Here is a 141,224-nt window from a genome sequence, read left to right on the forward strand (position 1 = left end):
TTCTTTTTCTTTGTAATAACAGAAGTGGTCAGGGGGGTGTTGCAGTGGGAGGTTGGTGGTTTTGATGGGTATAAAATAATGTTTGGTGCTGTGCATGCTTGGCACTGGGGTTTGTTATTTTGTTGTATGGAAACTCTTGGTGAGGTGCTGTTATTTTGTTTTAAGGGAGTTTGATTAGTAATGATGTAAGACATTTGTATAACAGTTTTTGGTTTGGAGTTGCAGTTTCTAAATTTTTACTCGAATTTTCAGCTAAATGTTCAGGAGGGCTGTTGTTTTGTTTAGGACTGTTATTTTTGATGTTGTAAGGTTTGTGTACAAGGTTGTGGACAAGGGGACATGTATAGGGACACGTGTGGGGACACAAATGGGGACACGGGGGCAGAGCAGGAGCCGCTCCCGGCTGTGCAGTAAATGCTTCATGGGCTGCGGGGCTGTGATCGCCTCCGGGTCCCTGCGTTAATTGCAGGCATTAATTAACGCAATGCCGGCGATGCGGGACCACTGCGGGTGTGCAGGATGCGAGCGGGGCGGACACGAGCTCCGGCCTCATTAATTGGCTGCCGTCACTAACGAGGTGGCCTCTGTCCCCAGCTGGGCTCTGCTGGCACTGCCCGCAGTGGCTCCTTTGTGCCTTCGGCCTCCTCTTCCTCGCTGTCCCCTCCTCCCGCCTTGCTCGGTGCCTGTGAAAAATGTGTATTTTATGATTGGCTTTTCGCAAATATTCAAATTAATATTATAGGTGTTGTGTTAGAAAGTGATGCTGTATTAATTCTCTTAAGTACTGTGTTAAATATAGTTTTAGGTTATAAAAATTGTTAAAATAGAAACTATGTGATGTAGGACACTTTTTTTAAAGAGAGGACTCGCAGTGAGATGGCAGCCACAGGACACCTGAATCTTTCAGAGAAAGAGAATTTATTGCTCCCTTATCAGAAGAAACGAACTTCTTCCTGCCTCGAAGGCGCTGTCAGGATTCAGAGGAAGAAGTTGTGGATGACCAGACAGAATCCTGTGTTTGAATGGAATTTATGCATCATGGATGAGGTGTATGAATATGCAACAGGTTATTGTTTTTAAGGTTTAATCATCTGTTAACGGGTGTCCTTTTTCGGGCTCGTGCTGCCCTGAAAAAGGTACCCGGACATCCGTAACTCTTTGTATTTGTTGTCTCATATTGTCCTAATTCAAATTGTCCAAATTATTATTATTCTAATTGTATTACTATTTTTATAACCATTTTATTACTATGAAACTTTTAAAATTTTAAAAACAAGTGATTGGCGTTTTTCACAGTGCCCAAGCACAGCCCAGCCGTGCCCGAGCTGCTGCCACACCCGGGGGGCTCGGGGGGCACCAGTGGCACAGTGGGGACACCAGCCCAGCCCGGGATCAGCCTGCCCCGCACTGGGACAGGGCAGGGACACCCGGCGGTGTCCCCGTGTCGCGGAGCCCGGACGGTCCCGCGGGAGCGGCGGCTCGGCTCGGTTTGAGCGGGACGGACGCGGGCAGGAGGGGCAGGAGGGAGGCGGGCAGGGCCCGGGGGTGTGGCAGGGGCTGTCCCCGGCCCCGCGTGGGGCAGGGCGGTGGCAGGAGGGGTGGCAGGAGGGGTGGCAGGAGGGGTGGCAGGAGGGGTGGCAGGAGGGGTGGCAGGAGGGGTGGCAGGAGGGGTGGCAGCGCGGGTGGCAGCAGTCCCGTCCCGCGGAGCGGCAGGAGCGCGGCGCTGCCCGGGGCTGTGCCCGGCACCGGGGCAGGTACGGGGACCCCGCGGGGAGCGCGGCACGGCGACAGCGGGGACAGACACGGCTGGCAGGGCCAGGGGGCGCCGGGGCAGCCCCTCCGGGCACGGAGCAGCGTTTGGGGACGGCCTTGGCACCCCAAAGGGCATCCAAGCGGCTGGAAAAGGGAGCGAGAGGAGGGAAACTCATGGCTCGGGCACGTCCTGGCCAATAACCCCGAGAGGTTTTAATGATGGCCCGGCCGAGCGCGGGGGCGTTTCCGGCGTGCCGGGCCCGGGAGGTGACAGCCGCCCCCCGCTCGCTGTCGCCTGTCGCGGTGGGTGACACTGGGGCGGGGTGGCCGTGGGGACATCCCCGGGGTGGCTCTGGCTGCGGTCCCCGTGGGACACTGGGGTAGGGAAACAACAGCAGCGCCCCGGGAGGGGTCACGGGGGGTGTGCCAGCCCCGGGGAGGGACCCAGGGCCAGGCTGGTGCTGTCCCCAGCGTGTCCCCAGCGCGGGAAGGAGCCGGAGGGCACCGGGAGCCCCGAGCTGTGCTGCCCCGAGCTCTCACACAGCTCCCGCACGGAGCCGAGCTCGGCGCTGAGCCGCGGATTTCAGGAACAAAACTCGCACAGAATTCCCGTGGCAGCGCTCGGGGCAGGCAGGGACAGAAATCTGAGCGGGTTTCACCAGCCCCGGCCAAATCCTGGTGGCGCCGTGCCCGGCCCTCCTTAAACCCGGCTCTGCTCAGCCATGCGAACCTCCAGGAGCCCGGAGCGGCACTTTTGGGGTGGGAAAGTTCTGCTTTGGGGCTTCTGAGCCGCCGGCAGCAGCGCGGGGATGCTTTAGGGACACTCCCGGGATGAGACAGTCCCGGCGGCTCCATCCCGGGTGGGGATTTGAGGAAACATCCCCTGGGGTAAGAACTCACTGATGGACTCGCTGAGCTGTGGGACAGTGCTCACAGGGTGTCCCCAGGTGTGGGACAGTGCTCACAGGGTGTCCCCAGGTGCTCACAGGGTGTCCCCAGGTGCTCACAGGGTGTTCTGTGCCTTTGGCCATCCCCAGCCCTCCTGGGAGCCCTGGGCTGGGGCCAGAGCAGGGTTTGTCTGTCCAGGCTGGGGCAGAGCAGGGTTTGTCTGTCCAGGCTGGGGCCAGAGCAGGGTTTGTCTGTCCAGGCTGGGGCCAGAGCAGGGTTTGTCTGTCCAGGCTGGGACCAGAGCAGGGTTTGTCTGTCCAGGCTGGGCCAGAGCAGGGTTTGTCTGTCCAGGCTGGGCCAGAGCAGGGTTTGTCTGTCCAGGCTGTCCCCCCATGGGGCTGGGGCTGGCAGGGAGCCCTGGCACCAGTTCCTGCCTCCCCAAAGTGCAGTTTTTATCTCTAATTACTGAGCTGATGAGTGACGTTTGTCAAGAGCTTTCTTGGAACCGAGATTTCTTGGATACCTCCTCGAAAATATTTTTTCCAGTGCTTTAATTCACTTTTTTCCCCCTGCTCCAGGCCCTGGCAAGAGGCAGCACCCCCAGCTGCCTTTGCAGGGCACTCAGCCCCATGGAGAGCCCAGTCTGTGCCAGCTGCAGGTGCTGAACAAGCCCTGGTTTTGTTTGGCACCGTTTGGATTCTGTGGAGCTGCTGAGTGGAGCCTGGCTGGGCATCCTGGTGATCCTGACTGGACCCAAAGGGGCTCAGAGATGCCAGGCACGGTGGGGATGTGGTGGATCAGCAGCTTCAGGTCTGATCCTGAGCACGAGGGGACCAGGATAACCCCAAATCAACCCAGGAATTCCAGTGTGACACTCAGGGCAGGTTGGTCTGGAAGCAGAGCCCAGGAAATCACCTTGGAAATTCTCAGTGTCAGCCTCACCCTAAATGTTGGTGTCCTAGAGCAAGGAGGGAGGGCAGGGGATGCTTTGAGCCTCTGATCAGAGCCCTGAGGGCACAGCCAGGGTTACTGGGACCCCCTGGGACCCCCAACCACCACCCTGGGCTGGGCAAGCTCAGCCAGGGCTCAGTTCTGGACCAGGCCCCCAGGGTGGCTCTGGCTTGGCCACACTCCTGGGCCTTGGGCTGGCTTGTCCCGATGGATGGGCTGTGTCTCAGCCCAGCCTTTGTCCCCTTTGCAATCCTGACTCTGCCCTTCCCAGCCTGAGCCTGACCTCTCCATCAGGAGCTTGGCTGAGGCTCAGGGCTTGTCCCAGCTGCCACCCCTGGCTGGGACCTTGGAATGGGTTGGGTTGGACCTTAAAGCCAACCCAGTGCCACCCCTGCCATGGCAGGGACATCTCCCACTGTCCCAGGCTGCTCCCAGCCCTGTCCAGCCTGGCCTGGGACACTTCAGGGATGGGATCAGGGTTTGTGAGCAGCTGAGGTTTCTCTTGTCTCCTGTAGGATTTTCCCTGTGGAGCAGCTGCCCCCTCTGGGCCTGCATCCCTCATCCTGTTCATGGTCCCTGAGGGGATCCCCCATATCCCAATCCCTCTGGCAGGAGGAGAGAGGGCAGTGTGCTTGCCAGGAGCAGGGCAGGGAGGGCTTTGTGTCCCTCCTTGGTCCCTTTGTACACAGAGAGATTGTAAAATATATGAAAACCAGCTGTAAACATTGTAACAATGCCTTATAAATAATTCTTATCACAAAAATCAGTGAATTCACATGATACAATCAATATATTAGCAGCAAGTGTTTGCAAGGGTTGAGACAATATTTTTTAAACATTTATATAATATTAAAAACAGTCACTATTTATTGGTATTACCTACAGAAAGCAGAAACAGCAGAGGTTACAAGCTCATTACCAGCAATCCCCAAAACTCTGAATCATTGGGGAATCAGCTGATGACCCTGCAGATAGGATCTGATTGAAGTTCCCCAAATATTCTGTCTTCAGAGACATTTTGGGCACGTGAATCATCACTAACACTCGTGTCCTTTCACGGTGGTTTCCCTTGCTGTGGAACACTTTTCACAGTAGAAGATTTCCATCTGTGCCATATTTGGAATATCACTGATTTGCAAAGTGCCTCCCTTTTCTGCACCTTGGGCTGTCACTGGGCTGTCATGTTTTCCACAGAATCTGGGCAATATTTTGTTTTCTGTCCAAATTTTCCACACTTTAACCGTGGCCTTTTGGCGAGTCCTGCTGCCATTATTTCTGTGGAATTGTTGTGTTGAGGAGTTACATGGAGATCTGTGAGGGTTTTTTTGTCCTGCCTTCATCCCTGTGGGATCAGATCCCTGTCTGTCTGTCTGTCTGTCTGTCTGCAGGAGAGCTGTCCCCAGCTGGCAGAACCCTGGGACAAGGACACAAGTGGGGCACAGCAGGGAGGAAGGGGGAGATTGGCTTTGCTCTGTGTCAAATCCTATTTTGCCTGAACCAAATGGTCTCAGTCTGGGCACTGAGGGGCTTCTGTGGGATTTCTGTGTGGGAGAGATCCCATCCCTCCAGGGATCCACTGCTCTTCCTTCTCCCCCTCAGCCTTGGGACAAATGGGAGTGGGAGCTCTTGGAGTGTCCCACCACCCCCAGCAGCTCCCTGAAACCTTCCCTTCCTCCCTTTTGTTTGTGAAAACAAAGAAAGCAACATTTGGGGCTGCCCCTGGATCCCTGGCAGCATCCCAGGCCAGGCTGGGCAGGGTTTGGAGCACCCTGGGATGGTGGAAGGTGTCCCATGGCAGGGGTGGGATGGGATGGGATGGGATAGGATGGGATGAACTTTAAAGTCCCTCCCAACCCAAACCACTCTGGGATTGTGTGTGCTAAGCTCAGGGTGTCATTTAGGATCCAAGGACAGGGACAGCACCAAGTCCTGGGTGGTAAAGAAGGATTTTGTGGATCTGGGCAAGCTCTTGGCTGCAGGTGTTTGGGTCCCTTTGACCTGTAATGAGGATGGATGCCCAGCCAGTGGCATCTGTGAGGTGCTGGGACAAACCAATACCCACAGGAGCAAGAGGGAAGTTGATACTTGGGGTAAAAGAAGGAAAAAAGTGATCAAAGGAGTGAGATAAGAAATAACGGTAGGGGCTGACTTCTGGTGGAGTTATTTAATAATAAAGTAATTAATGCTTTATCCCTCACTGCCTCCCTTCATGTGAGGATCACAAAGCTCTTCACAAACATTAATTAATCTTCCCTACCATCCCTGCAGGAAGGTCACAGGGCCACCAAGCATGAGGGAAATCTTGTCATTGATGGAGCTGGGCTGGGCTGGCAGCACAGGAAGAGCTCCAATTCCTCCTCAAAGACTTCAGTGATTTCCTGCAGCTTCCCCAGAGGGCAAAAATGCCTTGGAGCTGTCACAGGGAACTGGGATGGGTGAAGGCTGATGGGAGAATGTCCCTCCCACAGGGTGTCCTGCCCTGGAGCCTCGGGGAACTGGAGCATCCCAACGGGATCCTGCTGTTCCTGCTCAGTGTTCCAAAGGTCTCTGGTTGTCCTTGTCCCCAGGGCCTGGCCTTGGGGGAACTGGAGAATCCCAGTGGGATCCCACTGTCCCTGCTCAGTGTTCCAAAGGTCTCTGGTTGTCCTTGTCCCCAGGGCCTGGCATTTGGGAACTGGAGCATCCCAGTGGGATCCCACTGTCCCTGCTCAGTGTTCCAAAGGTCTCTGGTTGTCCCTGTCCCCAGGGCCTGGCATTTGGGAACTGGAGCATCCTAACGGGATCCCACTGTCCCTGCTCAGTGTTCCAAAGGTCTCTGGTTGTCCTTGTCCCCAGGGCCTGGCAGAGGTGCCAGCATGGCTGAGCAGGAGCCAGCCCCAGGCTGCCCACGTGGGAAGGAGCAGCTGCCAGGTCAGTGTGACAAGGGGGTGGCTTGGGGATTTTGCTGCTTTCAGATGGTTGGTGAGGGAGCTGAGTGTGGGACACAGGTGTGGAATGGGGAAGAAGAAGGTCTGGGGTGAGCAGGGGCAGTGCTGGGAGCAGGGCTGGGATGTTCCCTGCTTGGAGGGTCTGCACTGGGATGGCAAAAACAGAACTGGGAGAGGAATGAGCAGAGCCCCAAAGGCTGGGGGCTCACCCTGCAGGGCCTGAGCCCTCTGTGAGCCAAACTCGGAGCCCAAGGGGCCACCCTGAGCCTCGGGGAGGCGTGGGCAGCTCTGGAATGTTCTGCTCTCTGTCCCCTGTCACTGACCCTGAGACCCAGCTGTGCCTGCAGCTCCCGAGGGCCCCTGGGGAGCCACCCCAGCCATGGCCACCACTGGTCCCTGTGCCCTGGCCTGGCTCCCAGGGTGACTGGGGGATGTCCCTTTGCTCTTCCAGCTTTCACCTGGGAGGTGAGAGCCAACGACCGCAGCTACCACCGGCAGGTCAGGAAGAAATTCGCCTTCTGCCTGAGCAAGAGGAAATACTCGGTGAGCTAGGCTGGTCCTTCCCTTCCCTTCCCTTCCCTTCCCTTCCCTTCCCTTCCCTTCCCTTCCCTTCCCTTCCCTTCCCTTCCCTTCCCTTCCCTTCCCTTCCCTTCCCTTCCCTTCCCTTCCCTTCCCTTCCCTTCCCTTCCCTTCCCTTCCCTTCCCTTCCCTTCCCTTCCCTTCCCTTCCCTTCCCTTCCCTTCCCTTCCCTTCCCTTCCCTTCCCTTCCCTTCCCTTCCCCAAAAGAAAGTGAAATAGCAACATTAGTGGTGCCCCTTGGTAGGAGAAAAAATTATTAAAAGAATATATTATAAGAATAATAATATAAATATAATATAAAAATAAAATAATATATCACAAATGTATAAAGTAATCATAATTCATAATAATAAATATATACTACTATTAAAATTAAAATAATTAAAAAGAAAACAATATATTAAAAATAAAAATATATTAAATAATAGTTTAAAAATAATAATAAATATCTATAATATTATTACAATAAAAATAAAATAAAATAAAATAAAATAATATAGTATAATATAATATAATGTAAACAAAAATATATGAAATAGTAATTTAAAAATTAATATATAATACAATTAAAATAAAAATACTATTAAAATAAATTAATATATTAACATAGAAATTATTAATAATATTAAATGTATAATAATTTTAAAATAAAAATAGTTTTAGAATATTATTCTAACTAGAATATTCATTAATAATAAATAATAAAAAGTTAATAATTTATATAATAAATATAATAAGATTTTAAAATAATAATAGTAAAAATTAAATAAATTTTATTAATAATAAATATTTTTAAATATAAATCATTGATTATAGTAATAATGACAATAATGATAATAATGATAACAACAACAAAAACAACAACAACAACAACTATTATTATTATTATTATTATTATTATTATTATTATTATTATTATTATTATTATTATTATTATTATTATTATTATTTTAGAAATCAACATTTTCCCTTACAGCTTTGATAATTAAGGCATCTCTTGTGCTGTGTGAAATCCTAAGAGCAGCAGAATGTTCTGGCATTTGCAGAGCAGGTCCCTATTTCTGTGTCCCCCTGTCCCCAGGGCAATGCCATCAGAACAGCCAAGTACAACCTGCTCACCTTCCTGCCCCTGAACCTCTATGAGCAGTTCCACCGCATGGCCAACGTCTACTTCGTCTTCGTCATCCTCCTCCAGGTGGGCACAGGCACCCCGTGGGTACTGGAATATGAAAACCCCCGGGGGTAGAGGGCATCCTTTGAATCTGCCAGTCCCTTCTGGAATTGCAGGACTGACAGACAGTGCTGGGAGGGGAAAGGAGAGGTGACTGACACACCTGGCAGGGAATTATCAGGGAGGAACCTGGGGTTCTGGGGTAAACCCTGAAATCACAATGCAACGGGTGTATGCCAGGGCTCTGCCCACGCAGGGCTCTCTGCAGCTCAGGGCAGGCAATCTGGGCTGAAAGGTTCCCCAGGAGCTTTTCTGTGGTGTTCAGCATCTTTCAGGAACTTTCTGAGGGGTTTAACCTGTGTTCAGTGTGGTTCATTTAAATTAAAGTCTCCTTACTTAAGGAGGATGTGGAGCTGCTGGAGCCAGGCCAGAGGAGGCCATGGAGATGCTCCAGGCCTCCAGCTGGGAGCCCCTCTTCTGGTTTTATTTCTCTCCTCCAAAGTTTTGATTTCTTCTTTCAGTTTTCTTCTCTTTCTTCTTCTCCTTTCCCCTTTGTGTCTTGGTTTAACTTCTAACCCTGGAGCTCACCTGGACAAGAGGAGGCTCCAGGGACACCTGAGAGCCCCTGGCAGGGCCTGAAGGGGTTCCAGGAGAGCTGCAGAGGGACTGGGGACAAGGCCTGCAGGGACAGGAGCCAGGGCAGGGCTGGATGGGATCTTGGCAATCAGGAATTGTTCCCTGGCAGGGTGGGCAGGCCCTGGCCCAGGGTGCCCAGAGCAGCTGGGGCTGCCCCTGCATCCCTGGCAGTGCCCAAGGCCGGGCTGGACAGGGCTGGGAGCAGCCTGGGACAGTGGGAGGTGTCCCTGCCATGGCAGGGGTGGGATGGGATGAGCTTTGAGGTCCCTCCCAGCCCAAATCTTTCCTTGATTCTATAAAATGGGTTTGGTTCACATGGAGCTGAAGCTCAGATTGACCACACCAAAACAGAAATTCATCCCTCCAGAGTCAGAGACCCTGAAGCATTTCACACCTCAAAAAGAGGTGAAAACCCAGCACAAGAGGTGTCTGTAGCAGAGATGTTGATTTGGTGATCCTGAGATGGGATCCTGCCAGCCAGGGAGTCACTCAGTCACCTCAAGTGTCCCAAGGTGGGACAGGAGCTGTGTCAGTGCTGTAAAATCCTCGTTCTGCAGACTTTCCCTGAGATCTCCACGCTGCCCTGGTACACCCTGCTGTTCCCCCTGAGCTGCCTCCTCATCATCCGGGGGCTGCGAGACCTCATCGATGACATTGTGAGTGGGGGGTGGCCCTGGGGACAGGGGCAGGGAGGGGCCCTTTGCTGTCAGCTGGGCTGAGGGGCTCAGGGGCTGCTGCCACCCCTCAGTCCTGAGGGATCCCCTACTCCACCACATCCACATGGGTTTTTATTTTCCCTTGGGAAAGATGTCACACCCTGGCTGCTTCCCTTGGGGTCCAAACCCTCATTTCTGTCACCTTTAATGCCTTGACTATGGGTTGGAGTGCCAGGTGGGTCCCCAGAAACACCTGGGGAAAATTCAGCCTCTGTATTCATCAGAACAAACCTTCCCACGGCTCTGGGGTGAGGAGGGAGGTGGTGGCATCAGGGGGGGTGTTTTGGTGGGACACCACAGCCTGGCATTGCCCATTGCCATCCCTTGGTCTGTCTGTCTGTCCTGTGCAGGGCCGTCACCGCAGTGACAGGAGCATCAACAGCAGGCCCTGTGAGATCCTGGCTGGGAGGAGGTGAGGGGCTGGGGGGCTCTGCCTGTGTTTGCCACATCCAGAACATCTGTGATCCCATTAAGTGAGAAGTGAGAACCCTTGAGCAGCTGAGGAGTGGCTTTGGTGGGACTGTTCTGGGCTCTGCAAGCTCCCATCACCTCCCAAAATGTGCCACAGGTCCTCCTGGAGGATTGGTGATGTTCCAGGCATGGGCAGTGGGTTTAGAAATGCCCCAGTTTGCTGAGATGTGCTGGGGGAGGCTTTCCTTGGCCACAGAGTTCCTCCAGGCCATCACATCCAACCCATGGAGATGTGTCCCTGCCCAGCACTGCTCCAGGGAAAGATGAGCTTTTCCCAGCTGTGCTCAGGGTGCTGAGAGCCCCTGTCACCTGTGGGGACAGGGACACGGATGTGACACATGTGCCACCCTTGGTGCTCAGCCCTCTGGAGGTGCCACAAGAGCCTGGAGACCCAAATCCTGCAGGAATTCAGGACAGGCACAGGCTGAAACACCCCCAGCCCCCAGTCCCACCGCTCTGCAGGGACACAAAGTTGTCCCCTGGGTGTCCCCACAGGTTCTGCTGGCGGGAGTGGCGCGACATCTGCGTTGGGGACATCGTGCGGCTGCGCAAGGACAGCGTCGTCCCGGTGAGGGGGGACCAGAGCTGGCTGTGCCCTGGGGACAGCAGTGACCAGGGGCTCATCCTGCTGCTCTCTCCCCTTTTCTGCTCCTCAAGGCTGACCTGCTCCTGCTGTGCAGCTCCGAGCCCAGCAGCCTCTGCTACGTGGAGACCGCTGACATTGATGGGTGAGGAGAGCACGGGGACAGGGACAGGGACAGGGACAGGGACAGGGACAGGGACAGGGACCCCTCTGGCCATGGGGGTGATGCCTTGAGGAGCTGGAACAGAGACTAGAGGGAGTTCAGAGGCATAAAATGGATATTTTATTGAAATGCCTTCCAAGGCCACACCCTGGCAGTGCCACAGCCACAGTCGTGGCTCTGCCCAGATGGCTCCAAGATGGGAGCAAAAAGGGCTTGGCCACAAGATCTCACATTTTTATAAGTTCTAGTCCATTTGCATATAGGAGTTAACTATTGTTCTATTGTTCATTGTCCAATTAACAACAATTGTATTGTTAATTGTCCAATTAACAGTTTCAAATGATGAAGTTTCATCCTCCTTGCTTGCTTGCCCACCCTCCTCTTTTCATGTTGTTTGTCCTTTGGGCCTGAGTTTGAAGGGATTGTCCTTGAGTCTCCAGCTGGAATAGGATTGTTTTGTCTTCACCAGCCTGTGAAGAGATCCTAGTATAAATCCTATATCCTATATATATATCCTACATATATATATATATATATAGAGATATATAGATATATATAGGATATATATATAGGATAGGTATAGGATATAGGATTATATATAGGATGGATATATATTTATAGGATATATATAGGATATAGGATATATATAGGATATAAGATATATATATATATAGGATATATATAGAGGATATTATATAGGAGATATATATACACACACACACACACACATATATATATATATATATATCCTATATATTCTATATTTATCCTTAATATAAAGCTAAAAGCTGCTCACCAAAACAGAACAGAAAAACTTAAACCCCAGGGTATCAGTGGGACAGGGCCAGAGACCCTTGTCTTGGGGAACCCCCAGCACTGTGGAAACCACAGGATGTGGGAGATCCTCCAAAACCCAAACCTGCAGACACCCCAGAAACACAGATTTCACCCACAAATTTGGAATATGGGAGTCCAGAAGCTCTGCTGAGGGTTCTACAGAGCAGCTGGCACCTAAGGCTGGTGTCTCCATGTCCCAGCTCCCTCCAGCCCATCCTCCCTGTGCAGGATGATTTAAGGGCAGGGTCCCCAGGCCAGGGCTCTTCCTGCACATGTGGCATGACAGATCCCTCTCTCTGGCATGTCACTGCCACCACTTGTGTAATTAGCTGATAATTAATGGCTGTCTCTGTCCCGTGGGCCTGACAGGAGGATGAACAGCTCTGTCACCCCACAGGGTTGTTTTATTTTCCTTTCCCTGGCTCCTGCTCACAGGGAAACCAACCTGAAGTTCAGACAGGCCCTTCTGGTGACCCACCAGGAGCTGCAGAGCGAGGAGAGCATGGCTGCCTTTGATGGTGAGTCTGCTGGCTGGGGGAGCCCATGGCCAATCCCGCTGGGATGGGATGGACCCAGCCCTGGGAATGCTCTGCTCCCATCACTCCAGCAAGAGGCACCAAAGGCCTCGTGGGGAGGCTCTTCCCATCGCTTCAGTGATGGATCCACCAGGGTTGGGCACCTTCCCCCTGCCCTGGGTCTTCATTTTCCTGTGTGCCCAAACCCGAGCCCAGCCCCTGCTGCTCCTCCTCAGGGAGCAGAACTCCCCTCTCCAAGGCCTTTGGGGCGAAGGGGGTTGTGTTTGTACCTTCTCCAGTGAGGTTCCTGCACTGCCCAACCTCCCAGCACCTCCCTGAGCCTTAATCTGAGCCCTCCAAATCCCACCTAGAGATGCCCTGACAAACCCTGGATCTCCCCAGGAGGCCCCGAGTGTTGGATTATTCCCAGCTTTTATAGAGATGGGGTAACTGAGAAGTGTTTGAAAAGATTTTATTCCATTTTCAGTCTCGATGAAGGGCGAGACATAAGAGATGTAAAACTCTAAGCCATTCCACCAGAAGCCAACCTTTTTCTTGGTTATAATACTTCATAAATTTAGAAAAAATCATAAATTTTTATAATGTTTCATTTTATAATTTTCATCTTTACATTTTTATATTAGTAATTCTATTAATAGTTTATTAAATTATTAAAATTTATTTTAATCTATTAAATCAAAAGTACTTATTTAATTAAATTATTAAATTATTAATTTATTTAAAATTATTAAATCTATTATGAATCTTTACATTATTCATTTTTTTACATTTTCATTTTTATAATTTTTCATTTTATTAAAAGTAAATTTTTACAGTTTTTATTTTACAATTTTCGTTTTTATATTTTTACATTATTAATTTTACTACAATTGATTAAATGATCAAAATTAATTCAATAATTAAATTAAATTAATTATATTATTAAAATCGTAAAATTTATTAATAATTTTAACATTAATATTTTTCCATTTTCATTTCTATATATCTTATTTTATATACTTTTAGCTTTATAACTTTATAAGAATTTATAACTTTTTCACCCTGTCAACTATTACCACACAACGCTGCTAATACTTTTATAGGCTATATACACATATATACACTTTCCCACGTGTACTAGTGTATTTTAACACTAATAACCTATATTTTGACCATCATAACTCAATTTCCCACATCCCAGCACCCCTCTTTGGAGGGGACTGATGGGGCTGAGAGGGGACGAAGGCTCTCCCTGCCCCCTGACTTTACCTGTGCCAGGGCGGGTGAGGTGCGAGGAGCCCAACAGCCGCCTGCACACCTTCACGGGCACCCTGCGCTGGCGGGGCCGCACCCACGCCCTGGACGGAGACCGGGTCCTGCTGCGGGGCTGCCGCGTCCGCAACACCGCCCTCTGCTACGGCCTGGTGCTCTACGCAGGCGAGTGTCCCTGCCCCGGGGGGGTTGAGCTGCCCGAGCCATTCCAGCGCCGGCAGGGCTGGCACAAGGTGGAGGAGATGCTGCATTGTGTCCTGGTGGTACCAAAGCTCTCCTCGTCTCGGGTTATCTCCCAGCTGCAGCAATATTTGGTCAAAAATATCTTGGGTTTAACATGTTCAGAGAATCCCAGGCTGGTGTGGGTTGGGAGGGATCTTAAAGCCCATCCAGTGCCACCCCTGCCATGGCAGGGACACCTCTCACTGTCCCAGGGTGCTCCATGGGACAGCGTTCACTGGGGTCTGAGGATGAGGGAAGAGATGAAGATCTGACTCCATGTTTCAGAAGGCTTGATTTATTATTTTGATATATATTACATTAAAACTATACTAAAAGAATAGAAGAAAGGATTTCATCAGAAGGCTAGCTAAATATAGAAAAAAAAGGAATGAAAAACAAAGGGCTTGTGGCGCTGACAGAGAGCCCGAGCCAGCTGGGCTGTGATTGGCCATTAATTAGAAACAACCAACATGGGCCAATCACAGATCCACCTGTTGCATTCCACAGCAGCAGATAATCAATGTTTACATTTTGTCCCTGAGGCCTCTCAACTTCTGAGGAGGAAAAATCCTAAGAAAAGGATTTTCCATAAAAGATGTCTGTGACAGCTCCAAGCCCTGTCCAGCCTGGCCTTGGACACTTTCACTCATCCCAGATCCAGCCCACCCAGCTCAGGCCGTGGGGAGCTGTGGGGAGAGGGAGGGGTGAGAGCTGCTGTGAGCATCACATTTTGGGGCCTGCAGCCATGGCTCCATGGACACTGATGGAGGGAGGGTCTCCTCAGGGGAGGGGAGGTGTCCTCATGGAGGGAAGCAGCCTCACTGACCTCCTGGGACTTGCATTTTTACTTTGGAAATGTTCCCTGCCCAGGGTTTGATTCCAAAATCATGAGGAACTCTGGGAAGATCAAGAGGAAGAAAACCAAGCTGGACCACCTGATGGACCGGCTGGTGATCGTGGTGGGTGTGGGCCAACACCTCTGCCCTGCTCCTGGAGTGGCCCTCAGGGCTGCTCATGAGGGGCCTCTTGCTTGGCTGGTGCTGCTTTTCTTCATCTTGCAACATTTGGGCCAAAATATCTTGAGTTTAACATGTTCAGAGAATCCCAGAATGGTTTGGGTTGGAAGGGACCTCAAAGCCCATCCAGTGCCACCCCTGCCATGGCAGGGACACCTCCCACTGTCCCAGGCTGCTCCCAGCCCTGTCCAGCCTGGCTTGGGCACTGCCAGGGATGCAGGGGCAGCCCCAGCTGCTCTGGGCACCCTGTGCCAGGGCCTGCCCACCCTGCCAGGGAACAATTCCTGATTGCCAAGATCCCATCCAGCCCTGCCCTCTGGCACTGGGAGCCATTGCCTGGCTCCTGTCCCTGCAGGCCTTGTCCCCAGTCCCTCTGCAGCTCTCCTGGAGCCCCTTCAGGCCCTGCCAGGGGCTCTCAGGTGTCCCTGGATCCTTCTAGAGAAGATTCTGGTGGGCTCTGCCATCCTGGGGCTTTCTCATCTTGGGACCTTCTCATGCTGGTTTCCCACCCCAGATCTTCCTGCTGCTGTTGGTGACGTCCCTGGGCCTGGCTGTGGCCTCTGGGTTCTGGGCCAGGACGTTCCAGGAGAAGCACAGCTACCTGGCTGCCCTCTACCAGCACACCAGCCCTGCCCACCAGGCCTTCCTCAACTTCTGGGGCTTCACCATCCTCCTGAGCATCATCATCCCCATGTCCATGTACATCACGTAAGGACCACGGAGCTTGGTGGGGACCAGAGCCCAGCACCCACCCCCTGCCCCTGTTCCTCACCTGGAAATTGGGTCACAGCCCCAAAATGAAGGTCCAGGTGTGGCCCAGGTCATTCCCAGGTGTTCCCTTAGCCAGCAGAGGGGAATGGTGCATGGGATGTGTGTCCAGAAACACCAAGGGTGTGCTTTGGGATCTTCCCAGGCCAAAAGCAGAACAGGGATGTGAGCCCTGGGCACCCCTGATGAGGGATGGAGGGACAGGACACAGGGAATGGCTTCCACTGCCAGAGGAATATTGGGATATTGGGAGTCATGGGCAGGCTGAGGATGGCTCTGAGGAAGGTGCAGCTCCCTGGATGCAGGATCTGAGATATTCCTGGGCTTCCTATGGACAGCAGCAGCGTGGGGGAGGAGAAGGGCACAGCTGCTCTGTGCAGCCAACAATCACAGCTTATGTTGGAAAAAGCTGTTTCCAAAATTTTGGGCCCTTCAGTGGACCTCCAGATCTGTGAATTTGGTCAGCAAGGGCGAGAATTCCAGAGGGGACCCAGTGGGTGATGAAAACCCTCTGGAATTGAGTCCCTTGAGTAGAGCAGTAGGATCACAGTGGGGATGTCCCCTGCCTTTCCTTCCTGTCTCAGGTCCCCAGCACCCTGGGCTGAGAGGAACAGCACCTCCTTCTCCCTGTTTTCTCCTCCTGCACTCCCTAGGTTCGAATTCATCTACCTGGTGAACAGCTGTTTCATCAACTGGGATCTGGAGATGTATTATGGTGCCAAGGACATCCCAGCTGAGGCCAGGAGCACCAGCCTCAGCGACCAGCTGGGCCAGATCCAGTACATCTTCTCGGACAAGACGGGCACCCTGACCCAGAACATCATGAGCTTCAAGAAATGCTGTGTCAACGGGACCATCTATGGTAACTGGGGCTGGGATTGGTTTGTAGGGGCTCACATGAACCTGGAGCTGGCTCTTTCCACCCCTGCTGAGTGCTTGGGACAGGGGGATTGGTGTTGGTAGGAATTCTCCTTGTCCTCATGCCCCATGGTTTTGGAGCTTTGCAGGATTTATTATAGTCTGGGTTTGAACAGACAGGTGTGTGCTAAGGAAGGCAGGAGCCTTCCTGAAATGGAAAATGTAAACCCCCTCTCTCTGAATTGTTATAATTTTGAAATTAAGGGGCTCTCAAGCAAAGATATGGGAATAGGAATAACAATTCTTTACTAGGGAAAAATGAAAATACAAATGCAATAGAACAAAAAAGAAAACAAATCACTGCCAGAGTCAGAGCAGGCCCTGTCCCCTGTGTGTCAGGGGGTGGCACAGCCCCATCCCATGGGGGCTCAGCCCTCCTGCAGTGCCAGCTGTGGCTCTGCTGGAGCAGGGATCCTGCACAAGGGGGGAGTTTTCCTCTGCAGCTCCAGGGCTGCTGCAGATGGGCCTGGGCTCCCTCTGGCCATGCAGGCAGCAGAAGCTGCTCCTCTGGCAATGCCCTGGGCAGAGGCTGCTGTGCTGTGCCAGGCTCACATTGGATCCAGGTAGGAATGCTTGGCTCCTGCCCTGGGCAATGCAGCATCTCCCCATGGGATGCTGGAATTGGATCAGCCCTGCAGGGACACTCAGTGGCCATGGACAGCAGAGATCTCCTGCAGGGAGGGTTGGTGTGGGAGAGATAAAGAAAAAACTGCCCAAAGAACAGCAGAGAACTGCCCCAGCTCTGACAGGTGGGAACAGAATGCACATCCCCAGCCACATCTTCCAACCTAAGACAATTCTTGTTTTTAATGAAGGAATGGGATTATTGTTGGGTTAAGAATGTTTTATTGTTTAGACAAATATTAGTTTTAGAAATTGTGAAATTTTAAAGGGGGAAGTAGTTGGTAACAGTTTAAAGTAGTTATAAGTTTTTTATTATAATACATAATTTTTAAATTTAATAGGTAGTTGTTATGAGGTTTATTTTGTTTTTTTTTTAATTTATTATATCTATTTAATTTTGTTGTATTGTGGATATTTTTGTTTAATGGGTTTTGTAGTATGTTTATATATGTTTTTATTATAATTTTTAGTTTTTGTTTTCGTTAGTTTTTAGCTTAGTTTTAGTTCAGTTAATTTTTAGTCAGTTTTAGTTTATTTTATGTAATTATATTTTTATATTCTATTTTTTATAATTTTATTAATATAGCTGTTTATTAATTTAAGTTATTTTTTACTAATAATTATAGAAATATAAGTTCATTATTTTTATTTAATGTTTGTGTATTTTATTTTTATATTAAGTTTTTTTAAGGTTGTAGATTAATTTTTTTCTATTTGTGGGAGTTTTTATTTTTTTATTTTGTTATAAAATTATCATTGTCCTGAAACTGTTCCATTAGAGTGAATATATGTCATTGCTCTTTACTTTTTTTTTTTTTAATTTTATTTGTCTGTTTGGGTTTTTTTGGTTTTTTTAAACTTTTCTGTACATTTAAAAATTCATTATTTTTTAATGATTCTGCTCAGTTTTCCCCATAAAGCCTTGAAAATTGCCAAGTCCTTCCTCTTCTCATTGCTGCACTTTCTCCAGCTCTTGGTTTACTTTGGGAACCCTTATGATGCTTAATTAGGGACATTTAATGAGCAGGGCAGGCCCAAGGTTTAGCATGAAGCCCTGTTTTCCTGTGACAAGCATCATGTGCTTGAGACAAATGGACAGTGGTAAAAGAAAAAAGGAAGACAAAAAAAACCCTGGCAAAGCTTTTAGGCAGGAATAAACCAAATTTTCCCTGGTGTAGCACATTGCACCCCTGTGGAGCAGCATCGCCCTCATCCCAGCAGGCTTTGGCCAAATGCAGAATGTCCCAGGAAATGCAGCTGAAAGTAGACCTGAATTTTTAACATTAAAATCATGGTGAAAATTTGAACAAAAATCAAAAAAGTGAGGATATCCCAGTGGAGTCCAGTCCTGGGCAGATGCTCAGGTTTTTGGTTTTTTACTGGTTTTTGGCCAGCAGAAGCAGGAATCCCTCCAGAGAAGCTGCTCCATGCCCCCTGCCAGCCCTCTATTAATAGGATTATTTTTATTTTGGCAGGTTCAGGCACAGGGCATGAGAACAAACAGCCACAGGTGAGTGAACTCCCCTCCCATGTGCCATGGGGCTGTCACTGGTGCCACTGGTGCCACTGAGGAGCTCAGCTGGCTCTCAACAGGGTCCAGGCTCTCAGAGGGGTCTGGTGGGTTTGTCATTCAGGACAGGGGAACTGGGGTGATGAAAGGATGCAGTTCTGATTTTTAGGGTTTTTTCACTCCCAGCTGTTTTACCCCCTTGGCGTGGGCAGCGCAGAGCTGGGCTCAGCTCCAGCCTGGGTCTGTGCCCTGGGGGTCTCACTGGCAGGGAGGGGAGGGACACCTTAGAAGGTGTCTGGGTTTGAACAGACAGGTGTGTGCTAGGGAAGGCAGGAGCTTCCCCTGAAATGGAAAATGTAAACCCCCTCCCTCTGAATTGTTATAATTTTGAAATTAAGGGGCTCTCAGGCAAAGATATGGGAATAGGAATAACAGTTCTTTACTAGGAAAATTAAACAATAGAACAAAAAAGCAAACAAACCCTGCCAGAGTGAGAGCAGTCCCTGTCCCCTGTGTGTCAGGGCACCCCCTGACACATCCCATGGGGGCTCAGCCCTCCTGCAGTGCCAGCTGTGGCTCTGCTGGAGCAGGGATCCTGCACAAGGGGGGAGTTTTCCTCTGCAGCTCCAGGGCTGCTGGAGATGGGCCTGGGCTCCCTCTGGCCATGCAGGGCAGCAGAAGCTGCTCCTCTGGCAATGCACTGGGCAAAGGCTGCTGGGCTGTGCCAGGCTCACATTGGATCCAGGTAGGAATGCTTGGCTCCTGCCCTGGGCAATGCAGCATCTCCCCATGGGATGCTGGAATTGGATCAGCCCTGCAGGGACACTCAGTGGCCATGGACAGCAGAGATCTCCTGCAGGGAGGGTTGGTGTGGGAGAGATAAAGAAAAAACTGCCCCATGAACAGAATAACAGAACTAACAGAACTGCTCCACAGATAGGAACAGAGCACACATCCCCATTTCCAACCTGAGACAGAAGGACACCAGAGTGGCACTGTGTCACATCCTGGTGCTCCTGGGGACACTGAGCCCTGTGCTCAGTCCCACTGGGTTCCTGCATCCTGCCTGTGCCTCTTGCAGGGCTCAGGGCTGAGCTGGGAGCACCCCGGGGAGCAGAAGTCGGGTGTTTGTGATGTGACGCTGCTGGAGGCCGCCCAGAGGGACAATGACCCAGTGCTGAGGGAGTTCCTGAGGCTGCTGGCCCTCTGCCACACCGTCATGGTGGAGGACAGGGGCGGTGGGTTTGAGCTGCCCCTCGGGGCTCTGGGGCTGTGGTGGGGTTTGGCAGCGCCCAGCAAAGCTCAGCTGTGGGGTGGGAGAGCCTGTGGGGGGCTCGTGCCACTGTCCCTGTGCCATGGGTTTGTGTTTGGGGGAGTTTTAGAGCTCATGGGTGGGAACAGAAGCACAAGGGGGACAATCCTGTCTGGGATCATAGAATCCCAGCATGGCTGAGGTTGGGAGGGACCTCAAAGCCCATCCAGTGCCACTCCTGCCATGGCAGGGACACCTCCCACTGTCCCAGGCTGCTCCCAGCCCTGTCCAGTCTGGCCTTGGGCACTGCCAGGGATGCAGGGGCAGCCCCAGCTGCTCTGGGCACCCTGTGCCAGGGCCTGCCCACCCTGCCAGGGAACAATTCCTGATTGCCAAGATCCCATCCAGCCCTGCCCTCTGGCACTGGGAGTCATTCCCTGTGTCCTGTCCCTCCATCCCTTGTCCCTCTCCAGATCAGACAAGCAGGACTGGCCTTCCCCAGCCTGGCAGCTCAGGCTCAGGGTGTCACAGCTGGGCAAGAATGGGACACTGCAGCTGTCCCAGTGGGGTTTGCTGTGAGTCTCTCTGTGTAACCCTCCTCCTCCTGCTCTCCTGCAGACCAGCTGGTTTACCAGGCAGCCTCCCCAGATGAGGAAGCGCTGGTGCTGGCAGCCAGGAGCTTGGGCTATGTCTTCCTGGCCCGGACTCAGGACTCCATCACCATCAGGGAGCTGGGCAGGACCAGGACCTACGAGCTGCTGGCCATGCTGGACTTCAACAGCGACCGCAAGAGGATGTCTGTCCTGGGTGAGCGGGGTGGGCTGGGCTGTCCCAGGTCCCTTCTGTGCTCAGCCCTACAAGGGATGGCACTGGCATGGCTGCAGGTGGCCACAGCTGGCTCCTGAGGGTCATCATCCCTGTGGATTTGCTCACCTTGGGCAAGGCAGCCAAGAAGGGTTTGAGCAGCCAAGACAGAGGAAGTATCTCGGGTTTTTGGTTGTTAATTGCTGCCCTGAGATGTGCAGGATGTCTCTGTTTCAGCCCACACATCTGAAGAACGAGTCAGAGCTCTTCAGTTTTCGGTCTTGAAGTTGTTTATTAATTCTTATCTATAAAATTTTCTTTCTGCCCAGCCGAGATCTGCTCAGCAGGGCAGCCACAGGCGCTCTGACTGCCCTGAGGGGGTGTTGTCTTTTTATACCACAAACTACGTATAACATATTTACACTTAATTCCCAATACTTATCACCTATGTTAGACAGTGCACTTCTACTCTAAACCAATCCCAAAGTGCCAACAGCACTGCAGAAAATGGAGAACAAGAAGAAGAAGAAAGGCTGGACATGCCCAAGTTCCTCCATCTTGTCCCCATAACCCCCATACCAAAAATCCTAAAATCTACATTTTTCACCCTATGATAATTTTTTTATTATTATACTATTTAAACTTCTGTGACTTTCAGGTCCTCATACAAAGCTGGCAACTTGCTCCAGGGGACACAATCCAATCCCCAGGTGTTTTGGGCTCAGTGCCAGGGTCTCTAAGCCCCCTGGTGGGGTCCTCAGCAACTCTGGACACCCGGAGGGATGTGCTGAGTTCCAACATCAGTAAATCCACAGCTGGCTCCTGAGGGTCATCCTGGTCATCCCTGTGGATTTGCTCACCTTGGTCTGGGCAGCTGAGAAGGGTTTGAGCAGCCAAGAGAGAGGAAATAAATCCAGGACTCAGAGGAGTTCTGTGAGGAACTGGCAGTCCCTGATTCTGCCCCATGCTGGTGCAGATCTGGGGATACTCCTGTGCTCCTCATGGCCACAGATGGAAAAGCACCAGTGACCCTCTGGGGGCCAGCACGGCCAGCGTGGCCACTGTGCAGGGACAGTAGTGAATGGGAGCCACCTCTGAGGGGCCCTAAGGTGTCCTCCCCTCCCTGGCAGTGCGAGACCCCCAGGGCACCATCCGGCTCTACACCAAGGGTGCTGACACCGTCATCCTGCAGAGGCTGCGGAGCCGAGGGCCCCAGGAGAGCCTCACCGAGAGGGCTCTGGATGTGAGTGCCACCCCCGGGGTGACAGCACTGCTCTGCCTCCTGCTGGCTTTGGGCTGGCTGTCCTGCACTCTGTGCCCTGTGCTCTTCCTCCCTCTGCCTAAGGGATTTTGGTTCTGCCTTCTGCTCTAGGAGCCTCACCTGCATGTGGGCCAGGGGGTGAGAGGGAATGGATTCCCCCTTCGGTGTTCTGCATGGAGCAGCTGCATGCAGGGATGCTCATGGGGATGCTGGAGGATGGGGGAAGGGAATCAGAGCCTGGAGAGAGATGCTCAGGTCCTGGAGTGTCTCTGGCTCTGCCCATGGCTGGCCTGGGGTGATGCCCTGGTCCTGTGAGAGTTTCCTGGCCCTCTCTATTGCCGTTTGGGGGTCTATGTACAAATCACAAACAGCTTGGGGAACACTTCCCAAGCTGTTTTATTTTCCAGCATCACTCTCATTACATGGTTATGACAATGGGAAGATGCCACCAGCTCATATCCCCAGCAGCAGACAAAGAACTCAATGTCACAACTCACTTTAAAAGTTTTTTGACCAATGAAACAAAGCAAAAGCACATTGACAGTATTTCTATCCAACCACTATAAGCACATGTACCTTTGGTTTAAACAATTCTTGCTTATTTCAAATACAATATCTACTTGTAAGCCTTAAAATACAGTGCACAGAGCTCCATTATGAAGCTTAGAACTCCCTTATATCTCACTAGATAAACTTTTCTGTTTAGGGAGTTATTCTAGCCAAGTGTTAATACACAGATCATTGTTAGATTTGTCCTTACTTTCTACTTTTCATATAATTTCCCACAGTCTCCTGGGGAGGGAGGATGTTACAGGAGCCTCCTCGAGCCAGGTCTCATAAGCTCTCAGAGGTCTATAACACACCCAAGATAGCTCAGCTGCCCTTGGAAGCATAAAGACCAGCAGGATGGCTTCTGTTGCAGTGTTGGAGACAAAAAGGTTTAATGAAAGGCAAGATAACAGAGAAGAACCGAGCCAGGTGCCAGAGATTCTTTGTTTAGTTAATTGCTTAGGAGGGACTTTTTGGCTTCTGTGCAATTAGCTATCCTTAAGTTTGAGGTGAAGTCCCCCAGGCCTATGTGATGCCTTTGTTCACCTAATAGAGGAGAGAAACTGCTGGGCCTCTTTCCTTTTCGAGGGGCCAAAGCAGAGTTTTGTCACCCGCTCGTGTGGGAGGGGAGTGCTGATGTGTCCTGCCCGCAGCGCTTTGCGGAGGAGACGCTGAGGACGCTGTGCGTGGCCAGCAGGGAGGTGAGCGAGGCCGAGTTCCACGCCTGGGGCCGGAGGCACCGCGAGGCCGCGGCGCTGCTGGGGGACCGCGCCCGGGAGCTGGACCGGCTCTACGAGGAGATGGAGCAGAACCTGCAGGTGCGACCTGGGGCAGAGTTTGAGGGTCCCCAGGGCGAGGGAAGAGATGAGAATTTTGATTTTAGGTTTCAGAAAGTTGATTTATTATACTATTCTATTCTATTCTATTACATTACGTTATGTTATATTATGTTATATTTATATTATTTACATTATATATTATATATAATATATACTTATATAAATAATAAATATAATATATATTTTATATCATATAATATCTATAATATATCATATTATATAATATCACCTATTATATCATATTACATTGCATTATATTATATTACATTACATCACACCACACCACATTATATTCTGTTATATTATATTAAAAATTTTATACTAAAATTATACTAAAAGAAATAAAGAGAAAGGATTTCATCAGAAGGCTAGAAAGGAATATATTATATTATATTACATTATATTACATTACATTATATTATATATAAATAATATATATAATATATAATATTATATATAATAATATATAAATATATATAAATTATAGAAATATATATAATTTATATTATATTATATTATGTTACGTTACATTACATACAATTATATTACATTACAATTATATTATATTATAAATGTTATACTAAAATTATACTAAAAGAAATAGACATAAAGGATTTTAGAGATTAGAAAGGAATGAATAATAAAAACCTGTGACTGTTCACAGCATCGACACAGCTGGACCATGATTGGTCATCAAGTAAAAACAATCCACATGAGATCAATCAAAGATGTACTTGGCACATTCCACGGCAGCAGATAATTATTGTTTATATTTTGTTTCTGAGGTTTCTCAGCTTCTCAGGAGAGAAATCCTGGCAAAGGTATTTTTCAGAAAATATGTCAGTGACAGGACGGGGCTGGGGTCAGGAGGAGCTCTCTGTGCCCCAGAGGGCAGGCAAGGGGGTTTGGCTCTCCAGAATGAGGAGGTGAAGTGTCCAACCTAACACCCATTCCCTGGGGGCAGGACAGGTGGAGTTTGCCCCGAGGGGTGACTTTGTGACATGCCAGTGGATGTAGATGTCAGTGTAGATGTCAGGTTGTGTCACCCCCAGCAAGGGCTGCTGGTTGGCTGCAGGGGTGATTCCCACCTCTGTCCTGCCCTGCCCCATGCCTTGACACCCAGTCACCCCCTCCAGCTGCTCGGGGCCACAGCCATCGAGGACAAGCTGCAAGAGGGAGTCCCTGAGACCATCCAGCTGCTGAAACTGGGCAACATCAAAGTCTGGGTGCTGACAGGAGACAAACAAGGTCAGTGGAGACCCCCCCAACAAATTTGAGCTTCTCCCCTGACCAGGACCAGAGAGGAGAAGGACCACTGGGAGTGGGCAGGAACTGGTCCTGCTGCTCCCTTAGCAGCACATCCCACCTGGCAGGGGAAACTGAGGCAGGGGAAGGAGCTGCTGCCCTCCAAGGGCTCTTGGAGCCGAGGGCTGGGGGCTGCCCTGGGCTGGGGGCAGCACCATGGACCACTGAGAGCTGGGTGTTGCAGAGACCGCGATGAACATCGGCTACGCCTGCAGGCTGCTGACAGACGACATGGAGATCCTGGAGGAGAAGGAGGTCAGGTGAGGAATTGTCCCCTCCTGGCTCAGGACATTGCTGTCCCTGCTGGGGACACCCTTAGGCAGAGGAACTGGGGCAGGGTGGGCAGAGCTCGGCTCAGCCACGGGAGCTTCTCCTGCCCTGTGCCAGCCATGGTCTTCATCTGGTGATTTTCCAGGCCTTCCCACCTGTTTCTTCTCCCACCCCATGCTCTTCCTTGGCAGGCTTTGCCCAGAAAGGATTTAAGCTTCTCTCCAGCCTCTAAAGCAGGCTGATTTCTGATATGAGTGAACCTCCTCTTTGTTCCTCCTGTTCCCACCAGAGTCTCATCTCCCTGGCTTTGAGATGATCAAGGCCTCACCAACATTCCCAGTGTCCCCAGCTCATATCCAACCCCCCTTTCCTCCCACAGTGAGATCCTCCAGGCTTACTGGGAGAGCAACAACAACCTCAGTGCCCGTGGGGACACCCCATGCAGCTTCTCCCAGCAGCACGCAGAGACTCCGTGCCACAAGAGAGCCATCATCGTCAGCGGGGACTTCCTGGTAAGGTGGCACCTGGATGCTGTTGTCTGCTCCCTGCCTGATGGTTGTTCCTGCCCTGGTGGTATCAGAGTCCTGGGTGGCACCAGCGCGGGCAGGACGTGGTGCTCATCCTGCCCAAAAGGTGGGAAAAGCCCATTTGGGGCTGGGGAACGAAGGGTGGGGAGGAGAACAACCTTGCACTGAGCATTTGGTGTTGGGGGGCTCTGGCCAAAGCTGCCCAGTGCTCTGGGGTGACACGGGCTGGGTGGGGATCACAAGGTCTCCTGGTCACACTGGGACATACTGGGCTCATGGTCACAGCACCCACTGTGTGATGAGCTTGGGGAAAACCAGAGTCACTCTTTGGGGGCATTTGAGAGCAGTGCTGAAGAGCTCTGAGGGCTATGGGTGAGGTCCCAGCCACGTGTGCTCTCCCCCAAGGACGGAATCCTGCACACAGGAGAGGTGCTGAAGGAGAAGAAGGGGTGGCCATGGCGGTGGCTGTGCTGTGGCAGGGCCGAGGCCTCACAGGACCAGGGGGCTCTGGTGGAGAAGGCCTTTGTGGACCTGGCCACCAGCTGCCAGGCTGTGATCTGCTGCAGGGTGACCCCCAAGCAGAAAGCCCTGATGGTGCAGCTGGTGAAGAAGCACAAGAAGGCCGTCACCTTGGCCATCGGGGATGGGGCCAACGATGTCAACATGATCAAAAGTGAGGCTCGGGCAGGGGGAGGTCAGGGCTCTGTTGGTGTGTCCCACTGGTGATGGTGGTGCCTTATTTGTCATCTCCACCATGTCACCCTCCCCTTTGGGGTGAGGAACTGGGAGGGGAAGCCCCAGACCTGTGCCCCACATTGCTATGCTGGGAGGGGAGTGAGAGGCACAGGACCAGCCCAAGATAAGTGCACAGGAGCCCATGTGCTTTTGGCATCTGGGATGAACCTTGATGAACCCTCAAACCCCAGCATGGGCAGCTGGCAGAGTCATCCCTGCCCCTCCCAGCAGCCCTGACACGGGGCTGTGCTCTCACACCACGCCTGGAATATCCAGGACATGGCATAGAGGGGGCTTGTTCCCTTTTGTCTGTTACTCCTGGATTCATGTTCCTGGGGACAACCTGTCGTCATTATAGTGCAAGAGTTCTACGGTCATTACATTGCAAGGGTTCCATATTGCTGGAATTTTGTACCTCCTTGATGTTTCTTGTAGGCACCTCCTCTAGGCACTGACTCTTCCTTGTCCTCACAGCAGCCAGCTAACTCCAGTTCTACCAATCTACTCTTTCATAACACGCTTCTTATTGGCTACAGGTGTGGCCTGTTAAAATCAGGCCTGCTCATAATCTTTAGTATTTGGTTTGGCTGCAGCTCTTTAGGGAATAAGATTACATTCTATACCACCTTCATTTACCCATACTGCATCCCCCTCCAACAACCCACGGGGACATCAAGCCCCCGGCTGCCCCCAAAGCTCCCCGTGTGCATTTGCCGCCCGCAGCCGCGGACATCGGGGTGGGCATCAGCGGGCTGGAGGGGCTGCAGGCCGTGCAGTGCAGTGACTACGCCCTGGCCCAGTTCTCCTTCCTGCAGCGCCTGCTCCTGGTGCACGGCCGCTGGAACTACCTGCGCATCTGCAAGTTCCTCCGCTGCTTCTTCTACAAGACCTTCGCCGGCCTCCTGGCCCAGGTGTGGTTCGCTTTCCACAGCGGATTCACGGCCCAGGTGAGGGGTGCAGGGTAAATTTGGGGCAAATGTGGGAGAAAACCTCCAAAAGGGGGCCCCTCCAGAAAGCAAACCCACACGGCCCCTTGCCCCAACCAGTTCGGGAAGGATTCCTTGGAGAGAAGTGGAAAGAACCTGTTTATTTAACAGGCACAGCATCCCCCAGCACACAGAATGAACAATACCCACACCCAACTAAAGCATTTACTAGTCCCAATATAGGTGATAGAAAAGACACCATTGGCACGATAGAGACTACGTACCGTAAGGGAAAGATGAAATAATAATGAAAACTATGCTATAAACAGCAAAGATCAACCCTTGTACCCTTTGCATCATGGTCTAGCAAGAAAAACGAAGCAAAATGAATTTAAGTTTGCCACCCCAAAACCCAAGCAAGCTACTTATGAGCAGCTATTACTGAGTAAACCCATCTCTGTGGCAAAAGAGTGGGATGACTCGTTAATAGAGGTGAAAAGCCAACTGAGCTGGGTTTTCACCATCTGCCCCAACATGGGGCAGATGACACCACTCTGTCACCGCTCTGAAAAAGATGACAACTTCAGAAAGTCTCTCCTGGAGGTGGTTGCTCTGTTATCAGTCCATCCTGTGCTGGGGCAGCTGCTGCAGCCACAAGGTGCAAACTCTCGGTGTTCCCAGGTCCCAGTCCAGAGCAGGTTCGAGTAGGTCCAAAAAAGGGAAAGGAGAAACAGTCCAGGAAAAATTTGTACTGCTTAGCTAAACTAACTAATGAGCAGAAGCAAAAAGCAAGAACAAAGCAGAAGCAAGAGCAAAGCAAAAAGCAAAAGCAGCACCCATGTACTGCCCCATTTCTGTGTCCCACCAGCTGTGGGGGAGCAGTTGATAGCAAAACCAAAACAAAACATTCACTCTTCAGAGCCAGTCTTGAAGGCACAGAACATGATATCCAGAATAAACAGATCACACAACTGGGGATACAAGCATCATAATGTCACCCTAGGACAAGGGGTCACATCCATCCTGTGGAGGTCTCTGCACCAGAGTTACACCCCCCTGCTCAGGGATCGTGCCTGGGGCTGCTTGGAGTACACGTGTCCACATCACCCCCTTGGTCCCCTTTTCTCCCTTGCCATGTCCAAATTCTGACTGAGACACAACTGGTTATCTGCACGAGTTATCTGCACTGGTTATCTGCTTTTCACCTGGCTGGACTGGGAAAGCACCCCAGGGAAACTCAGGATCTCCTTTGTCATAGTTGAGACAGAGCCAATACAAAGCAGCACACTCCATTTTCAGATGGCTTCAAACCCTTTTTTATTATAGCATGCATGCTTTTTATACATCCTTACAAGACTCATAAGTTTACACTTTACTCATTGGTCAGGAAAGACCAACAAAGTGCTTATTGGAGTAGACAGTTGCAGGTTTCTCTTATTTCTCCTTCTTTCTTTCTTGGTTTCTATGTCAACGACCTTGGTAGGAAATTCTTTCAGGGGTAAACATGGATCCTCTTATCAAACTTCTCTCCGGTTCACAGAACTTGCTCTAAAACCTCTTCCACAGCTGTGAGCTGCAGTTCAGGCTTGGACAGATGTAGGATCCCATGTGCATTAAGCTGGTTTCCTCCAAAATGGGAGCTTTGATCCCAAGGGCCATCATCAAGTGTGACTTGACCAGCAACACGTGGAACTCCGGCCCCGTCTCTGTCTGCAGCATGACCCTACAGACAATGTGGGGCTGATGCAGGGGATGGGGCAAGTCCAAAGGGATTTCCATGCTTGGATCTGAGTGTCCTGGGGCCTGGACATCCTTTGTGAATCTTTCCAAAGCACCTCCAAGCTCACAGCTTCTCCCTGTTCCCTTCTAGCCTCTGTATGAGGGCTGGTTCCTCGCACTCTACAATATTTTCTACACTGCCTACCCCGTGCTGTCCGTGGGCCTTTTCGAGCAGGTACAGCTTCCCTGGGCTCACCCAGCCCTGTAGCACCCTCGGCAGCTGGGAGCCAGCCTGGCAGTCACTGCCCCCTCTCCACAGCCCTTTGTGCTAGCACAGGGCACTGAGAGCTCGCTGGGCATTTGGAGCTCACCCTCAGTCCTGGGGTGCCTGTCCCCAATCCCCCCCAGAGCCACTGGGCAGAGGTGCCCACTGCAGCTCTCCCAGAGGGTGTGTGGGGTGGGGCAGACCCATCCTGCTCCCCAAATCCCTGCATCCCCTCTGGGATTCTCTCCCTGCCCCAATCCCTCCATCCCCTCTGGGATTCCCTCCCTGCCCCAATCCCTGCATTCCCTCTGGGATTCCCTCCCTGCCCCAATCCCTGCATCCCCTCTGGGATTCCCTCCCTGCCCCAATCCCTGCATCCCCTCTGGGATTCTCTCCCTGCCCCAATCCCTCCATCCCCTCTGGAATTCCCTCCCTGCCCCAATCCCTGCATTCCCTCTGGGATTCCCTCCCTGCCCCAATCCCTGCATCCCCTCTGGGATTCCCTCCCTGCAGGATGTGAGTGCCAAGAAGAGCCTGGAGTTCCCTGAGCTCTACGTGGTCGGGCAGCAGGACGAGCTCTTCAATTACCGCGTTTTTGGTGTCACCCTCCTGCACGGGGTGGGCACCTCCCTCATCAGCTTCTACATCACACTCTGGGCCTTTGAGGACCACGTTGGCACCAAGGTTGTGGGTGACTATGAGTCCTTCTCTGTCACAGTGGCCCTGTCAGCGTTGCTGTCGGTCCTGGTGGAGGTGAGCACTGATCTGCTCTTGCTCATCCTGCCCCACAGCAGATCTTCATTGTCCCTGGGCTCTGGCACTGTCCCCAGAGGCTTTATGGCTGGGGGATGCTGTCCCTAGGATGGAGGAGGGATTTGGACAAAGCAGCTGAATGGAAGAGGGTCACAACAGCCCTTGTGAGACTGCGTGCTCTGTCCCCACAGATTGTCCTGGACACTCAGTACTGGACAGTGCTGTCCTTCCTGATGGTCACAGCCAGCCTGCTCCTCTTCTGCCTCTTCTCCTTCCTGACCCAAACTGTTGATGCCTACAGGATAGCCCCTGCCATCTTCCGCTTCCCAGGTGAGGTGTCCTGGAGATCCCCACGGCCCTTCCCTTCCCTTCCCTTCCCTTCCCTTCCCTTCCCTTCCCTTCCCTTCCCTTCCCTTCCCTTCCCTTCCCTTCCCTTCCCTTCCCTTCCCTTCCCTTCCCTTCCCTTCCCTTCCCTTCCCTTCCCTTCCCTTCCCTTCCCTTCCCTTCCCTTCCCTTCCCTTCCCTTCCCTTCCCTTCCCTGCCCTGCCCTGCCCTGCCCTGCCCTGCCCTGCCCTGCCCTGCCCTGCCCTGTCCTTGGTGCTAGGAGCTGTTTCCCACCCTGTAGATCATCTCCTTGTTCTTGAACTGCTGCCTTGACTTCTAATTCCACTTTGGGTGCCATCTCCTCTTTAGAGCCCTCAGCACCTTCCTGGCTGGGGGCCTGTCCCCCAGCACTTGTTCCCTGTTCCCTCTCCATGTTCCCTACTATCTTGGTTTGGAAAGACAGGAGTCTGCTAAGGAAGGCAGGAGCCTCCCCTGAAATGGAGAATGTAAACCCTCCCCACCCCTCTGAATTGCTATAAATTTTAAATTAAGGGGCTCTCAGGCAAAAAATGTGGGAGCAGGAAATACCAGTTCTTTAATAGGGAAGAAAATAAAAGGATAAAATAAACAATTCAGTAAACTAAAACAACACTGCCAGAGTCAGACCCCAACCTGACACCCTGTGGGTCAGGGTGTTGGCACAGTCCCATCGGAATTGTGGCTCAGCCCTCCTGCAGTGTCAGGGGTGGTTCTGCTGGAGCAGGGATCCTGGAGAAGGGTGGAATCTTCCTCTGAAGATCCAGTGGCAGAGGCAGCTGCTGTTCCTCTGGGAAATCCAGTGCAGAAGCTGTGCTGGTGTTCCAGGATCTCCAGATTATATCCAGGTAGGAATGCTTGGCTCCTCCCTCTGGGCTCACATCTCCCCATGGGATGCTGTAGTTCTTATCAGCCATGCAGGGACATTCAATAGCTGTTATCAGCAGGTGTCTGCCCAGAGGGAGGAGTGATTGTGGAAGAGATAAGGAAAAACTGCCCACTTGACAAAAGCCAACTGCCATCCAGATGGTAATAGAGTACATCTTACCTGTGCACAGAGTACATCTTGCCTTGCATCTCCCCTGTGTTGACAGATGCCAGTTGGAATGCCCTGACTGACCCCTACGTGCTGCTTGTGGTCCTGCTGTCCCTGGTGGTCAACACCCTCCCCTCGCTCACCGTGCACGCCGTCCGTGCCACCCTGGGCAGAGCCACCACCCAGCAGGTGAGGGCTGGGGGCACTGGCAGGGGAGGTTCTGCTTCCCACCAGTGTCTGGGATTGGTGATGGCAAGGGGAGGTTCCCCAGGGAAGCCTGGGCGGTAGTGCTGGGACACGTTACCTCTCCTTGGTGGTCCCACTCATGATGGTCCTTCATGACGCTGGCACCAACTCTGGCTCCAGGGGCCTCTCCCAAAATTGCTCCATGGCCCAGCTTGGCCTGGGCCCAGACACCTGACCCAGCTCTTGGAGAGGGTCTGCTTTTGGTTGCAGTGAGGAATTGTCCTCCAGAACCCCCCAGGAGGGTCTGGGGTCTGGTGCAGGTCTGGTGCCACCCCAGCCTTGGTGGAGCTCACCCGCACTGGGGTTGTGGGTTGTACCTTCAGAAGAGTCCAGGTGAAAGCAGGAGTTGAGATTGTGCTCCAGAGCTTTGTGAGCTTTGCAGCCCCCTGGGAGACTCCCCACATCCCCCATCCCATCATGGAAAAGGAGGTCGTGGTGGAGCTGGGATCCAAACCCTGTTCTGGTGGGGATGCCTTGTGAAGGCTGAGCTAGAACTGAGACTGGACAGAGCTAAAGAATAAAGTAGGGATTTATTAAAAGGCCTTAATGGATCCACCTTGGACAGCACAAGAGCCCAGCCAGGCCTACACCCAAGATAAAACCCAAAATGGCCACAAAATGCATTACCAGTCATGGGGGCTCTCACTTTTATAAGTTCTGTTCCATTTGCATATTTGAGTTCATTGTCCAATTCCAGCTTAAGGATATCGAGTTCCATCCTTCTTGTTTTTCTCTCTTCAGCCCACGTTGTTTGTGCTTTTGGGCCTGAGATTTGGATCATTTGTCCTTGGTCCCCAGCTGGAGCAGGAATTGTTTTGTCTCCCTGCTCTGTGCACAGAGCTCACCGTCCCATAATATGAAGCCAGACCCACAGACTAAAGCAGCACAGAATCTGGAAAATAGAAAAGCTCAAACCTGAGGCATCAGTGGAGGGTGTCCCTGTGCCTACCATGTGTCCCACCTTGGGCTGAGGGCTTGCCTGGGAGGTGTCCACAGCCTGTGTGGGAGCAGGGGTTGACACTGTGCTCCAGAGTCCATGAGCTTTGCAGATCCCCAGGAGAATCCCCATGGAAAATCAGGTCATTGTAGAGCTGGGAGCCAAGCTGTGCCCTGGGGGAGGTGCCCCTATGCTCCCTTTGATGCCTCAGGTTTGAGCTTTTCTACGTTTCAGATTCTGTGCTGCTTCAGTGTGTGGGTCTGGGTTCACATGAGGGGATGGGGAGCTCTGTGCACAGAGCAGGGAGACAAAACAATTCCTGCTCCAGCTGGGGACCAAGGACAAATGATCCAAATCTCAGGCCCAAGAGCACAAACAACATGGGCTGGAGAGAGAAAAACAAGGATGGGACTGCATGGGCTGGGGCTGGAATTGGAGAATTAACTCCAATATGCAAATGGAGCAGGTCTTATAAAAGTGAGAGACCCTGTGCCCAGTCGTGCATTTTGTGACCATTTTGGTTCATCTTGGGTGCAGCCCTGGCTGGGCTCTTGTGCTGCCCAGGGTGGATCCATTGAGGCTTTTTAATAAATCCCTACTTTATTCTTTAGCTCTGTCCAGTCTCTGCTCTAGGTCAGCCCTCACAAGGCATCCCCACCTTCATGTCCCCCCTTGGGCTGAGGGCTCTCCGGGGAGCTGTCCCCAGCCCTGATCTCCCTGATCTCTTGCAGAAGATCCAGCTGAGGGCCAGGCGGGCCCCGGAGCCCCCGGTGGAGCTGCGCTCGCACGTCCCCCGCGGCTCCTTCCGCCGCTCCAGCTACGCCTTCTCCCACCAGGAGGGCTACGGAGGCCTCATCACCCGCGGGGACAGCCTGCGTGTGAGGGACAGCCGGGACAGTCTGCGTGTGAGGGACAGCCTGCATGTGAGGGACAGCCTGCGTGTGAGGGACAGCCGGGACAGTCTGTGTGTGAGGGACAGCCTGCGTGTGAGGGACAGCCTGTGAGGGACAGTCTGTGTGTGAGGGACAGTCTGTGTGTGAGGGACAGTCTGTGTGTGAGGGACAGCCAGGACAGCCTGCGTGTGAGGGACAGCCGGGACAGCCTGCGTGTGAGGGACAGCCTGCGTGTGAGGGACAGCCTGCGTGTGAGGGACAGTCTGTGTGTGAGGGACAGCCTGTGTGTGAGGGACAGCCTGTGAGGGACAGCCTGCGTGTGAGGGACAGCCAGGACAGCCTGCGTGTGAGGGACAGTCTGCATGTGAGGGACAGTCTGTGTGTGAGGGACAGTCTGTGTGTGAGGGACAGCCTGTGAGGGACAGCCTGCGTGTGAGGGACAGCCTGTGAGGGACAGCCGGGACAGCATGTGCTGGGGACAGTCTGTGTGTGCTAGGGACAGTCTGTGTGTGAGGGACAGTCTGTATGCTGGGGACAGCCTGTGTGCTGGGGACAGTCTGTGTGTGAGGGACAGCCTGCGAGGGACAGCCGGGACAGTCTGTGTGCTGGGGACACTCTGTGTGCCAGGGCCACCCCCAGCACCGCCCCTGTACCCCTAGGGAACCCCAGCTGTGCCCTCGGTGTAGCTGCCCCTTGGTGTAGCCATCCCCACCCTCCTGGGCCAGGGCACTCCTGGCTGGTTCCTCCTGCCAGGGGACACCTTCAGTCCTGTCTGGTGGCTTTGCAGAGGGGCTGGCCCAGCCTGGGGGGCTCCTGCTGCAGCACCGTGACCCCCACACTGGGAGCACATGGCTTTGCAGAGATGTATGGCTGTGACAGCCACTGACCACTGCCACCAGGCTCACTGATTGCTGCCACCAGCTGCCCATTGCCACCAGGCTCACTGACCATTGTCACCAGGTTCCCTGACCATTGCCACCAGGCTCACTGCCCGCTGCCACCAGGCTCCCTGCCCGCTGTCCCCAGGCTCCCTGATCTCTGCCACCAGGCTCCCTGCCCACTGTCACCAGGCTCCCTGATCTCTGTCACCAGGCTCTGCCTGCTGTCACCAGGCTGGCCCTCACCCTGTGACCCCTGGCTGGCAGCCCAGCCCCCTTCACTCTGCTGAGCCCTCAGAGCCTCTGGTGTGAGGCTGATCCCAGCCCAGGCTGCACCCACAAAGGCAGTGCTGCCGGCCCAGACTCATTAATTAACTCTGGATTAATTAACTGCCCCCATGGAGAGCAGCAGGGGGGCTGGGGAGTGCAGGCCCTCAGCCCTGCTCATTCCCACCCACTGGGGACTGAGCTACAGTGGCTGCAGGTAGAACCTTGTTTTGTGTTCTCTCAGTCCTGTGGTTTTTCTGTCAGGTCACAGAATCCTGGAGTGGTTTGGGTGGTGTTGGATTATGGTTTTTTTATTTAGAGATGGGGTAACTGAGAGATGTTTTAAAAATTTTTATTCTATTTTTAGTCTCATGAGAAGAGTGAGACAATACAGATGTTATAATTTATGCTATCACTATCAGAAGCTGACTATTTCTTACTTACAATATATTATAAATCTTTCTTGGTTTATCAGCTTTTGCAACACTGTGTTGTAAATGCTTTAAAGCCAATAATCTAAATTACTCCTTGTGGGTTTTATTACAATGCATCTTTCATAGTTCTATTTCTTTAAACTATCTAGTCTTGTTTTTAAGGCCATCTTTTGAAACTTGTTTCTAGGTCTATTTTTCTCTCAACAATGCCTGTCCTATTCCGTGGCATTTCTAAGTCAGCATTTCTTATCTCAAGGTTTGCATACAGGTGCCCACTATTTTCTACAAATTTATTTCCCATATTGTGATGCCTTAAAGCTCATCCCATTCCACCCTCTGCCATGGGCAGGGTCACCTCCACCAGCCCAGGTGGCTCAGACTCGAGCAATGTAACTTTAAAATATCTCCTAATTTCTGGAGAGGCAGCCAGGTATGATTGATTGATTGATTGATTTTTCTTCTCCAGCCAGACCAGCCTGGCTCCTGCAGCCTCCTTGTCCCTCCCCACCACTCCCAGCTCCTGCCTTTGCTGTCCCTGCACAAGGGGCAGTGTCCTCTGTGTGCCCTGCCCCATCCCCACTGCCCCAGCTCTGGTGTCCCCACCTTTGGGGACAGTTTATGCTCACAGGCTCTGCAAAGTCCCAAAAGCACTTCTGGGAGGGATGTGGAGAAATTCTGCCTGCTGGGCACAGGGGACACAGTCCCACAGAGCCAGGGCCACCAGCAGTGCCTGCTGGAGAGGTTGTGTGTGAACAAATGACTGGTGACCAGGTCACCCTTTTTATGGATTTTGGGTTTTAATCAAAAAGACTTTTTAGCTTTTCTCTCCTCTCCTGGAAACCTCTGCTGTGCCACGAAGGGTGAAAGCAGCACTGAAAGGTCTCATGGTCCCTCTGTCTGTGCCAGCAGTGCTCATACCACGGCAAAAAGCACAGTAGGAAAATAAATTTGGGTCAAAAGATGCACAATTAAATCATCCACGGAGGCTTGGCCCTGCCTGAGGCACACATGGTTCCATGGGTTTGTTTTACAAGTGCTTTGGCCTCATCTGCACCGGGTTTGTGAGAATTAAAGTGCTTCCCTTGGGTTCTGGCCAGAAGGGATTGGATGGTGCCAAGAAATAAAAATCTTTCCTCTGGGAAAGCTCTCACTGCTGCAATTGCCAGGTGGAAAAGAGGGGGAGAAACTTTCCCCAGTGTCCTGGGCAGGGTCCCTGAAGCTCCCAGGCCAGGTTTGAGAGAGGAGTGAGGTGGTGAAAGGGGGCAGGGGAGGGGAGCGACCCCCTCACCACCACAGGACACCACACACTCCAGGGTGAATGACTAGAAAATAATTTATTGATGAAACAGAAAGCTGCAGAAATACAACACAGTCATGACCAGTAGAGGATGAACAAATAGAGATTAATTTTTTCTCTCTTTTAAAACATGTTGACAGGCTGGAGTTAAGTTTCCTGATAACTTCCCCTGCGTGAGTCATTGCAAAGAACAAGGAACAAACTCCAGAGCACACAGCACAGTTTGGATAAAGTGCCTGACACATAAGACTCTTTTTTATTTTATTTTTTTTTCTTTTTTAACGTTTGTAAATAGCTTAAACAAATATAGTTGCAAGACACAGAGGAGTAACAATTGCATTTCGCTGTAGAACAAAACTTATCCCATGAGAGTAACAATGAAGCAGCAGCAAAAAAACTTAAATTAATTAAATTAGAAGGAAAAAGTAATTTTAAAACTCAGAGATGTGGCCCTCAGACTGCATGGGACGAGGACAAGCCTCACCTATTGCTATACAGAAAAATGAGCAACGTTTTCTGGAGGAGGCTGGGCTGGCAGAGCTGAGGCTGTGGGTTCTCCCTGGCCAGGCTGGATTCTGTCTGACTCCTTTGTTTCCTTTAGAAATCAAAGAGCAAAAATACAAAGAAACCAAACCAACACAAGCCCAAATTTTGTTATTTGCATTTTTAATTTCCTCTCTTTAAAGACGCCAGACAAAGACATGAGAGGAAGTGGGTTCCTTGTGGCAGCTCCTGCAGCCCAGCCCCATGGCTGGGTGTCCTCTGAGACAAGGGAAAGGAGCCAGCTCTGTGCTGGGGACACGTGGTGGTGACAGGGACAGGCAGACAGGGCAGTGACAGCCCCAGGGTGAGGTAAAGAGGAGCTCCAAGTCTCCCCCGCCCAGACTTGGGATGTTCAGCAAAAAGGGTGAATGGTGAATTTTTGGCAAAGCCATTTCTCTCACTCTGTGCTGATGTCCTACCTGCCCAGCTGATGTTAGAGCAGGGAAAGTTTGGCTCTGGTGGGGTAAAAATGTTTAGAACTGACCCCAGGAGGCTCCTGCTTTCCTGGCAGGATGGGGATGGTGCTGCCCCACTGCTGGCACCGGGGTTTCAAAGTATAAAAGCCATCGTTGGAAAACTTCCACTCCAGGAAGAACTGGGGCATCACAGGTCATGGAATCACCCACATCCCTGAAAACTTCCACAGTTCAAGCAGGAGACACTGGTCAGGATGAACCAGTAGGTTCTAGTGGGAGATCCCAGGTCTCCTCCTCTTCCTCACTGCCCTCCATCACCCTCAGAGGTGTTCCCAAGGCCCCGTTTTCACTCCTGCTCCCCACAGCACAAAAATGCCCTTTGGGTGCAACCCTGGTCAAGAGAATTGTCTTTAGGACAGAGCTTGGATTGTCATTACCTGCAGGAAAAAAAATCTTTGGTATCGTGGCAAGTTGCTCCTGAAGGCATTTTGGTGGTGTGGGCAGCAGGCAGGGCCAGGTCCAGGGTGGGCTCAGCTGAGCCAGAATCCTGGTGGGCCAAAGGACAGGGAACAGGACTCAGAGCTTGGCTTCTCCAGGGCTTCCCAAGCCATCACTCCCAGGATGGAATCCAGCTGGTCTCTTAAGCTCCAAGGACTTGTGACTGGGGCTGTGTCCCAACCTTCTTGCAGTTGTGACTGGGGTCTTGGTTGTCAAGCTTCTCCTGGTGGAAAAGGTCTTGGAGGAGGAAAGGGGGCGTGGTGGGGATGCTGAGGACAGAAGGGTTGGTCAGCACATGAGTGGAGCTGCTGGAACCAACATCATCTCCTCCTAAAAGTCAGGTCCTTGGTTCTGTGGGTCTTCCACCAGCACCTGGTGCTGAGCATCTTGGTGCTGGCACTAGACAAAGGCTGCAGACTGAAAAACACCTTCCTTGGCCTGTGGGAGCCACTTTGGTGGGGCTTGAAGGAGCTGAGATCTCTTTCTTTATGGTGAGCTTCACCTCGAATGGTGAAGAGGCTGGGAAGGGCTGAGGAAGCAGCAGTTTCAGGGAAATGCTCTGGGAATGGCACCACTGCGTCCTCCAGGTCCCCATCACCCTCCTGGTCCCCAAAGATGTGGCTTCTCAATGCTCCTGTCTGTAAGCAGGGAGAGGAGGAGGAGCAGGGGGAGGAAGGAGCCACTCAGGAGTGGACTCTGGGCATTTCAGAGAGCTCCAAAGCCTTTCCAAAGTGCCCTGAGGCCATCTGGTGAGTTGGGATCCTCCAGGGGCTCTTCCACTGCCTGGACTCTTCCTCTTCCACCAGGGCAGTGTCTGCACAGAGTGAGGGCCAGGCTGGTGGCAGGGACAGAGTGCTGGCTGTGCCTCGGACCCAAACCACATTCCTGAGGACAAAGACCCCAGAAATGGGTCACCCCAGCCCATGCCTGCTCCAGCTGGGCCTTGATGCATCTCCAGCACCTCTTTCTGTGCAGGGACAGGGCTGTCAGGGCGTCCCAAGGATGGCATTTGGCAGCATCACCTGGAGAGGTCTCGCCCTGAGGGGGGTTTTGGGGTGCCCAGGGTTGTTTCCCTTGTCTCAGAGGACACGAGGAGCCCCATGGCTTTGCCAGCTCAGGCCATGGTGGCAGCTGATTGTCTCTCCTCCTCTTGGCTGCACTTGGCATTTGACCCACAGAGCTGGAAAAGCAAAAAAAACCAAACCCAAACCCCACAATTTCCCCTCCAAACAAACAGAAAACAAAGCAGAGCAAGGAGCCAGACCTCAGGGGGAGGCAGGAGGGACGGGTGGGCACGGCAGGCTCCCGTGTCCCAGATTCCCTTACCCTGTTTGCTGGGCACGGGGCCAGGCTGTGACCCCCACCCTGCCCTGCCCGGGGCTGCCCTGAGCAGCCCCCTCCTCCCCCTGGGGCTGCCAAGGGATTTCCAGGGTGAGGAAAGGAACAAAAGAGGTGAAGGAAGAAACTGAGGGGATAAATGATGACATTCCCGTGGTTGTGAGCTGGAACAGAACCATGATCCATGCAGAGAAATCTTCATCAACCAAAAACTCGTGGACAAAAAAAGCAGTTTGTCCCCTCCCGCTCCCACCCGACCACCCCTCCCCAATAATTATTACATTACTTCAAGAAAGAGTATATTTTTTTCATGCATAAATCAAATTCTCATCTTGTCTTTTTTTTTCTTTTTTTTGTCTTCTTTAAATTACATTTGAACACAGAACACATATAATAAATACTCTCATACGACATGACTCAGAGAAAAGTAACACATCTGAACGCAAAGGTATCGTCATCATTATTAGTTTTTCTTTTTTTTTCTTTTTTTTTTTAAAAGGACTTGTTTAAATATGAAATCTGTAAACTCCAAGGGTCCTTTTTTTTAATCTTTCTCTCTCTTTCTCTCTCTCTCTCTTTCTCTCTCTTTTTTTTTTTAAATCGTGAAACTATCCAGCTTTCATTTCCTTAACATTCAATATGTCTCCCATTGAACGCATCAAAGAAATAAGAACATGCCGTCTTCTGCAAAATTATAATTTAACAGTATAAAGCTTCAAGTCACAAATTCCAAAAACTAGCTAAGTAATTTTTTTTTTTATCACATAAACTATACATTAAATATTTTGAGGTATTTCAGAGAACATTGTCAAAGGCTTGTAAGGTCTGTGCTGGGTGGCAATGAAGGCTTTCTCCTGCATAGAGAACATCTTTGGTATCACAAGCCAGGTGGGGACTGGGGACAAGGAGGGTGGCGTGGCCAGGAGGGCGGGCAAGCCCTGGCCAAGGCAATCGTGTGGAGGCGGGCAGGGGGGACAGGGAGGTGACAGGGAGGTGACAGGGAGGTGACAGGGCCCTCTCAGGCTGCCCAGCAGGATGGGGAACCCCCATGGGGTTGCTCTCACCAGGGGCATTGGAATCCTGGAATATCTTGGATTGGAAGGGATCCTCTCCAAGGATCACCAAGTCCAGCTCCTGGTCCTGCACGGGACAACCCCAAGAATCACAGCAGGGGTGGCCCTGGGCAAGTTTGGTCCAACTCAAAGGAGTCGCCTTGGCCGGAGCCTGACCCAGGCAGGTACAATTCAACCCAAGTTTGCCCTAAACTGGGCATTCTGGAGATTGCTGGGGAGCTCTGGCAGGTCCCCCTCCTGCCTTCTGCTGAAGCCAAGGGGCAGAATGGAGCAGACCTGGCTGCACAGGTCCTCCCCAGTGAGCCAAAAATGCCCCTCTGGGGACTGGGAAACAGCTCCTGCTGGAAGGATTCACTGCTCCAACCCCTTCCCTAAGGGAAGAGTTTGGAGAAAGCTCAGGGTGAAGCTTCCACTGCTCCTGCCTTCATCTTTCCAGACAGAAATGCCACGAACTGTGCTACCAAAAGTAAGAACCGAAGCTCAAATCTGAGCTGAGTGAGGCAAAACCACCCAAAGTTGAGGAAACTCAACTTTGTCACCTCGTGGGGAAACTCAACTTCATCACCTTGTGAGGAAACTCAATCACCTTGTGAGGAAACTCAGCTTTGTCACCTCATGAGGAAACTCAACTTTGTCACCTCATGAGGAAACTCAACTTTGTCACCTCGTGGGCTTCTGCAGGGTCCAGCACTGAGGCTGGAGAAGGTCATGGAGCAAAGCCCTTCCCTGGGAGCAGCATCTCTGGACACCAGATCTGTGCTCCTGGGGCAGGAGGGGCTGCATGGAGGGACCCTGGGGACAGCTTGGGGGACACAGGGACATCTGGGAGTGGGGACACGCTGGGGAACCAGCACCTTTCCCTCAGCCAGGGGGATGTTTTCTCTTCAATTAGGACAAGGGTTGGTTTTTCTTTCCTTCATCCCAACACCCAGAGGCTACGAGAGCCCTGGGACTCTGTCCCTGTGGAGAGCTGAGGTCACACTGAGTTTTGGGGTCAAAGCAGAGGAGCAAAGAAATGGCCACACACCTTTGGTACAGGAAAAAGGCACTCATCTACCACGCTGCCATCCCAGGGCTGCTCACTCGCCTCCTCCCTCGCTCTCTGGGGACTCAGGGCAGGGCAGGGCTGGGGCTGGGGCTGGGGCTGGCCAGGGGCTCTCTGGGCCAGCCTGGCCACGGGGAGCAGGGAAAGTGGCAATTCCAGCACAGACCAGACAAGGCAACAAAATCTTTGGTATCAGACGTGATTTTCAAATCACAAAAATTGAAAACTCAAGTGAGGTAGCCTTTAGTCTCGGGTTCTCACTAGAAATGTCTTTGCATCCTTGAGGGCCTGTGGCATTTACTCTTTTTTTTTCTTTTCTTTTTTTTTTTTTTTCTTTTTCTTTCTTTTCCTCTTTTCCCCTTTTTTTTTTTTTTTTTTTTCTTTTTTTCCTGTTGTGTTTTTCACTTCCCAAACCAAGGCCCCCTTCCTGGCTTTGCAGCCCTTGAATACTACTCGATGGGGTTCAGGAATCCACCACCATCATCACCACGTCACGACAAGACGAAGAAACAACATTAGGGGAAAAAATCAGTGGCGGGGAGCGGGGTCCTGGGGGGGGATGAGATTCCCATTAGGTTTTGGGTTCTGGTTGGCAAAACACGCTGTGGCACCTGCCCCTTCCCGCTCTGCCCTCTCTCCATCCCTCTCTCCCACCCTCTGTCCAGCAATATTGGTCAGTTTGGGGTCACCGTGTCCAGCCTGACACCCCCAGCCCCTCCACCGCCCACCTACCCCAGGAGCTCTTTGGTTCAAGACGTCCTCTGACCCTGCCTGCTCAGGGCTTCGTGTGCAGGGCTTTTTTCTTTCTCTCTTCATTCTTTTGTCCTTTCTTTTCTCCTTATTTTTGGGGTGCTTGTTTTTTGGGTTTTTTTTTGGTTTTGTTTGTTTTTTTTGGTGAACACATACCCTTTTCTTTTCATTTCTTTTCTTTTTTTTTCCTTCTTTTCAACAAGGTGCCTTCCTGTGACACAACTGATCACTCTCAAAGTAAAGTGAATCGAAAAAACCATAGAACACAGATGGTACTTTTTACCCGCATAAATTCAAGAGTGTCCCTTTTTTTTTTGGTTGATGGTTGGTTTTGGAGGATTTTTTTTTCCCCAACTGATGGGGGAAGAAGGGGACCTTGCCTCCCTCTTCATCCCCAAGCCTCTCCCAGCCCTTCCCTGTCCCCAGGGGCATCTCCTGCTCCTCCCGAGGACACCCCGGGCTGCAAGGAGCCCTCGGGGGGCTGGGAGAGGGCTGATTGTAAGGGTTTGGCCTCGTGATTGCTTTTTTATATGGCACAAGTCACCATCGAGAGCTCGGAGGAAACGATCCCTTTGAAGCTAAGTACCATTGCTCCAGAAATTCGCGTTTAAGGCAGGTTGTTAATTGGCACAAAAAAAAAAAAAAAATCTGGTGTCTTTTTGGTAAGTTGCCGGTCTTTGTTGAGCTTGTTTGGTTGTGGTTTCTGTTGTTATTCCTTTTTTTGGGAGGGGGGAGGGTTGGTTTTTTTTCCCTTTCAATCTCGCAGGGGAGTTTTCCCCCTTCTCACACCCAGGGCTGGATTTCGCCACCAGATCCCTCGGATTTTTCTTTTCCCACCGTGCACCGACGTTGGTTCCCAGGAGGGAAAGCTTTTTTGGTTGTCGTTGTCGTTGCTGTTGTTGCGTTTTTGGTTTTGTAATTTCTTTGGTAACAGAGATGAAGAGGAGGGATGGGAGGGGGCAAGAGTGTGTGTGTGTCGAGGGGTGGATGGGGCAAGAGGCAAAGCCAACAAATCTGCTTGGTCTGTATCCATTCCTCAGCCGAAAAGTGAACCAGAAATCCAGAGGTGAAAGGTGGAGCCAGTCACCAGGAAAGATCAGATCCTTCGCTCCGAGTCTCTCCTCCCGTCTCCTCTCCAACAATTGTTATTTTAAATACCCGATTTCTGTAGCTAAAATGTGCTTCTCTGACCTGCTGGGGCAGCGGGGGTCCCCTGGGGAGGGGGTGCTCGGGTCCGTGGAGGCAGGAGGGGACTCCTTCACCGTGGAGCTTCTCCGGGAGGGATCTGGGGCAGGAGGGCTCTCGTGGGTGGGGGGCTGTGGGGGGCCTGGGGTGTGGGTGCTCCTGGGGGTGCCCGGGGGATCAGAGGAAGATGCCCATAGAGGGAATGGGGGGTACAGGGGTGTCCTCAGCCAGGTTTCCAAAACCCTCGAGGGATGGAAGTGCCATGTGGTGATGGCACAGAGGGTCTGGCTGCCTTGGGGAACCCACTGCACCTGAGCAGGGGAAATCCTCCAGCAATCAGAGACCTGGCAGAGCCCGGGAGCCCTCCAGGCACACCAGGAGAACTTCCCCTGCTCAGTCCTCAGGTCTGGCCCTGGTGCAGTGGGGCTGTGCCAGAGCCCAGCCTGTGACACCACTTCTTGTGTCCCCCCCACCTCTACCCCTCCCCTGTGGGAGCCACAAGGATGGCTGTGACAGAGATCAGGGCGAGAGGTCAGGATGGGCCCCTCTCCCCAAAAACCTTCACGGGCAGGGGGAGACGAGGCTCTGTGATCCCCAAGGACCAGGGATGCTTCCTTCCAAACAGAGCCCTGCTCCTCCCTCCATCCCACAGGTTTCCTCTGAGCCCTGCTGGGGATGGAACTGACCTGGTCACAAACCCTGTCCCTGCTCCAGGAGCTGGCAGGAGGTGGCAGCAGGAGGTGGCAGCAGGAGGTGGCCCCAGGCCCACGTCCATGGCTGGCACCCAGCTGAGGGTTTGCAGGCTACCAAACCCACCCCAAAAGCACCCACCCCGCTCAGGCCACGCGTGTGAGTCTGGGGTTGGCTTTGTCATGAGGGGGACACCCAGGAAGGGGCAGGGAGGGCTGGGGGACATCATGCTTTGGAGAAAGTGCTTGTAGACGACGAGGGGACGCCGGGGTTGGCGCCGGGCTCCTCCTGCCAGCGGTTCATGCAGCGCCGGCGGGCGTTCATGAAGAAGTTGCTGACGGTGTTGAGCTCCAGGCCCAGCTGCTGGGAGATGGTCATCTGCATCTCCTTGGACGGGCGCTTGTTCTCCTTGAAGATGGCGATCAGGGTGCGGCGCTGCAGGTCCGTGAAGACCAAGCGCTGCTTCTTGGGCTGCAGGCTCCGGTCCTTCTGCTGCTCCTGCTCCTTGCGTTTGCAGGCTGGATACGTTCAAAAGAGAGAACAGGGCTGTTAATTTGGGCTTCCCCACCCTGGCCTGCTTGCAAAATCCAGGCTGCCTCCCAAAATCCAGGCCCTTCCCGCCAGGAATTCGCTGGCTTGTGTACCACCGCTCCCTCCTCTTCCTCCCTGAGCCTGCTGAGAAGGGACAATGGCCTCTTGTGGCACCAGGGTGACAAAAGCCTGGGGGAAGGCCAGGGAAAGTCTCAGCATCTCCAGCTGAGCCTGGGCTAGAGACTGAGGACTGCTCTGTTCCCAGACTGGCTATGGGGATTCAGCCCTGAATTCTGGGGGTTATCCTTCGGCCTCCCTCAGCATGGTCTCACTCCTCATCACCCCTGGGGATGTCCCTGGAGGACTCAGGGAACCAGGAAGACTCAGGTGTCTCCTGGCCACCACATCCAGCAGCCAGCTCGGAAATGCAGGGACAGGGACATTATGGAAAGGTCACTCTGCAGCCTTAATCCCACAGCATCAGCTTGGAAGGACCTATCATGGATCCACCTCCTCTGGGAAGGGTTCACTGGAGGCTCCAGGAAATTCTGTCTCCTCTGTGTGCCTTTGCTACCAGATCCTCAGGCACATTTGTCAGCATTGAATTAAAAGCTTTCCCTACAGGTTTGGCAGGAGGCAAAGGTCAGCACAGAGGGGCTGCCACAGGGGGGAAGCCAGGAAAGCCCCCCTGACCCCAGCACTCTGCATGGGGGCAGAGAGGGAAGTGAGTAAAATAAATAAATATATGAATTTTAATTGTGGGGATCTCAAGCACACTGTTGGTGGAAGGGGTATGGGGGCAGAGAGGGAAGTTAGTAAAATAAATAAATATATGAATTTTAATTGTGGGGATCTCAAGCACACTGCTGGTGGAAGGGGTGGGGCAAGGGGACCTTTGCTATGATATTTTCTTTGAAAACTATAAAATGGTGGAGGTGACTGATCCAGTCCCTGCTCAAAACAGGGCCAACCCTGAAGCTGTCAGGTTTGATCTGGGTGCTCAGGGACTCAGCCAAACACAGAACTGCAGGAACCTGAGATGCCATGGACCAGGCAGAGCATGGACCTGACCCTGCAGGGCTGGGGACAAAGCATTTCCTCCTGGGAAGCTGAGAAAAGAGAGCGCAAACTGTGGGCTGAAGACTTCCCAGAGGCAGTCCTGCTCTTGCCCGGGGCAGCAGCAGTTTTCAGCCTTTGGGCTTTCTTGGTTCAGATTCTCTGAAGGATTTTGCAGGGTCTCTTGAGACATTTGCTGTCCTGGATGGCAGATTTCACCCTGGCACTTGCAGGAGCCTCTTTGGCCTGGAGGGCTCAAGGCAGTTCCAAGCTCCAAGCACAGAGCTCGGAGGGGCCAAGATGCTGCAGGGGCATGGGTCAGGTATTTCCCTTGGGCTGAGCCCCTCCCTGCTCTCCAAACACACCTCCACAGCCACAGGGGAGGCAGTGTGTAACCCAGGAGTAGTGGGAGGCTGTTTGGAGTAATTCCTTCCTCACTGGAAGATGAGCAATCTCCTCCTCCTGTGGTTCCTCAGCTGCCTCCACTCCCCAGCCCTCTGCACATCACCTCAAACTGTGAGCAAAGGATGAGATCCACCCCTCCCACCCAGAGCTGGGGAAATCTGGAGCTCACTGAAGGAGACAATTTATGCAGCAGATTGAGCTCTGTGTCCCAGCTGCTGGGCTCAGTCCTGGCCCTGTCCCCACACCGTGCTGGGAGCCACCAGCTCTGCTCCCACTGGGCAGGGCATGGGAGGCACCAAGCTGGACACCACCAAGCACTCTCAGTCCAAACCAGCCAGCCCTGGTAAAGCCAGTGGAGAACCTTCCCCTCCCCTTGCCCCCCTCCCCAGGCAGGTTTGGCTGCACACCACCATCCTTAGGGACAAAGGGACACTCAGGGTGATGCCAGGGGACCCTGTCCCAGGGGTACCTTACTCAAACAGCCAGCAGAGAATGTGGAAACCTACCCTATGACCATCAGATGCTTGCAAAAAGAACAAACAAAAAAAAGCCTTTATAGAAAATTTGACTTTTTTTCCCCCCCTCAGATATGAATTGAAAAAAAGAACCCACCCCAAACGCCCCCCCAAGCCAAACAACAGACAGAAACACTCCCCCCACACTTGTGCCCCGAGCCCACCCTCCCTGAGCCCTCCCAGCACCCCTGGCATGCTCAGCTCCTCCTGTGTCCAGGGTGGGCTCCTCACACTCCACCCACAGGGGCTCTGCCTGCAGGATGGCCCTTGGAATGTCTCCATGTGGATGGGAGATGTGACCCAGCTGTCACCCTGTAATCCAGTCTGTCCTCTTGCTCTCCTTTCTGCTGGCACCCATTCCCACACCCAGCCCAGGGTCCGGGCTCTCAGCTTTCCACCCTCCCATTCCTTTTTTAGCAGTGATTATTACACCCCAGTCTCCCATCAATAACTCTGAGCTCCGAGGCAAACACAAACCATCAGGGTAAAACTGGGCTCCTGCAGTGGCAGCAGTGCCATTGTCCAGGCACGAGTGACATCCTGCTCCTCACCCCTGCTACTTTGGGTTATTTTTGCTAGTTTGGGTTATTTTTGCTAGTTTGGGTTATTTTTGCTCGTTTGGGTTATTTCTTTTTGCTAGTTTGGGTTATTTTTGGCCTGTGCTGCCACATCCCCCATTTCCTGTGCTGGTTTGTTTATTTATTAATTTCCCTTTCTGCTGACACAGCCCCACTCCCTCTCCCCAGCTCAATCTAATTACAGCTCCGCGCAGCAGCGATCGATGCCGGCGCTGCTCAGATCTATTTACGGCAGCCATCAACCCCTCCACGGAGGATCTTTTTCCCATTCCCCATCCCCTGGGTGCTGCTTGCCCAGGCAGCCTGCTGGTGGCTGTCCCCACGTCCCCACAGGCAGCCAGGGATGAGGGGCAGCCAGGTGTGCCATTCACATTCTCTGGAAAAATTCCCTTCACCCAGGATTTTTCTCCTGGGAAGCTGAGAAGCCTCAGAGAAAAGGAAAACAATTCTTATCTCATTGGCTTCTGCTGTGTTTGGCTCATGTGGAATGTGTTTGGAGATTGTTTACCCACAGGTGATTGTTCCATTGGGTTCTGGTGTGAGTTGTTTTCACTCTTTGGCCAATTGGAGCCAAGCTGTGTCAAGACTCTGGAAAGAGTCAGGAGTTTTCATTATTCTCTTTTTAGCATTCAGTAAGGATCCTTTTTGTATCCTTTAGTATAGTGTTCTTTAATATAATATAGTATTATCAAGTAATAAATGAGCCTTCTGAGAACATGGAGTCAGATTCATCATTCCTGCCTTCATCAGGCACTCCCTGTGAATACAACAGCCAGGGGCACAGCTCTGCCTCCCCCCCATACCAGCCATGGCTCAGGTATTTCCTTTGTGCTCCAAAATCCCTTTTCCCCCAAGTTCTAAGATCCAAACAGCCCATCCTTGGCTTAATGTTGTTTTTCCATCGTGTCCTTCCTGGCTCTCTGGGCTTGGCTGTGGGGATGGGGACATTTCCACCCCTGCCTCTGTCCCCAAAGGACAGGGGTTATCCTGCTCCTCTTGGGGCACACAGGGCCCTGGCAGTACCAGGACCAATTGTCCCAGCCCCAAGGCTGCCAGAGCTCCAGGAGCTCCCAGGGCTGCTCAGAGTGGGGTTCTTGGGGTGGCTGTGCAGGGATGGGGCTGCACTGATCATCCCTGAGGGTCCCTTCCAGCTCAGGATATTCCAGTCTCCCATGGCTCTGTTGGCCAATAAAGGGTTGTGCTCTCCACAGTGGGGGTTTTCTCCTCTGTCAACCCCTCCCCAGCTCATTTCACACCCTCCAAACCCAACCAAGGAGCCCAGAGGTGACAAGGGGGGATGGCAGCCACAGTGGGACGGGGTTGGTGACGGCACAGATCCCTCCACACACCGGGCACACAATCCAAACATCCCATCCCTAAGGCAGCTCTGACCCGGCTGCAGAAAAAACCACAGGCAGCAAAGACAAGGAGGAACCTCGGGCAGGGAAAGCAGGGGGAAAGAGCTCCAAAAGGCAGAAAGATCCTCTCCTCCTCCCCAGAGCTCCTGCCCAGGGTTTCTGCCTCCCGGGAGCCTCATGTCAGAGGCAGCTCGTTTTCCTTGACTTAACCTTGACAGCTCGGAGCAAAACATCTCCCAAATCATTTCAGAGGGGACATAATGGAGACAATCAAATGGCTGCTGCTCAGGAACTGCGATTATGCCTCGCAGCGTGAACCCCGCCAAGCATTTAACTAATACCTGATGGCTTTGCAGGCTTCCACAGCCTGTCAGGCCCTGCTTTCTCTATTATACCAGCAAACCTCTGCTTTTCGGCCCCAGTGTGCTCTTCCCTCTCCATTCACTTGCAATACAACCTGTAATTTTCTGCCCACTTTGCTTAAGTGCTGGTGATTTGTTGAAATCACAAAAGACAGCCAGGGGCTTTCAGAGCCAGCAAGCCGGCTGTAAGCAAGGTTAGGGGGGGGAAATTCTGCACAAAACCCACCAGTTTCCCTCTTTTTCTCCTTGTCAAATCATCTCCCAGGGGTGGAAGAGGACTGAGGAGCATTTATGGGCTCAGAGGGAGGTGGAGGAAGGGATGGAGAGGGGGAACCTGGGTGTGGTTGGCCCGGTGGGGACAGCAAAGGTGGGATGGGCTGATGTGGGAAATGGATTTGTAAGGAATTCTCCAAGCCTGGCAGAAGGCTCACCCAGTGTGCACCTGTGTGCAAACCTGGAGATGAGAAATACTGACTTAGAAATGCCAGGGAATAGGACAGACATTGCTGAGAGAGAAATGGAACCAGGAAGTTTCAAAGGATGGGCTTGCAAATAAGACTGGATGCTTTGGAGAAATAGAACTGTGAAAGATGGATTGTGGTAGGACCCACAAGGGGTAATTTTAGACGATTGGCTTTAAGGTATTTACAGCATGGTGTGGCTAAAGCTGATAGGCCAAAAAATGTTTATAATAAATTGTAATTAGGAAATAGCTGGCTTGTGATTGTGATGGTGTGAATTATAACATCTGTATTGTCTCACCCTTCACATGAGACTGAAAATGGAATAAAAGTTTACAAAACACCTCTCAGTTGCCCCATCTCTGGGTCAGAAAAGGACCCAATCCAACAGGCTGATTCCACTGGTGGGAAATGGCCCTGAGCAAAGCTGGCTGCTCTCTGTGCCCTCAAGATGGGCCCAGCTCCTGGAGTGCCTCAGTTTCCCCCTCTCCTTGAAGGGGCAGAGGGATCTGAAAGGAGGTTGGAGCCAGGTGGGGGTGAATCTCTTCTCCCAAGTAACCAATGACAGAAGGAAATGGCCTCCAGTAGCACCAGGAGAGGTTTAGATTGGATATTAGGGAAAATTTCTTCATGGGAAAGGTTGCCCAGCCCTGGCACAGGGTGCCCAGGGAAATGGTGGAGTCACCATCCCTGGAAGTGTTCCAAACCTGTGTGGATGGGGCACCTGGGGACGTGGTTTAGCAGGGGACATGCAGTGGTTGTGCTTGGTCTAAGAGCTCTTTTCCAGCCTTGATTCCATGGCTCTGTGATGTCCCTCCATTGCCACAGGAGGGGCTGGGTGTTACTGGCTCAGCCCCCACCTGCCCTGGAAGGTTTTGGGAGCTTCAGCTCTGAGCAAAGAGGGATGAGCCCAGGATGAAAGTCATGAATGAACCTTGTGGTGTCTGCTCTGAGCTGGAGCAGGGACCTGGGAGCTTTGTCTCCAAACCAGAAATCCTCTGGTTCACAGTGGGGCTGCTCAGGTGCTGGGGCAGCTCTGAGAGCTTGGTTTGATTTCTCTTTGTGCTGCAGGAAAAAAGAGATTTGTCACAAATTGGGGTCTCCAGCAGAAATTCAGATCTTCTCCAGCTGGGAGAACACAATGCTGACAGTACAGTACAAAGGAAAAGTGCTCAAAAATCAAACCTCAACTTTCTTTTTGCCTTTTTTCTTTTCCTGAAACCCCATTTGGGTCCAAACACAGACAAACAGAAAGGCACAGAGGACAGATGAGTGTTGTGAGAGATGAGTAATGCCATGGTTGACTCTCACAATTAAAAGACAAATATCCTGTATATATGTTAAGAGAAGTTTTACAGATTTATAGTTTTTACCCCCCTTGTGCTGTTATCAGGGGGGGCCTGGGTTTGGGACATTTGGGAGGGTGGGATTGTTACTATGGCAGCACCTGACCTCCAATCAGGATTTAAGGAAGTGAACTCCACCACTGGACACCAAAGGAGCCAATGGACAGAACTCTGGGAGGGGCTAAAGGGTTAAAAGGCAAAATCTCCATTGTGTGGGTGAGCACATGGTGGGAAAAATCCTCTGCTGCAGGTGCTGTAATATTTTCTCTACTCAGTCTTTGGTTGTATTTTTGATAAGGTTTTAATAAACCTTTTACATTTTTAGGAAGTGAGTATCATTTCTCACTGTCCACCATGGAATGACCTGCAGAGCCTGCCCTGCAGTGCCCATTCCTGGGATCCCCCAGCCTTCAGCTGCACATGATCACAAAATCACCTCCTGGCCTCCAAAACGTGTGGGCAATTTTGGGTGCTGTGGTCCTACAGCATCTCAGCCACTCTGTAGTGATAAAAAACCCATCAGAGGCCACTCAGAGTGTGGGAGATGCAGTCAGGAGCTGCAGAGCATCCCTGAAAATCCTGGGAGGACTGACACAGGCCAGCCCCACACGTGTCCCTGTGCCACCACGTGTCCCCTGGTGGGGCCAGGCTTCCCTGCCGGTGTCCCTGGTGTCCCTGGCAGCTCGGGGACGGGGAGAGCCCCTGGGCATTGGTATGCAGCCAGTGCTGCAGGGGGAGCAGCTTCCCCGAGCCAGCAAATCAAATCTTCCTCTGAGCACTGCCAATGAGGAGAGGAGATGAGATGAGACAAAGCGCTGCTGCCTGTGCTTCCCTGCCCTGCTGCACTTCCCTGCCCTTCCCTCCTGCACTTCCCTGCCCTTCCCTGCCTTTCCCTCCCTGGGAAAAATGCGTATTTTGTGATTGGCTTTTTGCAAATATTAAAATGAATATTGTATGTGTTGTGTTAGAAAGTGATGCTGTATTCATTTTCGTAAGTAGTGTGGTAAATATAGTTGTAGGTTATAACAAAATGTTAAAATAGAAACTTTGCTATGTAGGATACGTTTTTTAAAGAGAGGACTCGCAGCGAGATGGCAGCCACAGGACACCTGAATCTTTCAGAAAAAGAGAATTTATTGCTCCATTATCAGAAGAAACGAACTTCTTCCCACCTTGCTCAGCCATGAAGACTTAAGATTAAGAAGAAGTTGACACTGCCCAGACAGAATCCTGTGTTTGAATGGAATTTATGCATCATGTATGAGGTGTATGAATATGCAACATGTTGTTGTTTGTAAGGGTCAATCCTCTGTTAACGTGGGGCCTTTTTCTGGGCTTTGCCCAGAAAAAGGTATCAGGATGTCCATAACTCTTTGTTTCTATTGTCTCACATTGTCCTAATACAAATTATCCCAAATCATTATTACTTTAATTATATTACCATTTTTATAACCATTTTATTACTATTAAACTTCTAAAATTTAAAAAAAAAGTGGTTGGTGTTTTTCACCCTTCCCTTCCCTTCCCTTCCCTTCCCTTCCCTTCCCTTCCCTTCCCTTCCCTTCCCTTCCCTTCCCTTCCCTTCCCTTCCCTTCCCTTCCCTTCCCTTCTCACACCAAGGTTTTGGTGCCTCAGCCCAGGGAGCAGCTCTGACCCAGCTCAGCTGGATCCAGCATTTGTTTTGCACTGTATATTTTTCTATGTGTACTTTTCTTAGATGTTAGAAATTCATTATTGACCCTAGCAGGTGATCTTTAGGTTTTAGAATGCTGATGGGTGGTAAATTCTTGATTAGAAAGTTTGCAGCTGAAATTTGCCTATGAAGTTAACAAATTAATTTTCTCTCTGTGTGTGTTAATGAACCTAGGATGTTAAGATATTATATTCTTTGACTCTTCCAGTTCAATCTAGAAATAATGCAGTGGATCTGGCCCTGCTGGCCACCCACACCAAGCACCCCCCACATCCCCCACAGCCCCAGGGGTTGGCACCTGGAGGGAAGGGGCTGGAAAGGGAAGCACAAGCCCTCTGTGCCCTGTCGGGTGAGATGGGGGTCCCGATTCGGGCTCAGCCCCAGGACAGCTCATTTCCTCTCCTGCTCTTCTCAAGCCTGGCCTGCCCTTCCAAGGGTGGCATTTGCAGCGTTCCCAGCACTGAAGCAGAGGAGTTTGTGTGGTTTGAGGGCAGCTGAAGCGATACAAAGGACCTGTGGCTGCCGCAGCTCTGCTCGGCTCCATCCCTCCACATCTGCCCTGGTTTTATCCTTGTCCTCCCCAGGTGAGCTGTTCTGGCCCTGGTGCCAGCCACCAAATCCCTCTCAGGGACACCAAAACAGCTTCACATGACTTAAAAAAGATGAGTTTGTTGTTAAAAGCATTTCTTTTCTGCACAGGTTTCATTTCCCACTTGCTTTTCCAGACTCCTTTATGAAGGCAGACCTGGTGCCCTGCTCTGCTCTCCCCAACACCCGGGAGAATGAGGATCAGCTCTGTCGGGAGCATTTCCCCCATTTGTCCTATTTCCTCCCTTTCCAGGCCTGTTTTTTGGACCAGCATCAGCTGCTTTTATTGTTCCAGTGGCCACCGCGCCTGTGGGGAGCTGCTGCCCGGGACTGGAGCGCTGCCGTGGCCAGGCAGGGCTGGGCAGGAGCCCCGGAGCGCTGCTCGGATCTCCTCGCTCCTCTCCCGAGTCAGCAGCACTTAGCGAGACGAGAGCAAATTGGTGCTAATGAAGTGCCGGAGTCAGGCGGCAGCGCCCGGAGGGACGGCAGGGCGGAGGGGATGAGGCTGGAAAAGCTCCATCCCTTGCAATGAGTTTTCCTTGGAGCCAGCTTGTGCTCAGCGCTGGTGCAACAGCCCCAGCTACAGATTCTGGGGGGAAAGGGGGAGTTTGGGGGTTGATTTGTGCCACGGCTGCAGGAGGGGCTGGTGTTGGGTCAGATATTAGGGAAAGGTTCTTCCCTCCGAGGGTGCTGGGCGCTGCCCAGGCTCCCCAGGGAATGGTGCCAAGGCTGCCAGGACAGCACTCCCAGGGATGCTCAGGGTGGGATTGTTGGGGTGGCTCTGCAGGGCTGGACTGATTGGCCCTGAGGGGCCCTTCCAGCTCAGGGGCTGGGGAAGGTGAAACAGGAAAGCCTTATAAATATGATTGTCTGGCAAAAGAGTTTGAGAATATGGAAACTATAAGCGAGATTGAAATGAAAGCAAGCTTTGAGATACCTGAGTTACTGAACAACGAGAAAACAATGGTGTGGCCAGCTGAAGGTGATCCCCTTTTGATGGAACAACACCCTCTGCTTGCAGACAGCTCCAAGGGTCAGTGCAGACCCTGCCAGCTTGGCAGAAGGGGCCCAAAGAGGAGTTTTTAGGGTTTAAAATGTAGCACAGTATGGTAATGTAGTGATTCTTATAGGCTGTATGGAAATGCTATAGGATTTGTATATTGTACTAGATTGGTTAGTGAGAATTAGAATATTCAACACAGAAGAAGATTTATGGTATTGGAATGGGAACTTCGCCCTCTTAGCTCTTGCCTCTTTCTCTCTTACCCTTTTACTCTCTCACCCTCTCATCCCCTCTCCCCTCTCTTCTCTCAGGCCTGCTCTGAGCTGTGGCTGCAGCTCCCAGCAGGGCCCTGCCCCCAGGCCCTTTGCAATAAACCCCAAATTCCCAGCCCTGGCTGCAGAGATCTCTCGTGTCCGTCTGTCCTGACCGTGCTACCCCCCACGCTCCTACACTCAGGATTTTCCATTCTGTGACAACAAGGTAATGCTGGACAAGGAGCCTGTGATGGGAATCCGGGGTGGCATCCCTGTGACACTGAACTTGTTAGTCCATGGATTTTCATTCAGACTGATTCATGCTGTGCTGCAGGATGAGCTCTGTCAGCTGAAGGATCCACTTCCAAGTTTGCTTCTGAAGGACCACTCCTGCAGCTTGAGTTGTTCCAGAATGTGTAAATAATCTTTACTGAATAGGCTAATAAGTTGTAAATTAATAAATTAAAGTATTAATTAAACACAGGGGATTTGCAGATCTACATGTCAGCATTTGGTCCACACACTCTGAATTTCAGATAAATGCAAACTGTGTGAAAGAGAAAACATTTATGGCTGGGGGGGCTGTGCATTCCATTTTCTCCTCACTCCTTCACACAGGAGAGGAGCAGCAAGGATCTCCCTTTGGGATTCCCTTTGGGATTCCCAGCAGCCTGTTCCTGCCTCCAGCTGCTCCTGGAACTCTGAGCAGGGACATTGAGCAAGTTCAGTGGCCATGGCACATCTTTCATCAGGGTGTGCTGGCCCTGAGCTGGTGCCCAGAGAGGGCCCAGAGCCATCATCAGCCACAAACAATGGGCTGGAGACAGGGAAAGAGCAGTGGAGGGGAAAAACCCAAGAGTTTCCTGCATATCCTGATTAAATCTGGTCCTGGGTGCGTTTATGGGGTGTGAGATGGGAAGGTCACAGAATCACAGAATCACTGGGTTGGAAGAGACCTCCAAGAGACCTCCACTGCATTATTTCTAGATTGAACTGGAAGAGTCAAAGAATATAATCCTCTTAACATCCTAGGCCCATTAACACACACACCAGATCATTGAGTCCATCCCAGCCCCAGCACCTCAACTGAACCCTGGCACCCAGTGCCACATCCAGGCTTTGTTAAACACACCCAGGGATGGGGACTTCACCACCTCCCCGGGCAGAACATTCCAGAGCTTTATCACCCTTTCTGTAAAAAACCTTTTCCTGCTATCCAACCTGTATTTCCCTTGGCACAGTTGAGGCTGTGTGCTCTGGTTCTGTCAGTGCTGCCTGGAGAAAGAGCCCAGCCCCAGCTGAGCACAGGCACCTTTCAGGAGCTGCAGAGAGTGATGAGGGCACCCCTGAGTCTCCTTTTATCCAGGCTGAGCACCCCCAGCTCCCTCAGTCCCTTGGGGCTTGGCCGAGTCAGTTCTCAGTGGCTGCTGGATTTCTGCCCCTGGTGCAGGGACAGCCAGGACAGTCTGTAATCCTCAGGGTGGGGTGTGCAGGGTCCCCAGGACCCTCTGAGGGTGGGCAGGATGATGTGCACAGGGCCATCATCTGCTCTGGGTACCTCTGAGCTCCAGCAGTGCATGGCAGGAGGGAGACTCAGCCTGGAGCCCCTCATGGTGTGAGGCTCTACTCCAGGGAGCCCCGGGCATTGACAGCTCTCTGTCAGCCCTTGTCACAGCCCAGCTCCAGTGTGACCCTAAATCTGGCTCCAGTGTGACCCCAAATCCCAGTTTTTCCCACCTGGCACAGAGACTGCATGGGGAGCAGGCCCAGCCCAGCAGGGTCTGGGCCTGAGCACAGCCTGGGGATGAGCTCAGGGAGAGCAGCCTCGGGGGAAGGACCTGGGGTGTTGGTGGGTGAGAGGCTCAGGCTGCCCCGGCCATGGGCACTGAGCCAGAAACCCCCCCTGGGCTGGGCTGAGCCCCCAGCGTGGGCAGCAGGGGAGGGGGGGATTCTGCCCCTGTGCCCCTGTGCTCAGGTGAGACCCCACCTGCAGAGCTGCCCCAGCCCTGGGCACCAGCAGCAGGAGGACGTGGAGCTGCTGGAGCCAGGCCAGAGGAGGCACGGAGATGCTGCAAGGGCTGGAGCCCCTCTGCTCTGGAGCCAGCCTGGCACAGCTGGGGCTGCTCACCTGGACAAGAGGAGGCTCCAGGGACACCTGAGAGCCCCTGGCAGGGCCTGAAGGGGCTCCAGGAGAGCTGCAGAGGGACTGGGGACAAGGCCTGCAGGGACAGGAGCCAGGCAATGGCTCCCAGTGCCAGAGGGCAGGGCTGGATGGGATCTTGGCAATCAGGAATTGTTCCCTGGCAGGGTGGGCAGGCCCTGGCCCAGGGTGCCCAGAGCAGCTGGGGCTGCCCCTGCATCCCTGGCAGTGCCCAAGGCCGGGCTGGACACTGGGGTTTGGAGTAGCCTGGGACAGTGGGAGGTGTCCCTGCCATGGCAGGGGTGGCACTGGATGAGCTTTGAGGTCCCTCACAGCCCAAACCGCGCTGCAATTCTGTGACAATGGCAGGGACACAGCCCCATTGTGTCGCTCGGTGTGGCCCCTCGGGTGTGTCCCCCTCGGGCCCAGGGTGACTCCGGCCCCTCCCGGGCTGAGGGTGAGGAGGGGTCCCAGCCCGCCACCCCCGCCATTCCGCAGCGCTGGTCCCGCCCGCTCCCCCCGTACTGACAATGGTTCGTTCCGCAGCCGCTCTGGGCCGTCCCCGCCGCGCTGGCGCCCCCCTGCGGATGGTCACGCGCGCTCCCCCCCGGGGCGGCGCAGTGGTACAGCCCGGCGCACCCCCCCCCTCTGCCCGATGGACCAGCCCTTGCTCCCCCTTTCCTCAGCTCAATGGGCCGGTCCAGCCGCTCCGCACACACGGGATGGAGCGGTCCACCCGCGCCCCGGTGGGGGGGGAATGGGACCCGGGGGAATGGCCCGACCCGCGTGCGGGGCAGGGAAGCTCCGTGTGCCCCATTGCTGCTCATCCCTGCCCATCGCTGCTCATCGCTGCCCCATCACTGCCCCCGTCACTGCCACATTACTGCCCCCATCGCTGCCCATCACCCATCAATCACTGCCCCATGACATCACTGCTCCATCACACTGCCTCCATCCCTGCCCCATCTACCCCATCCCTGCCCATCACTGCCCCCATCACTTCCCCATCACTGGCCATCGATGTCCATCGCTGGTGAATCATTGCCCCATCAGATCGCTGCCCATCACTGCCCCATTAATGCGCCATCACTGCCCCATCCCTGCCCCCATCACTGCCCATCCCTGCCCCATTACTGCCCATCCTTGCCCCCATCCCCGTCCCCATCACTGCCCCCATCCCTGCCCCGCTATTGCTCCACACATATGCGGCAGTAAAACCACCCCAGACCCCCACCCAGCCACACAACCACGGCCCGCAGCCCCACCGGGACCCCGCTGTCCCCCAGGGTGTCCCCGGGGTGTCCCCCGGGCGCGGTGGCACGGCCGGCACTAAGCCAGTGACTCTTAATCCACCGCCCGGCGTTATTAGTTCAGCTCCCCAGGCATTTCCCGCAGTAATTGCGCTGATCTGCCTGGGATTATGCGCTGCCACCGCAACGATGGATGATGTTTTAATTTGAGCTGGGCATCTCCGGGGAGGGCAGGGCAGGAGCGAGACCCCCTGAGCGCTGGGGAGGACTCAGAGCCTTTTCAGAGTCCCAGTGTGGGGTGCAGGGGCTGCTCAGGGCTGTTTTAGGGTGGAACCTGCGCCCTGGTTGTCCATCAAGCGATGCCCTGGCTGGACAGCAGGGTCCAGTGATCCCAGCTGGGTGGGGATGGGGTTCAGCTCCCCCTGCGTGACTGGGGAGGGCTCTTCCCAAATCCCAAATCCCTGCTGGGCTGGGCTGAACGATCACGGTCCTGGCCCCATCCTGCCGGGAGGGAAACCCACGGGAAAAGGGCTCCTGCCTCCTCCCCTCCAAAGGCAGCAGAGAAACTCCCTCCTCAACGTTACCTTTAAAAATGACCCCCACCCCGCTCTGTTCCTTCTGGTAACGCAGCAATTAATCACGGCGAGGATGGGATAGATTTGTAATCAGCTCCCCCCTCCCACCGCCCCCATTTCGCAGCCCTGGGTGTTTTTCCCGGCTCCCCCGCCCCATTCCGTGTGGGGATGGGGCCAGCGCAGCCCATTGATCCTGCCCGGTCGATTTTATTGAAACTCCCACGAGTGGCTTTAACTGCGTGTTGGATATTGCTGGCACATCACTTTGATGGCGACGTGACCGGCGGGAGCTCACGGGCAGGTTTGAGGGGAGGGCTGCAGGATCCATCCCGCAGGAGCTGCCCCATTCCTTGCCGTATTCCCTGCCCCTATTCCTTACCCCATTCCCTGCTCTATTCCCTGCCCCTATTCCTTATCCTATTCTTTACCCTATTCCCTGCCCTAATTCCTGCCCCATTCCCTGTCCCCATTCCCTGCCCCTATTCCTTACCCTATTCCCTGCCCCATTCCCTGTCCCCATTCCCAACCCCATTCCCTGCCCCTATTCCTTATCCTATTCTTTGCCCTATTCCCTGTCCCCATTCCCTGCCCCTATTCCTTACCCTATTCCCTGCCCCATTCCCTGTGCATTCCCAACCCCATTCCCTGCCCCTATTCCTTACCCTGTTCCCTTCCCCTATTCCCTCTGCATCCCCTGCCCCATTCCCTGCCCCTACTCCTTATCCTATTCCATGCCCCTATTCCTTACCCTATTCCCTGTGCATTCCCTGCCCTATTCTCTTCCCCATTCCCTGCATCTATTACCAGCCCTATTCCCTTCCCCTATTCCCTGTGCATTCCCTGTCCCATTCCCTGCCCTATTCTTTATCCTATTTCTTACCCCATTCCCTGCCCCACTCCCTGCCTCTATTCCCTGTCCCATTCCCTGCCCTGCTTGCTCCCTGCCCCTATTCCCTTTCCCCATTCTCCGCCCCTATATCCTGTCCCCATTCCCAGCCCTATTCCCTGCCCTATTCCTTATCCTATTCTTTACCCCATTCCCAGCCCATTCCCTGCCCTATTCCTTATCCGATTCTTTACCCCATTCCCTGCCCTATTCCCTGCCCCATTCCCACCCCCATTCCCTACTCTATTCCCTGCCCCAATTCCCAGCCCCATTCCCAGCCCTATTCCTTATCTTATTCCTTACCCTATTCCTTGCCCCATTCTCTGGCCCTATATCCTGTCCCCATTCCCTGCCCTATTCCTTATCCTATTCTTTACCCTATTCCCTGCCCCTATTCCCTTGCCCCATTCTCTGCCCCTATATCCTGTTCCCATTCCCTGCCCCTATTCCCTGCCCCTATTCCCTGCCCCATTCCCTGCCCTATTCCTTATCCTATTCTTTACCCCATTCCCTGCCCCATTCCCAGCCCATTCCTGCCCCTATTCCCTGTCCCCATTCCCTGCCTGTCCCCCGGGCTTTCCCCCAAACGTGGGACAGTAGATTGGGACAGCAGAGCTGGGGAAGGGGCTTGGGATGGTTCCAGGGAATGGTTTCTCTTGGAAAAGGGTTGGGGGGTAAAATGTGTTGAGGAGGAAAGGAGAGAGTGAAGGGGGAAAAGAGCAAAGAAAAATGAGTCAAGAGGAAAGGGAATAAAGCGAAGGAAGAGAGGGAAAAGGGAGAAGAGGGAAAGGAGGAGATGCAGAAGAAGAGAGAAAAAGGGAAAGAAAAATAAATAAGAAAAAAAAAGAGAAAAGGAGAAATATAAGGAAAGGAAAAGAGAAAGATAGGAAAAGGAGAAAGAAAAAGGAAGAATAAAAAGAGAAATGAAGGGAGAAAGTGAAAGAAAGGGGGTGAAAAGGGAGAAAAAGAAAAGGTAAAGAAGAAAGGGAAAAGGGAAAAGAAAACAAGGAGGGGGAAGAGCAAAGGGAGGAGAGGAGGGAGCGAGGGGACCCTGGGGTGGCACAGCCCGAGGCAATGCCCAGCAGCCCCTTGGCTTCCCCTTCCCACTCCTGCCTCTTTTCTGCCATTCTTGCACAGCAAGAGACACTGCCAGGCACTGCCAGTGACAGTGGCACTGCCAGGGCACTGAGAGGTGGCACTGCCAGGCACTGCCAGGTGACAGTGACAGTGACGCTGCGAGGTGACAGTGGCACTGCCAGGGCACTGCCAGGTGGCACTGCCAGGTGACACTGCCAGGTGCTGCCCCCTCCCTCCAGCTGCACCCTGGGGGTTCCTGGGCCGGGCTCGGCTCTGGGATGAATCCCTCATCCAGAGGAAGCACAAACCCTCCACAAACCCCCTGAAAAGCACTGGGGTACAAGGCTGAGGGGGGTCTGAACCCCTAAATGTCCCCCAGGGTCCCTTTTCCCGAGGATGAAGAACCTGGCTCACCCCCAGGTAACCACAGCAGGGCCACCACCTCACCATGGTGACAAAAACCAGAGCAAAGAAATCATCTGGGTTTTTCTTGGGGGTGGTGAAGGCAGAGGAATCAGCATTTTGGGGTGAAAAAGGCTGTTAGGGTTTTGGGGAGATGCTTTCAGAATTTTTCCAGGAAAAGCCAACTGGTTTGGAATCATCTTTCCTTGAATAAATGCCCTGATTTTGACATTTTTCTTTCAATTTCTGTTTTCTGGCTGCCTGTGTGTGCAGGCAAGTGAGCCAGTGCCTTTGGGCAGCCCAGCAGAGGAGCTCCCAGGGAAACACCAGGACAGGGATTTGCTGATTCCACTTGAGAAATGTCACCAAAATCCCACAGCTTGGCCCCAAAAAGAGGATTAACATCAGACATTGATTCAGGCATCCATTTCCAGAGGCCTTGGGGTCACTCTGAAGCCTGGCAGGGCAGTGTCACCATCCCACCCTCTCCCTGCCCTATTCCCTGCCTCTATTTCCTTCCCCTATTCCCTGCTCTATTCCCTGCCCTATTTGCCCCCATTCCCTGCCCTATTGCCTGCTCTATTCCCTGCCCCTATTTCCTGCCCCATTCCCTTCCCCAATTCCCTTCCCCTATTCCCTGCTCTACTCCCAGCCCCATTCTCAGCCCTATTTACTCCCATTCCCTGCCCTATTCCCTTCCCCTATTTCCTGCTCCATTCCCTTCCTCTATTCCCTGCCCTATTTCCTGCCCTATTCCCTTCCCCTACTCCCTGCCCCATTCCCTGCCCCTATTCTCTGCCCTTATTCCCTATCCCCATTCCCTGTTCTATTCCCTGCCCCATTCTCTGCCCCTATTCCCTTCCCCATTCCCAGCCCCATTCCCTGCCCCTATTCCCTTCCCCTACTCCCTGTTCTATTCCCTTCCCCATTCCCAGCCCCATTCCCTGCCCCTATTCCCTTCCCCTACTCCCTGTTCTATTCTCTGCCCCATTCCCTGTCCCATTTGCCCCCATTCCCTATCCCCATTCCCTGTTCTATTCCCTTCCCCATTCCCTGCCCTATTCCCTATCCCCATTCCCTGTTCTATTCCCTGCCCCATCCCCTATTTGCCCCCATTCCCTATCCTCATTCCCTGCCCTATTCCCTGGAGTTGGGGGGCGGATGGGGAAGGGCCCCCCCCATTCTGGGGAGGCTCTGGAAGCCCAAACCCCTTTGGCATCGAGCATCCAGCATCGCATTCCAGCCCAGCTGCGCCAGGTGCGGCTCCATCCACGCAGGAACCGCAGCGAGACCCGCCCCCACCCCGGGCTGGGATTATCCGGGGGTTCCGCGCCGGGGCAAACAAGGGACACTCGGAAAATGGGGGAAAAAACCACGAAATAGGGGCAGATCTGTGTGAAAATGGCAGGGGTGGGGTCTGCCGCGGTGGGAGCAGCTCCCGGAGCGCTGAGATCTCTGTCAGCCCCTGATGCTATCGCCCGTCAGCAGCTCCCGCTGCATTTGCAATTTTAGCCCTGGTGGAGAAGCTTCGCTCGTTACCTGCTCCTTATCGGCCGCGGGAGCAGCGTGGCTCCCACAAAGCGACCTCGAAACGCTCCGGGGCACCGGAGAATTTTTCCTTGGTCCAAAGATCCAGCTAAGTTACCGTTCCTTTTGCATTTCCCACTAAAATCTGCTTGGGAAAGACTCTATGGAGGGAAGACCCATCCCTAGTATATTCTCTGATAATACACCAAGCCTGAAATTACAGATTTGGGGTAAATGCTAAAAAGAAACTGTTAACAGAGTTCAGGGAAGTTTCAATTCACTACAGGAGACATTTCTGTAGCAGTAGGTTGGACAAAATGTTTATGAGAGATGATAGTTGATCCTGGAATCAGTCAGGATATGAATCAAGGTCTTGAGATCTCTTTCAGATGTATGGTTCCACATTGTCTCAGTCATCTTCCAACCACCTTCCAATGCCTCCCTTCCTCGGGTTTCATAACCTGGTGCTGTCAGAGCTCTGCCCTGCACTGTTCATCCCCTCTGCTGCCCAGGGAAACTGAGGCACGAGGGGGGTGCTCATCCATGGCCATGTCATGGCTCGTGTCTCTTCCACGTGGTGGCTTTGGGACATTTCCCAGGGGTCAAAGCCACCCTTGCCATGGCCTTGGCTGCCCCAGACCGTGCCCTGCCCGTGCTGTGGGCACTCCTTGGAGCCCGAGGTGTTTCCCCTGCTCTTGGCCCTTTTGGGGTTTGTAAGGTCCCTGACAGCCAAACCGGGCACTTTGGGTTCCCACAGAGCCCCCTCAGCGCACCCAAACCCCCAGGCCTGAATATCTGGGGCTCTCTGGAGTCATTCCTGCAGCAGGAGAGCTCAGCTCTGCTCCAGCCTGATGGGATGGGAGACCTGCAGCTCCCCTTGCTGCCTCGTCCTGCCGAGCCCTGAGCTCAGCAGAGTGGGCTTGGTACCCCTGGCCTGGCAGCAGCAGCAGCAAAAGCTGCAATTTGCTCTTCCTTTTTTATTTTTTTTTTTCTTTTCTTTTTTGGGAGGTTTTTTTGGGGTTTTTTTTGTCAAGATGTTGGGATTTTCCTCCCTCCTCTGCAAACAAGGAGAATACAGCCAGTCCCAGCCTTCCCTGCTTTCCCCTCCTGTTCCATTTGGAAATTTTTCATTTCCTTCTCCCAGGCTGGGCAGAGCTGAGGCACCCTCAGTATGCCAGGGCTGACGAGGTTTCCCAAATCCCAAAGGGAATCCAAGCAATAGAAGCAACCTGCCCATCTCAGCCCAGCATCCCTGCATGCCCCCATGTGGGCAAGGCTTGACTTCAGCACCTGTGAAACACCTAGAACCCAACTCCTCCAGACATAAAACACCCGTGGAATGGCTTTAAAATCACTTCTGAACCTCCTCTCCTTGCACTGCAAAACCACCGTTATTTAGAGCATTGAGGCAGATCCCTAATGGAATATATATATATATATATATATATATATATTTATTTATTTATTTATTTATTTATTTATATTTTTATATATATATATACATATGTTCCATTATATCTATTTCAAGAATGACCCTAATAACTGAACAAAATTATATATAATTTTATATTTATAATGACTAGAAATAAAAAGAAAAATAATTATAAATATAATATAAAATAAATAATATTAAAGATATTTTTATATATTTTTAATAAATAACTTAAGCAATAACTTAGCAAATTTATATATACATTATATATATGTATACAATTTATATTTATTAATATTTATTTATACATATATATTTATATATATGTATAAAAATAACTTAGCACATATATATGTGTGTATGTATATATATATATATATATATATACATAATATATATATATATATAAACATAAATTTTCTAAGTTATTAGGGTCATCCTTGAAATCCTATCCATGTCCATACAAACATCTCTCAATTTTAATATTGGGTCCTTATTTTTTAAATATCCTGGTCCCTCTTTCCAGCACCAGAGAATCCACGTTGCCTCTTTTCTTTGCTATTTTTTAACAACACCAGACGTTTTAAAAATCCATTTCTCCCATCCAAGCCAGACTTGCTTTACATCTTGCTGGATACAGAGATTTCCCTGTATCATTTGAGGCATTAACGAGATTTTTGAATTTCCATTAAATCAGCAAATTTTGCCGCTCAGCGGCCTCAGTCGTGCACGGAGCCAGGATTAAACACACTCCAGGAGCTGCCAAAAGCTGCTGCTCGCCAGCACCTCCCTGCATGGCTTTTGGATGAGGATGGAGGGGAACATTTTGGACTCCACCTTCCCTTTTGGGCCGGTTTCCAACCCCAGGGGCTGCCCCAACCTCTCTGCGCTGCCCTTGGGGCTGTGCAGGAGCAGGGCCATGGCCAGGTGCACATCCCAGCTGGGTCAGACCATGTCCCAGGCTGATGGCACCTGGCCTGGGTTCATGGCACCTGGCCTGGGTTGATGGGACTCATCCTGGGCTCCTTTAAGCCTCAGCTTCATGCCAATCTCCAGGAATTTGCACATCTCAGCTCAAATCCAAAAAAGAGGCCAGGCCAGAGCCATGAACGTGGGTATGGGGTGAGGGCAGATCAAAGCTGCCCAATGCCTCCATTCCTGCTCAGGGCTGGCCTCCCTCTGCTGGAACCTTTCCAAAAACCCCAGGGAACCTCAGAGACTCTTCCTGTCTTGGGGAAGGTGACTGGTCCAGTTCTGTCCGAGCCAGGAAAGCAGCAATTCCCACAGGGAACATGGCCTGTCCTGCTGGGATTCTCTCCCAGCATCCCAAACTGCTCCCAAGGTCTGGAGCAGGAGGAGCATTTCCACACCCCCACTGAGCTGCCAAGGCACAGTTCCTTCAAGCCAGGCTCTGATGGAGTTTATTTCATTTTAAATCTCATTTTTGTGTTTGTGTTTCCAGTCAGCCATCACCACCCTGCTGCAATCCCAGGACAGCCTCACACCAGGAGCCCTCTGTGCCAGGAGATTTCTGCAGGGATTTTTGTTTCCTTTACACCCAGGTGATGCCCAGGGCAAGGCAGGACATTGCCAAGGCAGGAAAACACCAGCCTGGGCCCTGCCTCTGCTCTTTTGCCTTCACCATCCCTCTGCTTCCTCTGCTTTTTTGGCACCAAGGGAGCTGGGCAGAAAATGCAGTGATGGGAGCACAGAGCTCCTCAGCCCCTCAGTGGGGCACAGCTGCCCCCCAGAGCCACAGACTCCCCAGCCCTGCACCTGCCTCTGAGCAGAATGAGAAAATATTGGATTTGTTTTGTGAAGGGAAAAAAAATAAAAAAATAATAATAAAAAAAATCCAATATTCTGTCTGCGATCCCAGACTCCGTGCCTGGTTATGGCAGGAAAATGCTGTAAATCTCCCCTTTCTCCACCAGCTGGGAGAGAAAAACCCATTTTCTTTTAATATTCTTATTTTTCTCCTGGTCTAAGCCCCATCATTTTGCAGTCAGCTCTGCAATCTCTTTGTTGACCAGGGCTTAAACCTGCTCTCCCGGCTCCCCCGACCCCGGGAAGTCGCCTCGCACACCCTTCCCAGCAGCTCCCAGGCAGCGGCAATGAGATTTTAATAGATGTATTTTCAAATTAGTTCTGGGCCTTTCAAGACTTATCAGTTAAATGAGGTTTTTCAAATTGATTCAAAGGTCACTCCGAGAGTTTTCTCTTCTCTGTTATCTCTCCCTTATGGTTTCAGTGGCGATTGACAGGACAAGGAAAAAAATTATCACCCCCGTGTTGTACACCCAGAAAAAGATAAACCCAACAAAAACCCACCCAAAACGCGAACCCAAATTAAAAGGAGGCGGCAAGAAAAGCCCCAGGCGTGACCCCCGGGGCTGGGGCGATGCGCAGAGCCCGTGGGGGATTTGGGGAGCAGCGTTTGGGGGAGCAGAACCCGCGGGCGCGGGTGGGTGGCAGAGGGGAGCTCGTTTCCTGGGGGTGTGGGGAAGGAACCCCATTTAATGTTTAACCTGCGGGAGGTTTATTGGCCCCTTCTGAGGCGCAGATTAGGAGCAAACAGAAAAACAGCCGCGGGCGGAGCGAGGCGGCCCCGCCGAGCTGATAAGGCGGTGGCGCGGAGGGTGCGGGGAGCTGCGGGACACGGGCAGTGGGGGGGACCGGGAGATGCGGGGTTTGGGAATGAGGGACACCGGGAGCTGCGGGGTTCAGGAATGAGGGACACCGGGAGCTATGGGGTTCAGGAATGAGGGACACTAGGAGCTGCGGGGTTCGGGAATGAGGGACACCAGGAGCTGCGGGGTTCGGGAATGAGGGACACCGGGAGCTGCGGGGTTCAGGAATGAGGGACACCGGGAGCTGCGGGGTTCGGGCAATGAGGGACACCAGGAGCTGCGGGACACGGGCAGTGAGGGACACGAGGAGCTGCGGGGTTCAGGAATGAGGGACACCGGGAGCTGCGGGGTTTGGGGATGAGGGACACGAGGAGCTGCGGGGTTCAGGAATGAGGGACACCGGGAGCTGCGGGGTTCGGGAATGAGGGACACGAGGAGCTGCGGGGTTCAGGAATGAGGGACACCGGGAGCTGTGGGGTTCGGGAATGAGGGACACCAGGAGCTGCGGGACACGGGGTTCAGGAATGAGGGACACCAGGAGCTGCGGGGTTTAGGAATGAGGGACACCAGGAGCTGCAGGACACGGGGTTCGGGCATTGAGGGACACCAGGAGCTGCGGGACATGGGGTTCGGGCAATGAGGGACACCAGGAGCTGCGGGGTTCAGGAGTGAGGGACATCAGGAGCTGCGGGACACTGGGTTCGGGCATTGAGGGACACCGGGAGCTGCGGGACAGGGGCAGTGGGGGACACCAAGAGCTGCGGGACACTGGGTTCGGGCAATGAGGGACAGCAGTAGCTGCGGGGTTCAGGCAGTGAGGGACACCGGGAGCTGCGGGACACGGGGTTCAGGAATGAGGGACACCGGGAGCTGCGGGACACGGGCAGTGGGGGATACCGGGAGCTGCGTGGTTCAGGAATGAGGGACACCAGGAGCTGCGGGCCACGGCGCAGGGAGAGCAGCGCAGCGCGCAGCGGCCGCACCCGCGCAGCCGGGGACGCCGGCGGTGGCTGCTCCGTGCGGGCGGCTCCGCACCGCTGAGAAAGTCGCCTCTAATTCACCAAATCCCAAAACTTGCTTCAAAAGGGACCGTAAAGCTCATCTCGTTCCAACTATATTTATGAGCTAAAAAAAAAATTAAAAAATTAGCAAAATAAAATAGTAATTTAAGAAAAAAATTAAGAAATTCAAATTTTAGAAAAAGTATATATATAACCCAAACCTAAGCAAAAAACCCCGCACTTTTTAAGGTTTGGTTTGGTGGTTTTTGTTTTTTGCTGGGACAAAGCTTTGCCTCCTTTCCCGAATCTTTCTCCGACTCCTTGCGTGGGCAGCTCTCCCGGGCCGGGAGGAGCCGCTGCGAGCCGGGAGCCCCAAAATCTCGTTTTCGCCCATTTTACAGCGACAAAACCCATTCGCTCCCGGTCCTCCAAAGCTCTCCGCGGCTGCGGCGCCTTTTTCCCGTCGCCTGCGGCCACGCGCGGATCGAAAGCAACGAAACCGTGCGCGGTTTTCTGCCGCTCTCCCGGGCCAGAGCCGGGCCGGGGCCGGGGCCGCCCGGTGCTCGGTGGCCGCGGGCCGGGAGGAGCCGACGTTGGGCCAAAGTCGTTTGAAAGAGGCTGAAATTAAAACAAAACTCGTGAAAAAAAAAATTAAAAATTTTATACATTTCCCGAGGTTTTACTCAGCGCCATCTTGTCCCTTTTTCTATCACGTCACGTGTATTAATTCGCGGTATTAATTAGTGATATTAATTATTGGTGTTGTCAAAGCTCTCGGGCATTTGTCTTGGCCCAGCCCCGCGGTCGTGCTCGCAGTTCCGGGGTGGTTTTGGGGTTTGTGTTGAAAAACGACGCTTTGTGCTGCGGTGGAGACATGTGCGGGGAAGGGATTCATGGGAAAGGGAGAATCAAAAAAGAAAGGAAAGGAAAGAAAGGAAAAGGAAGGAAAATAATGGAAAAGAATGGAAAGAAAAGAAAGGAAAAGTAAGGAAAATAATGGAAAAGAAAGGAAAAGAAAGGAAAAGAAAGGAAGAAAGCAAGAAAAATGAAAGAAAGAAGGAAGGCAAGAAAGAAAGTCAGAAGGCAAGAAGGCAAGAGAGGGAGAAAGAGAAAGAGAGAAAGAGAGAAGGAGAGAAAGAGAGAAAGAGAGAAAGAGAGAAAGAGAGAAAGAAAGAAAGAAAGAAAGAAAGAAAGAAAGAAAGAAAGAAAGAAAGAAAGAAAGAAAGAAAGAAAGAGAAAGAAAGAAAACGAAAAAAAACCAAGATAAAACAAAAAAAAATTAAAATGAAGAACGAAAAAACCGAGGTGGGGGGTGAGGGGCGGAAGTGTTAATGGAAAAATAAAACGAAAGGTTGGAGAGGGGAAAGGAGAAGCGAATGGGGCCCCTCGGGGCCAGCCGCACCCCACGCGCGGGGGTGAATTCCACGCACAGCCGGGGGAATCCGCGGCAGGAGGGATCCCCGAGAGCCCTTGGAGCGGGGAACGCTCCCGAGAAATAACCAGGAGCGAATTTCCTGGTGCTGAGTGTCGGAATAAATCGGGGGTGGGCAGGGGGTTCCCGCTGGAGGGGGCTGGGATGGGAGCGCACCCAGGGCCACGCGAGGCACCCCCTGCCCACGGACACGCGGGGATGGGGGCGCAGGAACGCTCCCAGCTCCCCCATCGCCCCTCGGGGACGGAGCCGGGGCCTTTCCCGCCCCCAGGGCACGGGGGTTTAGCGGCTGCGGGTCACAGCCGTGCGGGGACCCCCAGAAGTGGCACCGTGGGAGCTCAGCGTCCCCCCAACACTCCCAGGTTGGTGGGGATTAATCTGGAGCGGGCCCGGGGGGCTGCGGCCGCCACTCGGGGCCGCAGAGATGAACGGCCCGAGGGGACGGGCTGGGCACCGCCAGATGCTGCCCAGATGTTTCTCCGTGGGACCCCTCCTCTTCTGCCGAGCCCCTTGGGGCGAGCGGGGCCGGAGGGAGCCCGGGGCGGCCGGAGCTGCAGCCCCCTCATCTCCCAGCTGAATAATTAATGGTTCATCTGCGGAGGGGCGGCGGGACGGGGGGAACTGGGCTGGAAAGAGGAGAAAAGCGGCGGGTGCCATTTCTAGGGGCCCGGCGTGGTCATCGATCCGCGGCTCACTGACTCGGACTAATCCATCAGATGGACTCCTGCGGCCCCGGACCGGGACCAGGACCAGGGCTAGGATCAAAAATAGAAACAAAAAAAAAGAAAAAAGAGAAGAGGAATAAGAATAGGACCGGGTCCAGAACCAGGACCAAGACCAGGAACAAGAATAGGAATAGAACCAGGAGCAGAACGAGGAATAGGACCAGAAAGAGAAATAGGAATAGAACCAGGACAGAAGCAGGAATAGGATCAGAACCAGTACCAGTCCGTGCCCCGGCCGTGCCACACGAACACAAAAGTCGAACAATTTTTTTTTTTTTTTTTTTTTGCCTTTTACGGGGAAAGAAAAATTAAAAATTCTTCTCGCCGCCCAGGTCCCTTCCCTGCTTGCCGGGGGCCGAGGGTGGCAACCATGCGGAGCCCTCCAGGCCCCCAGCCTGGAAAAGAACGGGAAAGGACGAGCGCGCTCACCCCGAGGCCTCGGGCCGGGGATTCACCGGCATCGATCGGGGGGCTCGGGCCCGGCCCCCCCAGCGCTGCCCCTTCCCCCGAAGCCGCCGCTCGGGGCGGCCGGGCCGGGGCTGAGCCCGGGGCGGACCCAGGGCCGGGCCCGGGCGGGCGGGAGGGCGGCAGGAGCGAAACGAAAGCGGGACCCGGCGGGGCTCGGGGCCGGAACAAAGCGGCAGCACCGGGGGGGCAGCTCGGCCGAGCCCCTCCGGGAGCCGCGTGGGGCGGTCGGTCCCGCGTGGGGAGCGAGGAGCGGCACGGGCAGGGTCAGCACGGGAGGCTGGGCCGGTGGCTTGTGGATTTGTGGATTTTTTCCTGTTTTCACGGACAGCAAATGAACAAACCCCGTTGCCCGGAAATCTGGGGGGTTAATTCCTGTAAATAATGGGGACATGGCGGCTCTGGCGGCGGGGGAAACGGCGCCGGGGAAGAAAAATAATTTTGGGGAGAATAAACCTCCCACGGCGGCGCGAGGAGCAAAGAGGGGACAGCAGGGACAGGGACCCTACGAGCCGGTTCGGGGACAGGTATCCCTGACCCGGGCCGGGGACAAGGACGTCTCCAGGCGGGCCGAGAAGAGGGTTCCCCCTGAGCTTCCCCCAGCTGCGGCCGCCTTTTTATCATCACCATCACGGATATTTTAAATTATTATTACTACTATTATTTTTGAATTATTCATTATTATTTCTAATTCTGGCGAGGCAGAAGCCCGAGCCCGCTGCTCAATTAGCCCCAACAACGGGGGCATTAAACGGCCGATAGCGGCAGTGTTTAAATCTTTATTTACCAGAACCTTGTAAAGCCAGGAACAATTTGCATTCTATTAACTGCTTTTCAATAGGGCATCGACTGGAACTAAAAGATGCCACTACCCTGCCCTAATTAAAGAGCAACTGAATTACACTAAATACATATGAACGCTGCTCTTCCCCATAAATAACGGCGGGTCCTCGTCGCTGCCTTTGCCCGTCCCTACGGGGAGCTCGGATTTCTTAAAAAATAAATTACAAACCACTAACGTGTGTTTTATCCGCCACGGCTCGGCCCCGCGGAGCCAGGAGCTCCAGCCGCGTTTCCGGGGGAGCGGCTCTGGGCCGGGGCTGGCCGGGAGCACCGGGCACGTCCCCGCTCGCCGCTGTCCCCTCGGTCGCACCCTCCGGCCCCTTCCCCGCGACCCCCGCCCGCCCTCGGCTCAGATCGCCGCGTTCCTCCAGCACAGCCTCGGCGGGGAACGGCGCTGCGGGACCTCGAGGCAGCCGGGGATTGAGACACGGGGCAGGCGGGGCTGGGTCCTTCTGCCGGGGCAGCTCCTGCCCGGAGATTCCCCTGAGCGCGGCCCCGGGACCGAGAGGCGGCGGCCGAAGCGACGGCGGAGGAGTTCCAGGGTTCTGCCGGCGCCACGGGGCCGGTTCGGCGGCACCGAGAGGGAAATCCCCAAAGCAGGAGAACGGGCGGCGGCCAACGGGCACATCTCGGCTCCCTCCAGCCGCGAGCCCGCACCTCTCGCGGGCAGCAGCAGGCCCGGAAAGGCGGGAGGTCGCCTTAGGTATAACTCACCTTAAACAGAAATTCCTTCCCTTTGGTTTTAAGGTCACAAACCGGGTCGGTAACACCGCCCGGGCCCGGCCCCAGTTCGCGATGGCAACCCCGGAACCCCCGAGGGTTCCCACGCGTGTTCTCAGCACCCCCTGACCCACCCGTGGAGGTGCGGGGCGGCCCGAGCCGAGCCGAGCCGAGCCGAGCCGAGCCGTGTCCTACCTGCCAGTCTGAGCGCCGACATCCTCTGAAATTCCGGCTCCTGCAACCATTTCCACATCCTGCGGAAAGTCTCCCGGCCGGACTTGAGCTTACTCCAGGGCTTGGGGTTCCGCAGCAGGTCCGAGAGGGTCCCCTGGGAGCGGCACAAGATCCTCTGCGCGAAGATGGCCTGCGGGATGCTGTACCGCTTCAGCTCGGCCGTGATCCTCTGGGCCACCTCCTTGGTGTTGATCTCCTCCACCTGCCCGGAGCCGCCGGGCTGGGAGCCGGGGCCGGGCGCCGGGCGCTCCCGCTCGCCCAGCAGCGAGGCTCCGGGCTGCCCGTGCGGGTGCCCGTGCGGGTGCATCCCGTTGAGCGGCGGCATCATGGCCGAGCTGGGCGCCGCCAGCCCCCGCGCCAGGTGCTCCTCGCCCCGGGACAGCATCGCGGCGTGCGAGTCGAAGCCGTTGGGCGAGAGCATCTTCTCGTTGGGCAAGTGGCCGGCGGGGCCGTAGGGGGCCAGCGGCTGCTGGGCGTTGTGGAGGCTGCCCAGCCCGTTGGGCAGCGGCGATAGGGGCTGCCCCATGGCCGGCATGTCCTTGGGGTAGTGGCTGTAGAGGTTGCCCATGGAGGCCAAGCTCCGCTCGTCGCGCATGAGGGTGAAGCTACCGCTGACGTTGCCGGCCAGGCGCTGGTGCGGGTGGTGGTGGTGGTGGTGGTGGTGCGGGTGGTGGAACTTCTCCGAGACGGTGGAGATGGGCGGCAGGTGCTGCAGGGGAGTCAGCGTGGTGTAGGTGCTGCTCAGGCTCATGCCGGAGGGCGACTCGCAGGACATGCTCATGGCGGGGTGCAGCGGGGCTCCCAGGCTGTGCTCGCCGCGGTAGTCGCCCCCCTCCAGGATGGAGGCCATGCCCGAGACCATGGCGGGCCGGCCGTGCGGCACCAGGTTGCGGTGCGAGCTCTGCCGCCCGTGCGCGGGGCTCAGCAGCTCGGCGGGCTGCGAGTGCGGGACTCCGTGCAGGCTGCCCAGGTTCTCCATCGCCAGCTCCATGGTGGCCGCCGGGCTCTGCCGCTGCCTCGCCCGCTCGCTCGCTGCCTTCCTCCCCCACCCCCCCGCCGCCGCCGCCGCCGCCTCCTCCTCCTCCTCCTCCTCCACCGCCGCCCCCCCTCCCCGCGCCGGCTGCCCGGATTAATTCAGACTCCGCGCCCGGGGATCGATGTCCGCGCCCCGCGGTCAGGCCGGCATGGCGCGCCCGCCGCCCGCCCTGCCGGGCGCGGGGCTGGGGGCGCGGGGCTGGGGGCGCGGGGCGCTGCGCGGGGCGCGGGGCTCGGTGCGGGGCGGCTGCGGAGCCTCGGCCGCCGGCTCCCGGCAGCCTCGCTCTGGCCCGCGGCGTGACGTCAGCGCCGCCCCGCCCCGCCCCCCCCGGCGGACCGAGCCGCCCCCCCCCGCCCCTCTCCCGGTGCCGCGGGGAGCGCCCGCAGCCGGACCCCGCCGGGGTCACCTTCCCCCGCCCCGCCCCGCCCCGCGGTGACACCGCCGCCCCGGGGTGACCCCGCTGCCACCGGCCTGACCCTCCCCGCACCGGCTGTCGCGCCCTCCCCGCCGCACCCGGTGCCCAGCGGGTGCCGAGCGCCCACCTGCGCCCCCGCACATCTGGCTGGCCCCAGGCCGCTGCCTGTGCGCACATCTGCCTGTGCCAGCCACACCTGGATGTGCCTGTACCCAGCGTTCCCAACACCCCCTGTCCCCCGCTGCCTGCCCCGTGCCCTTCCCAAGGGCCTGGTTGTCCCTTTCTACCCCAAATATCCTGTCCCGCACCCCCGGGGTTCCCCACGCGTGTCCCCCCCCCGTCCCCACGCGTGTCCCCCCGTCCCCACGCGAGTCCCCTGCCCCTCGGCGGGCGCTGGCGAGGTGGCCTTGGCACGGGGAGGGGAGGTGACAGGGACACGCTTGGAGAGACACACGGTTCTGCAGGGCCCTGAGCAGCGGTGCTGGAGGAGGAAAAAAAAAAAGAAGGAAGGAAGGAAAGGGAAAGGGAAAGAATGAATCGAAATGGAAAATGGAAAACGCGAAGAGAAAATGGAAAATGAAATGGGAAAATGGAGAATGGAAAGAGAAAATTGAAAGGGAAAAGGGAAATGGGAAGGTAAAGGAAAGGCGGTGAGGAAGACTGGATGAAGGGACAACGTGAACCGGTTTTCGGTCACGGGAGGGGCGGCTGCTCGGTGTCCTTCCAGAAGGGTTTTCAGCTGGCCCCGGCCCCGTTACCCCGAGCTGGGCTCCCCGGGCAATCCCGGCCTTTCCCGGCCGTGTCCGCTCCCCCAGGCCGGCACATGCCGGTTTCCCAAGCTTTATTGAACAGACCGAAAAAATAAAAATAAAATCCATCGCTTCCTGCGGGTGGGGCCCCCCAGCCCCGTGCGGGCTGCTCAGCTCCCGGCCCCTGCCGGGCTCCCGGCGGCTTCCACAGGGAGGGACGAGCTGGGAGCCCCGGTGTGGGGTGGCAGCGGAGGGACAGCAGGGCCTGGCCCTTCCGGGGGTGTTCGTGGTGACCCACCCCGCACTCCCCAGCTCAGGGGGTAATTCAGCCAAATCCCGTCCAAATTCAGGGCTTTTAACACGAGCCATCTCCAGCCACCTCACCCCATCTCAATCCATCCGTTCCATCCATCGCATCACATCCCATCCATCCCATAGTTTTCTATCCCATCTGGCACCTTCACCGGGAAGTCAATTAAGCGCCCAGTTCATTAAAATAAAGCCCCGCAAATTCCCGGGACGTGAGAGCGAGGGTAGGTGATGATCGGAGGGGAGGGGGGTCCTCCCCTCTGCCCCTTTTCTGCCCCTTACACCGCGATCCAGCCCCCGGAGCCGGCGTGGGGAAGGACTCCGGCCCCCCTTGGCCTCCCCCTCGGTTTATTCCGGCCTGGAGGGCCCGGGGACCGCGAGCAGGACCCCCGAGATGGAGGGAACCAGCCGGGCGGGGGGACTTTCGGGCAGGTAACGGGACCGGAGCCTGTCAGGGAGGGACAGGAGAGGGCTCGGAGCCGGGCAGGGAGGGACAGGGCGGCCTGGAGTCCAGCAGAGATTAGAGGGGGGGACGAAGTTGAGGTGCCAGGAGCGGGCAGGGAGCCTCAGTGCCAGACAGGAGTGGGCAGGAGTTGGATAGGGGGGTAGATGGGCAGGGGAACGTGGAACCGGGCAGGGGAACGTGGAACCGGGCAGGGATGGCCAGGGAAGGCTCGGAGCTGGGCAGAGGAAGGCTCGGAGCTGGGCAGAGGAAGGCTCGGAGCTGGGCAGGGATGGGCAGAGGAAGGCTCGGAGCTGGGCAGGAGAGGCTCGGAGCTGGGCAGGGATGGGCAGGAGAGGCTCGGAGCTGGGCAGGGATGGGCAGGAGAGGCTCGGAGCTGGGCAGGAGAGGCTCGGAGCTGGGCAGGGATGGGCAGGGGCCCTGGAGCTGGGCAGTGCCGAAGTGTCGAGATGAGCGGCGAGGAGGAGGTGGGGAACAAACCAGGGATGAAGCATCCGCGTCTGGAAGGGTTTCATTGAGTGTAATAATGGCGATAGCGCATCGACCGCCCATCGATAGATCTATCCCTGCAGCTGCCGTCCCGCACCGCGGCCCGCGCCGGGCTCCCGACGCCCCCTCCATCCCCAGCCCCGCCGGGCCCGCAGCACCGGGAGCCCCCCGGGACGGGCGCTGGACTCTGCCCCCCGCCGAGCCTCGCACCGAGCAAACAGCAAAAAAGAGAGAGACTTTTTAGTAATTAGTGCGACATAATTGAGTAATGCGGTAGCCCCGCGCCCCCCTCCCGCCCCCCCCGGCCCTTCCCCGATCGATGCAATATCATTAGGGCGAGAGGCACCGACACACGCGGGGCCGGGCCGCGGGGAGGCGGCGGGAGCTGCCCGGGCCGCCGAGCGGGGTCCGGGCCGGGCTCCGCGGGGTTCGCTGCCTGCGCGGCCGCTCCGGCCCGGGGGAAGCCCTGGGAGCGCCCAGAGGCTCTGGCCATGGGCCGGGACGCAGCGCGGGGGAGAGGCCCCGGCTCCATTTGCCAGCTGGATGCTATTGATCCCTTCCCTCGCCACCTCTTTCTTCCCGAGCTCCCTCTCCCTATTTAATTCCCTTCCCTCTACTCCTCCGCAGCCGCCCGGGCTGCGCTCCGAGCGGGGCCGGGCACTGCGGGCACCGGGGGCGCGGAGCGGCGAGCGCGGGGAGGGGGCGCGGGGGTCGGGGCAGCCCCTACAACCCCCCCACAACCCCCCAGCCCCGCCACATCCCCGCAGCGACCACGGAGCGGAGCGAGGAGCAGAGACCCAGCAGCCCCTCCCCGACCCCCCCAGCTTCCCGGAGCTGCTCTCGGCGTCCCCGTCCCTGCCCCGCTGCCCCCGGGCCGTGCGGGCTCTTGGGGCGGCCGCAGAGCCGGGGGAGGTACCGAGCGTTGCTGCCGGTACCGTGCCCGCCGCTCCAGGGCTGGTTTGAGCTCAAATCTGGTTTCTTTTTCTCTTTTCTTTTTATTTTTTATTTTTTCCCATTGCACTTAGGAACAGCGCGAAGGCGCAAACGCCCCGGCCAGGACCAGCCCCAACGGAGGGGCCGCACCGCGGGCGGTGCTGCCGCCGAGCAGGCACCGGGCACCGGCCAAACCGTCGGGTTTTACCGGGCAAGGGAAGAAAAGGAGCCGGAAAGCGGCTCCACGCACCCCGCCGGGACCCAAAAAGTTCCCTAAAGTTCTTTAAGGCTTCAAAATAACAGCACCATCGCCTGGCAGGTGAATTATTTAGTGCCTATAGATCCCTCGCAAACCCTTTCATTTCGGTTCCAAACCTTCCCCAGCCCAGCCTTTGCCTATGGATGTCTCGATTTTCCAACAATCAAGCGGGAGGCAAAGAGCGTGGCAATTCCTGCTAATCGATTTTCCATACAATGGGCCCCAGATGATGTTTTAAAATGTGAGAAACTAAAATGTGTTGGTTTAAATAAGACTTTTGCAATCAATAGCTTTTAAAAAAAGAGTCTTTGATACCGGTTCTTGAAGGGGATTCAAACGCTTTCGCTTCCAAAACAAAACAAAGCAGGAAAAAAACCAGCCACGCCGGAAAAGTTCCGCCTGGATTTGGGCTCATTACAGCGGGATATGGAGAAAACCGCTCGGGGGGCGCAGCGGGGGGACCGCAGCCCCCAGACCCCGCTGTCCCCACCGCGCCCCCTCCGCGGGGCTCAGCTCCTCCCGGGCCGGCCGCGGGCCGGGCCAGCCCCGCGATTCTGCTCCTGTCCCTCCCTGTCCCGCCTGCTCGGGTGCGATTTTCCCTTCCCCACGCTGCCGGCGGCGCTCGGTCGCGTTGCACTGTGGTTTGTTGCGCCCCGGGAAGGAATCCAGCCGAGAAAAAACTCCGGCCCTTTCCCCACCGAGCGCTTCCTCTGCTTAAAATTCCGGCCCCCCTCGGCCGATCATCGAGGTCTGCGCCCTCGCAGGCTTTTTCTTTAATTTTATTTTTAATTTTTAAGACAGTTTTAGCTGCAAGATCAGGTCCTTTCCCCACCCCTCCCGACTTCTTTTCCTTTCCCTTTCCCTTTGGCGGGATAGAATAGAATTTTTTTAATGCCCTACCCGCGTGAAAATTTTCATTCTCTCTGCAGATCCGGCCCAGGAGGTTTTTAGGGACAGGAGCGGAGCGGGGTCCGGCCGGGACCTGCGCCCTCCCCCGCCCGGCTCCGCCGCCCGCCTCGCCCCGGTCCCGGTGGGTCGGCCTGGGCCGCGCTGGGAGGGGGGAAAGCGGCGGCACCGGGGGGGAAGCGAGACGGGGGGGGTCGGGAGGGAGAGCTGGGGGCCGAACCGGCCCCTCCAGGAATTTTCCGGAGACTTTTCTCGTTTACCCGGAAACTTTGGGCGGCCTCGAAACTCAGCGGGAAGCAGCGGCGGGGTGGCGGCAGCGGCGGAGAGCGGGGACGGGGGGGTTCCCATCCGATTTCGCCCCGGGGGGGGCAGTTTGAGGACGGGCCGTGCCTCTTTTCGATGTGGCCCCCGCAGGATTTCCCCGAACCGAGCGGCCCCGCGGAGCTGCGGCGCATCCCGGGCCGTGCCGGGCGCCCCCGGGGTTCCGCACCCACCCGGGCCGGGGAGCGGGGCCCGGGTCCCCCCCGCTGCCCCCGCACCTCGAGCACCCCCGGGAGTCTCCGGGAGCCTCTTTCAGCCGCAATTTGTTTTCAAAAGTTCCCCGCAGAGCGCCGCTGAACTTTACACCCTGGCAGCGGCACGGAGAGGGCTCGACCCCATCGGAACTTTCGGGGGAAAAGCGAGGAAAAACCTCTGGGATTTCGCCCAGCTGCGAGATATAAAAATTATACAATCGAATTTTTATATTTTTTTTTTTCCTCTTAATTTTTGCCCTCCCTCCCGTTGTCTCTCTGCCTTTCCCCGCTCAGGCCCGGCTGTCCCCGAGCCAGGTTGGGGTGCGAGTGTCCCCAAGGGGGACACACGGAACGAGTTCACCCGTGATCTACGGGACGGGACCGCGGGTGTCCCCCAGAGCTCCGGGATGTCCTTGCTCCCCCTGCTCTGCCTTCTGCTACTTTTTGCTCCTTCTGCATTTTGGAGCCCTTCAAACCCGCGTCTCTGCGCGCCCCAAAAGCTCCCGGGGGCTCGGGGAGTTGGAGGCAGAAACCGGGGCCGGTAAAACATTGAGGGAACGGGAGGAACCGGGTGTTTTCCGCCGCGCCGCATCCCCCGTGCATCGCCAGCACGCGAGCCTGATGCAGTCATTTTATTCACAGTATAGACAATCTATATCCTATACCAAATATACATAGAAAGCTATAGGATTTATTTTATATAAATGCGATTTTAAAAATACATACAATATATTTTTAATTTTCCCCCTTGTGTTTCTGTGTTTCCCGCAGATATTTTCCTTTCTCTTCAGGCTCTTTCACCTGCCTCGGGAGAAGCCGTCTCTGCTTTTTCGCCAAGATCCCGGCTTTGGGCACTTCTCTCCCCGCTGCCGAGGGCAGAGGGAAGGCAGGGCCGGCCTTGTGCGAGCTGCAGAGCGCCCGGGGAGGGGGAGCGGGCCCGGCACCCCCCGGTCCGGTCCGGGGGCTCAGCCCCGCAACAGGTACCGGGGAACTGGGGTACGGGGGTACCGGGGTACCGGGGTACCGGGGAACTGGGGAACGGGGATAGCGGGGAACTGGGGAACGGGGAACCGGGGTACCGGGGTACCGGGGAACTGGGGAACGGGGATAGCGGGGAACTGGGGAACGGGGAACCAGGGTACCGGGGTACCGGGGTACCGGGGAACAGGGCTACCAGGGTGCCGGGGTACCGGGGAACCAGGGAACCGGGGTACCGGGGAACCAGGGAACCGGGGTCCCGGGGCTGTGGGGACCGGCCCGGCCTGCGGGAGGAGCCGAGGGAGGCAGCGCTGGGGGCAGGAAGGGCCGGGCTGAGGGAAAATGGGAAATGAAGCTGGAAGGGACAGAGACAGGCACTGATGAGGGAAAATGGGAAAGGAGACAGGGAAGGAATAGGCAGGGACGGAGACAGGCTCCGATGAGGGCGAGGGAAATTGGGAAATGAAGCTGGGATGGACAGGCAGGCACAGAGACAGGCACTGGTGAGGGAAAATGGGAAAGGAGACAGGGAAGGGACAAGGCAAGGATGGAAGGGGACACGGCAGGGAGGGGATCAGGAAAATGGGAAATGATGCGGGGGTGATGGCAAGGCAGGGATGGGGATGAGGGAGAGCAGCAATCAGCGGGGACGAAGCAGGGACAAGGCAGGGAGCTGCCACCCCCAGCCAGAGCAGGCAGCTGCCCCGGGGGACAGGCAGGGGGTCCCTGCAGGCTGGGATGCCCCTCGCCCACCCGGGCTTGCCCTGGTCACCAGAACAGCCCCGAGTGGCTCAGACCCCGGGGCCGGGGCCGCCCGAGGGAAATGCCCCAAAGCCACCCCTCCCACCGAACCCGGCCACCCCCCCGGTCACAAAGGCACTCCCGGGGGCAGATGCCACCCAAGAGCCAGCCTGGCTGGGGCACGAGGGGCTGGCAGCCCTCGGCCCGTGAGCTCCTCTCCCCCGCAGCCGTAATTGCTGCTGTATTTATCCAAACTGGGAGGGGGTGCCAGAGAAAGACTTCGAAGAGTAATTTTCCGGGAATTCTCCTCGGTGTAATTGTCTTGATAATAAATCCAGACGCTTAGCCTGTGTATGAATTGCTTTTTACCATTTTCATTTATTATTGAACACAGTGGGGAGAGGGGGAAAACGCAACATGGCTCTTTCTTGTGAGAGAGAAGGGGCGAAGGGGCTGAGGAGACAATTTCTCTGCGGATCCGGGAAACCTGGATGTGTTCATCATCCTGCTCTCTGCTTTGCTGGGGTTTTTTTTTTCCCCTTAATACTTAGCCCGTTTCCCCACCCCCCACTTTTTTGGGGGTTATTGAAAACTAATTAAATAACCCGTTAGCTAACACGTTAAATTAAGATCCACTCTTGGATTTAATGATGTCTCCGGAAGAATTGACAGAAATGTGAAGACAGACTGTCAATAGATTCCTTCCCCTGGTTAAAGTGTATAAATGTGATTAAAACAGATCTCCGAGAAGGGTGTCCCGGCACACGGGGATGGAGCCAGCGGGGCACCTGCGAGCTCTGGAGGGAAACATCTCCTGAAGTGGATGCTGAGCGGGGCCGTGGACGGTAGGACAAGATCGCTGCTCCCTGGAGGATGAGGAACCACCCTGAGCCATGATTTGGGCTGGAGGGAGAGCCTGGAAAAAGCTCTGGGGGACAGAGGAGCATCTCAGCCATTCCCAGGCTCCGTGCAGCACCAGGGCTGCTCCTCCATCCCCCAGGGCAGTTTGTGCCACCAGCACGGACTCAAAGCCGAGCCTAAGTGCAAAGCTGAGCCCAGGCGTGCAAACAGCCGGCGTGGTGAGCACACACCCACGGCTTTCTGCCTAAGCTCTCAGGTAAAGGTTACCTTAGCATCCAGGCTGGAAAAAATCAATGGCTGATACAGCATGAGACTCAGAGAGACAACATACATCTATCACTTAGGGATTCGATGGGCTTAGAATAGTCTTGTCAACAAATGATTGTTTAAACAGAATATCTCAACTGTTTATGGCACCCTTAATCCATACATCTGAGCACCACTGGAACAAGTCGGGAGCACGGATTGCTCTGTGGAAACCTCTGTCGTTAGGTCGGGGCTGCAGAACACTTAAGCATGTGCTTAAGTCTCTTAGACTTCAAATTAATCATGTACTTAAGTGTTTTGCTCGGCCAGGCCTGGCTTAAGAACAGGGAAATACCTGTCATTATGTTAATGGATGAAGTTTTTGTTTCCTGCTCTTCATTTGTAAAGGGCTGTGCTCACACGTGTGCTCTGGACACGGAGGCTCCTGCCTGATTTATCCAGTGTGCAAACAGAGCCGGGGCCACCCGGCTGTCCGGGCTATTCCACAGCTCTGCCCCTCCCTGGGCACTGGATCCTTCATGGGGCACCTCGGGGAGGCCTCGGGGCAGTGCAAAGGGAGCTGCTGGGTGAAAAGCCTAGGGATGGGAGTTAAATCATGAGGGGAGGGCTGCAAAAAAACCTGTGGGAGAATGGAGAGGAAAAAGAAGCTGGAAAAGCACCACAGACCTGGAGCAAGAACTCTGATGTTCACAGGGAGCTGAGCTGGGAGAGAGGAGTTCCAGATCCAACCACCCTGGAGATCTTCTGTGGAACCCCCAGAGCCCCCAGAGCCCCCCAGAGCCCCCCAGAGCCCCCAGAGCCCCCAGCACCAGGAGCTGTGACCCACTGGGGCAGAGGCAGATGCTGAGGAGATGCTGTCCCAGGCCCCTTGGTCCCCATGTGTGTCTGATGCCTTGAGAGGGCTGAGCTGGAGCAGAGACTGGACAGAGCTAAAGAATAAAGTAGGGATTTATTAAAAAGCCTCAATGGATCCACCTTGGGCAGCACAAGAGCCCAGCCAGGGCTGCACCCAAGATGAACCAAAATGGTCACAAAATGCACGACCAGGCACGGGGTCTTTCCCTTTGATCAGTTCTGCTCCATTTGCATATTGGAGTTCATTGTCCAATTCCAGCCCCAGCCCATGCAGTCCCATCCTTGTTTTTCTCTCTCCAGCCCACGGTGTTTGTGCTCTTGGGCTGAGATTTGGATCATTTGTCCTTGGTCCCCAGCTGGAGCAGGAATTGTTTTGTCTCCCTGCTCTGTGCACAGAGCTCCCCATCCCCTCATGTGAACCCAGACCCACACACTGAAGCAGCACAGAATCTGAAACATAGAAAAGCTCAAACCTGAGGCATCAAAGGGAGCATAGGGGCACCTCCCCCAGGGCACAGCTTGGCTCCCAGCTCTACAATGACCTGATTTTCCATGGGGATTCTCCTGGGGATCTGCAAAGCTCATGGACTCTGGAGCACAGTGTCAACCCCTGCTCCCACACAGGCTGTGGACACCTCCCAGGCAAGCCCTCAGCCCAAGGTGGGACACATGGTAGGCACAGGGACACCCTCCACTGATGCCTCAGGTTTGAGCTTTTCTATTTTCCAGATTCTGTGCTGCTTTAGTCTGTGGGTCTGGGCAGGAATTGTTTTGTCTCCCTGCTCTGTGCACAGAGCTCACCATCCCCCCATGTGAAGCCCAGACCCACCCACTAAAGCAGCACAGAGTCTGAAAAATAGAAAAGCTCAAACAGGCATCAGGTGGCTCAGCTGTGATATGGGGAGCCCAGGGAAGTGGTGGAGCCACCATCCCTGAAAGTGTTCCAAAACCCTGATCAGATGTGCTCAGGGCCATGGTTTAGAGCTGGGCCTGGTGAATGGATGGACTTGAAGATCTTGGAGAGCTTTTCCAGCTTAACTGAGCCCATGAAGGGCCAGCAGTGCCACTACCTGCACCATCACCTGCCCACCCTGCCAGGGAGATCTCTGCCTGTGGGCTCAGCTTCTCAGCACTTGTCTCATGTTAAACCACAACAAACTCATCACCTTGGGAAGGTGAAGCTTCTGCTTCCTCCCTCAAGCTTCCAAGTGAACTTCAAGGAGTCCCTCAGGTGTTCAGGGGCTTTGTAAAGGAAGAGGAACTTTTAGAAACAGGGCCTGAAGAATAAAACCTTCAATGTTACTCCTAAAAATGCAGAATGAATTTTCTTTTCTGCAAAACTAATAATCTCACATCGTCAAGGGTCTCTCTCCTTCCCACTTGCAGCCCTCTTCTTCCTCCCTCTCCTTGATGTTCTCAGAGAATCCCAAACTGGTTTGGGTTGGAGGGGATGTTAAAGCCCATCCAGTGCCACCCCTGCCATGGCAGGGACACCTCCCACTGTCCCAGGCTGCTCCCAGCCCTGTCCAGCCTGGCCTTGGGCACTGCCAGGGATGCAGGGGCAGCCCCAGCTGCTCTGGGCACCCTGGGCCAGGGCCTGCCCACCCTGCCAGGGAACAATTCCTGATTGCCAATATCCCATCCAGCCCTGCCCTCTGGCACTGGGAGCCATTGCCTGGCTCCTGTCCCTGCAGGCCTTGTCCCCAGTCCCTCTGCAGCTCTCCTGGAGCCCCTTCAGGCCCTGCCAGGGGCTCTCAGGTGTCCCTGGAGCTTCTCTTGTCCAGGTGAGCACCCCCAGCTGTTAAGCCAAGCCCCTGGTTAAGCTTCACCCCTGATGGTCTCACTGGAGGGGACTGGGGGAATTCTGTCCCAGATGTCACCTCCCTCTCTTCCTACAAAATCCACATCCCAAGCTCAAACCCAGCAGCAATTCCTGAACCCATGGACTCCTTCACCACCCCCAGATGAAACCTGGGCTGGTGCCCATGGCAGTCAGGGGGAGGCTGGGGCAGGGATGGCCACAGTGGGGACACCAGGAGGGGCTTGGGGCAGGAACCAAACCCAGCCCCAGCCCCCTGGATCCATCTGAATCCAGCAGCTGCTGGAGCTACTCCCAGAGGGCTGGGAAAAGGTGCTTGGGAGCACAGGGGAGCATCCACCCTGCCTGGAGGGTTCTGAGGAGCAGCCCTGGAGGTTTCTGTGGCAGGGAGGACCAGGAATGTTTTCCTGAGATGCTGCTCAGCTCTCAGGGCCAGCTCAGAGCCTGTCAAATATTGAGCAGGGCCATCAATGCTGCAGCTCTAAGTGAAAGCAAAAATCAGTTAATGGTCTTGTCCAGCCCTGCTCTGGGCATGGGGAGTCCTCACAGAACCTGGGGCTGGTGATTTGTGAGGGGCTGATTAGTAAAGTGTGTTGTAGTGAGTTTTTATGTTTTATAATGGTTTTGTCTTTGTATCCCCTTATTTTCCCCGGATTGTACCCCCTCCCTCTACCTGTATAATCCCTCTCCTTTGCTGAGAGCATCCCCAAATCCCCACCCTGGCTCTCTGTCAGTCACTCAGCATCCCATCCCCTCCATCTACAACTTTCCATCCAGGACCTCGAGTGATCAGCCAGAGGCCAGGGGTCACCCCCCAAGTGTTACCCCAAATCCTGTCCTAAATGTCCATTCCCAGAATCCATCCCTTAGGGTCACTCATTGGTCAGTAAATGTTTTCTACTTTGGGTTTCCACCTCCCTTTCAATGTAACCTTGGCACCTCTCCCGGGCTCTCAGCAGGAGCCTCCTGAGGTTTGTGGGGGCTCCCTGGAGCTCCTGAAATAAATTTGGATTAACCCTGCTAAGAGTCGGCCCCTTCATCTTCCACCGTTGTTCCAGCATCTCCTCTGCTGCAGGGGATCAACCTGGCTGCCTTTGGTACCCCCAGGGATCAGCCTGGCTGCCTTTGGCACCCCCAGGGATCAGCCTGGCTGCCTTTGGTACCCCCAGGACCAGCCTGGCTGCCTTTGGTACCCCCAGGGATCAGCCTGGTTGCCTTTGGCACCCCCAGGATCAGCCTGGCTGCCTTTGGCACCCCCAGGGATCAGCCTGGCTGCCTTTGGCACCCCCAGGGATCAGCCTGGCTGCCTTTGGCACCCCCAGGATCAGCCTGGCTGCCTTTGGTACCCCCAGGGATCAGCCTGGCTGCCTTTGGTACCCCCAGGCTCAGCCTGGCTGCCTTTGGTACCCCCAGGGATCAGCCTGGCTGCCTTTGGTACTCCCAGGATCAGCCTGGCTGCCTTTGGTACCCCCAGGGATCAGCCTGGCTGCCTTTGGTACCCCCAGGGATCAGCCTGGCTGCCTTTGGTACCCCCAGGATCAGCCTGGCTGCCTTTGGTACCCCCAGGATCAGCCTGGCTGCCCTCTGCACCATTTTAAAACCTAAAGATCACCTGCTAGGATCAATAACAAATTTCTAACCTCTGAGAAAGGTACATATAGAAAAATATACAGTGCGAAACAAATGCTGGATCCAGCTCAGCTGGGTCAGAGCTGCTCCCTGGGCTGAGGCACCAAAACCTTGGTGTGAGGAGGGAAGGGAAGGGAAGGGAAGGGAAGGGAAGGGAAGGGAAGGGAAGGGAAGGGAAGGGAAGGGAAGGGAAGGGAAGGGAAGGGAAGGGAAGGGAAGGGAAGGGAAGGGAAGGGAAGGGAAGGGAAGGGAAGGGAAGGGAAGGGAAGGGAAGGGAAGGGAAGGGAAGGGTGAAAAACGCCAATCACTTGTTTTTTTAAAATTTTAGAAGTTTAATAGTAATAAAATGGTTATAAAAATAGTAATACAATTAGAGTAATAATGATTTGGACAATTTGTATTAGGACAATATGAGACAAGAGAGAGAAAAAGTTATAGACATCCCAGTACCTTTTTCTGGGCAACATAAGCCCAAAAAAGGACACAGTTAACAGAGGATAAACCCTTAAAAACAATAACCTGTTGCATATTCATACACCTCATACATGATGCATAAATTCCATTCAAACACAGAATTCTGTCTTCCTCTGAATTCTAATGGTGTTATGGCTGAGCAAGGCAGGAAGAAGTTCATTTCTTCTGATAATGGAGCAATAAATTCTCTTTCTCTGAAAGATTCAGGTGTCCTGTGGCTGCCATCTCACTGTGAGTCCTTTCTTTAGGAAAAAAGTATCCTACATAGCAAAGTTTCTATTTTAACATTTTGTTATAACCTACAACTATATTTACCACACTACTTAAGAGAATTAATACAGCAACACTTTCTAACATAACACCTATAATATTCATTCTAATATTTGTGAAAAGCCAATCATAAAATATGCATTTTTCACAGTGATCATTCAGCAGCCATTACCATGTGTATAAAACAAAAATGTCCCAAAAATCCCTGTGGGAAGAGGGAAATCACTGCCCCCATTGGAAGAAGGGCTGCTATTCATCAGAGCCTGTAAGTACCTGCTTCAACCCCCTGGGAATTTGGAGAAGGGGTTTGGGATCTGCAGATCCTCCTTCTGTGAGGATTTATGGGAATTTGAATTTCTTCACATAGGAAAGAACCCCAAGAAATGGAATGAAGCAATCCCAGCTATTACAGACATTGTCAATCAAGGCAGGGGGTTCTGACAGGCTCTAGAGTTGCAGCTCAATTTAAGTTCGGGCGGTTTTTCAAATTTCCTTTTAGTGTAAATTAATCATGATTTTAAAACAAAAATAAGATCACACAGGGCTAGAAGAGGAAAATTATTCCTTTGGAAATGCTGAAGTGGGATAATCTGATGACTCCTGTTCTTTCAAAATGAAATGTTTGAAAAGGAAATTTTCAGAAAGCAGTGGCTCTTTTGGAAGAATGATTTCTTTTGATAAAGTGACAATTTTTTCTGATTTTCCAAACTTCTGGAATATCCCTGACCTCTGCTTGGTGTGGAAAGGCTTCAGAGGCTCCCAGGGACAGAGCCCTGCATAAATAGGGCTCTCAACTTGTCCTCCAAGGTTTGCATCCTGCCCTTCCTCTGTGTGAAAAATATTAGTGTAGGACAAGAAAATTCCAAAAGGCAGCTGCAGAGGAGGAGAAAATTGCAGCAGCAGCAGAGCCAGGAGGACTCCTCACAACAAAGGATTTGCTTTCTTTGGCCATCCAGAACGGGGAATTCAACCCTGCCTGGATGCCTGGGTGTAAAGTCTGAGTAACTGCCTTGGCCTGAGTTATGCTCAGCTCTTCAGGATGAAAAACTGCTGGAATTTTTAATCTACATTAAGATAATAATTTATCTTTCAGTATAACAATATATCTTTAAAATAGGAGAATAATCTATCTTTAAGATGGGATAATAACACTCATGTCCTCTGCTGCTTCTTCCCTGGGCTGAAGGTCAGAGGAGGGTCCATAGAGGTGCCCACAGTGTTCAGGGGTTCAGATCAAAGCCCCACCCAGGGGGGTTTCTTGTCTCCATTGAGAGCCAGAGCCCACCCAGATGTAAGGCAGGCCCTTGTGGAAAAAGGAAAAGCTTCTCCCTCCAGTTTGACCAGGAACTGCTGTGATGCAGAGCCCCAGAGTTGAGTGTGGAACCCCAAAATTAATCAAAGGGGTGACCCAGGGGGCAGCTGGCCCAGTGACAGGGTGGATGTGCCACTGTGGCACCCTGGGCTTTACTGGAGTCAGAGGTTGTGCCAAGGCTGAGGGTTGGGATCAGAACCCCCCAAGCCATCTCTGGGCTCATTTTCCACCTTGGGAGCATCCATGGGTGTGAGTTACCTCCTGTGGGAGCTGAACAAAGGGTTGGGTTGGATGACCCCACAGAAATGTGGCTTTTCCCAGCTCTTGTGGGAGCCCACCTGCACTCGTGGAAATGAAGCCACTTTCCGTGGGTGAAACACCAAAGGGAAACACCCACTTGGGAGCACTTGTGGTCCAGTACTGACCCCTCTGTCCTCTGTCCATGTGAGAGAACCGCAAAACAAAGGCTGTAAACCCTGGTAGGAGGAGTTTGGGCTCTAAATGTGACTCCTTGCAGGGACTGCAGTAGCAGACACACACGAGGTGCCTCCATCTGGAGCAGGTGGAGCCAGAGCAGCATCAATACCTGCACAGCAAATACTCTGCAGCACCTGGGAAAGCACCTCCCCAGCCCTGATCTGCATCTGGTGGAGGAGCAGCAAAACCTGGGCACAGCTTTAAGGATGAGCTGCAAAGACTTGGCTGTTGGGGAGGCCATGGGAGCCAGAGCTCCGAGCCTCCTGTGGCCATTAGGATTTGCCTAATGAAGGGCTCTTTGGGAGGAGGGATGGACCTTGTCTACACACAAAATTGCAAGCCAAAATTGGTCTTGTGTAGACACTCTTAAATCATTTCAAAGCAGGTTGGTATTGGTTTGTATAATTCGATTCCTTTACCAAAGCGAAGCGAAATCGATGCAAATGGGGTTTACATTGATCCCAGTACATCCGCACAAAGGTTTTGCCCCAGTTTAATGAAATCAGTTTAAAAAGACACCTTTAGCTAACCTGGCATAACTTTGTGTCCAGCCAAGGTGAGGGACACAGGGAGAAGGGAGGACAGGAGTGCGCTGAGCCCCAAAAAGAGGTGACGGAGCTGGTGCAGAGGCTGCGGTGGCGAGAAGTGATAAGGAATGGGTCAATAGAGTTTTCTCAAAGATTTTTTTTTTAAAGAAAGGTTAAATGTGAGGTGATATCGATTTCCCTTTTCTCCTCGTCCCTCCTCTCGCCACCCCCCAGCCCCTTCCCTTCCTCCCTGCCCTTTCCCCACCTCCCCAGCACCCGGAGCCAGCCTTGGAGGAGGACTCGCAGCCCAAAGTGGCCAAGTGACCAGGGAGGACCACGGTGCTGGCCAATGGCCATCCCAAGGAGCCCCTGTTGCTTAGCAACCCGCGGCAGAGAGAGGCAGGGAGCACAAAAAGATGGATTTTCAGATTGCAGCAGCCAAGCAGATCAATTCTGCAACATGGGCTACAGTGGCCAAGCGGAATCTCTCTTGCTCCCAGCAGGTATTGATCCAGCCATGCTATAGGCATTGAATGAGCTCTAATAAGTCCTGAGTAAACAGGAACAAGGACTTAAGTGATAGCCCAGCAGTCAAACATCAACTCCCTTTGTCTTCTTCTTCCTCCTCTTCTTCTTTTTTTTTTTTTTTTAATTGCTGAAGGGTTTGCGAGAAAAGGACAATAAACTTTATTGATAGAAAAATAGAGTCAGAATATCACTTCCTTCTCAGCCTGGGAGGGTTTGGAGGGGGAAAAAGTCCCTGCCTTGAAATTCCAGGTTGGCTTTGGAGAGCAGTGACCTGGGGACACACATGGTGAATGTGGCTCCCAGCTCCCCTGAGCTTCCCTGGGCATGGCCAAAACTCAATGGCAACGTCTTTCAAAGGGAATTCTTATGGAATCCCAGACTGGTTTGGGTTGGGAGGGACATCAGAGCTCATCCAGTTCCATCCCTGTGCCATGGACACCTTCCACTAAACCAGGTAGCTCCAAGCCCCATCCAGCCTGGCCTTGGACATTTCCAGGGATGGGACATGGAAGTCATGATGGAAAACTTGGAGTTTTTCCAGGGACAGCCTCATGTCCAGAGCTGCCCATTTGAGTCAGTGAGAACATCCAGGAGTTTGGACTTCAGGTGGAATCTCCTCCAGATTTCCAGGGGAGGTTAAACCTCCTGGCAGGGAGATGCAACCCAGGCCAGCCTTGGGGAAGGGGCTGGGAGCAGGGAAATGACCCCTTGGGAGATGGCAGGGCAGGCAGCACAGCTGGCAAAGAGCTGGAAGGATTTGTCCAGAGCTGTGGGATGCTCAGGAAAAGGAAGCAGCAAAGGTGGCCTTGGCTGTGAGAGGCTGTGTTTGCAGTCTGGGAGTGGAACCAGGCTGGGCTGGTCAAGGACTCTGAGGTCAAAGAAAGGAGCCCAGGATGGCAGGGAAATTTTGGGGGACACCACTGAGCTTGAAGGACCTGACTGTAAAGGAAATGTGTGGCTGGGACCAAGGAAAAACCCAAAATAACTCAAGTGACAAAACCTTGGCTTGGCAGCTCCCAGACACTGGGAAAAGTGTCTCAGTTTTACAAAACCCCTCAACTGCTTGGACTTTCCCAGCTGCTCTCTACTCAGGGCTGCAGTGCCCAGCCCTTTGCAGCCCAAGAGCCTGGGGAACAAACACCCCATGGGCACATCAAACCTGCTGCCCTGTCCCTGCCTCTGCCCCTGTCATTGTCCCTGTCCCTGTCCCCCCTCCACTCCGTTGCTCCTGTGCTGTAGGAAATGGATTTGTAGAGAATTTTTCAAGTTTGATAGGAAGTTTTCATACAGGTGCACACTGTGTGAGCTTTCTGTCAGGCTTTGAGAATTCCCTACAAATCCATTTCCTATATTTCCCCCTCTCTCTTGAGCAGGAGAGAGATTAGACACAATCTTCTATCACAGCCATCTTCTGATTGTGATGGTGTGAATTATCACAGATGATTCAGATAATAATGTGAACATCTGTATTGTCTCACCCTTCACAGAAGACTGAAAACAGAATAAAAGTTTTTAAAACACCTCTCAGGTACCCCATCTCTAAATAAGAAAAGGATTTTATCCAGCACTGTGCCTCCTCCTGCAGCATCTCCACCCTCTTTTCCTTCCCCTCCCTGCAGTGAGGAGCCCCTTACACTCAGGACTCTCCATCTCCTGCTCCCTGTGCATCAGCTTTACCTGTTCTCTCCTCAATTTCCTTAAATATCCTCAATTTCCAGCTCCATCTCCATGCACAGTGAAGCCTCCAGCCCCTGCTGTGTTCCAGCTGAGGAGCTGCTGCCTCAGGGAGGACCAGGATCCCACCCCAAGGGCTGGATGCTGCTCCGCCTGCCCATGCCCAGGTGACACCAATTAAACACCTGGAGCTGCTCCAGGTTTATCCTGGTGTAATGGTTTTACATGTAAAATCCTGTACCCCCCCAAAAAAAACCCATAATATGCTTTTTACACCCTTTTTAATTTCTCCAGTAAAATTTTCATGTTGTTATTGTCATTGTAAATGAAAATATTATGTTATTTTCATTTTATGTTTTATTATTCCATTGAGTTAAGAGCATTTTTCACTTATCATGTACCCCCACTACTTTACCTTTCTCCTAATCCTATCTCACAACAAAAAGCAAGTGCATTAGTAATTAACCAACACCAAACCCACCACACTCTTTAATACATTAGCAAAAAAATCTCAAAATTAACAAAATCTCAAATTAACAAACCAAAACCACTGCAGACTGGGATTCCAGGCAGGGCTGTCTCCAGCCATTATGGGACTGGGGAAATGAGAGCTGTGTGCTTGCACTCCTGAGCTCTCCCAGCCCACATTTCAGCAGCTTCATCCTAACAGGGCTGATAATTAATTGATCTGATATGAAGGTGGCTGCTGCCCATGCTCCTGGCCACAGCCAAAGGAGTGAGACTGAATTCTGAGCTCTGAGAGGGAGCAAAGGGAGCTCTGGGCAGGGGTGTGTGGTGCCCCTGGGGGGTTTGTGAGCCCTGGGGCTCCCTCGCTCCAGGGTGGGAGAAGGAGCAAATAGCCAAGCACTCGTCCATCCCCAAAGATATTTGCCATTTTCCAGGATGAGGGAAGATTTAGTGTCTTTTTCTGAAGGTTTCTGCATTTCAAAGTAATATCAGAAGGGCTTGAAGCTTAATCTTTGTTACCCAGGAGGCTCCAGGAATCAGGCAGAAGGAGGGAAAAGATCGAACCAATCCTGCAGTATGAATTTATTCCCTGGGGGGTCCAAGGCACCAATATTTTCTCTCCCCTCCATTGAAGGGGTAACCCCAGCCCCACACAGGAACCCCTCATGTGCCCGTGCAGGAGTTGGAACAGTGACCTGGAGTCTGGGTTTGAACAGACAGGTGTGTGCTAAGGAAGGCAGAAGCCTCCCTGAAATGGAAAATGTAACCCCCCTCTCTCTGAATTATTATAATTTTGAAATTAAGGGGCTCTCAGGCAAAGATATGGCAATAGGAATAACAGTCTTTACTAGGAAAAATAAAAATACAAATGCAATAGCAGAAACCAACCCTGCCAGAGTCAGCCCATGCCCTGTCCCCTGTGTGTCAGGGGGTGGCACAGCCCCATCCCATGGGGGCTCAGCCCTCCTGCAGTGCCAGCTGTGGCTCTGCTGGAGCAGGGATCCTGCACAAGGGGGGAGTTTTCCTCTGCAGCTCCAGGGCTGCTGTGGATGGGCCTGGGCTCCCTCTGGCCATGCAGGGCAGCAGAAGCTGCTCCTCTGGCAATGCACTGGGCAAAGGCTGCTGTGCTGTGCCAGGCTCAGATTGGATCCAGGTAGGAATGCTTGGCTCCTGCCCTGGGCAATGCAGCATCTCCCCATGGGATGCTGGAATTGGATCAGCCCTGCAGGGACACTCAGAAGAGAACTGCCCCACCTCTGACAGATAGGAAGAGAATTCCCCTATTTCCAACCCAAGACACATGGAGGAGGTGAGATGGCATCACCTGGAGGGCTGGAAGGAGAACTTCTGATGGCACCAATCCCTTTTGTTTGCCAGGGAATTGCTGCATCCCTTGGCTCTGCTGGAGATGGGAGGTGCAGGGAGAGAGGCAGGGATGCTGCAGGGGCTGGGATGCTGAGCAGGTATTTAGGTTGGAAATGGGGCTGTGTGTTCTGTTCCCACCTGTCAGAGTTGGGGCAGTTCTGTTATTCTGTTCTTTGGGCAGTTTTTTCTTTATCTCTCCCACACCAACCCTCCCTCCAGGAGATCTCTGCTGTCCATGGCCACTGAGTGTCCCTGCAGGGCTGATCCAATTCCAGCATCCCATGGGGAGATGCTGCATTGCCCAGGGCAGGAGCCAAGCATTCCTACCTGGATCCAATCTGAGCCTGGCACAGCACAGCAGCCTTTGCCCAGTGCATTGCCAGAGGAGCAGCTTCTGCTGCCCTGCATGGCCAGAGGGAGCCCAGGCCCATCTCCAGCAGCCCTGGAGCTGCAGAGGAAAACTCCCCCCTTGTGCAGGATCCCTGCTCCAGCAGAGCCACAGCTGGCACTGCAGGAGGGCTGAGCCCCCATGGGATGGGGCTGTGCCACCCCCTGACACACAGGGGGACAGGGCATGGGCTGACTCTGGCAGGGTTGTTTTGTAACACTGCATTGTTTATTTTATTTTTATTTTCTTCCCTAATGAAGAACTGTTATTCCTATTCCCATATCTTTGCCTGAGACCCCCTTCATTTTAAAATTATAATAACTCAGAAGGAGGGGGGTTACATTTTCCATTTCAGGGGAGGCTCCTGCCTTCCCTAGCACACACCTGTCTGCTCAAACCCAGACTCCAGATCCCAGGGCTGCAGAGCTGGAGATGTGGGAGGAGCAGAATAAAATCACAGAATCCCACAATCATAAAGGTTGGAAAGGGTTTCCAAGAGCATTTCAACCAATCCCTACCCCAGCACTGCCAGGTCCACCTGAGGTCTCTGTGGGGCTGGGATCCACCTAATCTGGGTGCTCTGCTGTGGTTAATTTTTGAGCTGTGTATGTGAGGCCATTGTCCGTTTTTACTTCTTGGGGTACACCCAGTGAAGCAAAAACTTGTAAAAAATGTTGATAAGTATGATTGGCTGTTTCCCCTGTGAGTGCAGAAGTAAAAACTGCACCCGAAAAAGTATCTAGAGATACTTTTATATCTATAGATATCAATATTATATATATTTATGTATTATATATTATATAAATTTATATAAAATTCTTTTATGTACGTGAATATTTTTAATTTTTAAAAAATATGGATATTTGGTACTATCTGTTTGCTTTTCAACTCTTTTCAAAACTGACCCTCTGTGGCTGAGCCTCAGCTCCTTGGGGGATCATTATCTTCCAGGGGGGCTCATCCTGACCACAGACCCAGGGCAGGCAGGGGCTGCAGGGTCCTGGGAAAATCCAGGTCCAGCTGGACATTAAACCCTGAGGAGGAGCCCACAGGGGACCCCAGCAGCACCCAGGGCTGAGCAGGGCCAGGCAGAGCCTCCAGCTGCTCAGGCCTCAGATCCTGGGGCTGTGATCCTGCCCCAGGCACAGCAGCTGGGGAAAACACAAACCCAGCCATTCTGTGCAGAGCAGAACAGCTGGAGCTTCACCCCCTCAGCCCTGACAGGAGTGAGAAGCTCCTGGTGTCCCAGGGGATGTGGGTGTCTCCTCCTGGCATGAGCTGTGCTGGGCAGGTGCTCCCAGGCCCCACCTGCTGCAGGAAACGCCTTTGGGAATGGAATGGGGAGATGTGAGCCACAATGGAACGGGGAGATGGGAACCACAATGGAACGGGGAGATGGGAACCAGAATGGAATGGGGAGATGGGAGCCACAATGGAATGGGGAGATGGGAACCACAATGGAATGGGGAGATGTGAGCCACAATGGAATGGGGAGATGGGAACCACAATGGAATGGGGAGATGGGAGCCACAATGGAACGGGGAGATGGGAGCCACCTCACAGGGCCTGGTGGAGGCTGCTTTGCTCTGGGATCCCCCTCCCTGAGCTCTGGCCTTGGCCAAGGTCTCCTGGAGAGGATCAGCACAGAAACACTGAGGGCACCTGGTGAAACTTCCCTTCCTGCCCTGGGAAAATCTCCTTCTGCAGGCACGGGTGGGGGTTCATCCTTCCCTCCGTGCTGCAAGGGCTGGGCCATGGTTTCACACAGTCAGAGGGCAGGGCTGGATGGGATATTGGGGGAAATTCTGCCCTGGCAGGGTGGGCAGGCCCTGGCACAGGGTGCCCAGAGCAGCTGGGGCTGCCCCTGCATCCCTGGCAGTGCCCAAGGCCAGGCTGGACAGGGCTGGGAGCAGCCTGGGACAGTGGGAGGTGTCCCTGCCATGGCAGGGGTGGCTCTGGATGGGCTTTGAGGTCCCTCCCAACCCAATTCTGTGGTTCTGTGAGTCTGTGATTTCCTTTTCCACACAGTGAGATAAAAACCTCCTTTCCACTCATTGCACTCGAAGCTCAGGTTTCCCTTCGCAGGTCAAATTTAGAGCATCCTCAGGAGCTGCATTAAAAACCACATTAAATCCACCTGAGCACCAAAGTGGGTGCTGCAGGGGAGCTCTGTGGTCTTTGCTGAGTTTTGGGGAGGGCAGCAGGCCCAGGGGCTGGGAGGGGCTGGCACAAGCAGCCCGGGGTATTTATAGGGTATTTATGGGGTATTTATGGCTCTGAGTGCAGGCTCCAACCAGCGCTATCAGCTTCCCACCACAATGCACCCAATCGTTTGAAATTTAAAACAAAATGTAAAACAAGGAATAATGGTAACAAAAAAGGCTTAATTAATTGAAGTAAATTGCATCACAATAGCGATTTCTCAGTAACTTGGCTAAGTGCCCCATTATTCTGATTTCACTCAGTATTCATGGATACTGAATAAATCACGGGCCCGCACTTACAGCCTGTGCAGAGGGGCAGGGGATGAGGTCCTGCCACCTCCTCCTCCTCTCCATCGATATCCCAGCACTTCCCAAGTGTCTGCCTTAAATGGCAGCCAGAGAAATGACCATCAGAAGGAATTAATTGTACAGCAGGGCTTTTTTGAGGTTCTTTTTCTTTTTAACCTTTACAAAAAATTTTCCCTGGAGATTCACCAGGAAGGTTTTTCCTGGGTTGTTTCCCCTCAATGCTGCCCTGGTCTGGTTATCAATATCCTATTCCAGCCAGTTTATTTGAAATAATTTTTTTCTCTCCCTGCTTGAGCTGTGATGGGCTCGGCTCTGTGGCTGGCACCTCCCTGGGCATGGCTGGGTTTGCTGGAAGGGGGCAGTGAGCTGGTGAGGGCAGCTGGGTCACTCAGCAAGCATTCCTGCTGCTCCTGCCTCTATCCGTGGTTATCCAGGGCTGCTCCAGCTTTGGGAGCAGCCTGGAGCCTGCTGAGCACCAGCCTGGAGCAGCACTGGTGGTGAACAGCTCGTTTGGGTGGTTTATGAGATGCTGAGAGGGGAGGATGCCCCTAAAGCTGAGCTGAGGAGGACTCTGGACCACATCCCTGCAGCCACCACAGCTGGAGAGAGGTCCTGCACCCCAGCATTCCCAGCATGGACACATCCCTGCAGCCACCACAGCTGGAGTGAGGTCCTGCATCCTGCAATTCCCATCCCTGCAAACAAAACCCCTGGAGTGAGGTCCTGCATCCTGGAATTCCCATCCCTGCAAACAAAACCACTGGAGAGAGGTCCCGCGCCCCAACATTCCCAGCTTGGACACATCCCTGCAAACCAAACCGCTGGAATGAGGTCCTGCACCCCAACATTCCCATCCCTGCAAACAAAACCCCTGGAATGAGGTGCTGCCCCCCGGCATTCCCAGCCTGGACACATCGGGGCACCACGGGCTTTGTTCTCCCACCCTCGCTAATCGCTGCTGGATGTACCAAGCCTGAGCAGCCCAGAGGCGCCTTCTCCAGGAGCCTGAGGATGGAAAACCCGCTCGGAAATGCTGCAGCCCGTCCCTCCTCCCCGCCCGAGCGGGGCTTGGTACGGCCAGCATTGATCCGATCGCCGCTCGATGGGATCAGCAGCGGGGAGGCTCCGGGGGGGGACAGACCCCGCCTCAAAGAGGCTCCTTCAGCCCGTGGCTCTGTGGGATCTGCTCCAGAACCGGCTCCCTCAGCCCGTGGCTCTGTGGGATCTGCTCCAGAACCGGCTCCCTCAGCCCGTGGCTCTGTGGGATCTGCTCCAGAACCGGCTCCCTCAGCCCGTGGCTCTGTGGGATCTGCTCCGGGGCTCCCTCAGCCCGTGGCTCTGTGGGATCTGCCCCGAGGCTCCCTCAGCCCGTGGCTCTGTGGGACCTGCTCCAGAACTGGCTCCCTCAGCCCGTGGCTCTGTGGGATCTGCTCCGGGGCTCCCTCAGCCCGTGGCTCTGTGGGATCTGCCCCGAGGCTCCCTCAGCCCGTGGCTCTGTGGGATCTGCTCCGGGGCTCCCTCAGCCCGTGGCTCTGTGGGATCTGCCCCGAGGCTCCTTCAGCCCGTGGCTCTGTGGGATCTGCTCCAGAACCGGCTCCCTCAGCCCGTGGCTCTGTGGGATCTGCCCCGAGGCTCCCTCAGCCCGTGGCTCTGTGGGATCTGCTCCCAGCCTCTCCTCAGTGTCCCCAGCTGCTGCCACGTCCCCTCTGTGCCATGGAGGAGGCGGGCGCGATGTTGCAGCCTCATCCCTCTTTTCTCTTCCCCCCCAAAGCATCGTCCCCTCTCCTCTGGAGCGTCCCTGGAGACCCCAGCCCCAAATCCCAGCACGGGCCGGCCCAGGCGCCTCCCCGCCGTGCAATTCCTGCGGAGCGGGGCTGCTGCCAGGGGCCGAGGAATCGATAAATCGATGGCAATCAAGATCCCAAGGTGCAATCATAATTAATGTTCATCCCTGATGGATCATGTCATGTTTCTGCCGTGCTCACGTGAGCCGGGATGATAAACCCGACTGTTTAATGGCGCTTTTGCACATCCCTTCCCCTTCCCAGGCCCCAGGGTGTCCCCTCCCCGGCAGGAGGGACTGAGGGGACACCAAGGGACCCAAAGAGCCCCTCGGAGAGAGGTGGAGCCCGGAGGGGCCGGACTGGGCTGGGCTGAGCTGAGCTGAGCTGGGCTGGGCTGTGCTGGGCTGAGCTGGGCCGGGCTGGGCTGTGCTGGGCTGTGCTGGGCTGGGCTGGGCTGGGCTGTGCTGGGCCGGGCTGTGCTGGGCTGGGCTGTGCTGGGCTGGGCCGGGCTGGGCTGTGCTGGGCCGGGCTGGGCCGGGCTGTGCTGGGCCAGGCTGGGCCGAGCTGAGCTGAGCTGAGCTGAGCTGGGCTGGGCTGGGATGGGCAGGACACACTGCCCCAGCGGAGGGCACCGCAGCCGGGGGTGTCACCTCTGGGCACCACAGGCACACGGGGTGTGTGGGGTGCTCCTTGCCCAGCTGGGCACCCCCAGAACAGCTCCCGGCCTTGCTGGGCTCTGCCCAGCCCCACTCACTGGCACAAACCCGGAGTAACCGGGCTCAGATCAATCCATCAGTGCTCAGAGGGGGTTAAACAGTGCCGTGCTCACCTCGGCCCGGTGAAACCATGGTTCCTGAGAGATCCCTTTGTGCCACCCTGGGCCGTGGTGACAGTGGCAGTGGTGGCAGTGGCCGTGGTGACAGTGGCAGTGGTGGCAGTGGCAGTGGTGGCAGTGGCACTGGTGGCGGTGGCTGTGGTGACAGTGGCAGTGCTGACAGTGGCAGTGGTGACAGTGGCACTGGTGGCGGTGGCTGTGGTGACAGTGGCAGTGCTGACAGTGGCTGTGGTGACAGTGGCCGTGGTGGCAGTGGCTGTGGTGACAGTGGCAGTGGTGGCAGTGGCAGTGGTGACAGTGGCTGGGTGGCAGTGGCAGTGGTGGCGGTGGCAGTGGGGACAGTGGCAGTGGTGACAGTGGCACTGGTGGCGGTGGCTGTGGTGACAGTGGCAGTGCTGACAGTGGCTGTGGTGACAGTGGCCGTGGTGGCAGTGGCTGTGGTGACAGTGGCACTGGTGACAGTGGCACTGGTGGCGGTGGCTGTGGTGACAGTGGCAGTGGGGACAGTGGCAGTGGTGACAGTGGCACTGGTGGCAGTGGCACTGGTGGCGGTGGCTGTGGTGACAGTGGCAGTGCTGACAGTGGCACTGGTGACAGTGGCTGTGGTGACAATGGCCATGGCACGGGGGGATGCAGAGCCTCCCTCGGGTTGGGAGCTCGGGGGTGGATGAGCCCTGGGCACCCCCTGTGTTTTCCTGCCGAGGTGCAGAGGCACGGGGGAGCACAGGGATGCCCTGCTGTGTTCTGCTCCCCACTCCAGGGCTTTGCTGCTCAGTGATCCCTGTCCAGAGCAGCCCCACTTCCCGATGGATGCTCCCTCTGCAGGGATCAGGGGTGGCACTGGATCCAACCCTGACCCCGTGTGGGTCGTGGCTGCTTCCTCAGCACCCTCCACAAGAAGCTGAAGAGGTGCAGCGCCCGAGGCTCAGCTCCATCCCTCCCACCCCTCAGGGATCCAGCCCCATCTGAGCCCGCTGCAAAACTCCGAGGCCTCCGCAGCTGCAGACCTTTGTCTACATGCCAAAATTCCTCCTTTCCCACTTCTGGGGGGCTGTCCGGGGCCATTCCAGAGGGTGCAGAAGTTGGGAAGCGCCCGGGGAGTGCAGCAGCAGCAGCAGCAGGGCCCGGCGGGAGCCTGGGGAGCAGAGCCGGGTATCGATTTCCCATTGATCCCATGCAACCACATTCTGCAGCGGCTGCTGTCCTACATTTCAATCCCACACCTTCGCCTCTGACTTTAATGGGCTTCATCACAGCCCAAAGCTTTATTTAACCGAGAGAGGAGGGAGCGGCAGGTGGCTGCCAGAAATGGGAGCAGCCCGGGGTCTGCTGGATCCCTCCCAGCTCCCAGGAGAAGTTCTCTGGGTGTTTTGGGGGATGTGGGTGCCCCCACAGCCCTGAGGAGAGCTGTCGGTAGCAGCACCTGCCACCTCCAGGTCTCTCTCAGCCCGTCCTGGCTGTACCTGCCCGGCTCCATGTCCTGAACAAAGGGCTCCAGCAGCGGCCAGAAGGGCAAAATGTGGCTCCACCTTGGCAGGATCCACCTGTCCTGCTCTGCTCCATCCCACCACACCTTCCTCAGTGCCTCTGCTCACACAGAATCAGAGTCACCTGCTTGGAAAACCCCTCTGAGGTCATCGAGGTCAAGCTGTGCCCCATCCCCACCTTGTCCCCAGCCCAGAGCACTCAGAGCCACATCCAGGCCTTCCTTGGACCTGCAGAATAACTCGTTTGGGAGCTCTGCGCTGCCCCAGGGCCCAGGTGCGAGGTTACAGACGACACGTACGCCCCGCGACAGCTGCGAGATGAATATGGAGGAGCCGGCTCCGGTTAGGGATGCCTGCGCCTTCCATGGGCGTTCCTGGAGGATCCATCAATGCAAATCGATGGCACGGAGCGCTGGATTCAGCTCCTGCCGGCAGCCTGGGGGCTGGAAGCAGCGAGACAGGGCAGGAGAGGAGCAGCTGAGCATGGGGTCACCCCTGGGAGCCGGGAGGGAGAGGACAGGATGGGCAAACCCTCCTGGATGAGGGTCTTGAGAGGTGGGAGAAGGAGCCAGTTCTCAGAGTCTTTTGGGCCGCTTTGACCTGAAGAATGTTAAAAGTCTCTTTTCCCAGCCTGGCACTTGAAGAAGGAGTCAGGGCTCTTCATTTCTCAGTCTCAAGGTTGTTTATTGTTTCTTATCTATAAAAAATTTTTTCCTGCCCTGCCAAGGTCCGCCCAGCAGGACAGTTCCAGGCACTCTGCCTGCCCCCAGGGCAGGGTTATGTCTTTATACTAAAAACTACCTGTACAATGTTTGCAATTACTTTCCAATACCCATCACCTATGTTAGACAGTGAGCTTCTACTCTAAGCCAATCTGTAAGTGCCAACATCACAGCAGAAGATGGAGGCCAAGAAGGAGAAAGGCTGGACACACCCAGTTCCCTCCATCTTGCCTCCTGAACCCCCATTCCAAAAACCCCAAAATCTACTTTTTCACCCCATGATAACTTCACTAATATTCTATTTAAACTGTTGTGGCTTGCTGATCTTCATATATAGTTGGTGATTTGCTCCATGGGTCATAATCAAACCCACAGGTGTTTTGGGCTCTGTGCCAGGGCTTCTGAGCCCCCTGGCAGGGCTCTTGGCCATCCTGGACAGCCAGAGGGATGTTCTGGGTTCCCACAGCCAGTGGCACAGAGGGATGGTTGGTGCTCCAGACCTGCTCTGGCAGGAGGCCCTGGGTGAGGCAGGGACATGTTCCTGCCATTCCTCCTCCTTTTCCAGGCTTCCCTGGACTGTGTGTGTGCCAGGCTGGTGAATTCCCCCAACACCATTCCAGCAATCCAAAACTGTGTCTCCAGAAGCTGCCAGCAGTTCAGCTGAGCCATGGCTGGGAGCAGGAGGAGATGCAGGACTTGAGAGCAAGAAGGGTGGAGGACCTGAGAGCAGGAAGACCAGGGAGCAGGATGGGTGGGGGACCTGGGAGCAGGAGAAATGGAGGAGCTGGGATGAAGAAGAATGGAGGACCTGGGAACACAAGGGATGGAGGACCTGGGAACAGGAGAAATGGAGGAGCTGGGATGAGGAAGAATGGAGGACCTGGGAACCGAAGGGATGGAGGACCTGGGCACTGGGAAATGCCCAAAAACCCCTTCAGGCTTTCCTGGTGGCAGCAGATTGACAGCCCAGCTCCACCAGCCCCTTTCAGATCTCTCAAGGAGCCTTTTAGTGCTGGTTTCAATGGGAGAAGCTCAAAGCCAACATCAGCTTCTGCCAAAGAGCCCCTGCTGCCATCCCAGCCTCCCCCTGCTCCAAGGCAGCTCCCAGCCCACGCTCCTGCTCCTCCCTGGGGCAGAATATGGATGCTGTGTTTGTTTTTGATTTATGCCAAGCTGAAAAAGAAATACATTTTCTTCAATTATTAATCAGTGAGGTGTGAGAGGGGGGCACAAGCTGGAATTAACTCTGTGACCTTTGGGGGTGGGGTTTTGGCTCCCTGCCTCCCTCCACTCCTGAGCCCAGCACGTGTTCCCAGTCCTCTCAGCAGAAATGGGGCTGCCCCTGTGAGAAAGCCCCTGGCTGATGTCCCCAAGGCTGCTGAGGGTGTTTAGATGATGGGGACAGTGTAGGACACAGGCAGCTCAGGCTATGGGGACATCCAGAGTCATCCTGGTGTTAACACCCACCCCATGCACTGCCAGCTGAGCCCAAACCAGGTCAGGCTGTGGATCCACCTGTCCTGCTCTGCTCCATCCCACCACACCTTCCTCAGTGCCTCTGCTCACACAGAATCAGAGTCACCTGCTAGGAAAACCCCTCTGAGGTCACCGAGGTCAAGCTGTGCCCCATCCCCACCTTGTCCCGAGCCCAGAGCACTCAGAGCCACATTCAGGCCTTCCTTGGACACCTCCAGGGACGGGAGCTCCAAACTTCCCTGGGCAGTTGCAAGGCCTGAGCACCCTTTCCATGGAGAAATTCCTCCTGATGTTCATCTTTAACCCCCCCTGGCCCAGCCTGAGGCCGTTTCCTCTGCTCTTGTCCCTGTTCCCTGGAGCACAGCCCAGCCCCTGGGCTGTCCCCTCCTGTCAGGAGCTGTGCAGAGCCACAAGGGCCCCCTGAGCCTCCTTTGCTCCAGGCTGAGCCCCTTCCCAGCTCCCTGAGCCCCTCCTGGAGCTCCAGACCCTTCCCATCTCTGTTCCCTTCTCTGGACACGCTCCAGCCTTGATGTCTGTCCTGCAGTGAGGGGTCAGTACTGGACACTTGCTCCAGGTTTGTCCTCAGCAGTGCCCAGCACAGAGGGACAATCCCTGTGTCCCTGCTGGTTTTGGTACAGGCCAGGTGCCATTGGCCTTCTTGGCCACCCTGGCCATGCCCAGGCCCTTGGGACACCCCAGGCCCACCTCTGCTCTGACACAGCCACTCCCCTTAGAGAGACACAGCAGGATGGGGTCCCCCCACAGCTTCCCACCCTCCCTTGGGTGCTCCCAGCCAGGACAGAGACCAAATCTCCCTCTCCCTCCTTTGGCTCTTGGCTTCTGCTCTTGGCATTGGGTGGACTCCCAGCTTTAGGTGTCTGAGGAGGCTTTGGCAAGAAGGCAGCTGGGCAGGAGCGTGGAGATTTTTGGATTTCTGGACTTCTCCTCCACCCTCCTGCCTCAAAAACACCCCCTGAGCTGATTCCCCAGGCCAGAGCCCAGCCTGCCTCCCTCAGAAGGATGGGGAGGCCCCCAGCCCAGCAGGAGCAGGCAAAGTTGGCCTTGGGAAGTTGGAGCATCGGCAGCGCAGGCGCGTTCTGGGTTCCCTGCCCCCTCCAGGGCCGCTCCCTCCCTCCATCCCTCCCTCCCTCCCTCCCTCCCTCCCTGCCCAAAGCAGCACTGCGGCAGCAGCACAGCAAACTGATCAAGGCACAGCACTGATCAATAGGAGTATTGAGCACTGCTCAAGGGACGCTGAGTTTTGCGGATTCAGGGCTAACCAGAGCCCCGAGCTGCCTCTCCTCCCCTGGCACTGTCACCCCAGGCCTGGCTGGGCCACCCTCTGCCAGCTCGTGTCCCTGCTGGGGACAGCTCCCAGGAAGAAGCTGAGACCGTGCAGGCTCGAGGCACTGGTGGCACTTGGAGCTGGAGGGAGAGGGGACAGTGAGCAGCTCCCAGGGACATTTCTGCACAATGGCTTCATGGCAGAGTCTTAGGGACAACCTTGTTCATGGGGCTCAGGCTCTCTGAGACAGGTGCATCCAAGCTTTGAGATTTCCAGGGATGGGGATGGAGGAGCTGGGGTTCATTCTGATGGTGGGAAGAAGAGAAGAACCACCTCAGGCTGATCTTGACCCGAGCATGAGAAAGGAAATTCTGCCCCTCTGCCCCTGTGCTCAGGTGAGACCCCACCTGCAGAGCTGCCCCAGCCCTGGGCAACAGCAGCAGGAGGACGTGGAGCTGCTGGAGCCAGGCCAGAGGAGGCACGGAGATGCTGCAAGGGCTGGAGCCCCTCTGCTCTGGAGCCAGCCTGGCACAGCTGGGGCTGCTCACCTGGACAAGAGAAGGCTCCAGGGACACCTGAGAGCCCCTGGCAGGGCGTGAAGGGGCTCCAGGAGAGCTGCAGAGGGACTGGGGACAAGGCCTGCAGGGACAGGAGCCAGGCAATGGCTCCCAGTGCCAGAGGGCAGGGCTGGATGGGATCTTGGCAATCAGGAATTGTTCCCTGGCAGGGTGGGCAGGCCCTGGCACAGGGTGCCCAGAGCAGCTGGGGCTGCCCCTGCATCCCTGGCAGTGCCCAAGGCCAGGCTGGACAGGGCTGGGAGCAGCCTGGGACAGTGGGAGGTGTCCCTGCCATGGCAGGGGTGGCACAGGATGAGCTTTGAGGTCCCTTATGCCCCAAACCCTCCTGGGATTCTCCAAGAACCATCCACAGCTTCGGGCTGAACCCAAGTGGGAGGGGGGAGCCCTCCAGCAGCTCAAACCTCCCAGCAGAGCTTGGATGGAAAATGTGGGATGATCACAGACACACCCCTTGCTCCATGGCAGGAGATGCCTCTGGAAGGGCTCTCTGGAAGGCCTGGCTGGTTTTCCTGGGCTGCAGCTCCCAGGAGGAGCCCACGGGATGCGCTCCTGGTTCAGGGTCTGGCCGCAGCCCCTCGGGTTCTGATGGAAAAGGATTTTCACATTGAGCATCCCCAGCTCGCTGACAGCCATGAGGGGAGGGATGGGGAAGGCAGATAGCCCCAAGAGGCTGATAAGGTGCTGGGAAAGATAACACAGAAATTGAACAGAACTTCATGTGAAGAGCTGCTGCTTTAAACTTGTCCCAGCCCCTTCACTACCGAGCACAGAGGGACATTACACCTCGTGAGGTAAAAATAGCACATTTAATGAAGCTGGGAAAACGTCAATTGTGTTTGGTTGGAATTGCAGAGACCTCATTTCCATGTTCCCTGTGAAAATGCTTCGGCTTTGGAACAGATATGAAAGCTCCACATATGCAAAATGAGCTTTGAGCCAGCAAAGCAGCAGGAACCAAACACAAAACCTTGTCCCACACCCCCAGGTTTGACCATTGTCACTCTCACACAGCTCAGGGGTTCAGCTTCTGGTCACCTAGGGGAAAAAAAACCCCCACATTTAAACCTGCTAAATCTGTGATAGAAATTTGCCATCTAAGCTGAATTCTACTCCCAAATTGAGGGCGTTTTGGAGTGAGCGTTGAAGGGAATGGGAGAAATTCCAGGCTGAAAATGCATTTAGGGGGAAAAGAGATGGGCCATTGGCTGTCTTTGATTTAGGAGGAAGGGAAATGTCTGTCTCTGGAGAGGAAGGAAACGTCTTTGCTCACTTTAACCTGGAGGGAAGGACGTGTCTGGCCCCTGTCCCAGAGCCACTCTGGCAGGATGGGGCTGGTATGGATTTTTGAGGGAGGGGAGCAGTGGGGGATGCCACTGATGCCATTTCATTTCACCCTGCAGCACTTGGCTCACACGCTCTCCAAAGGGCCCATCCGTCACGCTCCTCATTAGGGAAAATCCATTCTAAAAACCTCTCATTTTTATTTTAAAGTCTAATAGAGCACAGTGGTAATTTTCACTTTAAATAACGATTACACACTTGGAAGTACAAGGTGTGCCTGAGGGCCCCTGGCAGGAGTGAGCAGTGGGGCCTGCTGCTCCCTTCCCTCTGGACAGGACCCAGAGATGCTGCCCAGAGCTCCACAAGGGCAATTCCTATTTGCACCCCTTATTTAGAAGGATTTGGGGAAAACTTTTTGCTGGGAGGTGCTGACATCAGGCCTGAGGCAGCTCTCAGGGTGAGGTGGTGACACAAACTCCATCTCTGCCTCTGGGAAGTGTTGGAACCCTGGGTGCTGAGAAATTTGGGCTTTCTGGGCTAAGGGGCACAGACTCACAAGAGAGCACCACATTTGACCTGAAGCTGTGGAGATTGATAAATAGCACTGAGATTATGAGTGTGTCATTATTAGAAGTGAATAATATCAGAAGGTAGAAAACTCAGAGTTTGGAGTTTTAAAATAGAGTAATAAATATGAAACAAGATAAAAGTTTTAAAGCAGAGATAAATTGTTCTTCTTTACCTTATTTTTCCTTCTCCTTCGTGAGTTTAAATAACATTTTGTAATTAGGCCAAAAAAATCCACATTGCGAGCTTCAAGTGATCAGTTATTGAGTTAAAAGAGAAAATAATTTAAGTATCATTTCTTAATTAGATAGTTTAGCCTTAAAAGACCTTATAACAAGAGACAGTTAACTATTTTGTACCTTACTAATAAGAGACTGCAGAACTCACAACTATAAAACTATGACACTAATAAAAAACAATAAACACCTAAGTCTAAACACAAATTATCATCTCAAGTACCTTCAATCCTAACCCCAACAAAAACTAAAACAAACAAACAAAAAAAAACCTCAAAAAAACCAAACACAAACAAAAATCTCAGAGCACAGGAGCTGCTCTGGAGCCTTTCCTCAACCTCCTCTCCCATTTTCATCTGCTGAGCCACTCTCTATCCCAGGAGCAGCCCTGAAACTCAGAGTGAGATGTGGCACCTCCCAGGCAGAGCTGGTGGGTTCCTAAAGCGCCCTGAGAAAAAAAGGTGCATGACAAAAGGGGCTCAGCCCCTGAGGTTCTCACCCTGTTCCCATGACCTCCCTGCTCTCTGCTGATCCCTTCCCCTGGCATTTCCCATCTCCCTGGCCCTAAAATGTGACCCAGAGCCACCGCTGTGCACCTGGGCAGGCTGGGCTGGCTCTGCAAAGTCCCTGGGGAAGCCCTCTGCTGGAGAGCAGCATTTCCCACGGGAGCTGCCCGGGAATTGTCTTGCTGGGAGCATTGTCTGCCAAGCCAGGATGTCCCTGTCCTGACAGGGAGCTGCAGATCCCAAGGAAAACCCAGGGAAGAGCTGAGCTCTGCTGAGGAAGCTGCACGCTTTCTGCAGCCCTGCAGAGCTTTTGCAGGAGCTGGAAGCTCAGCTGGAGCTGGAGCAGAGCACTCAGGGGGAGGTGGGACAGAGTCAGGCACTCATTGGGCAACAGCTGGGCCGGAGCTGGGACAGCCCCTGGGATGTGGGCAGGGCTGGAAAAACCCCGAGCACAGGAGCTGCTCTGGAGCCTTTCCTCAACCTCCTCTTCCATTCTCATCTGCTGAGCCACACTGCACATCCTTCCCTCAGCTCCATGCAGCCCTCAGCTCCATCCATCCATCATCTATCCATCTCTCCATCCATCTCTCCATCCATCCATCTCTCCATCCATCTCTCCATCCATCCATCCATCCATCCATCCATCCATCCATCCATCCATCCATCCATCCATCATCCATCCATCCATCCATCCATCCATCCATCCATCCATCCATCATCCATCCATCCATCATCCATCCATCCATCCATCCATCATCCATCCATCCATCCATCCATCCATCCATCCATCCATCATCCATCCATCCATCCATCATCCATCCATCCATCCATCCATCCATCCATCCATCCATCCATCCATCCATCCATCTCTCCATCCATCCATCCATCCATCCATCCATCCATCCATCCATCCATCCCAGCTCCATCCATCCATCCATCCATCCATCCATCCATCCATCCATCCATCATCCATCCATCATCCATCCATCCATGCCCCATCCATCCATCCATCCATCCATCCATCCATCCATCCAACCATCCAACCTTCCCTCCATCCATCCATCCATCCATCCATCCATCCATCCATCCATCCCTCCATCATCCATCCCTCCATCCATCCATCCATCATCCATCCATCCATCCTCCATCCATCCTCCATCCACCAAGCCCTCCATCCATCCATCCATCCATCCATCCATCCATCCATCCATCCATCCATCCATCCATCCATCCCAGCTCCATCCATCCCAGCTCCAGCCCCTCTCCCCATCACCTCCCAGGTCTCACCAGGTCTCAGCCCCCAGGCCCCTCGAGCTGCCCAGAGCTCCCAGACAGACAAACTCTGCTCCCCGTCCCTACTCCCCTCCAGCCCCTCCATCCTGGCAAATTCCAGCTCCTCCTTGGCCTGGCTGGCACCCTGGCTGAGGCCTCACAAACCCACCCAAGCAACAAACAGAGAAAGAGATGCAAGGATGGAAAATTCCCCTTCATAATTAATAAATGAAGAATATTGTTGTTAATCGATGTAGCTGTGAAGAGAATATCGATTCCAGCCTCATGCTATTTTTTGTGCGGCTTAGATTTTTACACCTCATTTAGAGGCAGGTCTCTCTGGGGACCTCTTAACACCAAAAGATATTTGCAGGAGTCCAAAGTAGAAGGGAAGAAAAGGGGGAAAAAAGATTAATTATTACCAGAGCTGGAGAATTATGTGTATGTCCCATTGTGGCCAACTGCAGCATGGATTTGAATATTTGATTAATAGCGATTCCAGCCAGGGCTGATAACTTATCTCCACGCTGGGTATTTAATAAACAAGCGGGAGCCATTAGAAACATTTTTAATATTAATCCCAGGAAATTATGCTGATGAAGGCCAACCCTTTGCCTGTTAGGACTATGCAAGGAGGATTCCCTGCTCGCTTGCCTCATTCCATTTTTGGCTGGTTTAAATCCCTCTGTGCCTCAATTTTTGTTTTCCAAGATGGGTAAAGCCAGAGTTGGAAGTGGCACTGGCTAAAGCACTGTGAGAGGAGCTCTCATTAGAGCCAAACCTTTAATGAACAGCCAGGGATGTGATTGGGATGAGCAGGGGGAGCAGCAGGCTCAGGGAGCTGCTGGGGGGTCCTGCAGAGTCTCAGTGCAAGGATGGGCTCACTCCAGGGGGAATTGCATCCCAGCTGCTGTTCCTGCTCTGGGAGGAGGCAGAGCAGGAGCTGTGTGTCCCAAAACCATGTCTGGTGGGGATATGGCCCAGCCTTCTGAAGGGCTAAGAATAGGTCAAAGATGTGAGGAGCAGTGACATTCCTGGAAAGTGGCAAAATCCAGCAGGAGCTGCTGGGACAAGGCTCCTCAGGGACACCACAGCTGGTCCTGGCTCCTCCAGCCAGCCTGCCTGGGGATGTGCAGCCCACGGGGCTGGAGGGTGATCCCAAAGAACCACAGATCCTCCTCATGGCTGTCAGGGACCCTCTCAGGTTTTCTGTGGTTGAAATGGCTCCTGAGGTATTAAAGAGTTTTTTTCCCAGCCCTATGACCAAAGAAGAAGTCGAGATTCCTCAGCTCTGCTTTTCAAGGTTGTTTATTTGCTCTTATCTATCACATTCTTTCTCTGACCTGCTGAGGTCTGTCCAGCAGGTTGGTTGTGGCACACTGACCGCCCTCAGATGGTGTTATCTTTTTATACTAAAAACTACCTGTACTTTATTTACAATAATTTTCCAATACCTATCACCTATGTCAGACAGTCTGTCTCTACTCTAAACCAATCCAGAAGTGTCACCATCACAGCAGAAGATGGAGGACAAGAAGAAGAAGAAGAAGAAGAAGGAGGACAGGACATGCCCAGATTCCTCCATCTTGCCTCTTGAATCCCCATTCTAAATCCCCAAAATTCTACTTTTTCATCTTGTTAGAAATTAACTATCATTCTACTCAAACCTTTGTGGCTTGTAAATCTTCACACAAAGTTGGTAATTGTTTCCATGGGCTAAAATCAAAGGCACAGGTGTTTTTGACTCTGTGCCAAGGTCTCTGAGCCCTCTGCCAGGGTCTCGAGTCTTCCAGGAGAGTCAGAGGAATGTCCTGGGTTCTGACAGGGATCCCTCTTGCTGAGAGGCTTCAGGAGATGGCTGGAGAGGGGAGAAATTAATCCCTAAACAGGAGGATGGTGATGGATCCTGCTCCACACAGGTTCTGCCAGTGCCACCTGGAGTTTGGGTCTGGAGCATGTTCAGAGCAGACTGGGACATTTAGATCAAATTTCAGCCAAGTAAGGAGGGTAAAAATAAAACAGAAAACACCAGATATTTGGCTTTTCATTGTCACAAAACATTCCTGAGAGTGAGCACAGAGTCCCCAAAAAGAGGAGGCTGAGCCTGCCTGAGGTGGATCAGGCTCAGCATTAGGCCTGATGCAAAGGGGGAATCAGCAGGAGGAGTGGGATTCTCCTTGGCAAGGCACAGGGAGCTCCTTAAAATCCCTTCCAAACCAAACCATTCCATGATTCCATGAAAGCAGCAGCCCCCAGGCTGTTCTGGGTGCCCCACAGCATCTGCTGAGTATGAGATGGCAAAAGGGACTCTTGCTCAAAAAGCCCCTGAGGTACAATTTAGGAGATGGGGAGAAAGCAAAGGATGAAGGAATGTGCACAGGGGGTGGGACAGCAGCCACTGGGGTGTCCCAAAATGAGTCACTGCCCCTTTCCCTGGCCCTGCTTTGGGGACAGCTGTGTCACCCCTGCCTGTGGTGGCCTCGGGGCAGGGAGGGACCAGGAGCAGCCCTGGGAGCTGGGCTGTGCTCCCTCCTCCACACTCCAGCAGGGCTCCTGCATCCATCTCCTGCTCCGGCCCTGATAGGCCCTGCTGCTGCAGATCCATGCAGATCAATGCAAAATTAATTAGAGTAATCAACTCAGCTGTACCACAGAGATCATACAGGCAGGGTTTTAGGTGACTAATTGGTGGAAGCTGACAGCCAGTGTCCCCGGTGTCTTAGAGGTATTAACACTTTTTTCTCTGTAGATTAATTACCTTTTTCCACCTTTCACTTGACGGGCCTGTCCGTGCTGTGCTGTTTGGGGGGAGCAGGGGTGGAGGCAGGGCCTGAGGAGCATCCCATGGAGTGCAGTGTGTAGATTTGGGAGCAGGCAAGCCCAGGTTCCTTTGGGGGGCACAGCTTTGTCACCAGCAGCTGGATTTTAGGGGAGGGATGGGTGTCCCTGTCCCCTGCTGAGCCTCCTGGCCATGGCAAACCCCACTCGTGCACGTTTACTCTCCTCTTGTGCCTGTCCCAGCACATCCATGGATGTTGAGGAAGATGAAACAGGAAAGCCTTATAAATATGATTGCCTGGCAAAAGATTTTGAGATTATGGAAACTATAAGCAAGATTGAAATGAAAGCAAGCTTTGAGATCCCTCAGTTACTGAACAACTGGAAAACAATGGTGTGGCCAGCTGAAGGTGATCCCCTTTTGATGGAACAACACCCTCTGCTTGCAGACAGCTCCAAGGGTCAGAGCAGACCCTGCCAGCTTGGCGGAAGGGGTCTAAAGAGGAGTTTTTAGGGTTTAAAATGTAGCACAGAATAGTAATGTAATGATTCTTATAGGCTGTATGGAAATGCTATAGGATTTTTATATTGTACTAGATTGGTTAGTGAGAATCAGAATATTCAACACAGAAGAAGATTTATTGTATTGTAACGGGAACTTCGCTCTCTCAGCTCTTAGCTCTTGCCTCTTACCCTGTTTATTCTCTTACCCCTTTTACCCTGTGCCTGGCAGCTCCCAGCAGGGCCCTGCCCCCAGGCCCTTTGCAATAAACCCCAAGTTCCACAACCTGGCTGCAGAGATCTCTCGTGTCCATCTGTCCCGACCGTTCCTACCCCACGATGGAGCCCCCACAATGGTTCCTCTGACAATGGAGCCTCCATCTCCCTCCTCTTCTGCCTGGGATCAGGGTTGGCACCCTGGAACATCTTTTGGCCAAGGCTGCTGCCCCCACTGCTGCTCTGAGGCTGTGCCACAGGCACATGAGGAGGTTACAAGGGAGATTTGCTCAAATACCAACACGGGGGCTGTGGGGGACTCTGATGCTGCTGGAACAGGAGCTGGGAGCCAGGCAGAGGCTTTCAATAGCCTGGGTGATTAATCACCATCAGTTATCCAGCTCCAGAGATGGGTGCTCCATCACCTGCACTCTGAGTTGCCATGGGCATCTTCCTGCTGTGAGTGCCCTGGAAATTCTGGCATGAGAGAGAGAGAGACAAAATCTTGGCACTGCTAAGGCCCCACCTGGAATCCTGTGTCCTGTTCTGAGCCTCTCACTTCAAGAGACACTGAGGGGCTGGGGGTGTCTAGGGGAGGGAGTGGAGCTGGGGAAGGGTCTGGAGCTCCAGGAGAGGCTCAGGGAGCTGGGAAGGGGCTCAGCCTGGAGCAAAGGAGGCTCAGGGGGGCCCTTGTGGCTCTGCACAGCTCCTGACAGGAGGGGACAGCCCAGGGGCCGGGCTGTGCTCCAGGGAACAGGGACAGGAGGAGAGGGAATGGAAGCTGTGCCAGGGGAGGTTGAGGTTGGATATTGGGGAAAATTTCTTCACTGAAAGTGTGATCAGGCGTTGGCACAGGCTGCCCAGGGCAGTGATGCAGTCACCAGCCCTGGAAGTGTTCAGAAAGCAGAGCAGATGGGGCACTTTGCCACATGGCTCCGTGGGCAGGGAGGCACTCAGTCAAAGGCTGATATTGGAAGAATTTTCCAACCTCAGTGATTGTTTTGTTCTGTGATTCCACCAAGGTCCCCTGGGATGCTCCTGGTGACCTTCACCCTGCTGAGCCCGGAAAGCCAGGGGGATTCTCCCCTCTGACAGATGAGGGGCAAAGCCCAGGTGAGCAACCAGAGATATTTCCTGCCTTAATGAAACACATCAGAGGCACTGGCTGGGCACAGGGCAAGGCAGCAGAACCCTCCTCCTGCCCGGGGTCTCAGCACTGAAACCCCACGAGCTGAGCCCTTGGCTGTCACTTGGAGAGGAGGTGGAAGGAGGCTCTGCCAGTCCAGCCAGCAGCAGCTTTGCCACCAAAGGGAAGGTGTCAGATCCAGAGCAGTCACCAGGCTGAGGCCACCAGAGGAGGATCTGCACCCTCAGAGAGCCCTGTGTCCCCTCTGATGGCCGCTGTCCTGTCACTGTCGTTTTCTGAAAAATCCCTTCACCAGGATTTCTTCTCCTAGGAAGCTGAGAGGCCTCAGAGAAAAATGAAAATAATAATGATCTGATCTGCTTCTCCTGTGTTTTGCTGCTTTGGAATGTGGTTGGAGATTGTTTATCCAACATGTGAATTGTTTTTAATTAATGACCAATCACAGCCAGCTGTGTCAGACTCTGAGGAGTCAGTTACAAGTTTTTAATTAGGAACTTATTAAGCCTTCTGTAAGTATCCTTTATCTATTCTTTAGTATAGTTTTAGTATATTATTCTTTTATATAATATAATAAATTCTATTTATTATAATATAATAAATATAATAATATAGTGACAAAAAATAAATAATAAAAATAAATATAATAAAATATTAATAAATAACATTATTAATAATAAATAGTATATAATAAAATAAATTATAACATAATAAAATTCTGTTATATAATATAATAAATTATATTTATTATATTTATTATATAATTATATATATATAATTTATATATATATAATATATAAATAAATTATATATATATATATATATATATATATATAATACATAAATAAATAAAATAGCAAATAATAAAATAATAAATTAGCTTTCTGAGAACATGGAGTCAGATTCATCAGTTCTTCCTTCATCCTGCAGCAAACACGACAGCTGTCCCACAGCCAGGGAGGACAGACATCCCCACCCTGTGCCACAGCCACCCCACACTCATCCCTCCCAGGGGGTGGGAGATGGATCCTGGCACCTGATGCAGGGCTCAGCCTCTGAGCAGGTTTTATTGGCAGGGGGAACAGGGATGGCAGTGCCAACCAGGGGAGGGAAAATCTCCAAGCCCAGGAGGTTCATGGGCACAGCACTGGAGAAATTCAGCTGCTTTTGGGATGAGCAGGGAAGTGTGGGGTCAGCAGAAGTTGGCATTTGTTACAGGAGCATCCCTGTAATGGGGGCACAGGGGATTTATGGACAGGGGCAGGGCCTGCTCCAAGGAGCTCAGCAGCATGCACAGGCAGTGGATTTAAAGTGGAAGTAGAGATAGATGGAATATTGGGGGGAATTCTTCCCTGTGAGGGTGGGCAGGCCCTGGCCCAGGGTGCCCAGAGCAGCTGGGGCTGCCCCTGCATCCCTGGCAGTGCCCAAGGCCAGGCTGGACAGGGCTGGGAGCAGCCTGGGACAGTGGGAGGTGCAGGGGTGGCACTGGATGGGCTCTAAGGTCCCTTCCAGCCCAAACCACTCCAGATTTTGTACTGACCAATGGGGTGACCCTGGGGGAGAGCCAATACCTGACTCCAAACCTCAGCAGCATCCGACTCACATCAAAACCTTGACCCTCCCTTTGTGTTTATTTCCTAAAAATAAAAAAGCAACACCCCTGTACCTTTCCTGCAAGATAAAAGGCAATTTTCCAAGAAAAGTGCCTCTCTTTCCATGCAGCTTCAGCCAGCAAAAATCCAACTGTGGTGGGAAGTCACCACACCTTTCAAAGGGTGAGGTGGCTTCCCTCGGGAGGGGTTTGGGGTGGTGGAAGGGGTCCAGCAGGACCTGGCCCCACAGAACTCCCTGAGCCCGTGGTTGCTGCTCCTTTGAACCCCGGGGAGAGGGGCAGGGAAGGGGCAGGGAGCCACCAAGCAGGGACAGGAGGGGAGGGACAAGGGACAAAGGACACCTGGATGGCCCAATGCCCCCAGGGGTAGAGGGCATCCTTTGGATCTGCCAATCCCTCCTGGAATGCCAGGACTGACAGACAGTGCTGGGAGGGGAAGGAGAGGTGACTGACACACCTGGCAGGGAATTATCAGGGGAGGGACCCGAGGTTCTGGGGTACACCCTGAAATCACAACGCAACACATCTGCTCATGCCTGTGCCCATTCCCTGGTTTGGGCCCCAAGTCCTGGTGGCACCGGGTGGCTCCCAGGGCACCAAGCCCGGGGCCGAGCGTCCTCTCCTGTGACCCCGCCGCCACCCCGCAGCAGGCAGAGGCTGCAGGAGGGGCACCATTCCCTCCCCAGCTCCCCGCACTTTAGATGCTTTCATCCCTGAAAGCTTCGGCAGGAAGAAAGGAGAGTGGCCTGAGCCCGGTAAGTGCTTTCCTTTTTTAACAAAGCTCCGGCGAGAGGGAGCGCGGAGCGAGCGCGGAGCGACCCCTCCCAGCGCGGCTTATTGGGATTTGCCCATCCCTAAAAATAAATCTTCCCCTTTTCCTTTTACAGGGCCTTTCAAGCCGTATCCCCCAGGTCCTCGTGGAGGGTAATGAAGGCGCAAGGCAGGGCTTGGAGCTGCCTGAATTATTCATCAGGAATAATATTTGTGGCCTTTTCCTTCTGGTGGTGAATCAATGGAGAATTTATGGGCGAGGATCCCCACTGGCTGTGAGGACGGCAGCGTTTGCCAAAAATTGGGGATGGTGATGATGGTGATGATGATGGTGGTGGATTTGGGGGTCCATCACCCTTTCTGCCACTCTCCCATCTCCTGAGAGGGACGAGTGTGGGGTGGCTGTGGCACCGGGTGGGGACATCTGGAGAGCACCATCCCCTGGCCCTGGGACAGCTGTGGTGTTTGCTGGGTCCCCAGGACCAAGGAGGAATTGATGAATCTGACTCCATGTTCTCAGAAAGCTAATTCATTCTTTTATGATATTATATTATATAAAAGAATACTATACTAAAACTATACTAGAGAAAGGATATTTACAGAAGGCTTAACAAGATAAAACTCGCGGGAATTTGGCACAAGGTCCCAACGCCAGGCACTGGGATCTCACTGGTTTGTGGCCAAAGTCAAGCCTGGCCTTGCTGTGCCTGGGGGAGGGACAGAAGCACGAGGGGAGGATGGTTTTTTATATTAATACAAAAGATGTAATTGTCCTTAATATCATAGAGCCTTGTTAATGAAAGCACAGTGTAAATCGTGTTATGATTCCAAATTTTGTACAATAGTTCGACTGAAATGTTAATTAGTCTGTCCCAAAATGGAATTTTAAAAGACAAAAATAAAAGGTATCTCAAATCAGAAACAATATAGACCTTACTATAATAATAACTTTAGGACTTAAAATGTTACAAAAAGATTCACAACAACCTTCCTTCTACCTCAAACTACTTCAAAAACAGCCTTAAAACAATTAAATCAATTCAATTATTAGCTAAGTAAACAATCTCATACCCTAAACAATTTCTCTTACATTAAACAATTTATTAACTTATTAACTTAATAATTAATTAAATTTATTAATTTATTAACTAATATTCAAAGTGTAAGGCATACAACTCTACAAAACAGAATAACAAATAATTTTCTTTTATTAATACATAAAGATAAGTATAAAGATTTTCTTAAAATATGTTATTTAATCATTCTAACCATTTGATATCTATACATAAAAACATACAACAATTACAAAAAATATAACCAAACTCAAAGTCAAAAAAATATACATGTTTCATTAACTGAACCTTACACCAATATTAAAAAAAACTTTAAAAAATAAACATATATCTACTAATTATCATAATATTTACACCTTATATAATAATAATATAATTTCTATACAAATATATAAAAATATTAAAAATATATTAAATAAATAAATATATAAAATAAATATTGTAAATATAAAAATATAAAAATATATTAAATATAATGTTTATGCCTTATACAATCAAAATATAATTTATATAGAAATAAATAAAAATAAATATATTAAATATATATTAAATAAATCTTTAAATATGAAACAAAATATTATAAATATATTAATAAATATAAAATATATGTTAAATATAATATTTATACCTTACACTATTATAATATTTATACCTTTATACCCATCTACTTCAATATATCCAACAAAAGTTTAACAAAACAATCAAAGCAGCATTCATAGTTCAAACAAGAGTCCATGTGTGAGAACCTCCAGACCCCCCAGCACCACCTGAGCCACAGGGGAAGCCCCCAAGGACAGGGACAGTGTCACAGGGGTGCCCTGGCAGGGCAGGACTTGTCTGAGGTGTCTCCTCAATCCCCTCTGGCTCCTCCAGGAGCAGCCTGGATCAGGGGCTTCACCTGGTGAGAAGCTCTTGTGGAGAAACTGGGAGCAGGACAGGGCTCCTGGAGCAGGTCCAGTGCAGGCACCCCAGAGCTTCAGGGAACTGCTGAGGGAAACCAAGGAAAGTTCCAGAAGAGGACCTGGACCCTCTTCCCACCTTTCCTGCTGGCTCTGAGCTCTCCCTTTACTCAGAGCAGGGGAAGGGGGAATCCCATTTCTACATCTGCATGGGCAGCTAATGCTGCTGTGAGCCCTGCTTCCCACTGCATCCCATTGATCCCATCCCACTGCATCCCACTGCATCCCATTGATCCCATCCCACTGCATCCCACTGCATCCCATCCCACTGCATCCCACTGCATCCCATTGATCCCACCCCATTGCATCCCACTGCATCCCATTGATCCCATCCCATCGCATCCCACTGCATCCCATTGATCCCATCCCATCGCATCCCACTGCATCCCATCCCATCCCATTGATCCCATCCCATTGCATCCCATTGCTTCCCACTGCATCCCATTGATCCCATCCCATTGCATCCCACTGCATCCCATTGCTTCCCAATGCATCCCATTGATCCCATCCCATTGCTTCCCACTGCATCCCATCCCACTGCATCCCATCCCATCCCATCCCATCCCATTGATCCCATCCCATTGCTTCCCACTGCATCCCATTGATCCCACCCCATTGCATCCCACTGCATCCCATTGATCCCATCCCATCGCATCCCACTGCATCCTATCCCATCCCATTGATCCCATCCCATTGCATCCCATTGCTTCCCACTGCATCCCATTGATCCCATCCCATTGCATCCCACTGTATCCCATCCCACTGCTTCCCATCCCATCGCATACCACTGATCCCATCCCATCCCATAAATCCCATCCCACTGATCCCATCCCATTGCATCCCATCCTGTTGCATCCCATTGCTTCCCATTGCATCCCATTACATTGATCCCATCCCACTGCTTCCCATCCCATCGATCCCACCCCATCCCATAAATCCACTCCCACTGATCCCACCCCATCCCATCCCACTGATCCCATCCCATCCCATTGATCCCACCCCATCCCATCCCACTGATCCCATCCCATCCCATGAGATAAAAAAGTGGTTTTGAGAGAGTTTTTGTGAGGGAATTGCAGTTTTAAACCCAAACTGAGCAGTTTTGCAGGGTCCATCCCATCTTTCTGCCTTTTCCCTGCCAGGGATGAGCTCCCAGCAGAAGGTGGAAGCTCCATGGACAGTTGGAGCTGCTGAGGAGCTTTGGGGAAAGGCCCTTTCTCAGCTGCTTTTGGGATGGAAGGTCCTTGTTCAGAGCAGGGGGACCTCACAAGGGACTGACTGCAGCTGGCTCAGAGGGGGCAGAAGCAGTTCCCTGGTTTGGATTTAAAGAACAGATCATGGAAGTCCCACATATATATCTCAAAAATTAAGCACATTTTTAAAAAATAGGAGTGTTCATCACACCTTTAATATTCCTCATTCTCCCACAAATCAAACAATTGTTAAAAAAAACCACCATCAAACATTAAAACACATTTTTAATCAATCAAGGAATCATGGAATTGTTTGGTTTGGAAGGGACCTTAAAGCCCATCTTATTCCACCCCTTCTCACAGGCAGGGCCACCTTGCACTGCTCCAGGTTGTCCATCCTGCCTTGGCCACCTCCAGGGATGGGGCAGGATCAGATCATGCTCAGCCAGGTGCAAACTGTGCTGACCACAGGGGTCTGGGATCAGCTTTTGCTGCAGCAGCCATTCCTGACACGTAAAACTTGGCTTTTACACCTGAGATTTGCACCTGCACCCCCTCCACCCAAACAAAACCCCCCGGGAGGGCTTCACAAAGCTCCAAACCTCCCCACACAGCCCCCCAACCCCATCAGCGATGAGGATGAGCCCAAGCCCTCACCCAGCACCTCCAGGTGACAGCGAGAAGGTGGCTCTGCTCGTCAGGGTGGCACCGTGTCACCCAGGCCAAGGAGAAGAGCCCTAATGCAGTTTTGACAACGAGACCATCAGTTAAGTGCTCCGTGTGGATATTTCCCCCTCTCTCTATTGTTTATTATTGGAAGTTACAAGTAGCTAAAGACCTCCCCAATTATCTGGGAGCCACTTAAGAGCAATTGAGCACCTGTCACCCACTGAATGGGCTGCCTCGCCCTAATGACAGGAGAGGAGAAAAGCTGCAGGTCAGCAGTGCCGGGATGCCGGCAATTTACAGCCGAGCAGGGCCAGCTCCAGGCGCAGAGACAGGAGAAAAACACCTCGAGAGGCAGGAGGAGGGAAGGGACCGGGATAAACCTCCCCAGGACGGGTGGGAGCCGCGATGAGCACAGCTCGAGGGTCACTGCTCGGATGTGGAGCTCTGCAGCATCCCTGGGGATGTGCAGCATGTAAATAGGAAAGGAAAAGTCCCAGGAATCATTCACTGAGCATCAGCCAGCGTGGCAAAAAAAAAGTCCTGGGCTTTTTCCTCACACCAGAGTTTGGTTCTGGCTGCTGGGAGGGCTGGAGGTGCTGCAAACACCCAGCACAGAGCCTGAACCTCCAGGACTGGGGCTGCATTTCCCAGGTGAGGCCACTTCAGACAGCCTTAGACATGAAAAGCTTTGCTTTTGAGGCATCATTTGGAATAGATTCGTTATAATTTCTATGTAATAGAAATGTATCAAGCAGGTTAATTGTATAGAATGACATGAAAAAAAATCTGACAGGGTAGCAGCCAAAGCTGAGGTGATGTATCCCCACCAGGAATGAGGAAATATGTGTGTAAAATATCCTAAAAGTCGTGTTGTAGGAAGGAGGCTGCACTCAGCTCTCTGGAACAAAGCCTGAAGCCATCCTCTCCCCTCTGGAGCACCTGGAACCACCTTCCCTGGAAGAGCAGGGGCTTTTCTCCTAAGAGAAGAAAGCTGCCCATGCAGCTTTCAGTATATTTTCAGTATATTTTCAGTATATTTTCAGTATATTTTCAGTATATTTTCAGTATATTTTCAGTATATTTTCAGCATTTTTTCAGTATTTTTCCAATGCACACAGCTCTGGATTTGTGCAGCAAGGATGTGGCAAGAGGAGAACCCAGCAGTGATCCCCTATTCTGAGAGTGTGCCCAGGAAATGGGGGGCTGGGAATGGGGGAGAAGGTGCCAACCTGGAAAAGTTCATCGATAGAAACATAAAATTAAAATAATTTGCGTCAATTCTGCTGAGTGGCTGTTAGGCCTAATTGTTATTGACTCCTCACTGTAATTATTAAGGCTTACACAGAGCTGGGCTGGAAAAGGAGCTGGGTTTGGGACCCCCACACACTCAGAGTGTCCCCCCACATGCCCAGGAGTGGGACAGGGATGTGTGGGCTCCTTGGTTCTTGGAAACAGCCCCAAAAGCAGCAAAGGCGGGAATTTGGCCCATGTTTGGCATGCAGGAATGAGGGGGAAGATGGAGAAGGGATGAAGGAGGGGAAATGCAAAGGCAGATGGGAGGAATGGGCAAGGCTGAGCAGGCAGCCCCAGAGGGAGCCCGTGGGTGCTGCCAGGGCTGCTGGCTCAGAGTGGGCTTGGGTGATTTCCTCCCCTCCTTCCTTTGTTTCTGCTGGCAGCACCGAGCCCAGGCAGCAGAGGAGCTGATCAATAGGAACACGGTGTTTGCATGGATCATACATGCCAAGAGCACGTTCCCAGATCAATGCCGAGGGCTCGCACAACCAGGGGAGGGGAGGGGAGGGGAGGGGAGGGGAGAGCAAACCCACCCTGGCAGGATGAGCCACAGGATGTTCTGTTTCCATGGCAATGGGCTGCTCTCCCCCCACCCCGCACCCTGCTGGGGACCCCTCTCAGCACCCCAAGGCAGGGCAGGCATCCCACAGGGGTCTCCCCCTGCTCAGGGGGGTCCTGCTGCCCTCACGGCCTCAGGAACGGGCTCAGGAACGAATGACACCTCATTCTGTGACAATGAGGCGTCACCACCACACCTCCAGCTCTGGAGAAGATCCTCGTCCTGGTTTTCCTCATTCCCACCGGCCAGGGCTGCAACCAGAGCTCCCAAGGGCCCGTGTGGATCCCAGCTCCAGCTCCCCACCTGCCCCAGGGCTCCCAGGAATTCAGCAGATCCTGTCTTTAAAGTGTTCTTCAGCAGAACCTGGCTTTAAAGTGCTCTGGCAATGAAAAGCACTGGAGAAAAGTGCTCAGAAAGCTGAATGGAACCAGATCTTGTCCAGCCAAGGGTGGACATCCCCTGCTTTGTTCCCCTGCAAAGAAAGACACCCTGAGCCAAATCCCCCCTAAAACAGCCCAAAGGGGAGCCTGGGGGTTTCTGGCCCACCTTCCCTGCCAGGTCTCACTCGTGCCTGGCTGCAGGGAGGAGGGAGGCTGGAGCTGCAGCAGAGGCAGCCAATAATTCCCAGCCAATAAAGTTATCTGAGGGTAATCATTAAGGCCTTACGAGCAATGCAGCTCGTGTGGAGCTGGGGAGAGCACGAGCCAGGCTCTGCTGCAGATGTCCTTGCAGGCAGCAGCTGACCTTGGCCAGGCACAGCCACACAGCTGCTGCCAGACCCCCTCCCCATCCAGGGGTGGGATATCACTGCAAGGGAGGGCCCTGGCCCCAGTGGCCAACTCTGTGTCCCTCCTGCAGTGAGGAAAGGGAGCAGGGTGGTGAGAGGATGATGGGGAGGAGATGAAGGAGGTGGGACGGGCTGGAAGCCCTTGGGGTCACAACTGGAGCTCTGGAATGTCACCTACACACCCCTGAGGGTGGGCATTGTCCTGCACACTTCTCCTGGGACAATTGTGGGTGAGAGGCTGCCCCAGCCATGAGTGTTGGCCCCCAGAAACCCCCCCTGTGCTGGGCTGAGCCCCCAGCGTGGGCAGCAGGGGAGGGGGGGATTCTGCCCCTGTGCTCAGGTGAGACCCCACCTGCAGAGCTGCCCCAGCCCTGGGCACCAGCAGCAGGAGGACGTGGAGCTGCTGGAGCCAGGCCAGAGGAGGCACGGAGATGCTGCAAGGGCTGGAGCCCCTCTGCTCTGGAGCCAGCCTGGCACAGCTGGGGGAGCTCAGCTGGACAAGAGAAGGCTCCAGGGACACCTGAGAGCCCCTGGCAGGGCCTGAAGGGGCTCCAGGAGAGCTGCAGAGGGACTGGGGACAAGGCCTGCAGGGACAGGAGCCAGGCAATGGCTCCCAGTGCCAGAGGGCAGGGCTGGATGGGATCTTGGCAATCAGGAATTGTTCCCTGGCAGGGTGGGCAGGCCCTGGCACAGGGTGCCCAGAGCAGCTGGGGCTGCCCCTGCATCCCTGGCAGTGCCCAAGGCCAGGCTGGACAGGGCTGGGAGCAGCCTGGGACAGTGGGAGGTGTCGCTGTCCATGGCAGGGGTGGCACTGGATGGGCTTTGAGGTCCCTTCCACACCAGTTCTGGGATTCTGGAATTCTCTGCAGTCTCATGAGCCCTTGGAGCAGCAGAGCTGCTTCCCAAAGCAGCATTTCAGGTGCTGGCAGCCCATGGGCAGAGGTGGCACTGAAGTGTCTCTGACAGGATTTGCACCACTTCGACCCTGCTATTGTGTAAAACATTTTTTTTTTTTAAATCAGCCAGGAAGCAAATTAAAAAAGTTGGCTGTGCAGGAATTAGGCCTTTTGGCTGATAGTTTGGGAAGCATCTGTCTCCATTGCCTGCAAATTAGTCTTCCACAGGAGAGTAATCAGATGTTTAATGCAGCCACAAATGAAATCACCCATCATTAACCATTCAAACCAAGAGGTCTGGAAAGGACTGGACCTACAAATCCCCCTGGACTGAGGGCAGGAGGAGCTGGGGAGGGGCTGGTGCCACAGTTTTGGGATGGGGGCAATGAGAGCCATGCTCTGCTCATGAGGCTCCACCTGCCTGGAAGGCCTGAGAAGGGGATGGGCTCTGATGAACCAAAGCCCAGCTGGGGTATTTGGAGCAAAACCAGAGATCTGAGCCAGAAAAACTCAGCTTTGTGAAGGACCAGGGGTGGGTGTGGTGAGGTCTCAGAACCTGCTGCTCTCCCAGGAATTGGTTTCCAGTTTGCTAAGGCAGCATCTCCCCCAGCCCATGGGGGAATCACTCTGGAGGGGCAGCATTGGCCTCATCATCCTCCTCCTCCTCCTCCTCCTCACAACCCCCTGCCCACCCATCTCACAGTCCTGGAGCTCTGGGTTGGCCCCACAGCACCCAGAGGTGCTGGAGGGACATGTGGGACAGGGAATGTGCTGGGATGTCCTGGGACATCCCCAGACCCTGCAGTGGCCCCAGCTGGGGCAGAGGGGAATCCCAGGGGTTGAAGGCAGTGCGACACACTGGTGCTTTGGGGCTGAGAAAAAGCTCAAAGGACCTTTCCCCCCTGGTTTTGGTCTCTCCAAACTCCAGTTTGGAGTGAATTCCTGGGGGGAAAATCCCAATCCAAGTGTTGAATTTGCCAGCAGCCACAGGAAAGGGGGAGGTACAGATGGTGCCAGCTGTGCCCTGCCTTGCTGGGGCAGCCCCCAGCACAGGAGCTGTGTAAAACCTCCCAAACCAGGATTTTTGGGATATTCTCCACACATATTTTCTCATTCATGATGGGAATACATCACTTCATGCTTTGATTGTGGGTTTTTATCACACCATTCACCCTCAGGTGCCTCTGCACCTGTTTGGGCTGGAAGTTCATCATCAGATACAGGAAAAAAAACCCAGGGAATTTTGGTCCCAGGCTGACACCAACACAAATGCATGACAAACACAGAGAGCCAGGGAGACATTTACCCCTGTGAGAGAGGTCAGCACAGAGGTTATGGAGCATCTGAGCCCTGGGGAGCTGCTCCATCCATTCTGCCCTTAAAGAGTAATCCCTTAAAAATGACTTTTGTGCCAGAGAAGGGAAGGAGATGGAGGGAGTGTGAGAGCCTGCCTGCTGGAGAAGTAAGTTCTTTGTTGCCTACAGCTTGTTAAATCCATACATTGAAGAGAAGAATAAATAAAAAATCAAATCTCTACTTCTGAAAAGCGTTTCTGTGGGGAGCTGCTTCCCTGAATCTTCCAGCCCTGGCTGTGTCAATAAATCAATAGCTGATGCAGGTTGGCTGCAATCGGCTGCAGGAGAGCAGGGGGTGATGGATGGACAGCAGAGAGGCAAATCTGAGAGATAGGGCAGAGGTGATGCTCACCTTGAGCTTTATTGTTTGCCACTGCCAGACAGGGGAGCGGGGAGGCACTCGGGGCAGTGCTGAGCGTGTGCAGCCCTCACCACCCGCCCTATGGAGGAGTTCTGCCCTTGGGGGATATTGTGGGAATGCTTTGGGGAACTTTTCAGACCTTTTGGGGAATTCTTGGTGATTTTTTTTTTAAATTTTGGAGGGATTTTTGGGGAATTTTTTGAGAATTTTTCTGGAATTTTAGGGGGAATTTTTTGTGAATTTTCTGACTTTTTTTTGAATTTTTTGAGATTTTTTTCTGGAATTTTAGGGGGATTTTTTGGTGATTTTTCTGAATTTTTGGGGAATTCTTTGAGTTTTTGTTTTTTTTTATTTTGGGGGATTTTTGGGGAAATTTTCTGCTTTTTTTGGGAATTCTTGGAGTTTTTTTAATTTTCGGGAATTTTTCTGACTTTTTCTTAATTCTTTGAGTTTTTTTTTAATTTTGGGGGGATTTTTAAGGAATTTTCTGATTTTTTTTGGCAATTCTTTCAGAATTTATTTTAATTTTGGGGGGATTTTGGGGGAATTTTCTGACTTTTTTTTTAATTTTTTGAGATTTTTTTCTGGAATTTTAGGGGGATTTTTTGTGAAATTTCTGACTTTTTTGGGGAATTCTTTGAGAATTTGTATTTAATTTTGGGGGAAATTTTCTGCCTTTTTTGGGAATTCTTTGAGGTTTTTTTTAATTTTTGGGAATTTTTCTGACTTTTTTTAATTCTTGGAGAATTTTTTTAATTTTGGGGGATTTTTAAGGAATTTTCTGATTTTTTTGGGAATACTTTGAGAATTTTTTTTTAATTTTGGGGGAATTTTCTGCCTGTTTTGGGAATTCTTTGAGTGTTGTTTTTTAATTTTGCGGGGATTTTTGGGGAATTTTCTGAATTTTTGGGGAATTCTTTGAGATTTTTTTTAATTTTGGGGGATTTGGGGGGGGGATTTTCTGCCTTTTTTGGGAATTCTTTGAAAAAATTTTTTTAAATTTTAGGGGGAATTTTGGGGGATTTTTCTGACTTTTTTAATGCTTTGAGAATTTTTTTAATTTTAGGGGGAATTTTTTGTGAATTTTCTGACTTTTTTGGGGAATTCTTCGAGAATTTTTTTTAATTTTAGGGAGAACTTTTTGCTTTTTGGGGATTTTTCTGACTTTTTTTTTAATTCTTTGAGAATTTTTTTTAATTTTGCAGGGATTTTGGGGGAATTTTCTGACTTTTTTGGGAATTCTTTGAGAATTTTTTTTAATTTTGCGGGGATTTTGGGGGGGGATTTTTTGGGAATTTTCTGACTTTTTTGGGAATTCTTTGAGAATTTTGGGAATTTTGAGGGGAATTTTTGGGGGAATTTTCTGACTCTCTGGGGAATTCTTTGAGAAATTTTTTTTAATTTAGGGGGAATTTTGGGGGGGAATTTTCTGACTTTTTGGGAATTCTTTGAATTTTTTTTGGGGGGGTACTTTTCTGACTTTTTTTGAAATTCTTTGAGAATTTTTCTTTTAATTTTAGGGGATATTTTGGGGAAAATTTTGGGGAATTTTCTGACTTTTTTGGGAATTCTTTGAGAATTTTTTTGAAAATTCAGTGGGATTTTGGGTGGAATTTTCTGACTTTTTTTAATTCTGTGAGATTTTTGGGAGAGGGTTTTGAGAATTTTGGGATTTTTTTGGGAATTCTCTGAGAATTTTTTTTTAATTTTGGGGGGAGTTTGGGGGGATTTTTCTGATTTTTTAAAATTCTTTGAGAATTTTTGGGGGGAGATTTTTTTTGAGAATTTTGGGAATTTTCTTGGGAATTCTTTGAGAATTTTTTTTTTAATTTTGGGGGGAGTTTGGGGGGATTTTTCTGACTTTTTAAAAATTCTTTGAGAATTTTTTGGGGATTTTTTTTTTTATTTTTGGGGGAATTTTTTGAGAATTTTGGGAAATTTTTTTGGGAATCTCCCCAGAGCCCTCCACTCCCCAAGAGCCTCCCATGCCCCTCCTCTGCCTCCCACCCAGTGCTCTCCTCTGTCACACAAATGGTGAAAGTGAGAAGAGAAGCTGAAGGATGCTCTGTGAGGCTGGGGAGGAGGGATGGCCCTGGGCAGGGGCTCCCACAAGGAGCTCTCAGTTTTGGGTGCAAGGAAACTTCCCTGCTCCTGTTTGGGAAGGAGAGAAATGTGGGATTGTTCAGTGTTGGAACCCTGGCTACTGAGAATTTTGAACTTTCTGCACTGATCCCCAGGAGAACATTACATCTGAGCTGAAGAGATTCCACAGTTTCCTCATTTGCCATCAGGAAGGGGAAGAAGGACCAGGTCTCCTGGTCTGGAGCTGGGTTCAGGCAGCACAGACCAAACCCAGCAGAGCCCAGGACCAGGCCAGGGCAGGGTTAGGGTCAGGATGAGCCCAGCTCAGGAGGTGAAATCTTCCCTTCTGCCACCCTCCTGCTGCCCCACAGCTCTGCTGAGCTCGGGGAGAGCTTTGGGACCCTCCCTGTGCCCTGGGGCTGGTGCCAGAGGGCAGCTGGTGACAGACAAGGTGACCATTGTCACTCTGAAGCATTTCTCCTGAACTTCTGCTGCCTGAGTGGCCCCACTGAGGCTGCACTGGCCTCCTGCAGGTGCCCTCAGGGGAAATTGCAGCCCCTCCAAACCCATCCAGGGAGTTCCTCAACACGAGGAAGCACAGAGAGAAAAGGATTCACCCTGGCTTGCCCTGAGCCTGCCCTCAGAGAGAGTTGGAAACCCCCATGTTCTCTTAGGAAAGCAAGAAAATAACCATGTCCCCTCTTCTCCAGGCTGATCTCAATTTTTAGGGCTCCTCAAATGCCCCCTCATGAGCCCTGGTGCCTCTCCCTGCTCAGCTCCCAGGGCAGGAGCAGATGGGTTATTGAGTGTGGGCTGACCCAGGACTAAAAGGATCTGCTCTGATTTCTCCTCTGCTCCTCTGCCAACCATTGCCAACATCCCTTTTGCCTGTTTGTCTGAGATGACATTTCCAAAGAGCTCCCCACATTAATCCCAGAGCTCCTCCCTGAGCAGCAGCAGCAGCAGGAGCCAGTTTGGAGCCCACAGAGGGGTTAAGGCTGTTTTCCCCACATCCACATTGTATTTCACCTGCCCTTTTATTGTCCAGACTCCTCATACCCTTAGATCCTTCTGCAAACTTTCCCAATCATTCTTTGCAGCAACTTCCATGACAATTCCTGCCTCCCCACCAATAAACTCTGAATTTTCTGCTTTTTTTCCTGAATTATTTCAGACTCTGTGGATCAGGGCGAGTCCCAGAACTGACCCCTGCAAACCTCACATGGAAATCCTCCATGGTGGTTGGTTCAGGCACCAGCTGGTCACATTCCTGGTCCCAGGTTCTCCAGGAGAAGCAAACCTGAGTAAAATGGGGTCTGCTTTGGAGAGCATGGAAGAAGCAACAGGTCCTGTAAGATAAACGGGAATGTTGAGGAAGATCCTTCACCCAGCAAGAGCCCTCTGCCATGGAGGGGTTCTCTTCAAGCCCTTGGGCTGTCCTGCATGTGCATGTCTGTCCTGGGGTCTGTCTGTCCTCAGGTCTGTCTGTCCAGCCTGTTCATCACCTGGCCTGGGATCCCATGGAGCAATCCATGCCTGGAAACCTGCAGAGTTGGATTTTCACAGAATCAGAGAATCCCAGACTCGTTTGGGTTGGATGGGACCTTCAAGGTCCCCCAGTTCCAGCCCCTGCCATGGCACCCCCTGGACACCCCTGTTTTCTCCTGGGATAGTGCAGGGGTGGCCATCAGGGCAAGGTTCTTCTCCCCAGGGCTGCTGGGCACTGCCCAGGCTCCCTCAATGGTCCCCAAGGCTGCCAGAGCTCCAGGATTAAATTAGATTAAACCCAAGTAAACCCAGGATTAAACTAGATTTAAACCCAAGTAACTTCTTCACTTACTCAGGAGCATTAGAGGCACCTTACACATGGAAATTAAGAACCATTTGAAACACCCTGCATTGGCAGGTCAAAATATTTAATTTTAGTAGTATTTCATTTCATTTCAGTGTTTGGACACTGCTCCCAGGGAGGCTCAGGGTGGGATTGTTGGGGTGTCTGGGCAGGGTTGGATTTGATCCTTGGGGGTCCCTTCCAGCTCAGGATATTCCAGGATTCTGTGATTCCAACCAAGCCATGGAGATGCTGCATCCCCTCCCCTTGGCTTTCAGCCTCCTTGTGTCCCAAAGGCTGCAGCAGACCCACAACCACCTCAGTTTGCCCAGCAGCTTTCCCCTTTGAGAAGGGGAGAAGCAGAGGAATCCAACTTCACTTTGTTCCTCCCTCCAGTTCACTCTTGTTTCCATTCAAAGCAGCTTGGAAAACAATAGCCAAAAATAACCAGGGAGGGCTGGAGGGAGAGGACACTGCTATGGCAACTGCTGTCACTCCCTGCCCTGCTGAGGAGCCAGAGCTGCACGTTTGTCTCTATTCCCCACAAGATTGGCTCAGCCCCAGCCCCAGGCATGCCCTGAGCCAGTCTGGGTGGGCAAACTGGCACCTCACCCACTGGGCACTGCTGGGCAGGTGAGGGGCAGCCAGGAGCAAACAAAAACATAAAACCTGGGTGTCACCACAATTCTCTTCACTGAGAAAAGCAAGGCACAATTCTTCCCAAGAATATTTCTGAGATTCTCTGAACCTCAGAGAAAGGAAAAACAATTCTTATCGCATTTGCTGTGCCTGTGTTTTGCCAAAGTAGAATGCAATGTGGAGATTGCTTACCCACAGTGTTTGGTTCCATGGTCTGTCAGGGATCATCACATCCCAATGTGTAGCCCCAGATTTCTCTTCACAGAGAAAAGCAAGGCACAATTCTTCCCAAGAATATTCTTATCTCTCCCAAGAATATTCTTATTTGCTGTGCCTGTGTTTGTGCCAAAGTAGAATGCAATGTGGAGATTGTTTACCCACAGTGATGGTGGTTTGGTTCCTTGGCCTGTCAGGGCCAGGTGTGTGGCCCCATATTTCTCTTGAAAAAGAAAAGCAAGGCACAATTCTTCCCAATAATATTCTTATCTCATTTGCTGTGCCTGACTTTGTGCCAAAGTAGAATGGAATGTGGAGATTGTTTTACCCACAGTGCTGATGTTTTGGTTCCTTGGCCTGTCAGGGTCAGGCGTGTAGCCCCACATTTCTCTTGAAAAAGAAAAGCAAGGCACAATTCTTCCCAAGAATATTCTTATCTCTCCCAAGAATATTCTTATTTGCTGTGCCTGTGTTTGTGCCACAGTAGAATGCAATGTGGAGATTGTTTTACCCACAGTGCTGATGTTTTGGTTCCTTGGCCTGTCAGGGTCAGGTGTGTAGCCCCACATTTCTCTTGAAAAAGAAAAGCAAGGCACAATTCTTCCCAAGAATATTCTTATCTCTCCCAAGAATATTCTTATTTGCTGTGCCTGTGTTTGTGCCACAGTAGAATGGAATGTGGAGATTGTTTTACCCCCAGTGATGGTGCTTTGGTTCCTTGGCCTGTCAGGGCCAGGTGTGTGTGTGTGTCAGGACTGAGGGTGACAGTCACGAGATTCTGTGCAGTTGTGTGCAGAGCTGAGTGCTTGGCAGATTCAGTTTAGATGTAATGTAACACAGTGCAATATAATTTAGAATTATATAGTATAATCAAGTAATTAATTAGCCTTCTGATATCAATGGAGTCCTGCTCATCATTCCTCCCCTTCATCAGGGGCAAAAATATCCACTGTACCTGGGGGCTGCAAGTGTTTGGAAGTGGGTGGAAAAGAGCAGAGTTGTGGTTTCTGTGCTGGGTCTCCCCCACCATCCATGCAAAGGTTTCATGAGCACGGCCACAACAAGGCAGAGATGCTTAAAAATAAAAATAACCCAGCCAAGGGCAGCCAGAGAGTGCTCTTAGGGCGACAGCACGGGCTGGATGTGAGAGGATGAGATGTTTAAAAGGTTTGAAAGCAAACCTAAAGCCAGATCAAAAAGACAGGCACTGCATGGTGTAAAAACCCCTCAGGCTTTTCCAGATCACTTCAGACTCCTCAAGGAGATGCTGGGTTGAGGCTGCAGTAAATGGAATGGAGAGGTTTGGCTCTCCTTCCCTCTCTGGGGGAGCCAAGACCTTGCTCACAAGCTGGATGAGGAGATTTGTTTGTGCTGGGTTTGGGTTTATGCTCTGGGTGCCTCGTTAGGCTCATCTTGGTCTTTACCCAAATCCTCTTTGAGTTCATCTGAAATGCCCCAAAGCAGCATCTGCCCTGCAGAGCTCTGCTGTCCCTTTCCTGCCATTTATTGCTGAGGACAGAGTTCCTGTAGGTTTTAACATCCTAAAATCTGCAGGTGGGCCAGATTTTGGGTCACACTCAGTTTCCTTCAGGTTCCTTCAGAGCAGGAAAGCCAAATCCAACCCTCCTGCTGAGGTCCCACATACAGGGCTGAGTGGGAGCAGGAACCTCCACATGTCTGGCCCAGAGTCATGAAAAAAAAATCATTCTCAGCCTTTATTTTTTTCCCCTGAAGGTACAGCTTGTCAACATCTCCCCTGAAATAAACCCAGGGAAGAAATAATTGGATTAAACCCGAGTAACTTCTTCACTTACTCAGGAGCATTAGAGGCACCTTACACATGGAAATTAAGTACCATTTGAAACATCCTGCATTGGCAGGTCAAAGTATTTAATTTCAGCTTTTAAATAGCATTTCCTTCCGGAGCTTTCCCTCAGCCACTTCATTCAGCTGAAGTCAACACAGCTCCTGGTGTTTGTCTGATGAAGGACTTGTCACATCACAGGTTCCATTCCTGCTCATCCCTGCTCTGATTTTCAGCTTTCCTCCAAGGGAGCAGCCAGGCTCCTGCCTCAGCAGCTGGGGAAAGCCTGAGGTCCTGGCATGATCCCAGCTGGATTCCTCTCCAGCCCTGCCACCCTGGCATTGCCTGGGCACTCTCAGGAAGAGCAGCAGGTGCCACATGCTCCCAGTTTGAGGACTGGAAACTGATTCAGGGACAACAAATGGATTCACTCCAAACTCCTGAGGAAGGGAGCAGGGTCAGGACTCAGTGGAATCACAGAATCATTAATTTTGGAAAAGCCCTCTGAGATCATCGAGCCCTGCCATTAACCCAGCCCTGTGGTCACCACTAAACCACATCCCCAGGCACCACATCCACGCTTTTTTTTGGACACTTCCAGTGGTGGTGACTGTACCACTGCTCTGGGAAGCCTGTGCCAATGCCTGGCCACCCTTTCCAGGAAGAAATGTTTCCTAATATCCAAACTAAACCTCCTCTGGGGCAGCTTGAGGCCTTTTCTTCTCTTCCTGTCACTTTTTACCTGGGAAAAAAAGACCCAAATCTCCATCTCCAGAATGTGCCCAGGGTAGCCCCAATATTCAGGCTGGAGCAGCTCCAGGGGGTCTTTTCCAGCCTAAATTAGTCTATGATTCCAAAATCATCAACAATTAACCCAGCACTAAACTGTGTCCCTAATCCACATCTCCTTTATATCCCTCCAGAGGCTGGGCTTTGTGTCCTGGTCTTCTCCTATGGCCTTGTGTGGCTTCAGTGGTGAAAAACCCACCTGAGAACCTGCCAGAGCTGGTTTCACCTAAGGAAGGGGATAATTTAAAGAATTACAGAGTGGTTTGGGTCAGAAGGGACCTTTGGGATCATCACATCCCAACCCCTGCCATGGGCGAAGGCAACACATCTCCCCTGGCACAGCTGGAGACAGGAAGGTGCTGCCAGGTGTGACAAACTTGGAGCTGCACATGAGGCTGGGGGCAGGATTGCCACCTGGGCAGGCACAGAATCATCCTGGGTCATGGAATCGTTCAGGTTGGCAGAGATTTAAGATCCTGGAGCCCAACCCACATCTCTGCAGGCACAGCAGGACGAGCTGCCTGGGGCCTGGCAGGGTCAGGATCTGCCAGGGATGACAGGGGAGGGCTGGTGGCTTCCTGGGACACCTCGCTGTCCCCCCTGGCCTGGGCAGGCACAGGTGCCATGGGCTGTGGAGTCCGGGATGCAGCCAGGAGCAGAGAACACCTTTCCTTCCTTCCTTCCTTGCAGCTGCAACAGCAAAGCAGTGGCAGGGAGCTGAGGGGGAGGATGGGCTTTTTTGTCCTCCTTTCATCTTGGCACTGACATCCCCTGGGTCAAGAGTGGCTCTTGCATGGGACCAGCCCTGCAGAGCCGTGCCCGGGCCCACAGGAGACGCCCACCATCGCCACCTCCTCCCAGCCGCACAGAAAATCCCCGGTGTCCCTGCCCTGGCCGGGCTCTGCTCCTTCCCCGGCTCTCGGTACAGTATCTGCCGGCCCCCTCCCTGCTCCTCGGGCTTTGTCAAAGCACATTTCCCAATTAGAGGATAAAAATATTCCATTCCTGACTCCGCGAGCTATCGATTTTGCCTGTAGCTGTGGAGGGGGCGAGGGCGGGCGTGTGCGGGGTAGGGAGAGGTGAAGGGCTGCAGGCACGAAGTGCAGCTGCCTCCCCCCTACCCCTTTATTATTATTGTTATTATTCATCCCGGTGAAAAGCAGCGAGCAGGACTGGTTAGCTCAGCTGACCACTGATAGAGAACAGGGGATCGATACTTAATTGACACAGGCTGGGCAGCCGGAGCAGGGATTGGAGATGGGGGAAGGTTTCTGGGAGGAGGCAGGGGAAGAGGAGAGAAGGAACAAAAGCCAGGGAAAGGAGGAGAGGCAGGGAGAGGGTGGGAGGAGCGGGGAAATAATGAAGGAAGAGGCAGAGAGGCCGGGGAGCCCCGCGGGAGCGCTGCCCTGGGAGCGGCTCCAGCCCGACTGTGGCGGGACAGGAGCGGTGACAGCGGGCCAGGGACTGTCCTGAGGGTGTCACAGCCTCTGTGGGGAGCAAGGTGTGGGCTCTGTGCTCTGCCGGGCACCCTCAGCACAGCGATGTGCCCAGGGCCAGCACTGCCAGCTGTACCTGCTTGCCCACCATCGTCGGGAGAGGGACAAGCACCGAGTGTCCCAAACAGCCCAGGGAACAACCTGCTGGCCTGGGGTCTCTGCCACCAGCTCACCAACCACCAAACAAGTCACAGAATCATAAAATCCCAGACTAGTTGGGGTTGGAAGGTGCTGCCAGCTGTCCCTGTGTTTGCCCACCGTCACTGGGAGAGGGACAAGCCCTGAGTATGGCTCCAGGGACAGAAGCACGCCCAGGAGACCCCAACAATGCCCAGGGAACAACGTGCTGACCTCTCCCACCAGCCTGGAGTGTAGCTCCACCTCCCTGTGTCTGTACTGTCCCTCCCGAGGCAGTACAGCCTGTCCCATGAGCTGTATCTGCCTCTAGAGGTGGTCTAAGCTCCCCACACCTTATTTTCCAGCCTCTGGTAACGCCTCCCAGAGCTGTTGGAAGGCTGAGTTTGAGCACAGCTCATCCAGTGAAGCTGCTCTAGACGGTGGCTGGTCTAAGCAGCCACAGAAAATGGTTGGAATGAGGCCTTTAAAGTCCTTGCCAACCCAAACCAGTCTGGGATTTTGTGATCCTGTGACTTGTTTTCTCTCCTTGGTCATCCTCTCTCTGCCCAACCCAGCCAACCCAGCTCACATGGCAGGGTCTCACTGAGCACAGATGTGTCACCTGGTGGCCCTGCTCATTCCAGTCCCTTGAGAAGAGCAAGTTCTGAGTGCTCAGCAGAGCTCACAGTGCCCTGGTTTATTGGGAGAAGCCCTGAGCAGGCTGGGGAGGGCACAGAGGCCAGGTGAGGTACCAGACCTGGCAGCCACACCTTGTTCCAGTCAGCTTCAGTGAGGGCCCCACCAGAGCCTCTCCCCTGGGTGGGGCACCAGGTTTACAAGGAAAATGTGGACAAGCTGGAGAACCATGAAGGGAATGGACAGGAGCAGGAGGTTTGGCCTTCGAGGAAGAGTAGAAGGCAGTGAGTTCATGTGCTCCAGAAGGGACAAGTGAGCAGCAAATCCAGAAGGACAGGACACTGGCTGGTTTCTTCACCATCTCAGATAAGGGGAGCACAGAAGAAACCAAGCCAGGCTGAAGATGGGCTCCTGGGCAGCAGCCAGCTTCTCTCTGAGGATTTTGGTGGCCCTTGGTGGCCCTGAACATGATTGTTACAGAGGTCTGAGGGAGGACAAGGTGGACATTCCTGCAGAACTCCAAGAGATACTGTGTGTGGTACAGAGGTCTCCAAAGGGAGCTTTGACCAGAAAAAGAGAAAATTCTTCACCTTCTCCAGGACTTGGCTACTCCAAAGCATTGGGCACGACATCCTTGGGGCCTTATGCTGGGCCAGGAAGGGAAAAGCCAAGACATGTCTTGACCTTCAAAGTCCTTCAGGACTTTGGAGCAGAGCTGGGCTCTCAGCCCAAGACAGAGGCAGCAGGACTCCTTCCATGGGCAAAAGGCTCCTCACCTCTGCCTGTGCAATAAGAGGGGTGACCTTTCCCAACCCTGAAGGTCACTTTTCTTCCTCTTTCATTTTCTTCTTGGCCCTTCCAGTTCTCTCAGCCACCATTTTCAATGGGGCACCCATGCACAGAAAGTTTTCAAGGCTGACCTTCACCAGCACCTCCCACCACACAACCCAGCTGTCCAGGGAGAGGCTGTTTGGCCTTGAGCAGAGCCCAGCAGAGCCTGTGGCTCCCAGTCAGCAGGAAGAAGAAGGCTCTTCCAGGCATCTCCTCCTGCTTCAGGTATTTCAACCTACACAGAGCATGGAGACACACCTGGAAGTGCCTGGATGGCAAAGGGTCAGACCTTCTTCCCACCCATTGCCCATGGATGGGAAAAGCAGATTTATTTAACTTGTCTTGGCACCAAACAAAGAGAGCTTTGAAAGCAGGATTGGGGTGGTGAGAAAACAACATTTTGATTTTACTTGTTGTTTGTATGGACTCTTAGGGGCCCAAACTGGCATCTGCTCCTTGTTCAGGTGTGGGCCCCACCAGGCCATGGCAGAGGAAACCTGCCTTGGCACCAACCAAAAAGAGCTTTGAAAGCAGGATTGGGGTGATAAGAAAACAACATTTTGATTTTACTTGTTTGTATGGACTCTTAGAGGCCCCGCCTGAGATTGGCTCCTTGTTCAGGTGTGGGCCCCACCAGGCCATGGCAGAGGGACCTTCATGGCAGGGCCTGCCTCGTCACTCTTGATCTATAACACGTCAGCCTTAAAAGGATCCTCTCCATCTCCTTAAACAATGCATTGCCGCCGTCCATCTCTCCCATTAATGCATCAAAAATCATTAGGCATTTCTATGGAGACCCATCACCATAAACGCAGCCTCCAAATGCACTCCGGCATTAAAGTGGCCAAAGTAAACTGAGGCTATTCCTGTGGTAAAACCCTCTCCTCACTCCCCCATCCCACCCCAGCCCTCCCCCAGCCCTCGCCGTCTCTCTTCCCTCGATCAATTTTATGGTGCTTGCCTGGGGTTCATTAATGTTTCCGGAATCTCTCTGTGCCCTGTTTAAAAATTCTTAATTAAGCAAGGTTTTTTTGTTTACACTTGAACTAATTACACTTTTAAACCCGACAATAAAACATCAGCTCTGGGCCATTAGGGCCCGCCACGGGCAGGCAATTCAGGAACTGCCATGCTCTGCAAGGAGATAGGAAGGCCGGGGATGCAGCCTAGCTTCCGTCAAGAGGACGCCAGGATCTTCACCGGCTACATGGAGATGGGGGCCAAGGGTTCCAGGAGCCAGATGTCCCCTTCAGCTCTTCCTCGTTCCCTCCGGATGCGCCTTCCCTCCGAGATAAGGCCTGGCAGAGGAGATGGATGGGGAGGTGTCCCCTCCCGGGCTCATCGCTGTTTGCCACGCTTGGGTTCTCCACACAAGCTGCTTGTTTTTCCAGAGTTGGCCCAGGAATGGGTGGTGGGGGAGATGGAGGCCTGGGGAGCCATGGGCCTGGAGGAGGAGGTAGGCCTGGGATGGCGTGGTTGGGTTGTGGCCAACAGGCTGGGCTGGAGCATGGGTCTGGACCCATGGAGGGGCTCTCCTGTCAGAGCTCAGCACATCCCTCCAGGTGTCCAGAGTTGCTGAGGACCCTGCCAGGGGGCTCAGAGACCCTGGCATGCAGCCCAGAGCACCTGTGGGTTTGATTGTGGCCCCTGGAGCAAGTTGCCAGCTTTGTATGAGGACCTGAAAGTCACAGAGGTTTGAATAGTATAATAATATAATTATCATAGGGTGAAAATGTAGATTTTAGGATTTTTGGTATGGGGGTTATGGGGACAAGATGGAGGAACTTGGGCGTGTCCAGCCTTCTTCTTCTTCTTGTTCTCCATTTTCTGCAGTGATGTTGGCACTGTGGGATTGGTTTACAGTAGAGGTGCACTGTCTAACATAGGTGATAGGTATTGGGAATTAAGTGTAAATATGTTATACGTAGTTTGTGGTATAAAAGGACAGCACCGCCTCAGGGGCGGTCAGTGCCTGTGGCTGCCCTGCTGAGCAGATCTCAGCTGGGCAGAAAGAAAATTTTATAGATAAAAATTAATAAACAACCTCAAGACCAAAAAGTGAAGAGTTCTGACTCGTTCTTCAGCCACGCAGGCCGAAGCAGAGACATCCTGCACATCTCAGGGCAGCAATTAACAACCAAAAACCCAAGACTCTTCCAGGTGGCCAAGGAGCAGAAGGGATGGAGCAGAACCTCTGGGACACGTCTGTCTCCATCAGCAAGGGAGTGGAGCACACCTCAGGAGCTTGGGCTCAGCTTCTCAGCGCTGCAGAAACTCTTTTTTCCTGGCCATCTTCTGCCTTGGGCTTTGTGAGTCCATCCCTGGGGACAGCAGCTGAGCTGGGGTGCTCAGTCCTTGGGGTGGTGGCAGCTGGTGCTGCTGGAGACCCTCCAGGCAGGAGATGGTGCAGCTGGTGCTGGACACAGGGTCACCCCTGCCCAACACCATCAATGCCCAAAAGTGCCCATGAGCACAGAAACAGGGCTCACCCAGGAGCTGTTCTGCTCCAATCAGGACCAGCAGGTGCTGGTCACAAGCTCACCTCCCACCACAGTTGTGGCCCTCCAGACACCAGCTCCAAACTGGTATCTCCTGCCTTCTTTCTGTCCCATGCAAAAGTACCCTTCCTGACATCAGGAAGGCCCATGGGGCAGGATGAAGGTGGGGCAGGATGAGTCTGGGACATGAGGAAGGTGGGAGATGAAGATGGGAACAGGGCAGAGTGGTTGGGAGCTTTTGGGACAAGTCAGTGGTGGCCAAATGGAGAAGGGAAGGCAGGACATGGCAGGGCACAGGTCCCTGCATGTTGGCAACTCTTGGTGGCCTCAGATTCCTGATTTCTGTGAATCTCCTGCTCTTGTTGCACTCCAGCAGCAGAGAGGTGGAAATCCTCCATATCCCACCCAGCCAGGCAGCCTCTTCCAGGTCCTTCAAGGCACCCACCAAGAGGAAAAGGGGAAACCAAGTCCTGATGGCCCAACTTTTGCTCAGATGCTTTCCTGAGATCCTCACCAGAGGGAAAAAACAGCGTTCCAGAGCTCCCTCTGCAAAAGTGGCTGTGGCAATTGAGCCTCTGGAAAATCCTTCCAGTAGGGGATTCAGATTGGATATGAAACATTTCTTCACTGGAAATGTGGTCAGGCACTGGCACAGGCTGCCCAGGGAGTGACCATCCCTGGAAGTGTTCAAAAGCCATGTGGATGAGGTTCAGTGGAGAAACAAAGCTGGGTTAATGGTTGGACTCAAAGATCTTGGAGGTCTTTTCCAACTATAACAATTCCATGATTCTGTGACTTCCTCTTCCCCCACCCTGGGAGCTTTTGCAGTGCAACAAACGCTCTGAGCAGGACCAAATCCTTACATCCAGCCCTATACCCTGCTCCCCACCTTGCTCCATCCCAAAAGGCTGCCCCCACCACCGCTGCCTTTTGGAAATCCCTTTCCCTGCTTGCTGCCAGCAGGGAGCTTGGGAAAAATGTCTCACCCTCACCGAGATCCCTGCAACCAAGCTCCTTGATAAACTCCCCAACACAGTGAGAAATGGGGCTTCAAAGACACTGGTTTTTTCCATAGATATTTATTAAAAAAATTAAAATCCACATATAAAACCTTTTTGGGAAATATTGCATTTTTAACAGAAAAAAATCCCTCGGATGTGTTGTTTTGCATGGATGCTCAAAGGTTTTTGTGAGCCTAATTAATAAATAAATTTTCTTGGAAAGATGAGAGGAAGACAGGACCAGAATTGTCTGTCCCAACACACCGATCTTTCTTTTCTCCTCTCCTTTTTGAAGCAGAAAACTTCACATTTGGTGTGAATACATGAACCAAAACCCGAGGAAAGAGTTGATTCCCTCCTCACGGCCGCCGCTGCCCGTGTGAGCTCCCAGCCCTCCTCCTGGCCAGGAGCGGGAGCGCAGCGGCAGCAGCGGCTCCATCCCCTCCTCAGCCAGAAATCCTCTGATTTGGGGTTATTTCATTCATTCTGGACTCGACCCGTTTGGTGGCAGCTGCTGGTTCGTGTGAGATCTGCCTGGACCTGTCCCAGGGGATGTCAGCTTGCCGTGCTGCCCCTGGAGCAAGGAATTCCCTGGAGAGGTTCCTGGGGGGATTTTACCCCAGCACAGCAGAATCCGACCTTGTCCCTGCAGAGGTTGGGAGGAAGGAAAGTCCATGGTCCTCCTGAGAGGGGCACAGAGCAGGGGAGCAGCTCCCCAGGATTCCCAAACTACTGAGGGCCCTGAGGTGAGAGGCTCAGGCTGCCCCGGCCATGGGCACTGAGCCAGAAACCCCCCCTGTGCTGGGCTGAGCCCCCAGCGTGGGCAGCAGGGGAGGGGGGGATTCTGCCCCTCTGCCCCTGTGCTCAGGTGAGACCCCACCTGCAGAGCTGCCCCAGCCCTGGCCAACAGCAGCAGGAGGACGTGGAGCTGCTGGAGCCAGGCCAGAGGAGGCACGGAGATGCTGCAAGGGCTGGAGCCCCTCTGCTCTGGAGCCAGCCTGGCACAGCTGGGGGAGCTCACCTGGACAAGAGAAGGCTCCAGGGACACCTGAGAGCCCCTGGCAGGGCCTGAAGGGGCTCCAGGAGAGCTGCAGAGGGACTGGGGACAAGGCCTGCAGGGACAGGAGCCAGGCAATGGCTCCCAGTGCCAGAGGGCAGGGATGGATGGGATCTTGGCAATCAGGAATTGTTCCCTGGCAGGGTGGGCAGGCCCTGGCACAGGGTGCCCAGAGCAGCTGGGGCTGCCCCTGCATCCCTGGCAGTGCCCAAGACCAGGCTGGACAGGGCTTGTCTGGGATTTTGGGATGTGGCTCCAGCCTGGGGCTGCATCCCCTCCTCACCCCTGCACTCAGCAGCTGGGCTGGGCAGGGCACAGCCATGCAACAGCAGCACAGCAGCCACACAGGGTCACACAGTCAGGGATAAGGGGACAAAGCCACCCCAGGGGTGCCAAGGGCAGAGGAGGGAGCAGGAGGAGATTCTGAGGCTGCTGGGAGGAGGAGGGTGAGGAGGGAAAGGAGGAAGGAGCAGCAAGAACAGGGCTGGGTTTGCAGCAGGTTCCTCTCAGGGTATTGGCTCAGGGTGCATCGATCCAGATGTGATCAGAACTTTGTGTTTGCTGCACAGGGGGGAGAGAGAGAGAAGCCCCAAGGGAATGAAAACGACAAGGATGGGAAATCTGGAGGTGGGAATTTTCCTGTCCCTTCTATTGCTCTGGATGAAGGCAAAGTAACAGATGAAGGCAAAGTAACAGATCCCAAATTCCTGGCAGCTCCATCCAGCATGGAGCATCCCAAAAATGCCACAAGGCACATGGAGAACACAGCTCAGAGGATCAGTCTTAGCTCTGGGAGCACCTTGAATGCCAAATCCAATCCCTGTTCATGTCACAGCCTCCCTCAGCACCTTCTCCTCCTCCTCCCAAGCCCTCCTTCACAGACTTCCCTTCAGGGGACCCGAGCTGAGCCCAGCAAACTCATCACACCTGTAACACAGGTGAGCTCCAGCCAGCCTGGCTAAATCCACATGAAAATATGGAATGGAATATGGAATAAATCATGAGACACCATGTCTGGGTGCTTTGGTTTTCCTTGAGGGCCCACAGGCATCCACAGGAGCCAGGAAGGCCCAGAGAGGATAGAGGGGAGCTCACCTCCCCCTGCTCCCCCTGCCCACCTCCTGGGAGGGGCCTTTGAGGGTGATAAATCTCCCTGGTTAACTGGGAGCAACACTGGGGAGGATTTACCGCAGGAAAATGGCCCAAAAGGTGGAGAAGAGAAACAGTGCAGCATGTGTGGGGTTTGATCCATAGGGAGGAGGATGAAGGAGCAAAGGAAGGCAGGGGAACCACACCTCTCCTGGCATGAGGAGTCAGCCCTGGCTTGTCCTGCTGGCTGGGACAGAGGAGAGAGGACAAACCTCTGAGCATGGGTGAGCTGATGCCCCTCACACACCTACCCGCCTGTCTTCGTTTTCCCCAATTTTTCTCTTTCCTCATCAAGGCCTGAAGGAAAACTGCTGCTGCTGGAAATGTCAGCCAGGATTTGCTCTTCAGTGGGGGAAGCAGGAGGGGCAGGATGGGAGCAGAGGGGAGCAGGGATGAACAGCTGCAGGTCTCGTTTTGCCAGGGGAGGGATGAGGGGGAACAGCTCATGTGTGTCCCCCAGAATTAGGTCAGGACTCCTCAGTGGGGTTTGAGGTGGCCCCAGAGCTCTCCCACAGCCGTGTCCCTGCAGTGTGGGGCTGAACAGGGTTTGTAGAGTGCTGGGGCAGGAGTTTGCTGGGTTAACAACTCCACACTCCCCCCCAGCCATGTGTCCCTCCATGCTCACACCTGTCCCCCACCCACCCCATCATTTGCTGCTCCCTGGCCCCATAGGCAGGGCCCCCACCCCACAGGCCCTCCAGCTCCAAATCCCAGCCCCTAAACAGCCCCCAGGGCGGGCAGCTTCCCACATCCCTTTCCCCTTCCCGCAGCCAACATAATGGCCGGAGCGCGGCCAGGCTGCAGCCTCCTCCTCCTCCTCCTCCTCCCTCGCCCTGCCCCTGTTTCCATTTTATGAGCTTTTTCTTGCTATAAATATGGTTTTGAGAGCCCATTTATCAGGTCCTGCAGCTCTGGAGTCAGCCTGCCGCGCTGCCCATGGCAGGTCAGAATTGACTCGTATGATATTAGAATTGCTATTGATCCCTTCGGCACCTCGCCCCGCTCCCGGCTCCGTGACCCGGTGTCAGGCTGGGCAGCTCCGGCCGCCCCGCGCCTCCCCCGAGCTACTCCCATCCCTCTGCTCATCCCGGGGCTGCGATGGGGTCTCTGCTCCCTGTGTGCCTTCACCCTGAGGGGACCCAGCCCCTATGTCCCCCCACGGGTCCTTTATCCCCCCATCGCCTCCCCCCGGGGGATGCTGAACCACCCAGAGCTGCTCTGTGCACAGAGCTGGGGGATTCCCAAGTTTTTCCCAAGATCTGCTTTGGGAGAATTCCAAGGCTCTGAGCCCACGGCACGAGGACTTTGGGGCTGAGACGGGTGTGGCATCCCCAAAAGGCTGTCAAACCCTCAGTGCCTCAGTTTCCCTGCCTCCAAAGTGAAGGATCTTCACCCCCTTTTCCTACAGAATTCCAGGCTGAAGGCCACTGGTCTTGAGTAGCTTTAGTTGTTGCTTTTATCAACACAGGCAAATACCACCAATGATATGAACAGAATTAACCTGTGTTTTTCCATCCCTGTTTCCCGAGGGATCCATGCAGGTTCCTGCTGTGCTGGAAGCCTTTCAGCAGTTTGCCAAAACACAGTAATTTTCACCCCCAGGTTCCTTTGACCTCCTATCAAATCTCCATCTTTCTTTCCCCTATTTTTCCCTAGAGAAGGAGCCTGCTTTCTGGTCCCTCTTGGACAGAATGAAGGGCAACAAAGGAAAAGAGCAGGCAGCCAGATCAAACCATGTGGGAGAAGGTCCTTCCCCATGGGAATGTCCCCTGCAATAGCATGATGCTGCAGACACTGCAAGGGTGGTCAGGAACAAAGAACATTTCCATGGGAGACAAACTATCCGTGGCCATGCACAGCCAAGACACCAACCCTGCACCTGAGGGCTGCAGGAGTATCTGGGGCTGCATCTGTGGTGGGGAGGACATTTCATAGCCACACGTGGTCACACGTGGTCATCCACGGTTATGTGTGGTCATGGATGGTGGTGAGTGGTCATGTGTGGTTGTACACAGCTGGGCAGTGATGCAGGGCTGTCTGTGGTCATCTGTGGCTGTGTGTAGTCATGGATGGTGGTGAATGGTCATGCGTGGTCATCCATGGTCGTACATGGTCAGCGAGCGGTCACATGTGGTCACACACAACTGTGCATGGTGATATTTGGTTGTGCGTGGTCATGCAGGATTGTGTGTGGTCATGGATGGTGGTGAGTGGCCATGTGTGATCATACATGATTGTTCATGGTCATACATGACAGTGAGTGGCCATACATGGTAATACTATAGGGTTGGGTTGAGCGTGGTCATGCATGGTCACAAATGGTGGTGAGTGGATGTGCGTGGTCTTACAGAGTTGTGCATGGGAATTTAGAGATGTCCAGGATCATGTGTGGTTTTGTGTGGTCATGGACAGTAGTGAATGGTCATGCATGGTCATCCATGGTTGTCGATGGTCAGCCGTGGTTGTAGATGGTCAGCCATGGTGGCAAGTGGTTGTGTGTGGTCATACATGGTTGTTCAAGGTGACATTTGGTTGTACAATGTTGTGTGTGGATTTGTGTGGT

At 53.3% G+C, this 141,224-nt stretch overlaps 2 protein-coding genes across 2 annotated transcripts; one reads left to right on the forward strand and one right to left on the reverse strand.

Annotated features, from left to right (window-relative positions):
- Nucleotides 1–484: 484 nt before the first annotated feature.
- ATP8B3 (ATPase phospholipid transporting 8B3) lies at nt 485–33,464 on the forward strand. Its single transcript, XM_077191336.1, has 29 exons — nt 485–510; nt 1,666–1,754; nt 6,427–6,501; nt 6,970–7,061; nt 8,179–8,292; nt 9,462–9,560; nt 9,971–10,032; nt 10,587–10,659; nt 10,749–10,819; nt 12,110–12,192; nt 13,468–13,626; nt 14,554–14,642; nt 15,214–15,407; nt 16,121–16,329; nt 18,485–18,519; nt 19,601–19,757; nt 20,390–20,578; nt 21,706–21,818; nt 23,039–23,203; nt 24,361–24,472; nt 24,714–24,789; nt 25,179–25,311; nt 25,732–25,999; nt 26,785–27,008; nt 28,858–28,941; nt 29,485–29,724; nt 29,916–30,054; nt 31,179–31,309; nt 33,035–33,464. The coding sequence occupies exons 1-29, from the start codon at nt 485–487 to the stop codon at nt 33,305–33,307; spliced, it is 3,774 nt and encodes a 1,257-aa protein (XP_077047451.1). The 3' UTR covers nt 33,308–33,464.
- Nucleotides 33,465–43,588: 10,124 nt separating this feature from the next.
- Nucleotides 43,589–72,090, reverse strand: ONECUT3 (one cut homeobox 3). The gene is made up of 2 exons (XM_054650338.2): nt 71,061–72,090; nt 43,589–44,128 (listed from the first exon to the last, which is right to left on the reverse strand). Exons 1-2 carry the CDS (start codon nt 72,088–72,090, stop codon nt 43,836–43,838), a joined length of 1,323 nt encoding a protein of 440 aa, XP_054506313.1. The 3' UTR covers nt 43,589–43,835.
- Between the last annotated feature and the right edge of the window lie 69,134 nt (nt 72,091–141,224).

This window comes from Agelaius phoeniceus, chromosome 29 (assembly GCF_051311805.1).
Source record: "Agelaius phoeniceus isolate bAgePho1 chromosome 29, bAgePho1.hap1, whole genome shotgun sequence".
In the NCBI taxonomy this organism is placed as follows: Eukaryota; Metazoa; Chordata; class Aves; order Passeriformes; family Icteridae; genus Agelaius; species Agelaius phoeniceus.

Bases quoted from the DNA above. Each gene is read 5' to 3' on its own strand.
- ATP8B3 (XM_077191336.1), top strand. From the start codon at position 485: ATGCCGGCGATGCGGGACCACTGCGG. The intron at 10,033-10,586 runs GTGAGGGGCTGG...GTGTCCCCACAG, and splicing joins GAGATCCTGGCTGGGAGGAG to GTTCTGCTGGCGGGAGTGGC. The intron at 26,000-26,784 runs GTGAGGCTCGGG...TGCCGCCCGCAG, and splicing joins CGATGTCAACATGATCAAAA to CCGCGGACATCGGGGTGGGC.
- ONECUT3 (XM_054650338.2), bottom strand. From the start codon at position 72,090: ATGGAGCTGGCGATGGAGAACCTGGGCAGCCTGCACGGAGTCCCGCAC. The intron at 44,129-71,060 runs GTAGGACACGGC...GAACGTATCCAG, and splicing joins GTCGGCGCTCAGACTGGCAG to CCTGCAAACGCAAGGAGCAG.